General features: G+C 40.2%; 2 protein-coding genes across 2 annotated transcripts; one reads left to right on the forward strand and one right to left on the reverse strand.

The window, feature by feature from the left end:
• The first annotated feature begins 4743 nt into the window (after positions 1-4743).
• LOC149149476 (uncharacterized) lies at positions 4744-8102 on the forward strand. The gene is made up of 4 exons (XM_089442493.1): positions 4744-5313; positions 5514-5823; positions 6225-6296; positions 7471-8102. Exons 1-4 carry the CDS (start codon positions 4744-4746, stop codon positions 8100-8102), a joined length of 1584 nt encoding a protein of 527 aa, XP_089298619.1.
• A 12071-nt stretch (positions 8103-20173) lies between these two features.
• LOC149149477 (uncharacterized) lies at positions 20174-110257 on the reverse strand. Its single transcript, XM_089445348.1, has 11 exons — positions 109854-110257; positions 102496-102663; positions 102083-102235; positions 101683-101737; positions 101498-101556; positions 78283-78411; positions 21088-21249; positions 20883-20922; positions 20622-20782; positions 20428-20511; positions 20174-20343 (listed from the first exon to the last, which is right to left on the reverse strand). The coding sequence occupies exons 1-11, from the start codon at positions 109962-109964 to the stop codon at positions 20320-20322; spliced, it is 1146 nt and encodes a 381-aa protein (XP_089301474.1). The 5' UTR covers positions 109965-110257; the 3' UTR covers positions 20174-20319.
• Positions 110258-144179: the final 33922 nt, after the last annotated feature.

Consider the following 144179-nt stretch of genomic DNA (forward strand, 5'->3'; position numbering starts at 1 on the left):
ATGGTAATATGGATGATGACACTCAGTCAATATAATTTTGAAATTGAATTCATTCCTAGCCACAAGAATTCTTTTGTTGATATGTTATCTAGGGAATTCTTAGAAAAGAATTCTATTCATTCTTTAGCCTGCAATTTCATAAGAAGAGTCGAAGATTGTGTTGAAATAGAAACCCCTTATGGATGGGTCAGATATCCCAATATTAGTCGTACCATGCTATTTGATCATGATGATGAATGGTACCCAGTAAAAGAGATAAGATGGAGAGAAGGTATTCCCAATCTCTGGACTTGGGATGATCAAGAAGTTGAAAATGATTTGGCCATTCAAGAACTTGATTATTTGGCTCATATTGGAAACATCGCTTATGAAATTTACTATGAAGATGATAACAGAATTGGAAATTGCAGACTCACAATTAAACAATTCAACAATCCTCTTAGAAGGACTGACTTTGATCCAGAAAGACAAAAGTCTGCTTTCTTCCAAATGATGAATTTAGAAAATATCTCATCCAATTTCTTCTATCATCTCCAATTTGATTTCAGCTATGAAGACTGGCCAACAGAAAGAATGAATCAAGAAGATCCTCTCCCAGATTGGTTTATAGATTGGTGGAAAATCTATGGTCTCAGTGCTATCCTCACCATGCCCTATCAGTTCACACGGTTGAAGATTGATGGTTTTTCTGTACCCGGCTCACTCCATACTAGAGTTTTGTATAAAAGTCTTAAAGATGTCATGGAAATAGAAGATATCACTTTCCTAAATGCAATAAGGAGATGTGGTCATACTCACTGGTTCGTAAGCCAAAGGATTTGTGCGAGACAGCTTGCCTCAAGCACTGATGGGACCAGAATGGAATACAATGACTTTCATCATCAATCAGATCCAGACGATAATCCTTTTGAAGAAATTAATTTTCTTCAACCTCCAGAAAATCATGAAGATCAGATTTGGGAATCTGAAAAAGAAGTTACGGTCCAATTCTTTTCCACAAGTCTCATAGATCATTTCCGACATAGTTACTATACCCACCCACAAGTGTCATTTTTTGTACTGTAAAGTCTTTCTAACCGACAATGGTGTTAGACGTTTCTTTCATGGGTTCTTCGTAAAAGAATCTCCATTTTGTACACACCAGCACATAATACTAGATATGTCTGAGAATCTCTGCGCGGATGTCCTTCCAAGGTTACCCGAAAGCAATGATTCCTGACATTTTACTTTCTTTATGTCACATAATAATTGTAAGGATTTTGATACCCTTGCACGGGACTATCAAATCCTTCTTTTTCGGACGATTTCCTTGCATGGATAATCGATATGAAGGAATCTTACTTTTGAAGTCATGGATTTCACGAGGGAAGATTTTTCAAGGAATTGGCTATATAAAGAAGAGGAATGCCCAGATGAAGGCATTCAGGTCAAGTCTAGAGTAAGGATCTGAGAAGCCTGTGTCTCTATGTTCGAGCATAGGGAAGAACCTAAAGTGGCCGGATCTTTTAGGATAAGTGTTTGTGTCTATATCGATCTTTAGACTGAATCTGCTTTGTGTGCCAGGTAGCCTACAAATTTCTCTTGCTATGCAAGGATATTTATCTGTTAAATGCCACAGCAGTGAATCTCAATAAGGATCATGTTGTCGTTCTAAATATTTTAATTTCTCAGGAGAGAGATGACTCTTTGAGTGTTCTTGTAATCAGTTTTATATCAGTAATAAAAGATATGACTCTTTGAGTGTTCTTGTAATTACCAGTTTTATATCAGTAATAAAATGGTATCAAAGCCAAGTTGCATTTCGTTTGAGCATACTGTTGGGAACATCTGAGTTTGCTTGAGTCTCGATAATGTCTGTTTCCTGTTAAAGCCAAGGATGGCGTCTATGGCATTTGAAGACTAGGAGATTAGAACTTCTTTCCAGGAGGAGCCGCGAAACCTGCTCTGTTTACGATCACAATACTGATAAATCTGGTACACAGCATTCTGAAGATTTATATCTATTACTCTGAAGTTGCATAAGTTAATTGTCTTCCGCTATAATTAATTCTTCACGCTGTCATGGATTCTTTATCTGTATCTAGTTCTCGTCATGAATTTGGGGATAAATCCTTTGAAGAAATTCTAAAAGAACAAGAAGCGAATATAGAGAAAAGAAACTCATCTGATACAGAGTCTATAGTTCTTGATAAGTCTGTTAATCTATTTTCAGAACCTGTTGCATCTGATTCTTGGACTCTTCCAAAAACAGATCCGAAAAATGTTTACAAAAACTTAGGATTACTGGACTCCATCCAATTCTGGAGATATAAAGTCAAAGAAGAAGTTTTGCAAACCACCTCAAATAACAATATCCTCCATTCTCTGAATATCATAAATCAATCCGAGTTTGATGCTGCCAGAAAAGCAGGCTATAATTTTGCCCATTTTGGCCATGTCCAAATAGGTATCTAGCCTCTACACCGAAAAGGCCAGGATGTTGCCTTTTTCTCTTGTGTTTTTGATCGAAGATGGAGAACTTTTCCTAAAGCCCTTATTGGTGGATGCCAAGGGACCCTTGCCTATGGCCCAGCCTCATGGTCATGCTTTCCTGATTTCTCCATAGCCTTAACAGATCCAAATGCTATAAATGCTTTAATGTTGGGCTTACAAACACATGGTTATGACGATTTTGATGATGATAGTAAAAATATAGCCATATGGTGGTCTTCAGTAGTCAAATTCATAGAATTTGACTACTGAAGACCACCATATGGCTATATTTTTACTATCATCATCAAAATCGTCATAACCATATGTTTGTAAGCCCAAAATTATAGCATTTATATTTGGATCTGTTAAGGCTATGGAGAAATCAGGAAAGCATGACCATGAGGCTGGGCCATAGATACCATTTTATTTATTTTTTTATTTTTTTATTTTTTTATTTTTTGCTCAAACGAAATGCAACTTGGCTCTGATACCATTTTATTACTGATATAAAACTGGTAATTACAAGAACACTCAAAGAGTCATGCCCCTCTAGACTTGCCTCAACCTCTGAGTTCCATGCCTCAGGACTACCTCAAACTTTTACCTAGGTTCAATGGGGAGGATGAGACCATTGCACAGAGAAATATCGAAATATTTTGTGAATTTGTATAAAATCTAAATGTGGAACACTTAGATGTGTTATTGAGGCTTTTTTTTCAGTACCTCGATGGTGAAGCTAGAAAGTGGTTTAAATCTTTACCAAATGCTTCCATTGACACATGGGAAGAGATCTAAAACTCTTTTACACATAAGTGGGGTGAAAAGAGAGACCATGAATATGTCCTCACAGATTTTAATTCTATAAAGAAGAAACCAGACAAAGATATCTCAGAATTTATAAAGAGGTTTAATAAGCAGTATAACAACCTGCCTATTGAGATAAAACCTCCCCAGGTTGTTGCCCAGGTAGTATTTGTAGGGGCTTTTGAGTCAGAATTTGGTTTTACTCTAAGGGAAAGGAAGTCTCGCACATTGGACCAACTCTAGATTGATTCCCTCGAGGTGGAGGCAAATTTCACATCCGCAGGGAAATCAAGAGGTAAGATTGACCCTATGGAAAAGAAAAAGGGAAAAGAGGAAACATCTTCCTCTGGTGAGGCGAAAGAGTCACAAGAACTAAAGTTGGAAGAAATGGATAAGCTGATAAAAATATTATCACATAAACTGGTAAAGCTTGAACTGGAAAACAAAAATCTCCCCAAACAGAATGCCCAAGGCCCGAATCGAGGCTTTAATCCACAATACAGAAGATAGCCTTTACAAATACTACAAAGGGAAAGAAAATATCAGCTCGATCAAATTCCCCCTCCATTATACATAGAGGATGATCCAGATGAATAGTCACACGACACCCATGAGATGCAGGGTAACTTGTACTCTTCCTTCTCTGAAGGGGAACAAGAAACCAGAACTCATCACGAAGCAGGGCAGGATATGGATGCAACAGTCAATGAGGAGGAAATAGGTGACTATTGCAAATAGTTTGCAGATTTCATGCAGGCACAACTGCATAGGAAGTATGATCTCAGATCCTCAAGAAAAAGGTCAAGGGAACAAGACCAGCAAGAGGGTGTTTCTCCCCAAGATACCCCCACAGCTCCTGATAAAGGAAAAGGGAAATTGGACCCAAACACATCCAAAGTAAAGGACTATTTAAATAAAGAAGCTGGTAAACCTGAAGAATGAATAGAGGAGAAACCACTTGTCCCTTTGAAACCAACTTGTGAAAAAGAAAGAGAACAAATTGAATCTAGTGGCATGGAGAAAGGCCAAGTTGTCTTCAACCTTCAAAAGGAACTCGAAAAGGTAAAAATCCATGTTCCTCTAATTGAACTCCTAAAACAACCCACTTATAAAGCCCAAGTCTCTCAGTTCATGCTTCCATCCACCTCAGCACCATCCCATGACTGTTTAAACCTTCAAGAGGAAAGACCTATGGTTGTTTTTGGACCTCATGTTGAAGAACAAGATCCTTCTACTACACCTTTCTATGTGACCCTTGTAATACATGATCTCTTACTTCATAACTGCATGTTGGATTCAGGAGCCTCACATAATCTCATGCCCTTAACTGTGATGGAGCAACTTGGTTCACAAATCACTAAACCTTAGAAGGACCTTTACTCCTTCAGTTCTAAGAGAGTAAAATGCTTGGGAATGATAAAGGACCTAGTAGTGAACCTGTATCATATTCTCGTTAAGAGTGTGGGAATGGATATAGTGGTAGCTGATATCCCTGCACGATTCGAAATGCTTCTATCCATGTCATGGGGTTCTAAATTCATAGGTTCTATCAAGTTAGATCTGACTTATGCCACCATTCCCACCTTTGGGGGTGAAGAAAGAAGAATGTACAGAGAGTCAAGGTTTGTGAAAACAGTGACCAGAGCTGAGGACTTGAAGAATTCTCCTGTGTATGGGAAAGAGAGCAACCTTTCCTATTTGCTACTAGAAGAAGTTGACATCATTTCAGAAGAAACGCACAAAGACAAAGGCAAAGTATGGAAATTATACTTTGATGGGGCTAATTCGACAAAAGGAAATGGAGTAGGGGTGTTGTTGGTATCCCTTGAGGGCATCTTGATCCTGCTTTCATTTAAGCTGGAGTTTGAAGAAACCAATAACGTGGAAAAATATGAGGCATTGCTCCTTGGGCTGCAAACAGCAAGGAATATGAATATTGAGTGCTTGAAAGTATATGGGGATTCTGAGTTAGTTGTGAAGCATATTAAAAATCAGTGTCAGGCTAAGCACCCCAGATTGAGGACTTATAGAAACGAGGTATGGGACTTAATAGATAACTTATTTTTGGAATTCAATGTTCAATTTCTGCCCAGGGAAGGAAACATAATGGTTGATTCCCTTATTATAATTGCAAGCAAATTTAAGCCTCCTCAGAACCCACTTCTCAGGAAGTTAGACGCAGACCCTTTATACTTGATAATGTGAAGTATTGGTAGGTATTTGAGGACAATGAGTAGATCAAACGCTTTATTGAAGTGGTTGGTGAATTTTCTAATTCAATTATCGACCAAGAAGAAGAGAAAGTGGCAGAAGAAGGGACAACCGCATGGGAAGATACAATTGCCAGACACGGAGTCCTGCAACTAAAGGGAAATACTATTCCTCGCGATCTAGTCCCACTTGAGAGATTGTTTAACAAGAACAATGTAACCTCAAAACCTACAGCCCAAGGGATGGATGAACAGGTGGAAGACTACAATATTGGCTCAAAGGATGAACCCCAGATGGTCAAATTATCAAAGGAGATTCCCCGCAATATAAACAAAGGTATTTAAATCTCTTCAAAGTCTATAAAGATGTTTTTGCTTGGTCTTATGATGATTTGAAGATGTTCGATACTAACATTATCCAACATAAGATCCCTCTAAAAAGTGGAATGAAACCTTGTAAACAAAATCTCAGACAGATCAATCCTCTCCTACTCCCTTCTATTGAGAAGGAAGTAAGGAAGCTTCTACAAGCTAAAATCATAGTGCCTCTAAGGTATTCAGAGTGGGTAGCAAACTTAGTCCTAGTCCAGAAAAATAATAGGGAAATAAGGTTGTGTGTAGATTTTTAGAACCTTAATGAAGCATCATTGAAAGACAACTATCAACTGCCCACGATGGACTATATACTACAGAAAGTGGTTAGTTCATCCAGAATTTCCATGATGCACGGGTTCTCAGGTTACAATCAGGTGGTCGTACACCCAGATGACAAAAAGAAAACGGCATTCACTACCCCTGGGGAACTTTCATGTATGCCTGCATGCCCTTTGGTCTCATAAACGCAAGAGCTACATTTCAAAGAGTTATGGATATAGCATTTGTGGGGGAACAATACAAGTTTGTAGTGGTATATTTAGATGACATCACAGTCTTCCCCAAGACTGATGAAGAGCATATCAGGCACCTGAAACTCACCTTTGAAAAATACGGAAAATATGGATTTTTACCTCTGAATTTGAAGAAATCTCAATTTTCTCTAAGCGAAGGAAAATTGTTGGGAAACATAGTGGCACAGGAGGGAATGAAAATCGATCCTAAGTGAGTAGAGGCCATCAGTCACATCCCTTTTCCCAGAAACAAGAAAGAGATTCAAGTGTTTTTGGGAAGAATTAATTTTCTAAGAAGATTCATACCTAACTATGTTGAAATAGTGAAGGGTATTACAGACATGTTGAAAAAGGAGAATGAGGTCAAATGGAGCCTTATTTCTTGGGAATCCTTTGCTAGAATCAAAGCAGCATTTGTTGAAGCACCAGTGTTAGTCAGCCCTGACTTTTCATCACCTTTCTATATATTTTCTTTCGCTTCTCCTCATACTAGTTTTGCAGTTTTGTTACAAAAAAATAAGGATGGTTATGAGCAGTGAATCGCCTTCTTTAGGAAAATATTGAGAGATGTTGAACTGATGTACAACATCTTGGAGAAATAGGCCTATGCTTTAGTCAAAGCCCTGAAGGCATTTAGAGTATATGTATTGCAGTTAGACATCAAGCATATGTTCCAATAGCAATAGTCAAAGATATTTTGGTGCAAGGAGATAGTGAGGGAAAAGGGGGAAGGTGGATCGCTAAGATTCAGGGATATGAATTGGACATAAAAAATACAAAGCTCATAAAGGAATAGGGGCTAGCCAAGATTCTGTCAGAGTCCAACTGCTAAGCTTTGGGGATAAATGTGATAGTTGGTGAAGATCAAATGGAAGTACAATAAAAGGACATCAAGACCTCAGAACAAAAAATTTATGCCAAATACGAAACATCGGCTTGGTATAAAAACATCATCCATTATCTTTTATCTTTAAGGTGTCCAATGGGAATGGATAACTCCAAATATCGAACGCTAAGGCTGCAAGCTCAAAAGTTCATCATATCGAATGGCTAGCGCTATTGGAAAGACCCTATGAGGACCCTGTTGCTATGCTTAGTGGAAGGAGAAACTCACAAAGTAATTGAAGAATTCCACGAAGGTGTATGTGGAGGTCACTACGGTTGGAAAACCACATCGCACAAGATCCTGAAAGCTGGATTCTACTGGCCCACACTCTTTGGAGAGGTTCATTCTCAGGTCCGGGCATGTCAGAAATGCCAAGTTTTCGCTAAAAAGAAAAATCTAGCCCCTCTCCCTCTGATCCCAATACATGTGGAAGATCCTTTTAGACAATGGGGGTTGGATTTCATAGGAGAGATAAACCCGCCCTCCAGTGGTCAACATAAATGGATACTAACCGCCACTGACTATTTCACAAAGTGGGTGGAGGCCATCCTAGATCGAAATGCTACTGATTCTGTGGTGATTAAGTTTCTGGAGGAGAACATCTTGTCTCATTTTGGTTTCCCTACAAAGATCATAACAGACAATGCCCAGGTTTTTAAGTCCACTAAATTTATCAGTTTCTGTCAAAAGTTTAATATCATAATCAGGCATTCCACTACCTACTACCCAAAAGGGAATAGGTTAGCCGAGTCCTCTAATAAAACAATGGTGAGTGTTGAAGAAAACCATTACAGAAAATCAAAGAAACTGGGATACTCAGCTGAAATTCGCTCTTTGGGCTAACAGAGTAACTCCTAAATGGTCCACTAGAAAGTCACCCTTCGAGCTGGTATATGGCAAGGCAACGATATTCCCAATCCAATTGGCAATGCCAGTCGCGAAGTTATTGCAGGAAGCAGAAGAGGAACTGAATGCTATGACTCGAAGGATAAATCAGTTGGTTGAACTCAACGAGAGCAAAGAACATGTAGGAGAAAAATTGGTCAATTATCAGCTAAAAATGAAGTCATCGTTCTACAATAAGGCCAAAGATAGACCTTTACAATCGGGCAATTTGGTCCTACAATGGGATGTTAGAAGGGAGGATAAAGTCAAGCACGAGAATTTGATCTGTTGCGGTTCGTTCCTTTTAAAATCTCTGAAGAGAAAGGAAATAACACCTAATTGCTCAAAAAATTGGAAGGAGAATCATTGCAACTACCAGTAAATGGTCAGTTCCTCAAACTCTATTTCCAGAATTAAAGGTACTCCTCACTCACACATTGTAAATATCGATGTGTACATGTAAATACTTTCTAATGTTTCAAGATTTTGAATATTTTCTTTCATAAAATAAAATAAAAATTGTTGAAAGGGACTCCATGACCAAAAAAGAATTTACCAGATTGCACGTTCTCAATGCATTGAAATCCAATGCCCTATCCCTAGTTGGAGCCAATGGTATCACCATCTCACCCAAAATTTCCTTATGAGAATAGAGATGATATGTAAGACCTATAAGGTGGTGAAAGAAACTTGTTCCCCAATGCTTAATCTCAAATACTATATATCAGGTCCAGAGGAAAGGAAGCTTTGCAATGAAATTAACAAATTTTAAACTATTTGGGCTAAGGTTCCAAAGATTCGATTCGTGCTTATAAACCACGCAACTCAGAGCTCAGGTCACCCTCCATCCAAATCCATTGACACATAGCATCGACTCTGGCAGCCTACATGCAGTAGGGTTAACAAAGGAATAGACCACCAGCGTCGAAATGTCAGCCCTCATCCAACAGTTGCGATCCATTCTAGTGCCTAATGAAGAATGCCTCTGATCCACAGTGTAGCCCGCCGTAATGGGGTGGGGACCACCCGACAAGCGGTCTTATCCCATTGGCTCGACGATGCTGAAGGTAAACGGTAATTGGTAACTTCATGGGTAGCTTGTCCCTTTGCCTCAGTCCGTCCTCCATCACCCTGGAAACATCGCCAATTGTCACGTGTCTCCCCACGCCTAAGTTCATCCTCCACCACTTGGGAAATTATCCCTCTCCTTTGCATAAATCCCCTCAACCCTAAAACTATCATCTGACAACAATTTTTCAATCTCAGTCAAATAACCTCCTAACTGGACCGTAGAGCAGGATTCACCTCTCTGCACACTCCCAAAGGTCAAGGACACCTTCCAAAGTCGTTTTCAGTCCTCCCTGTGGGCTCCAGGTAACCCGACACCCCGACCTCATTGTTTGTTACTTTTGTTTTATTCATATGGGACACCTTGCTTCATCCATATGGTCAAAAGCACCAGTGTCAGGCCTTTAAAGGACACCGAGACCCAAATAGCACCCATGAGGTCAAAAGCACCGGTGTCGGGCGTTTAACGGACACCGAGACCCAAATAGTCGACCCTATTTGTCCCTTCCCACTCGCAGACCTCCGCTTTGAAATGTTTGTCGACCATGTAAGGAATGAGGACCCTTTTAGGGTTGTAAATTCTGGACTATATTACCAAATGTCTCCTCCAGTTCATCACCTACCTGAGTTTTTAACTTGGCTAGCCAACTCTTATCAATAGGATAAGAACCGCTTCATTTCTACTTCAGGAGTTGTAATCCTCACGATAAATCCTCTATTAATCGAAAGAGATCTGAATTTCCCTGAATCCTTCGTTATGCATACGTTCATTGATGCTTCTTTAGCGGGTCGTTTCGCAGTGCTCCTAGCCAAAGAGCAGCAATCATTCTTGGGGAAAATTCTCGCTCCAAAGATCAAAACACTACCTCCAGATATCTTATTTCCATTGACTCTCTTTCAAGCATCGTTCCAGACTGTTTTAGCCACAATTTCTTGTCTAATGGCAAAGACACTGCCCTGAAAATAAACAGGGCCGCTTTGGAATGTTTACATAAAATGAAGCAATCTAGGTGTCAACTTAATATTCCATGATATCTTTCAGCGACCATTTCCTTCTAATTCAACTATTTCAGCGTCTCCTCTTATTTGTGCTACTACTCATTTTTGTTCTACTTGTTCCTATATGCTCACATCGAAGAGTTTCAATGCCTTCACCTCGATGTTTTGCCCCTAATAAAAAGCGAAATTAAGTCTTTGACTGGAATATCTCAACAAAAAAGAGACCGGCTTTGGGTGGGTAATCTCATTTCATTTCATCTTTCATGGCCATTGCTTACCAAATCATCCATGGGGTCCCACCTCCCAGAATCTTCCCAGAGAAAAAGGAGCTCCTCCAACTCAACGAGGAAGCTGCCATTGGAGACTAGTACCTCTATGAGGATCACACAGAAATTCAGGTTTACAAATGTGAACTCCCTCCATATCATATGCCAGTATTTATTCCTATGAGGATATTCGCCCTCGAGTTCATCAGACAAGTCCTCAGTGTATACCTACTCCACTTTGTACCAGCAAAGAAAGGTTACATTTTTAAAATGGGACAGCCAGTAGGCCCTTTTGTGATAAGTACCAGACATGCCTTCAAAATAGTTGAGGCCCTGCTCGAAGCCATGGAGTTTGAAAAAGGACAAATTTTGCATTACGATCCCTGAGGCATCCTTGCTCGAAGAAGGGAAAATATTAAAGCCTCAACTTATGTACATGATCCTAAGCCCAAGGTTGAATGGAAAGCTAACTTTGATTCCTGGCCTCTTAATACAGAGATGGAGACCGAATCCCCAGTCAACATGGACAAAGCACAAAAGAGGACTACTGACACTTCAGGGACAGCTAACATGGAAGAGGGACATGTTCATAAAAGGGCAAGAATTCAAGGGCCTGAACAGGAACAAAAATAGGAACAGGAGGAGAAGGAATAGTGTATTCAACTAGAAACAGAAGTGTATGATAGCCCGAGTTTCCAGATCAATTTGGAAATACCACTATTTGCTTCATCTACATCCTCGACCGAGGTAGTTGTCTCGGAATCAGAAGATAACCTTTATGCTGCAAGAACAAGTTGGTCGCAAGGGAAGGCCATCCAAGTGAGAAACAGGAAAGCAAAAGAAAAGTTGCACCAAGAAATGGCCTCTAAGATAACTCCTCGCCACACCATGGTACTAGTTGCAATGGACCTGGAAAAAGAGGAGATGAAGATAAGATTGCAGCATCCTTCAATCCAAACCCTGGCTTCTGGCCCTTAGTTCCAGGATTTGGATGTATCTTTGGATTTAACTAGTGTCCCCTTGGCAGATAAAGTCAATTTACACAGGTAAGTGGGAGAAATGTTGTATAACGACATCAACAAGCACTAGATGACCATCGACCGGGCTCAAACTTATATAGAGAAGATCTCCGAAAAGGTAAAGACAGAGAAGATCAAGTCCCGAGCGATTTTTCAACAGAAGGAAGTATATAAAGAGTTGATCATGAAGATGGGGGTGGATCCCGAGGATAAGGCAATAGTAGCAGTTGTCTTACAAACCACTCAGAAAGAGAACCAGGATTTGAGATGATAATTGAAGATGCCTGGAGGCGAGCACATTCAAACTCCTGAGTTGATTCAGAGAAAAAAGGAGGCCCTAATGCAGGAGCTGACCAAGAGAAAGAACAAAGTTATTTCCTTGGAGCTGATAGTGACTGGTTTACAAAATAGGATCACTTCTCATGTTTGCACGGTAGTAGTGCCTAAAGACCCTCAAAACCCCACTAATCGCCTCACTCAAGCATTAACCGAGCTATGGCTATCTGAATGGGAGTTATGGAAGGCTCGGAGCGACTTAGATGTTGCCAGAGCTCAAGTAGCTTAGAAAGAGAAGCTACCCCAAGCTTTGGTTGCAAACACATATAAGCTCACTAGAGATCGACAGAGTGCCACTCAAGGAAACAAGGAACTAAGGACCTGGCTCAAAGGAAACTTGGTTGTCATTGAGGCTAGGCAATGGATCTAGTACAAGGTCATTTATGAGATCAACCAAAGCTGGGAACAGATTGCCTTGATACATAACCAAAAGAATCTCAGTGCAAAATGTGCCCCTTCTCTCCTAAATGGCAAATAGGCAAGCATTACCAACTCTCAGTATGCTAAGAAATACATTCATTTCCTAACTAAGAGGTCAATTGAGGAGCTAAGGCCACTAGATATCGCTGATAGAATGGATGCGGTGGCGGATATTTCAAAAGTAATTTCAAAAGAAGAAGCTAGAGCTAGAGCGGAACAGAGCGTTACAAGGCTACAAAAAGAGGTGGCAGCTTTCGATGACAAGTTCAACAAGATTCTTGAAGTTGGGTTACCTAATTTGTGGGGGGGAAATGGAGAGTTGTTCACATAGGAGCTATATAACCAAAAAATGATCGAAATCAAAAGTAGGATTGGAGCAACCCCCGAGAAAACGTCAGTCCTCAAAAGAACAACCATAATGAATTTCCTTGAGAAAGAATTTCATCTTCTCAAGCTGGTTAAAATTACCTTTCAATGAAAATTGTACTATTCAGGGGTGATCCATATCAAGCTTCATTATAGATAGTTCAGCTCTATCCCTCAGTCTCCTCCAGCCATGTGCCAGCGCTGCGAACAATTTTCCAAACCCATGCTACTTCAAATGGTTCATCCTCGAGTTCCAACTACTTCTCACCAAGCATCAACATCATCTCATCGTTCCTAAAAGATTACTCTTATTGTGCCAGCTATGGCCTTTTTATTTCACTTTTCAGTTATTTTTACTCTATGCTTTACTATGTTTTTGGCAAGACATTTTATTATGATTAGAATGGTTGTGCTCTCACGCATGCTATAATTTTGATATGCGATTTTTGCAATGATGGCAAAAATCAAGAAAGAATATTTCTTTAATAGCTTATGTTTAAAGGTCTTGTATATATATATGATCTCCACGAATGAAGACAGGTTCAGAATTTTGGAAAGAAAACTCTATGTTATTTTTGGGAATGTTTTTGCTTCTTTGAAGGATGTATTACTCAGATTATTAATGAAAAATCGATGGTGATTCCTTCGTTCCAGGATTATAGTATGTCTTCTCTTTGTTGTAATTTCATAATGTTCATGTTCCTCTCAAATTCCACATTATGAAGGTGCCAGATATGTTTACCGTTTTCTTACAAATTCTTTTGAGTTAAGATGTTGGCACAAATGCCTGTATAAGTCTTTGGAAACTAAATCTTTAGTTGCACTTTGTGAGTCTTTGCATCCATTCCTTTTGCATATTCATCATGTCTTTCTGAATCTAGAGAAGTGTGGAATTCTCGATATTTCAAGCTCTACATGATGGGTTACTTCCTCTCCCTTCTTCTGCTTTCATATTCATACTAAAGTAATTGATCTGTCATTCCTTGGGCGGTTTGGCGTCCTTTGATTTATCATTTACGCTGTTGTGTACCCTGTATATATGAATATATAAAGAAATCATGGATTGTCTTTCTTTGATGATTGAACCAACAAAATTCTCTTGGTAAGAAAAGTTATAAGTGATGTCTCTATTCTTTGGAGAATTATCAGAGACACACCAGATCTAGATCTACGTGTTGGTTGGATATATGCATGAAACCATGTGTAGCCTTGATTTCTGGACATTAATGTACACATGTCGGTCCTTTAGATATGCTTCAAAGTTCTTTGCTAAATAAAATGCAGTTGTCTATAACGCGACTTTTTGAAAGCCTTTCCGACGGGTTTTTCCGGTCGAAATCCAGTAGGAATTTATTGGAATCGCAAGTTTGATAGCTAGTTTCTGCACAATGAAAGTGTCCCAGGGGTTTTTCAGGGTGCTGAATCCAAATATGCAGTTAAAAAACCATTTTCACTGCAACAAACCAAGATTTAACCTCAATTTCTTCCGCCGGATTCCGTCATCGGAATCTCCAAAAAGTCACATTATAGACAACTCCGAATAAAATTAGTTCACTTTTTGCCATATAAGATCGGATTCCTTTTCCACATACAGTTGAGTGTCTAAGTATACTGACAAGTTTACTGGCATGCTCTCAACTTCTTCCCTGGTACTACTTTATGTGGTATCTTTTGAGGCAGCTCTCTTAGGTGCCATGGTAATAGTGACTGTTGGAGAGAATTGCTCAACAATTTTGGTACCCGCGGGAGGGAAAAGGCACTCATGGCAAGTATAAATTAGCTTTTGAAAAACCACTTTCAAAGTAAGATCAAGGAGCAAACTAGTGCATTTACGAGCAAGATTGCGCAATTCTGATGAGAAAGGGAGGGAGACTGGATGAGGGAACTACATATTGCAGTCTCAGCAGCCAGTGATGCAGCGTGAGGCTTGAAACTGCGCAATGCACAGTTCAGCTTGAGCAATGATAGGGAGATATTGTGCATTGCACAATCTCATTGGCCAAGTGGGCAGGATTGAGCCCGATTGGCCAAGTGGGCAAGATTGAGCCCTCGAACTGCGCAATGTGCATTTGGGAATGTTAGAGCTCCAAGATTAAATATATAAATGAGCTCTAGAGGCATCTATTAAATATATTTTGGTAGATTGGGGTTTATGACGTGCATGCCTAAAATCAAGGAAAAAGTGACACTTGGCGGAAATTTCTAAAAATAGCTATTGTGCGACCTTTGGGAAACTAATGATGAATCCCTATTTTCTAGGGATTACTTCTTTGTTTTTTTTTCTTTTTGCTTTTTGCTTTTTCGATAAACCTGCCATGCACTCTGCCAAGGAAGATTGCGCAATTCTAGAGAACTGGGCAATTTCTTGGTTCGGTGTATTTCGCAGTTTCTGAGATGAAGGAAAGGATTATGCAGTTTTTGAGCTTAGTGTTGGGTTGCCATCCATGACCATGCAGTTCTCAAGCTCAAGGCTAAGTTGTCAGTTGGGATTGCACAATTTCCATCATGAAGGCTAGCTTGCCCTCATAGATTACACTGTTTCTTGAGACAAACCCAGAACTGTTGTAGGGTCAAGTCAGAATGTTAGCTTGTGACTCAAAAGATCATATAAGTATGAAAACTAGCAAACACATGCATAGCATAAAAGATAAGTCTTAATCAAATCATGCATATTTGACGACAGACAAAGATAAAATCTTGTAGACAAAAGGGAAGGCTCCAAATCCAAGGCATGGGCAAAATTTTGGAGGGTAGTTTTAGCAGCTACAACACATTATTATGGCTATTATCTAATGGAGTGTTCCTCTTGCCAATTATTATTCATGTGAGAGTTCCTTTTCTCCTCCCTTCTCTCCCTCAGAGGGTCCAAGTGTACATTGTGCTTGAGTTTATCATTGTGTATGGTTAATCCAACCAAGTAAAAAGGGCCATGCCAAGATAGATGGAATAGTAAGTGGGATCCTTGAGAAGGAATAGAAAGTCCAAGGAATTTTATAACCGAGTCAACAAACAAAGGGGTTTTAAGACGCCTTTAAGGTGAGTTAGATACAAGAGGAGATCCCTACTTAAATACAATAGAATTCCATAAAGACACAGCCAAACAAGAATTGGATGAGGAATAATGTGAATTGTATCTTGGTCGTGGTTAATGTTGGGTTGCATTTTGGGTGTTGAACCTAACTCCCTAAAAGGTAAGTAATCTTTGGAATATCTATAACACCAATGTTCTTACATAAGCTCTACATTAGTGCTTTAGAATCTCTATAGCCTCAATTATTAGAATAATTGCATCAATTTATTCTACCATAGATTCTCAATTTGTGCTCTGATGTGACCTTAGAGAGCTAGATATTCAATAGATTGGAGAAACATTGCTCTAACATGGCTTAAGAGCACCAACTTCTTTAATAGATTGTGGATGTGTCAATACTATCATATGGAATATACACCAATATATTAAAACATGTGGCAAAACAATGACATTAGAACACACGAACGAGTGCATAATCTATAGAAGCACATAAATACTTCATGTAATTATGGGAGCATCAATGTCATGTCTAAAGAGGAGCATTGATGCTTTGTGCATACCAAAAAGCTTGTCACTTCGAAAAGCGATACCATAGCGCCCATATCCTTTGATAGGACAAGTGTCTTGGTATATGATTTATATATTTAAACCATTATGGTTGAGATTGACTATGTCTTTGCATCAATTGTATATTGATGGAACATATTTGTTGAGCCATACCATTAAAAAAAAATCTTGAAAACAAACCTTAACGAAATCTCTACAAAGAGCTTTGTATAACATCCACAAAAACCTCTACTTCCATCTTTCCGTATTTTAATAAATGCCTTTCAAGAAATTTTAGCCCATAGATTAACACTCAAAAGTTCTACAAAAGCCATGTTTCTTAATAGTGTAATGCAAAGGTGACTAAAGCATTGAATTTTATATTGTATTTTATTATTGATTCTTAGTAGGTATATCAACATTGCATAGTAAACCCTACTACATCTTTAGCATAGTTATTAGCATTAAAATTCTCCCAATTAAATAGTAAACCCAAGTGCATCTTCAGCATAGTTCTTGGCATTAAAATTTTCCCACTTATAATAACAAAATGATAAACCTCTTCTTTAGAATTTATGATAAGTCACATCTCTCCCACATTATAATATTGAAATCCACCACAAACTTTATGTTCTTACATGTTTTATGTCCTAAACATCAAGACATACCAATACGTTATGGAACTTAATATGCTCTTTAGCCTTTTGATCTCTAGGTTGCAACATATATTGCCATTTCATGTTCATCATTGTAATGCTTCAAGAGATAACATTAAGTATGCAAAGCTTCTAAGAACATATTATTTCCCCAAAATCAACATTTTTTTATATTATCACATTATCAATTAAGTGACACCCACCCATCAAAGTGCCAATCTTGATCTTCTATTTATGGGGTGTTAAACCTTTGGAATATTTAAGCAAATTAATTGTGCCTCCTTTGACTATGTGATGCTTCCTGCAATGTTTGAACAAAATATATATGATATTAAATGGGGTGTTAACCCTAAGAGAATTAATTGCGCCTCCTTTGTTATGTCATACTTCATTCAATGTTGGAACAAAAAATCCTATTTAGGTGTTCGTAATAGAGATAGTCATCAATTGAGAGGTGTCCATGCTAGAAATGGGTGTCATTTCCTGGGTATTTATATGATTCTGATACTTTCATCTCTACTGCTAGTTAACGTGTGAGACTACCATGATGCCAGTTGCATAAATGTAAGGATGCATTGTTATGCTCTAATACCACTTCATGTGGTCCTGTCCATGCTAGAAATGGGTGTCATTTCCTGGGTATTTATATGATTCTGATACTTTCATCTCTACTGCTAGTTAACTTGTGAGACTACCATGATGCCAGTTGCATAAATGTAAGGATGCATTGTTATGCTTTAATACCACTTCATGTGGTCCTGTATTACCATGGCACTATTGATCTAAATTCCCATATTAAACACGAGGAACCTCAACATTGATAGTCACAAGGAAGTGTACAATTCATGGATAAATAAGCATACATAGCATAAAACAATATAACATCAAATCGCAACTCACATTGACACATGAAATCAATATGTTCTACTTTTACATAAATTTCGTTTTGCATTACAATCTCCATCCAAAGTCAAAAGATTACATTGAAACACAGATGGATTTTGAAGTCTCGTGATGAGTTTAAAAGAAAACTTTGTACACTAGAATATTATTAGAATTTTGTACATCTACGGAGCCGAGAACCTAATAGGAAAGAAATACAATGGAATTGGGAGCTTTGTATACCCAAGTTCAAGATTTAGATACACCAAGTTTACAAGGATTGGTAGTTACAATTGAAGGAAATTTGTACATCTAAGGAGCTGAGAACCTAATAGGGAAGAAATACAATAGAATTGAGAGCTTTGCATACCAAAGTTAAAGATTTAGATACACCAAGTTTACAAGGATTGGTAGTTACAATTGAAGGCCCATGGCACACTAGAATAGGTGTCAAATGTGTTTAAGTCTAATATTGCCTAGAGGTAATCTTAGACACTATTGATCTCTGTGTCCTCAACCATTGACTTAAAAACTAATAATCACAAGGAAGTGTACATGTCATGGATAAATATGCATAGATAGAACAAAACAATATAATATCAATCATAACTTATATTGACGCATGAAATCAATATATTCTACTTTTGCACAAATGTCATTTTGCATTACTATCTCCATTCAAAGTTAGAAAGATTGTATTCAAACCCAAAGATGGATTTCAGGGATAGTCTCATGATAAGTTTAAGACAAAACTTAGATTGACCACTCGAAGATTATGTGGAATTTTGTACATCTTTGAAGTCAAGGTCCCAAGGAAGAAGAAATACAATGAAATTGGGAGCTTTGTATACGCATGTAGAAGATTTAGATACACAAAATTTACAAGGATTAGTAGTTACAACTGGAACCCATGGCACGCTAGAATAGATGTTAAAATATTATTAAAGTCTAATATTGCCTAGGGTAATCTTGCTAATGTTAGAAAACTGTAAATGACACCAAAAATGCATCCACAAATATAGTTAGTTTCCTCCTGCCCATACTTCTCAGGTACATCAAGCTTGCTTGACAATCATTTTAAGGATGAGAATACCACTATATATGTTGGGTTAAAACATCACGTTGATTCTATATAGCTTTTCCTAAAACTATTCAAATTTGATTACATTTATATGAACTAAGTTAAAACATGCATACCTTCGATCCTTTTAGAACTTACTTGAGAAGAACGTATGCCTATGAGTAACTGTTCATTTCTTTATGGAAATGGTAGAGATAAAAATATTCTTTTACCTCTGAGCATCATTTCAAAGAACCTATGCATAACAATAGTGTCCAATGGAGAAGTAGGAAAGCACGCATACAAGTATCTCTTCTAATCGAACACATTCCTGAGTTAAACCTACTCGATGTATGACAATTGTGTCCACTAGAAAAGTAAAAAAGCGTGCATACATGTGTTTTTTCTTCTAATCTAGAAGTCATGAATAGAAGAGAAAAAGCATATAAATGTATGGTATTTCTTCTAATCTAGCAGTCATGAATAGAAGAGAAAACTCATACAATGTATGTTTTGTTTACGCAAAAGGAGCCCTTTCAAATGGACGAATCGACTGAGGATAAGAAGAATTAAACATACTAAAGAAAAAAATGCTTAGCTTTTCTATTGCAACGCACAGTAATACAAGCTTACTAAAAAACACGAGACCCCGTATCATCTATAGCATCAACGGCAATGCATACAAGACTTCCAAAACCTCCTAAAACCTTTTCTCTATAGAACCAAATCACAAAAATCGGCCTCGTTCTTACCAATAGTTTTAGAATGATGCCCAAAATGAAATTTCCTTGAAAATTAGGTGTAGCACAATCCAAGGATTTGAGGTATTCATTCGTAAAGAAAACATAAGTGGCATAAATCCCATCAATTTTTTACCAAGGAAAACATTCATATATCCATGTCTTTTTCTCTGCAGAAAACATTGACAAGGAAACAACTTTGAAAAAAGCTACTGACACCAAACATAATAAATCGGACTCTCCATGCATATAGCCATATTTTATTCATCAAGTGATGTATTTCAGTATAATGTGTACAGTACGAAAAAGAACTTGTATAATCATTCATCTTTTTCTTAAGAAATTTGAACGAATAGCTCAATATAAGAAACAAAATCTGCAATCAAGCCGTTAGGGCTATAAAGATGAGGATCAGAACTTTGATTGAACATGGTGAACATCTCACCATATCGCAGAGCAACAAATTTTGGATTGTGTTACGCCGCCAACATATTTATACAATGATGGAGATGAACTCTAGGGAAGCAACCCCATGGACTCCTATAACTAAAAGCAGTAACAAAATACAATAAAATATGGAAAGTGGCATGAAAAAATTGTCCTTGTATCAATTCACCTACGTTAACATGTTCTCAAAATATCAGGTTCCTAATTTTTGAGTTTTGATAATAATTCTCAAAGAATTGTGAACCCAGTTGACATCGATAGCAAGCATGTTTAGCAACCCACAATAACATATGTATGTGCACCGTGCACCCTTCCAACACTTCCATGCTTGGATAAAGCCTAGAACTCAAACTCACCAGTTGCCTGTGCCCATCACATAATTGATAGTTAATCACATCTTTACCAAACTTTGAACATATACATTAATGAAAAAGATCAAAGCATTACCTTGGCAAAAAGAACGTCTTTGTTGTTCAAATGCATTATGCCATCCTTCAGTGTACATTTCCATCTGCTTTTGGTCCTTGTAACCTGTTCCAATCCAATAGCAATGTAATGTATCCAGATCAAAATAGACAAACCAAAAGCAGTATTCAAATATAAAAATATAGAGCATAATTAAGAGTAAGGAGACTAATTACCTTCTCGAACTGAGCAAGAACTAAATGATTTGTATTTGGTTCATCTCCTCCCTGTTCAATGTCATCAAATTCATCATCATCGTCTTCGTTTAATGGTGGTTCTTCGTCTTCATTCATTTCAGTTTTAACTTCCTTTGCAGCATTATTTGCAGTTAGTGGATCTGCCATACAACAGAAACATTTACGATATACTAAGCATACAAGAAAAACCAGTAAAGTTGCAAGCCGGATGAAATTGTCTTTGCTGCAGCTTGGCCTTACCCTGTTCTGTATGTGCATTGTAGTCCTCATTTGCATCCACCTTTCCATTAGAACAAATAGAAAGAAGTAATGCATCAAATTCCTCTCAAACCTATGGAAAAATATGTAAATATGTTTTCTTTTCTTCACCTTGACCAAAAAGATTATAAATGACAACGGATCTTAGAAGCTTATAGAAGAATCTACAAAATATAAGGATAATTACATCATCAACACCATCAAGCTGAGGAATTTTCCGAGCATCGTGCTTGGCTCTAATAATGGCTGCTATCACACGATCAGCCTCATCTCTTTCCTTGGCACATAGCATGGAACTAGCAGTTTTTCCCTTGAGACTTTGGCTTGACAAATCTGCTTCACAGGTGGCCTAGAACAACAAAAAGTCAAAAACAGCTTAGTAAAGCATGCAAATTTATACACAATGCATTTGTAAATGTATATACCATATCAGGAGAATGCAGGGTTTCAAAGAAAATCCAATGGTCTGAACAACATAGAACGCTAAAGGTGGGTTCAAAATAATCAGATCTGTGATTGTGTTGTCCATGAAAGAACCTTTGCTTGATAAAGCAATAAAAACATGTCTCATATATTAAGAAAAGGTGAGCATGTTTTCTCAACACAAGACAACTTATTTCAGACAAGATTTTCTGATCCTGCAATTATCTGTTAAAATTTACTGCTTCATTCAGCATTATAAAATGGTAAAATACAAACCCAATACAGTCGTTAACTTAACCTCTTCTGAATATTTACTGTAAATGGTCCCAAAACTTTAGTTTGTTTTACTTAGGATAGAAAGACTGAGATTTTCCTAAAACTAAATTTCCAAATTGCACAAAAGGTATATGGCCTGTATGACAATCAGTAGTTATGTTCGTTAGTAGTTTCATTAGCTAATGGGCCACCTAATTTCTGTTGTTTAATCTACAAAAAATATCTTTGACCAGAGTAGACAATTATCACACATGTTTATCCATTGATAAGCCAAGCAATAGTCAGAAGATTCAAGGAAATTTTAAAGACAATAAAGACAGTTCAATTGTTGGAAGGGAGTTGTGGGTGACATAATTTCCCATTGAAGACAAAGTGATATTTATTTAAATATATAGTAATTGCTGCAAGGACACCAGGTATATTACCACAAAAATAATACAAATACACAACTGGTTTATTATTTTTCAGATTAGTGCAGTGAAATAGTAGCAGAGTAGCAGATCAAAGCAGACAATTCTAAAAGCAACTTGCCTAGATTTAACTACAATTCCCCAGCCAATCTAGAGTGGATAGGGATGGAATTTGAAGCCTGAATCCAGCAAATTTGACCACCGTTACTGTCACGTAGTATGTTTGTACCTATATGAGGCTAGCATATAAATATTTTAAATCCCTAAAAAAATGTTTGTCCAATAATGTTCAATAAGCTGGTAATATTAAAAACTTTTCCTACACGCTAAGGCCAAGAAGCTGTTTTGGTGTTCTATATCAATAACAATGGATGAGTACTTGACTTCCCAATGGATTGTTCATGGCAAGAGATCCAATATCAAACAGAACTCGCCAAGCCTAATAGACTATATATGTTTTCCCTAGAATCCATGCACACAAGTCATCTTTCAGTGAAAAGGGAAGAATTTCATCAAACAAGTTGCTCAGATTTGTGTACAGCAAACAATTCTGATACAGAAATGGTCTAGAAATGTGAGGGAAACGCCTACGAAGTGTTTCCAGAACACACTTTCTATACTATAGATTTAAAAACAAAAGCTTGAGCAGCATTTCCCTTGTATTTTTCTTTTTTTAGTTTCTAGACATTCGGCATCACAGAAAGATAACAAAAAAAACTGACAAAAAAGGTTATTTAATAATCAATCATACAGATCTATATGGATAGGTACAGATCAGTGAACCATTCTCCGTTTTATTTTTCATTTTATTTTTTAATGCTAGGGCATCAAAAAATTGTTTAGGCACAGCTGCCCAAATCCATATCACTACATTTCCATCTCTTATTTTGTTTTTTCTTTCCATCACTTACTGTTAGGACAACAAATGTATTAAACTCAACCAAACTATTTAATGAAAAAAAAGATGTATAGATCTCTGCACATGTCATATGCTTACATGTTCCATTTCCCCAATTTTAGAAATTTCCACGGTCATTTCAAAAACCCACTGTTTCAGAAACCTGCACATTCTTTCTCATTCCAGATAACATAGAAAGGGATACAAGACTTGACATGATTATGTTCGCTCGTGAGATATCCTAGATCATAATGGATGACAATGAAAGGGATGTATCATGGTACTAATTCCTAACTTGCACTGAAACAGGTACAGGAACTGACTGGATAGAGGTTCAGGGAATTATTGCACTCTATGCTATACTTATAAGTTATATCTCTAGACACCACCAACTTCTCTTGGATATGTTGGTTTACTTATGATTTATATTGATAAAAATGCTTGATATAGTGTGTGTGTGTGTGTGTGTATATATATATATATATATATATATATATATATGTTATCAGAACCAGCAAATTTGGCCACTTTTACCCCCAAAACGGTCCGATTTGTGGCTTGAAACTGCCCAGTTCTGTACCAGTTTGTACAACACAACTTCAGACCACTCAAAACTATTTTTTTTAATTTAATTTAATTGTGTGAGATGGCCTAACTCTAAAGAAACCCGAGGCCCTCCCTAAAGAGAAAAAATGGTTGAATGACATGGTTTATATTCAACATAATCAATAGCTGAACAAGACCCCTAAATCAAGCAACATAGTTTTGGGTGACTTTGACCCATCATCAAAATGGGTTGTGGAGTGTCAAGCATCAGCATCTGACAATGAATATCTTTCCTGGATGGACTTGCACCCACCTCCACAGGGAGAGATATCACAACCTTCAAGGCCAGGGAAATCAAACCAGAGTCCCACTGTAGAGGCTACTCATTTTGAGGCTGAGGATGAGGAGGGTGATGATTCTGATGATAACCATTAGCACTAGTAGTTGTAGTACTGTAGTAATGTACTTATTTTTGGACTCCAGAGGCCATTTAGAGCAAGTTTCATTATGTATTTTGGTTCAAAGATGTATTGCGCTAAGCGCTATTTTGGTTATATGCAACCATACTTGCTATATAAATGAGAACTTTTGTATATTTGTGTATAAATGGTTTGGATTCATATGGATTCACATGAATATATACATTTTTCTTTAAAAGTTGAATATTTTATCTAATTTTTGGTTGACCCGCCTTTTTCTAGTTCCTGTCCAGTTCCCAGTTCTGGGGTCAACCAGTTAGATGACTGCTTGAGTTCTGATAACATATACATACATGCATACATAATATATATATATATATATATATGTATATATATATATATATATATATATATATATATGTATGTATGTATGTATGTATATGTGGAGAAATAGCTAAATGTGGCACAATCATTATTTCCTCCGTGACACAAGCAGGGGCATGCTAAAATATTAATGGAGTTAGTCAAGTCATAGGGCAAGAGTTCATGTTGGTTCGAAAAATAAAAAGCAAAACACTGGATCTTGCTGAAAGCATATTGGAAATGTGTGATCCATGTAATCTGCCATAAATGCAGTCTCTTGTACTGTAGGGTTGAATATCAATTTTCACATGCAAGTTGTTTTATCATACAAGTCTTTGAGGATTATTGCAACAAAGGAGAGATAAGTGCAAATACTAAGAAAGAAGACAATAAAACAGTCATTGTACTTCTACAATAGTTTTTCCGTTTGCAAACTAACAATATAGTTGACAAGCATTCGATGCAGTAAACTGCCCAAAGATTAGTGAATTTTCAACCAAATGTAAGCCTCAATCGTTTCAAAAATAATGCAATGAAAATAAACCTTCAGAGAGAAAAAGTCAGATTGGGTACAAACTCACAGTTTATCTTATCACAAGTTGGCACAATTATTCAAGCCCCCAAGGTAAAAACAAAAAGAACCCTAGACACCACCAAAGATCTCGAATGAGCAAGCATCAACAAGCAAGTTCTCTTCAACACTTGTCTCCCACGAGTGAAAAGCATCTCCTCCTGTTCTCCACTTGAAAAATGTTTCTGCTCTCACAAGTGCAAAGGCATTTCCTTCTCTTTTGCTCCTCAACAATCACATCCTCAGCAAACCTCACATCTCTGCTCACATTCTGTTGTGCTTGACTATCAATCTTGTAAGATCTGGAAGTATCATTGTATCCAACAAAAGAAATTGCCATCATGGCATCTCAAATCTCCAAAGAACATTGACCACATGTGAATCTAAAGCAACAAAATCCCAGAACCTACCAAACTCAATCATCCCACAATGCAACATCATAGGCTAAAAATCCTTAACGCCACATCATGAGTTGTCCAAGAAATCCTGCAAAGATGATCACAACTACATACAACACCAAAACAAGTGGATCAGATCCATCACAATCACAAAGTTGGACAACTAAACAAATCCCAACCATTATGAAATACCAAGTTCATGGTGTAGAGTTGTCAACAAGCTATAATCATGGGTATCTCACCCATGCTCCCCAAAACCTCCAACAATTGAAGCAACAACCTCAACACGGTCATCGCCCTCTTTCTAAGAGAAACCTGAAGCAAAAGTAATGTCAAGGTCAACTCCCTCTCCCTGAAAGAATCCAACAACCCTGTCCATGTACTCAACAATGCTACCACTGACTCCAAGCTTGGAGTCAATCATCAATTCCACAATAGGTTTTGAACCTGTCTCCATGGCATCCCCACCATGCTCTGCATATAACTCCTCAAGGCTAGACGGCTCATCCAACTTATCATTGAAATGTACAAGTGCCATAGGATCAACCAGCAACCAATAAAGGACACCAACTCACACCTCTAGCTAAAGTCCTCATATTAGCTTCACTACAATCACTAATAATTCATTATTGTCCTTAAAATCAAACTCTGCATTGGTAATCTGCCAAACAAATAACAAGAAGATTTTCTTCAATCCAAGAACAAACTGAATATCATTCAACTCGAGAACACATGATGGCATCTGGAAGAAAATGAAGCCCTAGAATTTCACAGGATATGAAGCATCATCACCCAACCACACACACATACCTCCCTCTTGCTCCTAAATCCTACCGAAGAGCCTCCTATCATAATTCATGTCTTGATGCCCCACTATCCACATAATATCAACAATTTGACACACCATGGAGAAGGCAATCTCAAATTGTGATGATTCCCCATCCACTCCTGCCATAATACTTGCTACAATCTATTTTCCCTTCCCTTTCTTTTTCTCCAAACACTAGCTAGAATAATGCCCCATCTAGTGACACCCAGAACATTTCACTTTACTTACGTTTTTTCTCCTACACTTGAAGCTTCCTACTTACCCTTCTACTTCCTTTCATTTTGTTGAACAGGTTTCCAACTTGATCTTTTCCTACACAAAGTTATCCCGAAGCATTGCAAAATGCAACAAAGCCTCATGGGCACAAATACCTTGGACAAAAGGCATCCAAGATAGAGCTCCAAATTCCATTGTATTTCACACATCCACAAATAAGGGACACCAACTTCTTGTCCTCCACCTCCATTCCTATGGTAGCCAGTTGACCTCTCAACTTAGTGACCTTGGTAAGGTAGCTCACCATTGTGTCTGTCTTACTCACGTAAATTACAAAAAACTTGTTCTTCAAGTGCATCTGTCCATAAACATAAGTACTTTAAATAAACCAACCATTGTATCAAAATATTCTTCCCATTGTCTTCTCTACAATGTGAGAGATGTGGTGATCCTTCCTCAAATCAAGGATGATTCACTTGTTGAAATTTCCTTGCATCCTGGTGTTAGGATATTCCGACACATAGGATATAGTTAAGTTCAACTTGGTCTAGTTTAGAGTTAGGTATAGAGTTAGGTAAAGTGTGTTTCTTTACCGTTGTACATATTGTAACTTACAATCCGACGGTCACGATATGTAGTGATCCGACGGTTCACTCTCACCTCGGTATTATCGACACTTGATCCGTGGCTTGACACCCGATTGCTCCATGAGTTCTATTTAAAGCGCATGGAGGGTCATTGTTCGGGTAATCCGTGCATGAGAGAAGCTTATGTAAATTTTCATTCTTTGATTAATAAATTGTCTGTACCCACGTTGGGACAGGCCGTGGACTGTTTCCCTCCTTGCACTCTGAGGGTTTTAACCACGTCAAAAATACTGGTGTATTGATTTGAGATCTGGTTGTGAGCGGTGTCCTTTTGGTATTCTTTCTGAGGAACTTACCCTGTAAATTCCTACATGGTATCAGAGCTATTTGAGGGCCGCGTCCGTTGGTGATCCAAATCTGAAGCCGGTAGAACTGCATGCGGCTGTCGTTTCCTAGATCTGTTGTTTCTGACTGCTTTCGGGCCGAGAGGACTGCTCTGTTGCGTTCGGAGCATCTGTTTCAGTGAGGAACCCCTTTCGTTTCACGCGAAAAGGTTTCCGGTAGCCCTAGCTGCGTCATTTTTCAGATCGGGAGGTATACAGTGTTTTTTTTTGCAGTTTACTGTCATTTTCTCTCTGCTTATTTCGGTTTCGGTTTATTTAGCCTTTTTTTTCCCGGATCTATACCTTTCATTTCTGCGTATGCTCTTTGCCCTGCGACTCTGTGCGATCTGGGCAAATCAGAAACAGAAAGAAAGGATTTTTCTCATGCGTATGCTCTTTTCCCTGCACCTTAGTGTGATCTTGGAAAATCAGAAACATTGAGAAAAATATTTAGTTTTTCGGTTAAAAGCTAACTTTGAGATTTTTTTTAAAAAAAATTCTAGTTTTTTGGCTAAAGCTAACTTTGAGCCGTAAGGTTCGTTTTTCTTTGCATATTCGTGTTGGGTTTTGTGTTTTGTGTTTTGTAGGGGAAAAGAGCCTTCCCAAGGCAAGCACGCAAATCGAGGCCCCCCCCCCTCTCTCTCTCTCTCTCTCTCTCTCTCTCAAATATTTTGTATAGATCCATTGGTTCAAAGACTTTTTAAGAGAGTAGAGGTCTTGGGTTCAAGTCTCCATTTTGTGGGGGCGGATTTTTTCATTCCCGCACATTCGCGCACTTTGCCGGCAACGTCAACAATTTTTTTTCAAAAAGCCATAACTTCTTCATCCGGAAGCCTTTTTCAGAGCCGTTTTTTTTAAAACCGCCTATTTTTTCGAGATCTATCCATTGGACCACTTACTTTCAGCATCTTCAGCTTCAGTTTTTTTTCAAAAAATGGAAAGTCCATGCCAAGTCATTCTTGACAGCACTAACTACTTCCAATGGGTAGCCTACATGGGAGATTTACTTAGAAGTAAAGGTCTCTTCAGAATAGCCACAGACCAAGAGAAGAAACCCAAAGATGAAGACAAGGCCGAAAAATGGGAAAATAGACAAGATCAAGCACGTGGTTTGATAGGAATGTCTGTTTCTCCTGATCTTAGATTCCACATTGCAGAAATTGAAACTCCTCATGAAGCATTAGAAAAACTTGCTAAAGTTTTTGGGATTAAAAATGAAATTAGAGCCCATCAACTTGAGAATGAGTTGCTTACTTTGGATCCTAATAATTTTTCTTGCATTGAAGATTTCTTGTCCAAATTCAAGACCCTTAGATATCTCTTGGAAGGTGTTAAAGTTAAGAAAGAAGATGGTAACCTTATTTATTCCATCCTTACTAAGTTGGGACCAGCCTACTCTGTATTTGTTTCCACTTTCCATTCTACAAGGGAAGCTTTCATTTGTCAAGGCAAAGACTACAAACCCCCTTCCTTTGACTCCTTTTGTGATTCCTTAATAAGAGAACAAGAAAAACTCTTACACCTTGGTCTTCTTAATCTTGGAAACTCTTCCTCGAAAGCGTTAGCCGCCCAGCAGCAACCAAATTCAAAGAATCCTAAGAAGTCTTATCCTCAAAGGAATGGTCCTAAACCAACTCAGCCTCAAGATGAAAGATCATTTCAGCAAAATGACAAGACCAATAAAAACAAATGGAAGAGGACTGACAGACATTGTAACTTTTGTAATCGAGATGGCCACTTAGAATCTAAATGCTTTAAGAAGATGGAAGCCTTGGAAGCCGCAATGAAGAAACATAACATCCATCTGGAGCCTACTTCAACTTCAACTTCCGGAACGGCACTTTCTGCATGTCATCGTCAATCATCTCAGTCTGGTTATGCATTAAATGTATCTTCTTCTTCTTCTCATTCTCATGAGTGGCTCATTGATTCTGGAGCCTCTTGTCACATGGCCAAAAACCAAGCCATGTTTTCTTCTTTAAATGATTGTAACACCAAAAATATATATGTTGGTGATGATAGATCTCTTAATGTTGTAGGGACTGGAACTGTTCATCTAGACAATGGTCAGTTCAATGATGTATTATGTGTTCCAAACTTATCCTGCAACCTTCTATCTGTCTATCAGATAACTCATTCAGGTGAAGGTAAAATTGTTGAATTTTCACCTCATGATGTTGTAATCAAGGATCTAAAAGATCCTAAACAGATTCTAGCTACTGGTCTTGCTGATGATTCCAAAAGGTTGTATAAGTTTCACAACTTTGGGTCATCCCATCTTCCCTCAGTATTTGTTGCTCATAATGATGAAGTGAGCAAACTTTGGCATGAGCGGTTTGGTCACTTAAACTATCGCTCCCTTCAGCATCTATGTAAAGAAAATATGGTGACAGGTCTTCCTATGGTATCTTGCAAAGATGGTGTTTGTTCCGGATGTGTACTCGGAAAACATCATCGGGACAGTTTTGACAAACGTGCCTCTTGGCACGCCTCAGCCCCTTTACAGCTTGTGCACAGTGATTTATGTGGTCCTCTTCCTGTTGCTTCATTCTCTGGCTGCAAGTACTTCTTAACTTTCATTGATGATTTCTCTAGACGCACTTGGGTATACTTCTTAAAACTCAAGAGCGAAGTATTTAGCACTTTTTTGGCCTTCAAAGCATTTGTTGAAAAACAATCTGGACATCAAATTCTTAAGCTAAGAACTGATAATGGTGGAGAATATGTTAAAAACGCATTCATCAACTTTTGCACCGAAAATGGAATTCAAATGCAACATACTGTTCCATACACTCCACAACAAAATGGTGTAGCTGAAAGGAAAAATCGCACCTTAAAGGAAATGGCTAATTGTATGCTGCAATCTAAAGGACTCAGTCTTAGTTTTTGGGCCGAAGCAATTAATTGTGCAAATTATATAATCAATCGCACTCCTACTAAGGTTCTAGAGAATATCACTCCAGAAGAAGCTTGGAGTTCCATTAAACCAGATGTAAGTCACTTTCGTGTGTTTGGAAGTGAAGCATGGGCCCATATTCCAGATGAAAAGCATAAAGCTTTAGAACCTAAGAGTGAGAAATGTACTTTTGTTGGATATTCTGAAGATGTAAAAGGTTATAGACTTATTCCATTTAAGTCCAAAAATGTTATCATTAGAAGAGATGTAAAATTTGATGAAAATAAATCGGCCTGCGAGCCTAGTCCGGCGGATGTGCCACCTCTTCCTATCTCTTCTATCTTTGAAAACATTTCTTCTTCTGATGATGAAAGCGAGGATGATAATCCTCCCCCACCTTCTCAGGATCCTCAACTTCCAAGATGGGTCCGTGCTACTCGGGATGCAGCAGGTGATCTTGCCGGTGATCCTACAGATCAGCGACGTACACGTTCTCAGTTTGAAAGAGCCTCTTCTTTACTGGCTCAAGCTCCAGTAAATCATGATCCTGACACTTTTGCAGAAGCTTCAGGCCATCCACATTGGGAAGCAGCTATGAATGAAGAATATCATTCATTGATGACAAATGATACATGGGATCTTGTTCCTCTACCAAAGGGACGCAAACTTGTTAGATGCAAATGGGTTTACAGAACCAAGTATGGACCAGATGGGAAAGTTGATAAACATAAGGCTCGTCTAGTTGCTAAGGGCTTTTCACAGGTTGAAGGCATTGACTACACTGAAACCTTCGCCCCTGTTGCCAAAATGAACTCTATCCGCCTTGTTCTTTCCCTTGCTGCCTCTTTAAAATGGGAAGTCCATCAGATGGATGTTAAATCTGCCTTCTTGCATGGGGACTTGCAGGAAGAAATCTATATGGAACAACCCATTGGCTTCATACAAACAGACTCCAGCCTTGTGTGTCGACTTAAGAAATCCCTTTATGGTCTCAAGCAAGCTCCTCGGGCTTGGTATGCCAAAATGGATAGCTTTCTTTTAGAATCTGGCTTTTCTAGGTGTCATTCTGACAATACTGTCTACACCAAGAAAGTGGGTGACTCTCTTATCATCCTTGTTCTTTATGTTGATGATCTTATCCTTACTGGCAGTGATCCCAACCTTATAAACCATGTGAAGTCTATCCTTAAAAAGAAATTTGAAATGACAGACTTAGGACACTTACACTATTTTCTCGGTCTTCAAGTCTTGCAATCCAAGGAAGGTATTTCCCTTTCCCAGTCCAAGTATGCTTGTGATATTCTTCGTCATTTTCACATGGAAGACTGTAAGCCAGCCCCTTCTCCCTTTCAGTCTGGAGTCAAACTTTCAGTCTCTTGTACTTCTCCTGAAGTTGATGCTACCTTATACCGTCAACTTGTAGGAAAACTCTTGTACTTAACCCATACTCGTCCTGATCTTTCCTTTGCTGTTGGCCTTGTTGCTCGTTTTATGCAAAACCCCCGTGAAAGTCATTGGAAAGCAGCCAAAAGAATACTTCGTTATGTTCGAGGTACAGTACAGTTTGGGATTCATTACAGTGCCAAAGCAGCTCCTCTGTTAGTTGGTTTCACTGATTCTGATTGGGCTGGTGACCCTGATGATCGGAAGTCTACTGCCGGTTATGTCTTCACTCTTGGTTCAGGACCAATTACATGGGCTTGTAAGAAACAGGCTGCCATTTCTCTTTCGTCAGCAGAAGCAGAGTATCGTGGTGCCGTGGAAGCTAGTAAGGAAGCCTTGTGGCTTCGTCAGATCCTATCAGAGTTTGGCTTTGAGCAGCAGCATCCAACCACACTTTGGTGTGATAATCAAAGTGCCATTCAGCTATGCAAAGATCCAGTTCAGCATCAGCGCAGCAAACACATCGAACTACACATGCACTTCATCAGAAAGCTCATTCATGACCATGTTCTTGAAGTGCAATATTGTCCAACAGATGATCAGGTTGCAGACATCTTCACAAAGGCTCTCACAGAGGCGAAGTTCACTAAACTTCGATATATGCTTGGAGTTCAGGAAGTTGTCGCTAAGGGGGGATAGGCTCTAGTGCCTCCTTCCTTCTCCTATTGTGTCATATTTGTAAATCCTTCAATCCTATCCCAAGTTGTTCTTAAGGGGGGATGTTAGGATATTCCGACACATAGGATATAGTTAAGTTCAACTTGGTCTAGTTTAGAGTTAGGTATAGAGTTAGGTAAAGTGTGTTTCTTTACCGTTGTACATATTGTAACTTACAATCCGACGGTCACGATATGTAGTGATCCGACGGTTCACTCTCACCTCGGTATTATCGACACTTGATCCGTGGCTTGACACCCGATTGGTCCATGAGTTCTATTTAAAGCGCATGGAGGGTCATTGTTCGGGTAATCCGTGCATGAGAGAAGCTTATGTAAATTTTCATTCTTTGATTAATAAATTGTCTGTACCCACGTTGGGACAGGCCGTGGACTGTTTCCCTCCTTGCACTCTGAGGGTTTTAACCACGTCAAAAATACTGGTGTATTGATTTGAGATCTGGTTGTGAGCGGTGTCCTTTTGGTATTCTTTCTGAGGAACTTACCCTGTAAATTCCTACACCTGGGTCAGGTCTATGACTCAAGCACATAAATGCACTAGAGATGCTCAACTATGAAGCACTTTGCACAGCAGAATATAACAGCAAAAAGATCAACAACAGTACACAAGATATATTGTGCCCAAATCACGTTCCTTGTTAGTCCATCAATAAGAAATCCTTAGGGCTCTCATTCCAGGCATCATGGCCGTTTACAAACCCTGATAAAAAGCTATAGTACATAGCCTATCCTTTGACAGACCCTAGGGCTGAGGCCTAGTCCATTAGATCTTCATCTGCCCAAATACAAAATACAATCAGCAGAATACAAAACTCACCTTGGCTTGCTCCTTTTAGCCCATGGTACACTAGTACTCTTGTTGTCCTTGCTGTAGCACCTTTCCTTTGCTGCCACAGACTTCTTTTAACCCTTGGTCTGTCTGCTCCAGGTTCTGCAAACCCTTGGCTCTCTTGCTTTGCTCTCAGCCACTATTATAGCCTCTTCTAGGCCTCGGCCTGTCTCCTTGGCACCTGATCTGTTGCAGCTTTTCCCTAACCAAGGATCTAAGACTCCTGTCCAGCCTTTGTTCAGACTTCTGAGCAAATCCTAGGCCTGCGGCCTTCACTCCTTTTACCCAAGGTGCTGCTACAGCAACCCACAAACAATCTCGGCCGACTTCCTTGCCCTCAGCCGCTCTCCAAAACACTAAACGGACTCTCAGGACTGCCTGCCCACAGAGCTACTCAAATAACCTTCTCCGAGAACCAAATTCTCCACCTCAGCCTGCCTGTAGTCTACTCAGTCTGCCTTAACGGTGGCCCCTTGTGGCTCCTTTACTGCGGCCTTAACTTGGCTTACTTCAACCTTCAAACAGACCCTTCACGTGCCTGCGGATGACCCTTCTTCTACAGTTGCAGCCAGTCGGCGGCCCTGCAACCCATTTGTGGCTCTCCTTGCAGCCTTACAAACCTCTGAACCTTCTACTAACTCGGCTCTTTCTAAACAGATCTCCTAGCTCATCCTCCTATTGCTAGTTGCTGCTCTCCTTTTCTAGGGATCTCTTGCTCCACACATGAAGTCCACTCATTTGTGCACATAAGCCTCTCCATTGGCCTATATTTATAGTTGTCCAACAGATGTGAAACTCCAAGGGTCATGCCCCTTGGCCTTGTTGGCCAACCAGAGCCTACATGACCCATATCAAATTAAATTCATTTTCTCGGTTCTAAGCCCACTCCTTTGAGCCAAAACCCCCAAACTTGTGTACTTTGCCCAACAAACTCATTTTTGTGGGTTTTCTTCAGTAGAAAATGTCTTCCAAGTTCCAAGCAACCCAAATTTCAACATCACTTGACTTTGGCCATCTTGTTATGGGTGGCCAACTTAACTAGATCAACAGGGGCACCATATGCAAGCTTAACTTCCAAGGTATGAAATTGGAAGCACCATCTAATTTATCACTCTTTATGACCAAGAGCCGTCATCTTCCAAATCTAAAGCACATCTCAAAGCTAAAATAAAAACAAAATAAGTAGAACCAGTTAAAATCCTTCAAGTGTTCAAGAACTTCTCCCAAGCAACCTATGGTTTCTCACCCAACAACCTGCAAATAGGTCAAGAAACACTCCTAGAGCTCCCTCTTCACCAAGAGAACAATCTTAATCAAATAGGTCCAAAACAACGTAGAAATTTCGATAATCTATATATTGTCACACATTCAAAAATTTCACCTCACAAAAAGATTTTTTGAATCTAGTTCCTATGAACTTCAACATTAAAACTTGAGACTGATCTGAGATATTAATTTACAATACAAAACAATGGACAATATTTCATCTCACTTCAAACTTCAGAGCCAAAGAGAAAAGAAACCAAAAATATGTCAAAATGTTACTATTACCACAAAATCTAGCACCTTAGTGCAAAGCATCACTAAACAACCTAAATTGAACACAACAATTGGAGTGTTACCACTATCACCTCCGCAACTACTCTCCTTATTTTAGTGATGGACACAATCCACCATAAGGGAGGCTCCCATAGTAGATCTTAGGGATCAAGTAACCCAATTGGACTTTACCTAAATGCCCCAAACGGTTTGACAACAAGATTTCACCTAGAAATAAGTATGCAATAATTAGGGTTTCAAGTGGATTAAGGTATAACTCCAAGAGAGTGAGTTCAAGGGTTCCTATGGCTCAATTGAGTGGGCTTAGGTCAACCAATGGAGGCTCAAATACATTCCCAAATACATAAACTCAAGAAAATATATTTGGCTATCATAAACTAGGATTTTAAACCAAAAATTGTGGCAAGCAAATAGCTTATAACGACAATGAGAAAAACCCTTTGAATAAATTAGGGCTAATTAAGGAGTAAACAAGAAAATAAACTTGTATGCCTTGTTTCCCTTCAGGAAACTACCTCAAAGACACACTGATTTGGGTGTGATTTGTTGTTGTTTTTATGAATTTCTTGCTTATCAACATAGACCTGTTAATCACCATCCATCAGTTGCACTCATGTGCTCATTAGTCCTTCGTATATAATGGTGTATTAGTTCCTACGCCTTATGCTCTCATCTCAGATGTGCTAGATAATGTTTCATGATTCCTCAGCCTGTAGTTGGTATGGGTTTTTCATTGTGTGGTTTCCTTGCTTAGAAATGATGCCAAGGTTTTGACTTGTTTGTGAAGTGTTGGCATTAGATGGATATTTTGTTACTGATAACCAAGTAAATAAGTTACCTAGTTACTACATATGTTATGAACATAAATATATAATTAATAATTAATAATAAAGTTTGTAAACATTGAATATTCAAAATATTTGGAATATGGAATATCCATAATAGAATAAATAATATATATAAATGCTGAATGTACAAGTGATATCCTTAGTTACAAATGATGGCCATGTTTATATACTAGAAAAGGTGGCGCTTCACAAATAGTTATTTCCTGTAGGTAAAGGACATGCCTATTCAATATACTAATTATTATTAATTATTAATTATATATTTATGTTCACAACAACACATAACCATCAAGCCATTGGGGTGGCACAAGAGGTGATCCATAGTATTAAAACTCACATATTAAAGGGAGTTATCATCAACTTTACCTTTCTAAGGCCTACGATCGTGTAAGTTGGATGTACATCAATTCTCTTACCTGGGATTTGGGATTGTTTTTGTGAATGTGCTAATGTGTTGCATGTTTTGTGAATTTGTTGATGTGTTGCATTGGGTTCACTCGTGCAAATACCGTGACTCCATCACTTCTTGCATAAGTTAGGATGAGTCCCTAAAAGTTAGGGCGAGTTCCTATAAATTAGGACAGTGTTGGGCCCTACTTTTGTACCCATTTTTCACAGTTTATTTCACTCTTTTTACTGTCATTTACCCTACTCTACCCTTTTTGTACCCTAAAACCACTCCACACTAGCTAAACCGCACTACTTTACAGTGGAGGTAAGATTTGTTGCTAAGTGCTATTTTTCGTATGTCTTTAATTGGTTTGAGTAGATGATAAATGAACCTATAACTCTTGAGTTACTTTGACTAATCTTTAAAAGGACTCGCAGACATTTGAAGTGCGTGGACAGGTCAGCAAACACTCCAGCACAGTCCAGCACATCACTCAACAACGCAACAGGCAGTCGTTTCTAGACCCACTATTCTATACTTAGTTTTGTACCTCGTTCAGTACTCTACTCAGCAGCAGGCACCCAGTCAACCTTTGGCATCCCAGAATAGGCCTCCTCATTCTCAAAAACAGAATCGGTTTTATCAATAGTGCTATGATCAGGTTAAGTTCGGTTGCAATCTCTACGAAGCTATCCGGGAGATTTCACACGGCTTAACTTAGTTCTGATTTTATATTTTTACTTTTCTCAGTCAATCAGTTGTAACCATTCTTCATCGGCTGAACTCTTTAAAAAGCTTGATCTTTTGTATGTAAAAGTTACTCATGCATAGCTTTGTATAAGGAGATATACACTCAGGCTGAACCGAAATGTGGCTCAGCTTCTTGATTATGTTTGGTTAAGATCAAACTCCTAAACTGATGTTTTATTGAAACTTTAATATAATTATTGTCTCAGCTTCTATTTTCATGTAATTGTTATGTCTTTTGATTCATAAGGTACTGAATTAGCTTAAGACTTGCTCTGGGTAGTGGCAAGGGCCCACCACGACCTGGAATAGAGTCTTGTAACCATTGTAGTATGTAGGAGTGTGTTTTGCTTCAGTAACTAGATTTGTGTTTCATTTCCAAATCGTTTTGTTAAATAGTTCTCAGAATTTCAGTACTTCATTCCGTACTTAAGCTATTATTCTGTTTTCATAAATCTGGAAAAGAACGAGAATATTACTCAATGTTCCACCAAGTCTCCGGGACGGGGAGACGCGGGTGCGGGGAGATGCACAAAGGGGACGTGTGGGAGTACCCTCAAATTTTAGGGAAATTTAGGGGAGACGGGGGGACGTCGAGGTATATATAATATAATTTTTAATTATATATATTAATATTATATATATATAATTTTGAAATTTTCATGTTCATATTCATTGTTCAATAATGAAAGCATATTAAATAGACTAATTAGTAATGGTAATACCAATACATTGAAATTTCAAATTTGATCCATACATAAAATTTAAATTCATAATTGAATCAAATAATAACATATTGTAATTGAATCTTGGTCCGTCCTCATCATTCATGAATTGATACATACATCATTCATATGACATACTCATTATAATGTTCTAAATGCTAATTCATCAAGATTCAATACCATAAGATTCAATAATAAAATTCAATATGAAATATTCAAATACAATGTACATTGATCCATATCATTCATCATTCATCATTCATCAATCATCATTCTATAATTTACATTGAATCATTGATTTAAAAATTAAATTGAAAATTGAAAATTCTGAATTCATCATTCATCATTCTGAATTCTGAAGCTGAGGTTGAACCCATGTTTTAACATTTAAAGAGACAAACAGCACAGGGAAATCCAAAAAACAGTTTAATAATAATAATGCATGGCCTGAATCGAATTAAAATTTAGAAGGTAGATAAAATGTTGAGACTGGCATAGTAGATTGCAAAACAAAAATTACCAGCAGGCTGTTTCAGTTGTCGGCTGCGTGGAGGGCTGGTGGAACCGTGGTTGACTGTCTCACACCCAGCGATCAAAGCATGTATGCCCAACAACAATTATAAATATGGTTTCGGTCACACTGAATTACTCGACCCTCCTATGTGATGCAGAAATTCAGCGTTGCAACCTTCTGCAGTTTGTCCTTAAGTCTGGAAGAATTGGATTACGCTGATATGCTGCCGGCTGCGTGGAGCAGCAAGGTAACCAATTGGCAGTAACCACTGCAAGTTTGCAACGTAACTGCTAAGTGCTAACAGCAAGCCGCTGCGTGGAGAAGAGGGGGGATAAGCTGTGAGCTGAAGCTCTGAGGCTCTCGTGGGCACAGTGGGAGCAGATGGAAGAAAAAAATGCGTTGTAAGAGCATAATGAATGGCGGCAGAATGAAAACTTAAAAGTAGAGTTAACCCTAACTTTTCAATGTTCATGTAATTTTTTATTTGTAATTGTTAATTTAGTTTATTTTTATTTTTTATTTGTTTTTAATAAATTAATTTTCATTTTTTTTATTCGTTTATAAAGGGTAATTAGACAAAAATGAAGGGGGGACGCCCAGAAGAACCCCATTTTCGGGGGGGCACCCAGAAGAACCCCATTTTTCGGGGGGACGCTCAGAAGTACCCCTTTCGTGGATTCGAGTCTCCCACACTGGGGAAACGCACCCCCTTGCGTCTCCCCAAAAGGGGGACGTGGGGAAACGCACCCCCGAGAGTCTCCCCGTCCCGGGTTCGTGGGGTGCGCGCACCCCACCCTGGGGGATGCGTCCCCGTGGAACACTGATATTACTGCTGAGTTTTTGCGAGCTGAGGACATTTTTATGAATATCTCCTGTACATGATCAATTTCGCAATTACACTTTTACAGTAATGAATGGTTAGCAAAGGGAACTTTTCAATTTAAAACAAATTCTGAAGAGAAGCAATTGTTGTATTTCAAATTTGATCTCTTGTTTTAAACCGAAATATGTCTTCATTGTTTATGATTATATATGTATACTAGTGACATGAGGCTCTTGTAACATTGTGCTCAGTGTGGAATGTCCAGAACCAGTAGAAACAGAGTGTTATTTGTGGTTGTATATTAACATCTAAGGAATTTTGTGGCATTTACAGCATAGTCATTTCGACTTCCTGTGTGGTATTTATTTGAGTTATAGTGTAATCATTATTTGAATAGATCGCTCCTTTTCGTAGAAAGTTTTGTACTTAGATTAAAGTTGCCTGAATTCATTTAGACTAGCTTTGAGTTAGAAAGGTAAGTTTTGTCTTTTGAGTTAAGTATGTTGAATCAAGAAGCTTATAGGGATTGGTTTGAGTAATCATTGAATTTGCTTTGATTTATAGAACCCTGAGATCAACCTGAGCCTAAAGCCAGCCAAGCTTCCAATGACTATGCAAATCTGCAAATTGACCAACCTGTTGTTATCCCCAGCCCAGTGATCAAAAAGGATGAAGAAAGCTCCCCATAATCTTATGTTCCTCTGTCTGTTCAAGATAAAACCCCTCATAATTGCCCCTTAGGCACTGAGGCCAGTCATAATTCGATGCCCAAGGCTGACATGGATAATCTCAGTCTTGATATTATGAAGCCTACCCAGGTGGCCTCCACACAGCTTGGAAGGGCAGTTTGCCAGATCACAGAGGAAGAGGGTGCACAGTTTTGGGACACCTCCTTGGATGGAGCTTGTTCTAGGAAAGAAGCAGGAGCAGCCATTGTTATTCAGCAAGTGTACAAAAGCTCCCACGAAGAACATCCAAGGATGAGAGTATACAGAGAGGGGGTGAAATATAAACCATCTCTACCTGATAAGGTCAAATGCCCTAAACTCTTTGAGGTAGATGATCAAATAAATCCGATTTTGCAAATCTTTGATGAACCGGCTGATAGGCATATTGACCAAGAGAAGGGGAAACAATTTTGGTCGCCCAGTAAATGGGCAGCTTTTGAAAATTTATGTTGTTTAAGGTTGTCGAGCCTTAATGTTGTAAATGTGTTCTTTTACAGGTTTTAGTGTAGACTTAGGGAGACTCCATGCCCAATGGAACACTAGGGAATTTTGCTAATTGGTTTTTACAGGAAAGGCATTGATCTGCAAGTTCTTGAGACTTCACAGGGAGGATCTCATCCCCAGAAGGAGCCAGTGTTAGCTCTGCTACATGTCTTGACATTTGGAGGGCCAAATACAAGTTTGGCCGTGTGTTTATGCTCAAACAGAGCTCGCAACAGTCTTTTTCCTTCTTCTCCTCCATTCTCCTTACACTCTCATAACGCCCCGCTATCTCTGTTTTCCTCCAAAACTCGGCATAAGCCCCTGTTTCGTCAAGCCCCAAGGCGCTAAGTTTTAAGCCCATGAACTCGCGCCCACACGACCACCCACCTTCACTGACCCTCCGCCATAATCTTAACCGTTGATCACTGCATCCCGATCCCACGAAGAACATCCAAGGATGAGAGTATACAAAGAGGGGGTGAAATATAAACCATCTCTACCTGATAAGGTCAAATGCCCTAAACTCTTTGAGGTAGATGATCAAATAAATCCGATTTTGCAAATCTTTGATGAACCGGCTGATAGGCATATTGACCAAGAGAAGGGGAAACAATTTTGGTCGCCCAGTAAATGGGCAGCTTTTGAAAATTTATGTTGTTTAAGGTTGTCGAGCCTTAATGTTGTAAATGTGTTCTTTTACAGGTTTTAGTGTAGACTTAGGGAGACTCCATGCCTAATGGAACACTAGGGAATTTTGCTAATTGGTTTTTACAGGAAAGGCATTGATCTGCAAGTTCTTGAGACTTCACAGGGAGGATCTCATCCCCAGAAGGAGCCAGTGTTAGCTCTGCTACATGTCTTGACATTTGGAGGGCCAAATACAAGTTTGGCCGTGTGTTTATGCTCAAACAGAGCTCGCAACAGTCTTTTTCCTTCTTCTCCTCCATTCTCCTTACACTCTCATAACGCCCCGCTATCTCTGTTTTCCTCCAAAACTCGGCATAAGCCCCTGTTTCGTCAAGCCCCAAGGCGCTAAGTTTTAAGCCCATGAACTCGCGCCCACACGACCACCCACCTTCACTGACCCTCCGCCATAATCTTAACCGTTGATCACTGCATCCTGATCCAACGGTCCCCCGTTGCAATTAACCTGCCCGTTTGTTTCCCGTTGTTTGATTATCTCCGCCGCGATCGAACAGCGTCCGCTCTCCCCGCGCCCGCAAACCAACCGCGCGATAACTCGCGATCAAAGTGGTTTTCGTCACGTCTCGTCCGCCACGCGTCATATGTTGACTGGCATCGCTCGCCCTTGTACTTTTACCGCTTCCCCCACAACGGCGGTGCGATCAATACCGCTTACCGCCCGTCCTCCGTCCCCGCTCGTTATCTCCCATGCATCTCCTCCGCCCGATGACCGTCGGATCTGTCCGCCCGAGATCCAACGGCTCACGATTGTCTGCTCCTGCTTCTTCCCGATACCTCCCGCCGAGAGATCTCTGTCGTCCATTCATTTGATCCAACGGCTGATATCTATTCTCGTCTTGCTCATGCATCCGCCATGCAGTCCTCTCGTCCTGGAACTGTCTTATGCCCCCGAAGGACGAAGGTGGCTAGTTACCTGTACCCGGTGCATTTGCTCCTCAACCACCATCTTCAACAGACAGCATGGCCAAGAAGAAAAAGGACAGGCCTCAAGCAGTTAAATGCATTTAGCGATTATGGAATTTCATCCATAAGACACTCCACCTGCTCGAGAAAGACAACAGAGCACCCGAGAAGATCAATTTCGTTCACTAAAGCAGGTAGATTGCACCAGATACTCCATCAGACAGTTAAAGCGGTTGGTGGTCCATTATAACCCCTCCACACCTAGAATAGCATAACATCTTTGTAATCAAACTCTATATATACCCAAAAACAAAGTGTAATCGGGGTTGATGGTTGTTGTTTTGATGTAAGGTTCAACTTCTGGAGACTGTAACTACTTTGATACTTGCAGCGTCTCGTCTTCATTTTCAGCTAATACAAGCTTCTTTTGTTGTTAATTGCTCACTTTCCACTTCTATTTTGTTCTAGGTTGTGCCTGTTATGCAGTTTTCATGAACTCTTGATGTTTAGCATTAGAGGAGTTGTCATCCTACCTCTGTGTTAAAATCATGTATGTTTCAGTGATTATGTTATTCAGGTTTCTGTTTACTTAGTGCCAGAGAGCTATCATCCTGTCTGTGCATTAGGAGATAGATTTGCAGACCTCTTTACTGGTTGCAGCGGGGCATCACATGGTCTTGTGCATCTGCTGGTGTGGTCAGTATTCTCCATATTCACCCAATCCTTAAACTGTGAGTAATTGGTGATCTAAAGCCTTGTAGTCTGGGGTGTTCACGCATGTCTGGGGTTAAGCATAGTAGAAGTGGTTATCTGGCTTGAACAAGCATCATTCATTCCATTCATCCATTTCCAACATTAAGTTGAGTTTGTAATGTTCCTGAGCATCTCCGAGCTACAACCTAAGAGATTTTCTTCGGGTGATAACACGAACCACTATACTAGAGCTTACTTTTGAGCCGATAGTAAAGATGGCTAATAAAGGAGAAGAAAACAGAAACAATGGGGAAAACCATATTGGAAGTAATGACAAATCCATATCGGAGGAAATAATGACTAGAGAGATGGACCAAGAGGAGGACCCGAGGAACAAGAAGATGATGTAGAGACTACCTTCAGATTTCCTATTCTAGACATCACCAGAAACATCAATATGAAGAATATACCCTTGGCATCTCTTCCACTCTTCCGCGATACGTCCTCTGAAGATCCTGACTCATTTTTTTTTTGAATTTGATATTCTTTGCAGAAGCTATAATTATTATGATGATGCACACAAGCTTAAACTATTCCCTGCCACCTTAAAAGACTCAACCCTGAGATGGTTCATGAGCTTGGGAGAGCACACCATTTACTCATGAGATGACATAAAGTTTGTCTTCCTTAAGAAATATCAAAACTATTGTAAAAGTAGAAATGTTAATGAAATCTTTAGGATGCAACAGATGAAGGACAAAAGTTTGGAGGAATACCTAGAGAGATTCATTTATAACTATCACAAATTGCTAGTGGGTAACTTGGACGAGAGAACCTTTAGGACTGTCTTTTTGAAGGGTTAAGGGAGGAATGCATTGAAACACTAAATCTCCTAAGTTCTGGCGATATCTATAAAAAAACCATTTGCTGAAATAGTTGAATTATGTAGAACCTATTCTAGAAGTCAAGCTAAGGTAGGAAAAAGGATCTGGGACAACTCAAGGGATTATGTGTCTAGGAACCCGAAACCAGTACAAGGTGGTGTCACTAGAGTTGAGCTGGGGAACCCTTCTGGAAAACTTTAAAACAGATATTTTAAACACCATTAGCGACCAGCTAGATACTCTAAAAATTAAAAAGAAACAAGAAGAAGAAAAAGTTGCCTTGGCAATTTTTTGTCCTAAATGCAGACGTAAGCATGCTGAAAGAGAATGTCCCATCAATGTGGTAGAGGTGTGCGAGATTTGTACACAGGAGCATGCCACTGATCAATGCCCATCCCTACCTGGACTACAAGCTATTTACAAAGGGGGGGCTGAGACTAGTGAATTTCCTCAAACAATCAGAAAACCATCATGGAGAGGGCCAAACCATAATGTTTATCAAGATCCTAATATGCAAGGTTTTGCCCAAAATCAGCCATGGAATTCTCAACCACCCTATCCTTCATGGCCTACTCAACCACCTCAAAACTCACCTTGGAATCAGAGTGGAGAGGAAGTCCTTATGGGAATACATTTCAACCTCAAAGCCAAGCATACCCCTAGTACCAATGTCCACCTTGCATGCCTTATGCACCTAATATGCCTCAATTTCAGCAAGGATATAATTCATCCTATTATCAGCAACCTTCAATGCCATTACCACCTCCAGCACATCAACCCTTGCCTTTACCTCAAAGTTCTAATTCATCTTCACAGCAAGTGCAACAATCACTCAACCCTCCTCGCCCAACTCAGCTGCCTGCACAACCAATTTCCAATCCTAATAATAGACCTCCTCAACCTGTACAAAATATTGAGCTGCAACCTTTTCCCACATATGTTATTACTGCTTTTCCTCTTAATGAAATTCAATTAAGATCAGGAAAAACAATTAATAAAAACAAATTAGTTGTAATTATTCAAGAGGAGGATCCCCATGAAGAACCCGAAAATAAAAATTATAAACAAACAGAAAATGAGAAAAACAGTGAACTAAAAGAACCACAAGAAGAACCTAGGGAGCCTCCTTATCCAGAGAGATTGCTCATAAAGAAAACTGAAGCTCCCATGGAATACGACTTGGAATCTGAATTGAGGAATGTTTGCATAAAAATTCCTTTGTTGAAAGCCATTAGAGACATTCTGATTTATACCAAGATCATTAAGGATCTTTGCATCAAAAAGCCAGGAAGAAAGAGAAGTAAAAATCAGAATATTAAAGTAATTAGCCAAATGTCAAAAATTATATCTGGTTTACCACCAAAATATGATGATCCAAGTAACCCCGAGGTAACCATAGAAACCAATGGAACTCTTTGGCCCAATACTCTAGTAGACTTGGGGGTAGCCATCAATGCCATGACTATTGATACCATGACATTATTACAATTAAAAGAAGTAAGGCCCACACGAGTTGGCAGATAAGTCCATTGTTAAACCTATGGGGGTCCTAGAAGACATAGTGGTAACAATAGCTTCCTGGGAATACCCAATTGATTTCATTGTAATTTCCCCAAAAACTTCTAAACTCGGACATCCAGTAGTTTTAGGGCGACCTTGGTTGGCCACTGCTGATGTTGTTATTGGGTGCAAAAATGGGGAAATGACTATTTCTAATGGATCACAAAATCAGACATTGACTATTTTTCCATTTGCCCAATTGGCTGCTAAAGTACCTCTTTGGCTGGAGAATCCCTATGGGGAAGAACACTGTATGCTCCCCTTATTAACTCTAGAACAATCAAGAGGACTTCAAGAACAATCTGAAGAACATGTTTTGCAGCAATTCTTGTATGATATTAATTGCATTAATTATCTTGTTTCTTTTAATGGCTATCATCATGTTTTCAGCAGTGAATTTCAGGAAACCTGTCACCCTGTTGTGTTTTCATTTACTATGGCAGCCATGCAAGAAAACAACGACGCAAGTGCTCAGCTTGTTGAAATCAGCATTGAGAAAACGTTGTACATTGGTACAAAATTAAGTACATAACAGAAACAACAGGTAATAAATATGGTTCGAAAACAATCCAGAGCATTTGCTTGGGATTATTTGGACATGAAAGGTATTCATCCTGACACTTGTACACATCACATTTACACGAATGAAGAAGTTAGGCCTGTTAGGCAGCCACAAAGATGAATGAATCCAGCTCTAAAAGAAATTGTTAAAGATGAATTGCAAAAACTGTTAAGTGCAAATTTTATATATCCTATCTTTGACAGTAAATGGATATCTCCCTTGGTCATAGTTCCCAAGAAAAATGGGAAATGGAGAATTTGTGTTGACTATAGAGAGTTGAACAAAGCTACCTTGCGGGACTATTTTCCTTTACCTTTTATTGATCAGGTGCTTGATACATTGTCAGGGAAAAAGTACTTCTCTTTTCTGGATGGGTACAATGGCTATAATTAGATTCAAATAGCCCCAGAAGACCAAGAGAAGACTACTTTTACCTGTCCATGGGGCACCTATGCTTACCAAGTTCTTCCTTTTGGTCTGTGCAACGCTCCAGCTACCTTTCAAAGAGTTGTTTTAGCTATTTTTGTTGATCTGATACATGACTGTGTGGAAGTCTATATGGACGACTTCACAGTGTACAGTGATGACTTTCAGCAAGCTTTGAAGAACTTGGAAAAAGTATTGATTCATTGTTAAGAAGCTCATTTGGCCCTTAGTAATATTAAATGTAAAATGATGCAGACTAAGGGAATTGTTTTGGGACATCATGTATCACAAGAAGGGATAAAAGTTGACCCTGCAAAAATTGAGGTAATATCACATATTCCAGTTCCAATGTCGCAAAAAGAGGTAAGAAGTTTTTTGGGACATGCAAGGTACTATAGGAAATTTATTAAAAAAATTACTAAAATCGCAGCACCCATGTTTAAATTGCTTGCTAAAGATGCTATTTTTTTATGGGATACTGACTGTCAGAATGTTTTTCAGGAACTAAAAGACAAATTGTCTATTGCTCCAGTGTTGAGAGGACCTAATTGGTCTCTCCCTTTTCACATTTGTACTGATGCATCAAACACCGCCCTTGGAGCTGTGTTGGGACAAAGGGAGAATCACTTTCCTCATGTTATTTACTTTTGGTAGCAAAAATCTCACCTGCAGAGCTCAATCACATAGTTACTGAAAAGGAATTATTAGCAATAGTCCATGCTATTAACAAATTTAGGCACTATATTACTAGTTACGAAACTTTTGTCCATACTGATCACTCTGCTATTAGGTTCCTTATGAATAAGCCCATTACTAACGAAAGAATTACAAGATGGTTACTTTTGTTACAGGAATTTAATATCACTGTGATTGACAGGCCTGGACAAGATAATTTGGCTGCAGATTTCTTATCCTGAATGAACATTGCTCAAGACAGAACTTCAGTACCAGTTCCAGATGATTTTCCGGATGAGAATTTATTTGTTGTCTCAACACATACTCCTTGGTTTGTTGATGTGGCTAACTATCTAGTGTCAGGCAAGTTGCCACAGAATCTTTCCACTAGGGAAAAACATAATATTGTGTAGCGAAGTGCTAATTATTCTTGGATAGAGGGGGACTTGTACCGCACAGGACCTGATTTAATCATGAGAAGATGTGTGCGAGAAGATGAAATGTATGATGTCTTGAGAGCTTGCCACAGTGAACCCTGTGGTGGCCATTTTGCAGACAAAAGAACAACCTACAAGGTCCTACATGCGGGTTATTACTGGCCCACTCTTTTCAAAGATGCCAAAAGGTTTGTTTCGAGTTGTGATGCCTGCCACTCTTTTCAAAGATGCCAAAAGGTTCATTTCTAGTTTTATGATATCTGCCAATGAATGGGGAGGTCGGTTCCAACCAGTGAAATGCCTCTCCAAACTCAGATATCAATAGAACCTTTTGAAAAATGGGCATTGGATTTTGTGGGGCCCATTTCTCCCATGTCCAAGAAGAAGAGATACATATTGGTTTGTATTGATTACGTGACAAAGTAGGTGGAAGCTAAGGCTTTATATTCTGCCACTAAGAAGTTTGTTGTAGATTTCCTTTTTGAGGACATCTTCACTCGGTTTGGGGTACCTAGAGAGATTGTCATCAATCAGGGGACACAATTTACATCCAAACTAGTGAAGGCTATTACTAAACAGTATCAGATCAAGCACCAAAAATCTACTCCATACCACCCTCAGGCAAACGGACAGGTCGAATCCACCAACAAAGTCTTGGAGTCCATCCTCACCAAGACAATTCAACTTCACCATGGCGACTAGGCTGACAAATTACCCAAAGCATTATGGGCTTACCGGATAACTTGGAGGAATGTGACGGGACATACTCCTTATGAGTTGGTATATGGGAAGCAGGTGCTACTCCCCATTGAGTTTCAGGTAAAAACATTTCGGACAACTACTCAATTAGGAATGGATCTAAATGAGGCCCAAAAGCAAAGGATACTTCAGTTGAACGAGCTTGACGAGATCAAACAAGATGCATTCCAACGGACCATGTTAGTACAAGATCAAAGAGCTCGATGGCATGATAAGTACATTAAGAAAAAGGTCTTTCAACCAGGAAATTTTCAACCAGATGGTTGGGACCCTATGAAGTGGATGAATTTTTTGATAATGGCTCAGTCAGGATAAAAACCATCAATGATTATCAGACCTCATTCATGGTAAATGGTCACATATTGAAAATCTACCACCAACCATTCTCTTGCCAAGAATTTTTGTAAAATGTGATGTGGGATCCAGGAATGGAGTTGGTTCAAAAGGGGGACCGAGCTCCTGCTGGTTCTTCAAATTGATTTTCTTATCTATATATATATATATATATAACAGTGGGCTGACTTTTTGTTTTCCTCCACAGCTCATGTAGAATAAAGAGGAAATTCATCAAGGGTAAGTTTATTCCTTTATCCAGACTTTACGGATTATTTATGGAAAAGGACAATTTGGAGTTTCCTATGAACGTTTCAGACTCCCTGATATTAAATGTTCTGAGCAAGGACTAACCCAGGCTCGTTAAATTAATGGGACAGTAGTAGTTAGGGATCTGATAAGTTTAGAATTATTCTTTTTTGGGCTCAATAGAATAGGTACGGAAAATAAAACCCCTTGGAGTTTTCTTTTGTGCATTTCAGCCTCTCTAAAAATGAAATGCCCCAAGCAGTGATCATTCCAGGTCTGGTCAACATCCATGGAATGATAGCACTAGACTATTCTACGGCATTTAAGTATTGAGGGGAAAACTACACAGCTAAGCGCGCTTGAGCCAGAGGTGACCTAGGATGGGTGACCTCCCGGGAAGTCCTGGTTACCGCGTGCAAGCCCCGGATGTGATGATTGACGCTATGTGATTCATTTCACTAGTTTCAATCCCACGCCTTCACCCCTGTGAGCATCACCACGATGTAATGAGTGCTAAGTGGACTATTCAAAAATCATGAGAAATTAGTCAATTACGACTACCTCTCATGGAAATGGTCATAGTTGAATGACATACTTAACGCAGTTGAATTCCAAAAAATGATATCTAATATTCTACAGCAACTGGAAGTCAAATATCAGTCAAGTTTCTACAGTCGGTCTACATGGAATTTCAAAGAAAGGTTCTGTTCATTTTTCAATCCAATCACAATGATCAATAAAAAGTTCAGATATTTTTTACTTAATTCAATTCTATGCTAAAACAGAATTGGGTACTGAATGATTTCTTACTAATTTATATAACAAGTTCAGAAAAAGTATACAGGGATCAACTTCAGCCTACCAGCACCAAAATTAATGAAGATGGTAATTGCACGTTCTCTGAATTATTTATAATTACATGAACCAAATCATCATCTCGAATTCAAAAATGAAGATCATACTCAACCAAAGATCAAATTGTCACGGTCATCATTGTTCTCGAGTTCCTGAACATTAATTGGTAGTCAAATCAAGGTATGGGGTAAATTTTCATTTGCTTAGACTATATTGAAGGATATGAATGATAGGCTAGTAATAATCTATCTCCATTTATCGTAATGATTTACATATCCTCCCATATTCGTGTTATCCTATCCCCACTACCCTTTCCCTTCATTTCTACTCGTGTGGTACAAATGTCAAGTATCAATTCATCATTGCAACAGCCAATCCACACCATAATTCGAATTTCACAATTGTCGTTCAAAAATAAATTTAAATTTGTGTGAACCCGACAGGACAATCGTCTGTCTCATTGATAAGTTTCAGCTGGAAGCTGACCTGTGAGCCCTTGAATTCTCTGTTAACCTCCAGTATTGCTTTACCTTCGGCATGGGGGGCGACCATCACGAACCCACATTTTCTCAATTCTCCAAGAGCCCCAAATATGCTAAGTGTCAGGCACTGTTTGAAGAAAAAGGTTGGATGGGGTTTCTTCAGAAGTTCCAGGGTTACAACGATAAAGTGGCTATGGCCTTTGCATAGAGTTTTGATGGGGAAGTTGCAAGGGTTGGGAGTCTGAAACTCAAAGTAACCGAAAAATCTATAAGCAAGGCAATTGGGTTGCCACTAACCGGTGAGAAGTTTTTCAAAGGAGGGTTGCTTGAGCCAGATGACTGCGCCAAATTCCTTAAGCCAACATACAAAACCATTAACTGGTCAAAAGGGGTCCTACGGAGCTACATGGAGGAAGAATGGCACCCACTCATTACTGCATTACAGAGATTTGTTACTTGTGAAGGGAGGTATGTTGTTGTGTTTCTTTATCATATTCGATTGCTTTTGCATTTTTCAGATGGTCGAGAAGTAAATTCTCGTTTTTCCTACATAAGAGTCTGTATAAGGTTGTGAAGGGGGTTCAATATGTTGTCAAAAACCCTGAGACCAGTGTGTGCCATCACAGTCTTATTAAAATATTGGTTGTCCATGAGTTAAGTAGACGAAAGAAATCTTGGGAAGAGTTTCTGGTGGAAAGTTTTCCAGGGGAGGAAACCCAAGTTAAAGGCCAACAGAGACTCATTAGTCCCTGATCGAAGAAACTGAGTCTTGAAGCTGAAGCTCCACCCGACTCTAGTTCTAAACAAGGTCAGAGCCCTCTGTAATAGCGCCTGTGTCCACAAAGGAGGGGAGTTGTTCGGTGAAATCCCCAAAGAAGTCGGCGAACCCTAGTACATCTACAGAAAAAGTAACCCTAGCGTCGAAGGGGAGGAAATGTAAAAAGAGAAAGGTACAAAGAGATGAACCTGTTCGCAAGGAAGTAATAGTTGAAGAAGTCCAGCCAAGCAAACAAAAAACCTCGAGTAGAAGTTGTGAAATCAGTCTTCGCACCAGCAGAATGGCGATTTGAGAGGGCTAATGTTGCCTCTAAGAAAAAGGAAAAGGAAACTCTTCAAAGAAGAGCAGGGAGCGACATCAGTACCCGCTACACCAATACAAAAGGAGAAAGCGACCTTGTTACAAGGTCGACAACACACAAGAAGCATGTCCAAACAACAACTGTCCATTTCCGGTACTCAAGACCGAGAGCCTATTACTATTCTATCTTCTCCAGAACAAGAGATGAAAAGCCCTTCTCGGGCCAATGAGGAAGCAGGGGACCTTCCGCCAAATAGAGATGGTCCAATAGATAATTTTCAGGACCTTCTGAGTAGTTCACCACCACAGAATCGATCCGATAAGGATCCAGGCAAGAAGAAGCTGATAAGGATCAGCTTCTTGATTATGTTTGGTTAAGATCAAACTCCTAAACTGATGTTTTATTGAAATTTTAATATAATTATTGTCTTGACTTCCATTTTCATGTAATTGTTGTCTTTTGATTCATAAGGTATTGAATTAGCTTAAGACTGACTCTGGGTAGTGGCAATGGCCCACCACGACCTAGAATCGAGTCTTGTAACCATTATAGTATGTAGGAGTGTGTTTTGCTTCAATAACTAGATTTGCTTTTCATTTCTAAATCATTTTGTTAAAATAGTTATCAGAATTTCAATACTAAAGCTATTACTCTGTTTTCATAAATCTAGAAAAGAGCAACGAGTATATTACTGTGGAGTCTTTGCGAGCTGAGGACATTGTTATGAATATCTCATGTACATGATCAATTTCGTGATTACACTTTTATAGTCGAAAATGGTTAGCAAAGGCAACTTTTCGATTTAAAATGAATTCTCAAGAGGAGCATTTGTCGTATTTCGAATTTGATCTCTTGTTTTAAACCGAAATATGTCTTCATTATTTATGACTATATATGTATACCAATGACACAAGGCTCTTGTAACATTGTGCTCTGTGTGGAATGTCCAGAACCAGTAGAGACAGAGTGTTATTTGTTAATGTAGGATGTATATTAACATCTTAGGAATTGTGTGGCATTTATAGCATAGTCATTTCGACTTCCTGTGTGGGATTTATTTGAGTTATAGTATAATCATTATTTGATTAGATCATTGGTTATTTGCCCCTTTTCATAGAAAGTTTTGTACTTAGATTAAATCTTCCTGAATTCATTTAAATTAGCTTTGACTTAGAAACGTAAGTTTTGTCTTTTGAGTTAAGTGTGTTGAATCAAGAAGCTTATAGGGATTGGTTTGAGTTATCATTGAATTTCCTTCAATTTATAGAACCCCGAGATTAGTTTGTGCAATGATTTCGAATCAGGTTACTGTTAGTTTGGTTTGAGAACATTAGTAGTGATAGCTGTCAATTTCATTTCTGAATACAGTTCTTGAGTTAAATGAGTTATAGTTAAAATAGAATAGTGATTTGGGTTTTGAATGAGATAGATTAGATTACAATAAAATAGGTTTCTTCACTTCAGCTTTTCTAATTATAATTATTAGATATATAGATTGAACATTTCGTACTTAATTATGTACTAAGTTGTTTAGAACCTGAATCAGAATGCAGTGCAACTCGAAGTTTACGAACTCTGGTTGACAATTTAATTTAGGGAATCCAACGACATGTAAAATCCCTAACAGACAGTTCATGAAGCAATTTCTTGTCTTCTAGTGCAACTTATTTTTGGAGAGAAAAAATTGGGGAAGGACTCAGTTAACATCATCACTAGTTCGATTTCCTAAAATAAAACTTGCTAGATTTAGTCTATTCGAAAAGCTTATAAGGAGGACCAAGGCATAGAATTATTCAATTGTTTTGTGAGCACGAGTTGGTGAGACAAAGCAATAGAGAGCACAAGTTTGTGTGTGAGCTTGTGAGAGGAAGAGTGTGCAAGAGAAGCTTGTGCACAAATTGATAGAGGCTATTTAGGAAGCAGATCAGGACTTGCAAGGGTGTTTCAACTTAGTACAAGCAAAGAAAACCAAATTGGTTTCTAGTGAAACAATATTGTATTGTAAGAGATCTATTGCTCATTCTTCTATCAATAAAATTCTCAATCAAGCAGAAGGTATTCCCAGTTGAGTTCCCTAAAAATAATGTGTTCTTATATTGTGTGATTGTGTTATTTCGATTCCTATTCTGCTACAAAATTAGTAGGGAAATTTTGTGTCTTTATGAAAAGAAATTAGATTTCAGATTGTTCATATAAGTAGTTGCAAAATTTCATGGAATTTCTAGATGGTATCAGAAAGTGGATCAGAATAAGGACCAGCACATCACAACATGCAACACATCCAATGAGAAGGAGATCTGATCAGTTGCAGCATTAAGGAGTCTAGCTAAAGTTGAGGAGGTCTGTAATTTTTCAGAGGCAGTCGAGTAATCCTCTTCATCTCAGAGGAGTAATCCTCTTCATCTAAGAGATGTCCTCTATGTTCCAAGATTAAAGAAGAATCTTGTTTCAGTAGCTACCCTTGAGGACAAGGGATATGATATCATCTTCACCAGAGGTAAAGCATACCTCCATCACTTAGCTTCACGATGTAAGAAGCAGAAAGGTGTGAGGGTGAAGAATATCTACAAGTTGCAGGTAGAGACAGGTGCAACCTTGAGCAACAAGGTAGGGAGTTCTAAAAGGAGAGATGTGGTGATTAAACAAGCGTGCGATAGAGCTCTCAAGATGGAGCCTAAGCCAGTGTCTCAGTGTGGGTCTAAGCTAGTTGACAGTTGCGTTGATCAACAGGATGATCAAGAGCATAGCCCAGGGCGAGTGGAGGCAACCATTCAATCAGTGACTCCCAGTATAGGGAAAGTTCTAGCCAAGTGGACAGAGGATTTGTTTGGGGAGAATCAAAAGAGAGTTGGATCTCCTAGTACCACCTTCAGCCAAAAGAAGCCACCACAAAGGTACATGAGGAACATGGCACTTACGACTAAGGTGATAGACTCGCAGAGCATGGTGGAAAAGAATGGGGCTTCAAATCAGGTTATGGAGAAGAAAACAAGGAAGTCTTTTAGTTCAGAGGGAGCAGTTGCAGCAACGGAGAATGTGGTAGTGTCGGAGACAAATCCAAGTGGACGAGGTTCTTCCAGAAGCACCTTCCTCACTAAGAGGGAATGTTGAAAAAAGTACTAAGAAAGGTCCTTTGACTTGGGCCTTGCTCAAAGTGACCAGAAGCAATTTTTCCTTAACATGCATGAGTTACTATAAGTTGAGACGAATTCCTATAAATCAGGACAAATTCCTAAAATTTAGGGCGAGTTCCCATAAATTAGGACAATTCATGAAGCAATTTGTTGTCCTCTGGTGCGAGTTATTTTTGGAGAGAGAAAAGCAAGTGAGTCTCTAGTTCTACACTGGGGAAGGACGAGTTGAATGAGATAATTAGACTCAATAAACTCATCACTAGTTCGATTTCCTAAAATAAATCTTGCCATATTTAGCCTATTCGAAAAGCTTATAAGGAGGACCAAAGCACATAATTATTCAATTGTTTTGTGAGCACGAGTTGGTGAGACAAAGCAATAGAGAGCACAGGTTTGTGTATGTGAGCTTGTGAGAGGAAGAGTGTGCAAGAGAAGCTTGTGCACAGACTAGTAGAGGCTATTTAGGACAAGTTTACTTGGGAGCGGGAGCGGGAGCGGGGAGCGACATTTTCAAAAGCTCCCAAGTCAGGAGTGAATTTTTATATAATATATATTTTTATATATTTTGATGCATATATGTCAACAAAAGCATGTAGAATGATGAATTAGATATAAAAAGCATAAAAACATGGATTAAACCATATAACATCAATCATCTAGAAGTTATAATCTTCATCAACCACATCCACAAGTTACAAGTTCTCATTTATATAACATGTAAGGGTGCACATAACCAAAATAGCATCGAGTGCAATCCATCTCTGAACCGAAAATACATCAACAAATAGGCTCTAGATGGCCTCTAGCATCCAAAAAAATCATGCTACAACAAATAGCTACATATCATCAAAATCATTGTCTATCTTGGGATCTTTGTCATTAATATCACCCTCTAAGCAATTAACATAAGATAATAAAAAAATGTAGCATGTCAAGTCAAGATTTTGTTCAAGTGGTGGGTACACTTTTAGTAGGGTCATGATAGAGGAGCTCCACAACCAATGTCACTAACATCAAGGTACATAGAGGGCTTGGTGCTCTTGATTAAACATGAGTCCCATACCCTAGTTCATGACATAAGTTTGTTGGATTTTGAGTGAGATCTAAAATTCTACTTTCTCCATATGAAATCCAACGAGGTCGAAACCACTCTCAAGCATCCTGAGTCATTTCATGGTAATGTTAAAAATTTAAGTAAAAGGATGAAAATGAAAGATAAAGGAGCATTTAACATTACCATGAGTTGCATATCAATACTTGGGATGTAAGCTTGAATACTAGGCTGACCTCCTCAAAAACTCTTGTTTATTTGAAAAAAAAATTGTGTTTGAAACATCTTTGTGACAAAAGTTTTGTGTGCTCCTGATTCGCTCCCACTCGAAGCGCGCTCCGGGATTGATTTGAAGGGGGGGAAGTCGCTCCCCCGCAACCCTGATTTAAGAAGCAGATCAAGTCTTGCAAGGGTGTTTTAGTTTAGTACAAGCAAAGAAAACCAGATTGGTTTCTAGTGAAACAATATTGTATTATAAGAGATCTTATCATTCCTCTATCAATAAAATTCTTAATCAAATAGAGGGTTTTCCCAGTTGGGTTCCCTAAAAAAAAGTGCTTTTATATTGCATGAATGTCATTTATGTTCTTATTCCACTACAAAATTAGTAGGCAAATTTTGTCTCTTTATAAAAGGAAATTAAATTTCATATTGTTCATATAAGCAGTTGCAGAGTTTTGTGGAACTTCTACAATGAATCTCAAGAATGCTTTTCCATTTCCCTTTCTTGAAATGGATGCAGAACTAAAATATTTGGGTTTCCACCTGAAATGGAGCTACTACAAGAAAGAAGATTGGTCTTGGTTGTCAAGGGCAAGGAGACTTGTGCTAGTCAAATCGTCCTGGAAACTATTCCTGTGTTTTGGATGTCAGCGGCTCCCTAGGGGAGTTTTTGGAAGAGCTAGAAGTATCTGTTTTAAATTTTTAGGAGTTGGCTCTCAAGATCACTTCATCCTTCCATGGGTTAAATGGAATCATATTTCGATGTCTAAATCATTGGGCAGTCGGAGCCACAAAAATATTTTATGGTTCTCAAAAGCTTTGGCACCTAAATGTGGTTGGAGACTCCTATCCACCTTTAGCATGTGGACTTGGGTAGTTTATCAAAAATACATTCTCCCTTACTCTCTTGAGGATTGGGTAAGTTTGTAGAACAAGCATCGTGTTAATATATCGGTTATTTGGCGTGTTGTTCTTAATTCAATGGATCTCATTACTTCGGGGTCGGTCTAGAAGGTCGGAAATGGGTCGAAGGTCAGATTGGGGCAAGACCCCTTGCCCGATAGTGGTCATGCCCATTGCTTACCGTGAGAACTTACAAATTTTGTCCAAGATGGAGGTGTTAGAAGACTTGCCCATATCAACAACCCTGAGCGGACCTCTATATGGAGCCAAGGCCAGCTTATAATCGAAGACATGCAGATTGATTAGGAATACAGTGAGAATTGGAGAGGTTATATTAATGCTTTGGCTATGGCTCATATCAGAATTTTCGAGAATGATGATGAGTTGGTTTGGGCTCACTCTCCAATATGCATTTATACTCCCAAGATGGAGTATCTTCACCTGAATATGGTTACAACAAAGGAGGTTGGGGAGTGGTAGTGGAGAGGAGGTTGGAAGGTGAAATGTCTGGCAAGATCTCCCATGTTCAAGTGGTGTATTCTTGCAAAAAAAGTCTCTACTTGGGAAGACATCATTAGATCGACCCTGGTTGGTGCTCCCTTTGTAAGTCGAATTTCAAATCCATTGAGCATCTTTTTGCTGAGTGCCCTTTTTCTTGCCATACATGGAATTTGTGTAGTGTTGCGTTTGGTCAGGGATGTGATTGTAAAGGCCCCTATTAACATCAACCTTCTCCCTCTACTAGGAATATGTAGAAAATCTTGAATCTATGTAGCCCCAACCCAGTTTCAAGTTTTGGCATAAGGTTTAATGCGCAAACCCCAACATGACATATAGTTGATGCTAGGTTGCACGAAGCTTTGAAACATTTTGGAGTTTTCGAAACGAGTACGTTTAGAAACGTAAACTCCCAAAAATGGAAACATCGACTGAAACGTCATTCAAAGCAACATATATGTTTATATATATATATATATATATATATATATATATATATATATATATATATATAAGTGAATAACACATTATTTTGCAAGAGAAAAGGGAATAAGACCCAATATGACAATTTAGAAGGAAAACAGAGTCTATATTAACTCTCATAGATGATTACATGATGGTCGAGTTTCAGAGTTTCGGGTACGGGTACGTCTCGAAATGTCGGGTTCCTAGAAGTTTCGTGCATCATAGAGTTGATGTAAATGTTAGCTTTGCATTCAACTTAAAACAAGAGACTACTCTACTCTTCTTCACTTCAATAGCTGATATAAGAAATTTAAATGTATGCACACCACAAAACTTTTACATGGGGATTTTTGGTCTAATGACCTTGGAAAAGCCCACAAGGGGAAAACTAGCTCTAAGGAGGATTTTCATTGCTCTTTAAGGAAATAATTACATAGCATAGATAAAACAAATTTATCTCCCTTTGCTTGCTCATGTCAGTGCCCAGACTTGCACAGAAAATCATGCCCCATGGTCATAAATTTAGTCTGTGATTTGCCATGAAATTTGTGCTTGATGTCACCTTACAGTGCCTAGAAAATGGTGTCAAACTAAGCAGAGATTTTCCCAGAAATTCATGTCACAGTGCTCTCTTAACAGCCTTGGGATTCATGCCTTTTGAGGCTTGGAACTCGTGCTATCTGTTTATTAAATGTTTGCAGAGACAAACCTCTTTGATTCTCGACCGAGCACTATAATTATGGCAGAAAATAAAAGGTTTCAACAACTACCTTTCACCACAGAAAATACATTGAAATTGCTCCCTCTCAGCGACTCAACAAATCAGTGCATGCCTTATAGCTTGAATCTTGGCATGTATACCCTCGAAACTCACCCTAAAACCTCTGTGTGAGAATCTAGGGATGCGTGCATGTTGTTTTAGCTAGAAATTCAGGCTTGTCTCCTCATTTTATGCTTCCTTCTCATTCTCTACAATCTCAACCTCCTCTATGCTCCTAGCTGTCCTCTCCTCAAATCTCATGAGAATGAATAAGCCTACTTCTCCTTTTTCCCTTTTTGTCATCTCAATAGAAGAGAACCCTAACCCTTATTAGATCTAATGGCTAAGATTAAATCTCAGCTCATTAGATCAAGGGTGGAGATCATTCCCTCTCTTATCCCCCACCTTCATGTGGTCCCCCTCAATTAATTAGCCTCCTTGACACCTTTTAATGTTTTGTACCATGTGGCACTTTTTCTCTCATAAAGTCGCTTTTAAAACATAAAGCCACTTTATAACACTAGTGACATTAATAAATTAAAGTACATAGTACATAACCCATAAAAGGTAATTTTGCTCCATGACATTAATAAAACTCATAATGTCCCAAGACAAAAAGTCATTAATGTGTCTTCCTAGGCCAAAAGGATAAATGCACTAGGAAACACCTCCTTGGTACCCTTATTTTCAACACTCCCTCTTACTAAGGAAGGTGTTTCTCACCACTCCCATCTTGTCTCTGAAATATACATGCTTTCCCCTTGGCAATGACTTGGTGAGAATATTTGCTACCTGTTCATCAGTGGATATACTCAAGCTTCACAGCTCCCCTCTGAACCCAGTCTCTGATGAAGTGGTACCTGATCTCAATATGCTTTGACCGATCATGAAATACTGGATTCTCAGAGAGTTTGATACAACTTTGATTATCACAGTATATCATAGTTGGTTTCAACCTCTGACCATATAGCGCATGTAGCATCTTGTGGAGCCAAAGTGCCTCGCAACTAACCTGACTAGCTACCATATACTCTGCTTCTGCGCTGCCCAATGCCACTGACCTCTGTTTCTTGTTAAACCATGACATAATTGTTGGGCCCAATGAGAAACAACATCCAAAAGCACTCTTCCTGTCACTAGCACTACCAAACCAATCTGAGTTTGCAACCAATCAATCTAACTCCATCACCCCTGACATAGTCCAGACTATAGTCCATTGTGCCTTGTAGGTACCTCAACACATGTTTCGCAGCCACCCAATGCACTCTCCTGGGCTCCATCATAAACTGACTCAACGTGTTGACTACGAAACAAATATCTGATCTAGTGTTGACCAAATACATTAAAGAATTGATCAACTGACAACACAAGGTGGGGTTCACCAACTCAGAATCTGAATCATGCAGCTTCTTCCAATTGGTGATCATAGGAGTAGCCATAGGCCTACAACCATCCATACAAAATCTCCTCAGAATATCACCTGCATACCTGCCCTGGCCCACAAAGATATGCCCATCCTCCTACCAAAAATCCAACCCCAAAAAGTAATGTGTCAATCCCATATCGATCATGTCAAACTCTGAAGCAAGATCTCTCTTACAATGTTGGATGAGTCTATCATCTCCTGTAATAAACAAGTCATCCACATATAGAACAAGAATGAGTGGATTGTCACCAACCATAATGAAATAGAGGTTCGGATCTGCAAGACTCTTGTGGAAACCCATCTGTTGCAAGTAGGCATCTATCCTCTCATACCATACCCTCAGTGCTTGCTTCAATCCATATAAGGTTTTCTTAAGCCTACATACATGAGACTCTCTCTCATGCACCTCAAAGCCATGTGGCTACTCTATGCACACCTCCTCCTGAATAACTAAATTGAGAAAGGCGGCCTTCACATCCATCTCGTGAATCCTCCAACCCAGCTCAGTAGCTATACATATCACTGCTATAATGGAAGTATAATAAGCAACTAGTGTGAAGGTCTCCTCATAGTAAACTCCCTCTACCTGTGAGAACCCTCGCGCCACAAAACGAGCTTTCAACTTCTCCACGTTGCCATCCGCAACATGTTTAATCTTGTAAAGCCACCTAGAAGTCACCATACACTTCCCTTTAGGTCTCGACACTACTCGATCATCATTCTTCATGATGGAGGCATACTCCACCATGGCATCCCTCCAGATCTATGGACAAGCAACTTCCTCATAACTAGTTGACTTTGTCTCCACAACATCCACCACATAGCCACCCAACCTCTCTGGTGGTCTGCTCTCCCTCACTGACCACTTGGGTTTCCCCACTACCTCCTGGGCTTCCTTCAAGGTCTCACGAAGCCATCTTGGCTTCCTCTTCCCTGTAGTAGCCTCCTCAACTGGTATGGGAAAATCCTCAACTAGAGCCTCTCCTCCTAACGAGGAAGATCCTCATGTGGTCTGTGGTGAACCTGGACTCTAAGATCCTGCACCTGGTGATACTAGACTCTGTGAACCTGTCACCCTTGAAGTCCTCCAGACGAGGAAGGTCCACATGTGATCTGTGGTGAACCTGGACTCTGAGATCTTGCACCTCGTGATACTGGACTTTGTGAACTTGTCACCCTTGAAGTCCTCCTCGCCCTGGTGTACCACCTAAGGATCCTGATACCCATGGTGTGGCCCCCCCTACTAGGGAGCTTATTTCTCTACCTAATTAACCTCCTGAGACCTCTTCAAGGCCTCCTCCTCAAATATCACATCAAGCCTCAAGACAACTTTCTTCAACTCAGTAGATCTATAATATGCTAGGTTAATAAAGTGCTAAGTGTTAGGTTCAAGACAAATGAACAAATTATTTCGGCATCGATATTACTCATTGTATTACGAGCACATGTATGAGGGGCTTCCAAATTCTTGTTTCCATGTTTATACATGAGAGCTTATTTGTTGTATTTGTCAACTAGTGTATCACATTCGTGAACACAACTAGTCACCACTATTAGTATTGCACTTCTAAGAAGTGATTTGACCATTTCTCACAAGTAATTATTTCACCAACTTCAGAGGCAATTATCTTTTGATAGAGTGCCCAAATTACTTCTAGATCAGTGCCAATGGATGTAGATTGACCATGAGAATTTCGAAATGGGGACATACTAGAAAAACAAATAAAAATGACCAAATTATAATGTTGCAAGAACTACCACATGTAAATTATCATGCATTTTGTTGTTTGACATCCACATGTGTGGACCATTATTGAGGTAGTGCTCCACTATTTTTATTATGTATTTAACTTGTCTACCTCACACATGTGGACCTAAGTTCGTTAGAAACAACTAGTATTGAGCATATTGCATTCATTGAGCACATGGATTGTAGTTCACAGTTTAGAGGCTTCTTTCTATAAAAGGAACGTATTCTACCTCATTTTACTTGTTAGAGATCAATAGAGATTTTCATTTAACTACCAATTTCATTGGGGTTTTCTTATTTCCTTTTGCTTTCAAGTAACTTTAGACATTCTAGATCTATTTGTTGAGTAAGTTATCACTGATGTCAAAGCTAGTGCAAGACATCAAAGCAGGTGCAAGATGTCAAAGCAAGTGTAGGATATCGTCATTGATGTCCTTGGCATGCCGACATTTATCGCTGAGATGATGCAATGGTAAAGCCCTAGCTCTAGGGTTTGGTTTCCTTGGACAATGATCATACCCAAGGTCCAATTGATCAAACAGGGAGAGAGGAATACCAAGTTCTTCCACTGCTCTATGATACAACGTGCACATACCAATAGCATCTCCGACCTTAAAAGCTCTCAAGTTATGTTGCTCCACTCTCATTCTGACATTCAACAAGAGTTAAACACTTATTACAGCAATCTCATGCCAAAGACTACCCCTGATCGATCTGCCTCCATCTAGCACATCACAAGACATATTATCAACCCCCAGGTCACTAAAGAACAAAAAGAACATAACAACACTCTCCTTGGGCCTATCTCCTTGGAAGAAGTCAAAGAAGTAGTAATGCATCTACCCCCACGCAAGGCCCTAGGCCCAAATGGTTTCACCTCAGACATCTTTCACCATTGTTGGTCTATTGTTAAACATGTTGTTTGGTACCTTGTGGAAGGCTCCCACAAATCTCTAAGCATACTACCTACCCTCAATGTCACTTCCCTCACTCTGGTGCCCAAGGAAGAAAACATTATTGATCCCTCAAAATTCCGCCCATTTCCCTTTGCAATGTCATCTACAAAGTCATCTCTAAAGTGATCACTAACTGCCTCAAGCCCCTTCTTTGCTCCCTCATCTCTTCAGACTCCAGAGCAATCAAGCTATCCAGAGGGAAGACAAATCATGGATTACATTATTCTTGCTCATGAAATCATTCATTCCCTCAAAACCTCCCGCACTCTAAGTATGCTGATAAAACTTGATATGTCAAAAGCCTTCGACAAGCTCATCTAGGAATATATCTTAGCTATTATTTTAGCTTAATGGATTCAAGCCCTAATCTCCTCGTCCTTCTTTTCCATCTTCTTCAAAGGATCACCCACCCCTCCTTTCATCACCTCTCAAGGCATTTTCCGAGGTGGCCCTCTCTCCCCCTTCCTCTTGTTCCTCATTGTTGAAGGCTTAGGCAAAGCCATCAAGGTTGCCCTAAATAACAGTTCCATCAAGGGGCTATCCTTCCACAACTCCCCCCTCCTTTACGCATATCCAATTTGTGGATGATACCCCCGTATTTGCCAACAAACAGTCAAGGAATCTTGGTCTCTCATGGGTATTCTCGTCTCTTTCTTGCAAGCTTCAAGCACCTCCATTCAATTTCAGAAATCCCAATTGTACTTCAACTTTCTACTTCCTATGCAACACCACATCACATGCATTATGGGCTTCACTCATTATTCTCTACCTTCAAAATATTTGAGTGTCCTCCTCACAAATTCCTTTGGTTCATAGCTCACAAAAATTCTTACGTGGGATAATTTTTCAAATGGGTCATGTTGGCTTGACCTTTTGCATTTTGTGTCAATGTGAAGGGGAATCTCTAGAACATCTACTTAATCCCTACCTCCTCACCAACCATGGGACAGGGGAGCACAAATCTTTCGGAAATCAGGCAAAGATTGAGGAATTATTTGGGCCACTCGTGCTAAATGGCAATCCCTACCCCTTTAAAAGTTCCCTCTTAAATTGAATGTGGCAACTCTTCCCAGGTTTTCTTCTATGGACATTCTAGAAGGAGCGCAACTCAAGAATCTTTCGGGCCCATCCATCCCCTCCCCACGTTGTGGCAAATTTTAATTAAAAATCTCTTAGACACCATTATTGCCGCCTGATGGTCCCCAGATGATGTCCTATGCTCGCCTCCTAAATTAACAATTCTCACTGAATGGGGTCTCCACCTTTCTCTTGCCTCCTTCTCTTAGTCAGTGCACCCTCCTGTTTCCTTCTCACCTATCTTTAGGTTCCCCCATCCTTCCTTCATAAAACTAAATTTTAATGGTACTGCCAAACTTAGTCTAGGCACAATTGGTTATGCAGGAGTGTCTTGCAATATCAAAGGACACATACTTCACCTCTATGCGAGTCACCTAGGACATTCTACCAATAATCATACAAAGCTATGGGCTTTAGTTAGAGGTCTTCAAATCACCCACTCCAAATTATACAAGAAAATCATTGCAAAAGGGAACTCAAAGCTTATCATTAGCCTAGCCAACAAGCTTCAAAATGCCATTGCTTCCACAAAGATCTCACCCTCATGGAGGCTTGAATTCAACCTAGAAATACTCCAGCATGAGCTTATTGCCCTACAAGGTTGTTAGTTTTCCATATACCCGACAATCTGATTTACATTTTATCTAAATTTTACACTCATAAATACAAATAGGAATTGCAAACATAGTTGAGAATCTAACCATAGCATGCACAACAAAAATTGAATTTGAAGACAAAACACCCACACAAAAATTTTGGACACCAAATATACCCAGGAAACCCCAACTCGATGGAAAACCTGCAACTTTGTGTTCTTTTACTGCTCAGAAAAAAATTCTTCAGGAATTATTATAGTTGCGTGAAAACCCCTTTTTTGTGCCATGCCCTCCCAAACATCTCCTCTCAGCCCGATTCTCCTCTAGAGGGACGCGGCCTATACAACTAGTATGTACGATACAATCGCATTATACATCAAACTCTATGCCCCCCAGAAATAATTCGACCTGTTGCTGCTTTGATTCCTAGGCCATGTGGCTTTCTCTCATCAACTTGGAACCTTGGCACCTAGGCAAGTGCAAAATCCTTCTTGCTTTATTCCAATCAACTCAGGCCCAATCATTTCCCATGCTCGTCAAACAACAAATCAGCTCACGGAACTGATGGCTAGAGATGCCCGAAGATTTCTCATGCACCTAAGACTCAGCTCCATTTATCCTCAGGCATGAGTGTCAATGCATAACGAAGAAGGATCTAACATCCTCAAGTGGGATGCCAGCGAATGTTCCATATGATTAAAAGGTGGGATGTTTTATTAGGGGCAAGTGGCGTATGTCATGCCATGCTCCCCCTCAACAAGTTTCATAATGGTGCATGTTATGGTGGTCACTCCCTCTCTGGCCCTTTGCTCACTCCTCTCTATATTGGGATTGTTTCTCGATGCAGGCACACCATTAGACAATCATTTCAATCCTTGATCATTATAGCCATGGCTCGGGGCAAATGCCCCCCCTTGACTTCATTGATTTGGTCTTTGTCCTTATCACTTAAGGACAATCGCACGTGCATGACTGCTACCATTCCTCTGCTGGCATTATCCTCTCCACCTTTCGCTACTCTTCCCTTAGCTTATAACCACCTAAACCATTTAGGCTAACCCCATTCACATTTTTGAGCATCACTCTCAACCTCCTGATCTGCCACCCAAGTTGATACACCATCCCCCACATACCAAAGAGCTCCATCAGCTCATGCATCATGAGCAACTTGACAATGAGGTGGCGGTCTATATGCAGGACCCAAGTGTAAGAATTTCCTTTGGTGCCTACGATACTAAAGCTCCAAAAAATGAAAGAATTGTACTGGCACACCAAGACTATGGTGGCCCAAGCCATGAATAATGCAAAAGCACAGCAAGTTTGATGGAATGCGTCGATTTTCTGGAGACAGGACCGTTTCAACACCACACTGCTCACTTGGTTGGTGAAAAGGCACAAGGGTATTTTGCAAGTTGCTCCTCTTGGTTCATCCAAAGAAGCTCTTAGCTCGTCCAAGGAAGCTCCCATCTCTCTCTCGGAGGACGTCCCCATGGAAGCTTCCCCGTAATAGCCTAGTACTTGTCTTCTCTGCCCTTTTGTTTATCTACTTCATATGTTGTTAAAGTTATATCATAGCTAGTATGTCAATGTCAATGTCAAATTTGAAAGCATAGGTTCCATTTGGCGCACATGATTGTGGGTAAGTAATTACTGATAGATTGTAAATAAAATTACTTAAAAATAATAATATAATAATAAATTTTAAACTTTAAAACTCAATTAACATTTATTGTGGGATTGTAGCAAGAGATTTGGTACTAAGAGCAACAATTTTATACTCTTAGCATTGACATTTTAATTTTTTGGTTGATGTAACTCATTCTTTTACTATAAATAATGTAAAATGCTTTTGAATTAACATAGCAATATTTCAATCTATTTAAAAAAGAACAGTATGGCAATAAGTTGAAACACTTTCTTTTATGTTGATCTGGATTCAAACCTCATTGGGACTTCACCACCATGTCAATGTGGATGAGCAATCAGTGCTACTGAACTCTTTTGAGTCTGAATTAACTCCCAACTCTGACCTTTTTTTGAGGAAAGAAATTCAAGTCAACCCTACTAAGTCTAACTCCACACGAGTTTGACTTGACAGTATGTTCGACCCATCTCACAACTAAATGTGATTCAGACTGACTCACAAGTCATACTAGATTGTCTGTATATTAAATGTTGAAAATGGCAACAAGAAAATCCTAATTTAATTTTCCCTTGAATTAAATTAGGAGAAAATTGTAATTCCACATCACAAGACAACAAGAATGGGTTAACTAAGTCAATTTCACTTAGTTGGCTCGATAATTCGAGTTGAGGGCCTAACTTGAGCATTGTAGAGTGGTTCCTGTTATCGCTCAAAATGTATAAGCACTGCAACAACGACTCAGGTTGGGTGTTGTCACCCTAATCCCCAACCTCTCCATTTAAGTTGTCTCCCAACATCAGACTATGGAGGGTAGACGCTATGGAAATGAGATGAAGGACTAGTTGGGAACCAGCTAGTCAGGAAGACACAGTGGAGTGACCAAGTACTTGTTTAGATTTAGCAAGATGTTAAGGATTCAATTGGATTTATGAGGTTTGAAACCAGTGCCTTATGGAGTTCAAGACTCTTGCTTTACAAATTTTGAGATCAAGTACAGGGTGGACAACTTCTACTTTGATGAGTATTATCCTATATGAAAATGCAATTCCTATGACTTAAATGAAATGAAAGAATCTTGGTTGATTTTATTTAAATGTCTATTCTAATATGTCCTTTGATCTTTGTCTGTATTGAGCCTAAACTTTATAGAGAATGGCATAAAGAAGTCAAAATGAAGCACATGAGGGTGTGATTAACGATCCCTCTCCTTGAAATCTAACGTACCTGATGGCTCCAACATTGCAGAGGTTGTAGCTCTGAGGACTGCAAAGTCACCGTTTTAGACACTAAAAAACTAGACTTCTCAATTGAAGACATAAGTGTTCCTATCTTTCTTTCAACCAAGCTTATGTTTGGAGGTCAATTATTAAATGCAAAACTAACTTAGAATGAGGATGCAAAGCGAGGAAAGAGGATGATTATTTAGAAGGAGGATGTTAACGCTTTAGAGTACTTAGATTATGATTTATCTTGAGTTATTTCACCAAGTACTTTATCCAAGAAGTCTGATTAGACGATCCCAATTATGCCAACTTTGAAAATGCTCACAACATGAAATGAAAATACTCAACTTGAGAATTGAAAGATAAACAATTTATCACAAATCCACAATAGAGTATTTATCCAATCTCAATGAAAAATGCCAATGATAATTATTTGAAGCTTTCAAGAAAATTAATCATCCAAGAAATGCACAATTAAACTTCAATCAATCAATTATCCAAAATTATTCAATGATATGTAATTAAGGTAAATCACCTTCAATACCACTTAGCTCAAAGGGATTTAAATCTTAACACAAATAACCTTCACAAATTAATGGAACAAGAAATTAGATATCAACAACTCTTTAGATTACCCTCTTGACCAAATATGTGAAATTATTCCTTAGACAGTGAGTTTATGTGCATGCAAGTTTCAGATCATGGAACTCGAAAAGAATAAGAATTCAGACTTTTCAAATTCCTCAAACCAACAATTAATTTCAGCCTTGCTAATCTTTCAAAATTACTTAAATTTCCAGAGATTAAATTTACGATAGCAGATAAATTCACTGATAGTAAAAGCAGCAAGTCAACTTTATGAGAGCAGAGAAAATCTACTGCAAATAAATATATCAGTCCTCTGAAAATTTGTATGACAGTCAATTAGAAATTGTGATCAAATTTAGTTAAGCAAATGCACAAGTTATTTAAGAATTCTTCAGTGAAATATGAATTTTAGGTGTGTTTTAGTGCCAATATTATGCAAATTTATTTGATTGAAGAATGAGTTAAGGTTCAAAGTACACGCACCAAGGAGAGCCCTAAGGCTTGAAAAACAACGAATTTAATCACCCCTTCAGACTTGTTGCCAAATATAACTCAGGAAATACTTTGAATTCTATGTCACTTACTGCAAGAATTTGTGAGCTTTGGTTAGCAAATTGAAAGGTTGTTTTGAAGCCTTGGGAAAGAGGTAGTGAAAAGACACTGCAAGGAGGAGATGGCAGCAAAATGGAGGAAAATCCAAGAAGGGAAACGCGAGCCGAGAGAGGTAGGGGAAGGTTGCGGACAGGAGAAGGCAGTTGAGCGAAGGAAGGCAACTCGGACAGGGGTGTCGAGATGAAAAGTAGCCACGGACAGAGAAGGAGCAAAAGGTGGGCTACCGAGAGTTGAAGGTGACAATGTTGTGCGATTTCAAGGGCTGCACTTGGCCCTAAAAAATTTTGCCCAAAAAACTAAATTTCACTTCTAGATTTGCCTTTAATCAATCACAGTGATTTTATGCCCCAGATCTGAATTTTCACTGAATGATCTTCACTGAATTATTTTTGGCTCTGCAAACAAAATTTGAGACAAGATCTTGCCCTTCAGGGCCTAGATCTGTCTTAAAACCCCAAAAATTTCCTTGGCAAACTTCAGATCTACACCTACACAAGTGAAAAACAAAATACCCAAAACCCGATTTATACAAAATATAACTAAAACCCCAAGATCCAGATGTCAGAAATTTAAAATAATATTACAAAATTTTAGATCTATACAAATAAACTACAAGTCTATCAGATATGAGGAGTATGAATCCAACTTCGCTCTCAAATCTGTAGATTTAAGCTCTCTCTAGCTAAATCTATCTATTTAGCACAAATTATAAAAGATGATTAATTTAAAAAATGAGGTACTAGCCCCAAAAGACCCTGCAAAGGAAAATCGTAAGATAAGTCTAAGAATTTAGATCAGGAAGGCTCTTTAGATCTTATGCCTTGGGAGTTAGCTAGTCCAGCCGAGGACTTCCTCAAATGCCCAATTTTTTAAATTCAAATGATTTTTGCACACTTCAAATTAAATTGTTAGATTAATAGAGACGTAAAATAACAATGTAATTTTTCTAGAATTAGAGATACCTGCTAACTCTATTAAATTAAAATGTTATTTTAAACCCAATAAACTATGCAAGATCTTATGCAATAGATTATTCCTCAAAGGTTATTAACCAACAATTTATAAAAATAGTATTCAGCAGAACATTAAAAACAATATTACCATAAGATGTAGAAGAGGAACACCACCATCAATGTAAACTCCAAAGACTTTGCGTTATTATTATTCCATAAAAGATTACAAGAGAGCTTCAAGAGCAAGTACATGATTTAATGATTGGATCTTTTATGAAACAAATGACCTCTAATTTACAAATAAATTCTCCAAACAGGTAATTGGCTTGATCTCCGTCAAAGTAATCTCAATCGTTAATAAAAATTTAATTATCTTTTAATCATCACTATCAAAATTATTTATTTTTTGAAGAAAATTCAAAATTTTCATTTAATTGATTTTTAATTAACTCAAAATTATTTATTTTGAGTTATTTTCCTCAAAAAAATTGACTTTGACTTAACCACCAAGGCCCAAGGGTCCAAAATTTCTTGATATTTTCAATATTCCCTTGGGGAGGGCCTCCAAAAATTAATTCTTCTAGAACCCACGAATTTTTTTAATTTGGATAATTTATTTTTCTTAAGACTTAACTTTGACTCTTAAATTTCTAGCTTATTATTTTTAATTTATTTTTGCAAGAAAATTTAATTGATTGAAATTTGACACATGAAAGGATTAATTATTTTTTCCAACCCTCTTATATTTTAGCAACATGGCTAAAATACTATTTACATATGATAATTACATTTAACCCGTGAAGGGGGAACACTCGTTCGTTATAGACCCTCAATTATTTTACTCAATTCTGCTGCTCAATATGATTTAGTAGACCAAGTGATTTGTAATAAAATAATTTAGCCAATTAACTAAAATTATTCACAAATCACTTTTACAAAAGGCTCGATTAGAATACTAGGACTTACCTAAGATCTCGACAACAAAATCCACCTTAGCTTTGGGGTGAAGCTAGAGAGAAAACCTTTGCCGATAATTTGTGTTTAGAAACACAAATGAATCGGTGAGACGAAGAACCTCCTAAGATGAAAATTGTCATCAAAATAATAGTCTTACCTAGATTGTTACATACATTTTGGTCTTACTAAGATCATTTACATTACAAACTGCATAATGGGTTTAAAAGTTTGATAGACTAATGACTAATGAATCTAGGATGATCTGAATCCTCGAACATGATGGAATCTCCTTGCGAAAAAGTGTACACCTATAGGTTAGTTGACACAAAGTCGTCAACATTTGTCTCTACTTGGGGACACATTGCTTCACTGAAGGAATGTGAAAATCTAGAATCTGCACCCAAGCAACACACAAGTTCGTATAAGTAGCGTCCATCCAAATATAACCTAAAAATCATCATATAGCATTAAGTACATAAATCTAGCCTAAAGACAGAAGTGAAACTTAACCTATGAAACAGAATGTTGAAATAAGAACTACTTTAACAAAAACAAAACAAAACAAAAAAGGAGTAGGGTTAGAAATACAATACAAAGGATGCCCCATGGCATCAAATGTGTTCAATGAAATCCTTCTTGAGCATTTTCCTGCTCTTTGGTAGATCCATAAGTTGTTTCTCCAATGTGTCATGTGCAATCCTAATCATTTTAGGATTCTGACTTATCCCAGTGTTGTGTTCAACCAATTAACTGATAAATCAGCGATAATTAACTCATGCATGCATGAAATTCAAGTTACCTAGTTGAGATTGGAATTCAAGGGCAATGTACTATCAGTTGTATAATTTTCCGAGTTGTACAGGTGGTGCATGCAGTCAAAGAAGGGTTTATAGGGATTGCGCAATTCAGGATGGGGATTTCCCTAATTAATAAGGGACTAATTCATTGAGAAACACCACAAAGAAATAGGATATTGGTAGGCAGCAAAATTGGCTAAGTATTGGCCAAAGTCAGCTTGTGAGGCAATGAGATAGATTGTACTTGTGCAGAGATTGTTCAGGTTGAACAAGCATTGTATTTTTTTCTCTATTTTTCTGATCTAATGCAATATACAGATAGGAAGGGGTTCTAAGCAGCAAGCTTTCCCCCTAGATAAATCTCTAAGAATATGGGATTGAATCTTGTCTCCATGGTATCATAGCAGGAATCACAATAGAAGAGAACAATTTGAGTTTGTTTTTGAATACGTGAAATCGAATTTGCAATATCATTCTTCAGAGCCAACAAGTTTGCACCTCGAGAGATTGGATCCCTCTGAGCGCTTGATAGATCTGGGTTACTATCAGTTGTATAATTTTCTGAGTTGCATAGGTGATGCATCCAATCAAAGAAGGACCTATAGGGATTGCGCAATTCAAGATGGGGATATCCCTAATTAATAGGGGGCTAATTCCTTGAGAAACAACATAAAGAAAGAGGAGATTGGTAGGCAGCAAAATTGGCTAAGTATTGGCCAGAGTTAGCTTCGAAGGCAGTGAGATAGATTGTACTTGTGCAGAGATTGTTTAGGTTGAACAAGCATTGTATTTTTTTCTCTATTTTTCTGATCTAATGCAATATACAAATAGGAAGGGGTTTTGAGCAGCAAGCTTTCCCCTTAGATAAATCTCTGAGCATATGTGATTGAATCTTGTCTCATGTTTTGTGATTTCTCGATCGATTAATTGTTTCTGTTGATGAGTGGAGTAGATTCAAGTCTTTTTTTTTTTTGGGAAAATTTACATAAGTTATTTGAATCTACAAGGAATTTCTCCATGATATCATAACAGGAATCACAATAGAAGAGAAGAATTTGAGTTTGTTTTTGCACGTGAAATCGAATTTGCAATATCATTCTTCAGAGCCAGCGAGTTTGCACCTCGAGAGATTGGATCCCTCTCAGTGCTTGATAGATCCGGGTTAAGATGGATCTAGGCTGGTTATATAATATTATATAATATCTATATTTGTATCTATCTGTCTCTGTCTTATTCCCTCTCTCTATTTCACCCCCAAACGTACTCTCTCTCTCTCTCTCTCTCTCTCCCCCTTATCACTCCCTATCTCTCTACCTTTCTCCCTCTATGTCTTTCTTCTTCCTTGCCTCTCTCTCCCCCTCCAAATCCATCCCTCTCTCCTCCTCTCTCTTGAGTCTTCTCTCTCCCACCTCCGTCTGTCTCTTCCCCCATCTCTCTCTCTCTCTCTCTCTCTCTCTCTCTCTCTCGCATCACTCTCTCTCTCTCTCTCTCATCACACACACTCTCTCTCTCTCTTCCCTCTAGTTTTATCACTATATCCTTCCCTCTCTCCCCCTCGCCCTCTCTTCCCTTCACATACTTTCTCTCCCCCCCCTTCTCACTCCCTATCTCTCTCTACCTTTCTCCCTCTATGTCTTTCTTCCTCCTTGCCTCTCTCTCCCTCTCCAAATCCATCCCTCTTTCCTCCTCTCTCTTGAGTCTTCTCTCTCCTTTTCTCTCCCACCTCCCTCTGTCTCCCCCCCCATCTCTCTCTCTCTCTCTCTCTCTCTCTCATCACACACACTCTCTCTCTCTCTTCCCTCTAGTTTTGTCACGATATCCTTCCCTCTCTCCCCCTCGCCCTCTCTTGAAAAATTACAAAAGTTGTTTGAATCTACAAGAATTTCTCCATGGTATCTTAGCAAGAATCACAATTGAAGAGAAGAATTTGAGTTTGTTTTTTCACATGAAATCGAATTTGCAGTGTCATTCTTAAGAGTTAGCAAGTTTGCACCTTGAGAGATTGGATCCCTCTCAGCACTTGATAGATCCAGGTTAAGATGGATCTAGGCTGGTTATATAATACTATATAATATTTATATTTGTATCTACGTGTCTCTGTCTTATTCCCTCTCTCTATCTCGCCCCCAAACATACTCTCTCTCTCTCCCTTGTCACTCCCTATCTCTCTCTACCTTTCTCCCTCTATGTCTTTCTTCTTCCTTGCCTCTCTCTCCCCCTCCAGATCCATCCCTCTCCTCCTCTCTCTTGAGTCTTCTCTCTCCTTTTCTCTCCCACCTCCTTGTGAGCTAAGGTAGGATGCCTCGACAGGAGAACTAATCATCCTGTCCCACAAGAGAACTAACCACCTTGGCTCACAAAAGAACGAATCATCCTGTCCCAAAGTTGCCTCGAGGTATCACAGGGGAAGGCTGAGCTATTCACCTTGTACACAGCACACCATTAGGGGAGGGTGAGTCACCCTAAGATCGTGTGTTTCTCCAGTAAGTACCTCAAGCCCCCTAGAGCTCCCAGAGCTCAATGCATGCAACATGCAGGACCCTTATATGAAGGTCTCTCAACAAATCCAAGTCGTTCGGGAAAGTCACAGATTTGACCTTTCCCCGGGGCTTTGACAAAATGTCTGCAACCTGTACATCAGTCTCAATGCGATGGAGCTCCTCACTCATCGACTTACCATATCCCAGACAAGGTAGTATCTGATGTCTATCTGCTGGAGCAATCATCGAATGCGGGATTCCTTGACAATCGAATCCCCCCTGGTTGTCACAAAGGATCACAGGGTATTCATCATGTGTACAAACAACTCACTGAAGAGCTTCCACAACCAGGCAGCTTCACACGAGATCATACTCGTAGCTATGTATTCGGTCTCGATGGTGCTTATAGCAACCGACTTCTGCTTCCTGCTCATCCATGATATCGAAGCAGAATCCAAAGAGAACTAGCACTGAGAAGGTGCTCTAGTGATCCTCCACACTACCTGCCTAGTCAGCATTCGAAAAATCATGCAACTTCATATTTCCGGCAGTGTATCTCAATCCATGAGAGAATGTGCCCCGAAGATATCTCAGAAGATTCTTGGCACCAATCCAAAGAGGCTCAACCAAATATGAGCTCACCATGCTAACTGCAAAACATATATACGGGCGGAAGTTCACCAAGAACATCAATGCAAATGAGTTTATGAAACTTAGAGGCATTTCCCAAATCTGGTCCGGCATCATCACCATATAACTTCTGAAAGTTAAGATCCTCGAGGTAGTCACAGGCTTTCAATTTACCATTCCAGATCCGGAATCCAACTCCCACTTACTTCTGCAAGTGAGAGGGTTTACACCTATCAGAAATGGGTCATTCTTAGAAGGTGCCGGTATGAGAGGTCTATCATCCACAATCTTCATTGGATCAGCTTCAGTCTTAGTGAATCTCAGATTCATCTGACAGCTATCAATCCTCTCATATCAAACTCGAGGTCATTTGCTTCAAGCCATAGACAGATTTCTTCCACCTACATACATGAGATTCCCGATGAATCTCAAACCCCTCGGGTTGTTCCAAGCCTGTGAACCTGCTACATGAGGGGAATGGTCCCTTTGTAATATTTTCCTTCGGTACATCTCAGACATGTACCTTCATGCTCCTTTTGAATTCAGGCATCCCAGTCACCATCTGACTCACATCGGGTAGGGCCCCACAATAAGTAGACCTCCGGTGCTATAGATGAGATGTGTCAACTAACATGGTCCCCAATGGACCATCCTGCAACTTGGTACAAATTTCCAACCCTAAACCCATGAGTAAAAGCATCTTTGAAAATTCTATTTTCAAACACATACCTTTCCATCGATGAATGCCACCCTGAAACCTTTGACTTCCATTGTCGAAATGGACACCAGGTTCTTCTTGCGATCAGGTACATAAAAGAGATTATGTAAATGAATCGAGTTACCCTCATTCAATTGAGGGGTAACATTTCCTACACCCTTTCCGGGATAGGTGGCATCGGCTCCAAGTATAATCCCATGATTGTTTCTTACCAAATTCGAGAGAGCACCCTTCTATCTAATGAAGTGCCTTAAAGCACTATAATCAATAAGGGAATTTGAAGGAGAGAGCCAATACAAGATAACGCTTCTTTATCTTATCAGAAACAACATTTGATTCTGCATACCTGGGTTCCTTACTTTCCTTGAAGAGTCAGTCGTTTCCTTAATGACCTCCATTATCTGTCATTCCTTCGATCATCGAAGATGTCCCTGGAATGATTGTTATCTTCATCAATAGATGTGTCCCAGACATTTGGACACTCCTTCTCATAATGGCCGAACTTATTGTAAGCAAGGCATCTACCTTTCCTTTCACCTTGAGATTCGAACTTCCCATTGAAGTGATCTATAGGTAGGCCATCAAAAGCTTTTGTTGCACCATACTAATGATATACTCTGCTTCGACTTTACCCTTGGTGAATTTGAATAGGGATGAGGAATCCATTGATTCTTTTGTGACTTGTCCTTTCCCAGTTGTCTTCAAGGATTTCTCTTTCACTCTTGCTTGGGCTTTGTCTTCACCTCACCTCTGATACCATGTTAAGTTTAGGTATGTTCTAGGCTTAGAGCAATTTATTTCAATTTTCATAGTTAGCTCAATATCTTTTTCAAATTAGCAATCACATCAACATTAAAGTAAACTGCAGATAGAACATAAACATAAATCGCAGAAGACAAGCCCAGACAAGAGGACACAAGATGTGGCGCTAGCCAGAGACAAACCCCAATGTGGGGAAACCCTTGATCAATTCTTCTTATATGTTCTTCAATAGTTCAGCAAAGAGAGACAGATAGTACATTTACAACAGAGGTCAACACGTTGACTTATCTAGATAAAAGCATAGATCATCTCTAACAAGATAATACATGAGATTAGAAGACATGCTGCTTCAACTGATTCTCCAAGGTGACTCCTTCACCTATCATTGTGTTGCATCTCGTCATCATGCTGCACCTCATCGTGTTGCACCATGTTGCACATGCTTGTTGTCCCATTGTGCCACTGCTGCACAATGTCCTGGCTGCCTCATTGTGCCGCTGCTGCACTATGTCATGATTGTCCCATTGTGCCACTGCTGCACAATGTCATGCCTGTCCTGTTGTGCTTTGCCATACCATAACAGCACCATGAATTTGCTGCACTAAATACTAGTTGTCCCATGTTGTACCATTGTACCATTGTTGTCCCATCGTGCACTATATGCCATTGACCATTGTTGTCCCATTGTTGTACCATATGCTGCACCATACTGCACCAAGTTGCCTTTGTTGTCCCATTGTTGTATCATTGCAGCACCATGTAGCATTGTTGTCCCACTGTTGCACCATACATCTTGTTGTCCATACATTTGCACCATTGTTGCACCATACATCTTGTTGTCCATACCATAGTTTTAAAATTCGGCCGATTCGAAATGGAAACGACCGAGTTGATCCGTTTCATTGCCCAGAAATGTGACTCGGTGGAGGGAACGGTTCAGTAGGCCGAGTCAGCCATGACTCAGCCAAGTCATGGCTAACTCGGCCAACTCGGCCGTTTTTTGTATTGACTCGGCCGAGTCATAACCAATGGCCTGTAACCCCATCAAAACAGCGATTTGACATTTTTTTAATGAAGTTTTGAGGGAGGGGGAAATGGACCCAAAATAACGAATGACTCGACCGAGTCATGGCTAACTCGGCCAACTCGGCCGTTTTTTGTATTGACTCGGCCGAGTCATAACCAGTGGCCTGTAACCCCATCAAAACAGCGATTTGACATTTTTTTAATGAAATTTTGAAGTGTTTGCTGATTGGTTTGGACTCCAATGTGTTTTATGAATTAGTTAAATGTTATTTTGGGTCCATTTCCCCCTCCCAAACCCTATTTAACACATTCAAATGCTCTCTACTATTGATAGCTATTCAAATTTCATGGTAATGTTAAATTCTTAAAGTAAAAGTGACATTCTCCTTAATCTTCATTTTCATCCTTTTACTTAACTTTTTAACATTACCATGAAATGATTCAGGATGTTTGAGAGTGGTTTCGGCCTCATTGGATTTCATATGGAGAAAGTAGAATTTTAGATTTCATTCAAAATCCAGCAGACTTATCAGTTTTTCAGGATTTCAGGATTGGAGGATTGTAATGTTTCCATTGAATTTTGTCATGTATTAGGGTATGGAACTCGTATTTAATCAAGAGCACCAATCCCTCTATGTACCTTGATGTTAGTGACATTGGCTGTCGAACTCCTCTGGGATTCGCTCCCAAACCAGGAGCTTCTGAAAATGTTGCTCTCGCTCGCGTTTTCGCTCTCGCTCCCCACTTTCGCTCCTACTCCCAAGTAACAATGAGCCAGATGATGTTGGAAACTCTAGCAGTAGCCAGTAGTACTGGTCACAGACTTTTGTTGTAGAGGCCATTTATAGCCTCCTTGGTTATGTGTTTTTGTTTTGATCTCTATATCATCATCGTGTATGTATTGGACAATGCACTGGGTGCCATTTTGATATAATGGATATATTCATGAGCCTATCTTGATCATATGTTGTCTTCTATCTATATTCTAATGCTGTGTGTTTGGAAACATGAATGAAAATCTTTAAAATTATGTGTTTTTATAAAAAATAAATATTTAATGTATTTTTTACAACGACCGAGTCATTGAAATCAAGCCAGCCGAGTCGATACTGAGTCGAAGTCGGAGTCGGAGTCAACCCTCGGCTGAGTCGGAGTCGGAGTCGGAGTCAAAGTTTTAAAACACTGGTCCATACATCTCATTGTCCATACTGCTGCACCATACATCTTGTTGTCATATACTATGTTGTTTATAATGTTACAACATTCATCATAAGACTTGGATCTATCATTCATGACTGTGATTCAATCCAAACAGCAGATAGAGCATCCTTATTTAGAACAGCGTTAAGGATAGCTGAAGATGTGGCTTCTTTATCTCAGCGTTTACGTGTGAGAGCATTCCTTCCATGACAGCAATGGTATTCCTTTCATGATTGCATATAGGATAAGGGCTTTTCCTTTCATGACAGCAAGGGCATTCCATGTGTAGAGCACTTCTTCTAGAACAGCGTTTAGATGCCATTTCCATTAGGCAGCGTAGCAACTAGGTTTAGGGCATCTCTTCTCCTTAGACTTGCGGCTAGGGTTTCTGCCTTCATTTCCATGGCTGTGTATTACTGCTTCTTCATAGGGCAGCTTTTAGGGCTTCTCCATAGGGCAGCGTTAGGGCTTCCTTCACCGTGCTAGATCTCCCTTTCCTCCTGCGTCTAGGGCTTCTTCATTAGGGCAGCATAGAGCCTCGGGCACTCCCTCTAGATTAGGGCAGCGTTATCCCTTAGGATCTCTCTTCCTACTAAAACCCAAAGACAAGTAGAGAGGAAGAGATCCCAAGTGTGTGTTGAAATGACTTGAAGGCCACCTCTATTTATACTAAAAAGTTGAGCACAAGTGGGGTTTATTTGGTTGCTAGCAAACCTTTATGAATTGTCCCATAACACTAATATATTTATATCTCCATGAATACTTATCGGAATTAGATGATCTTTAGATCAATCCTACACCTCTCGATGAGAGGGATCCAAGAAAAACATCAACTGCCATTAATAAGATGACCCACATGGAGTTTGGCCCTAGGTGTCAATTTTAACAGATCCAAAAGGCTCTCTTGGCAACTTAGTCGTTTCTAACACTAAACTGTAGTTTCTACTTATGTTGTTGAACATGCCATTTTTTTATTTGATTTCATAGCTATATTTGGTACTGGTTGTGGCATATTTAGAGTGTTAAATCCCTGCACTTATGTCTGCATCTATAACCTTTTAATAGCATGCATTGATGTTGTGTTATGATTGTCATTAGCATATAGGCAGTTTTTCCAGCTAGAGTACAGGAGCCTAAACAATTGCATACAGGCTCTGAAACAGAAATATATTTAAACTCTCAGTCATGCATGACAAAGGGGCATAGATCATAATGAAAAGGAAAGATAAAAATGCATGTCAAATAACATTTGATGTGAATACATGCATGTAACTTGAACCTAATCAAAGAAACAACAATGGCACACAAGAAAATAAATTACTTGGATCAAGTTATAATAGCTAGCATGATTATGTTCAGAAAAAACACCTCTTTTGAATGGGCAAACTCTAATGTAAAGTCTCCTGTTCCATCTTGTTGTGGAATATAGCCCCCAGGCAGATAACTTGAAGGAAATTCCTCTCGCTTTCGCTTCCCAGTAGACAATGTGAAAAAGTCCTGTATCCATTCCACATAATGTTTAGAGCTGTGCTTCCCAAACTGACATAATGAAAATATCACTCTTGAGAAAAGAATTCTTAAAAGAATGAAAAAGCATACAACAGTGCTGAATGGTTAAAAACATTAGTAATAAGCCCATCTTTAAGTACAGATATTATCTTTATACACATTGACAGCTATAGAAACAACTAGTGCAACAGATCCAATCAAAAGTTTATTGACAGTAGGAAAAATTGTGAAGAAAGAAATGCATACAATAGTGGAAGCCCATAAAATTGCAGACATCAGAAACTTAAAAAGCATAAAGAGATGTTGAAGGCTAATGCATAAGCACAAGAAGGTAAAGTAAATAACAATAATATGTAAACAAACTCCCATTGTGAAATATCTTTTTATCCAAAGAAAAAAAAATCCTTGCTTAATTGACAGTTACAAATAGGTATGGTGATTGGAAAGGCAAAAGCAATCACTTACAATAAAAGAAAAACTCTATAGCTCTTCTGAGACAGAAACTTCAAACATCAATAAAGTCAGAAAAATAAACAAAGACGCACTCCCAAGGATCCTCTATTGATGTTTTGAATAGCATTATTTTCATGTGTGGGGCATGTGGGCTCAGTGATAGGGTTTTGCACCCATAGACCCATGGTATTGCACCCTTAGAAAAGTATAAGTACAAGGGTAAGTGATTCATTTTTGTGGCTTGACAAGAGAGCCAAGCGAGCTGAGAGGGCCAAGCACGCTGAGATGACCGAGAGGTCTAAGCAGGACACAAAGTCGTGCAGGAGCACAAGACATTGAGAGAGAGATTGTCTCAAGTAAGCAAGAGATATGCATGAGTAATATTGCACGTTTGTTGTGAGTGAGATACTCAGTTGTGTTTGGTCCGAGGAAAGAGCACGAATTGACAAAGAAGATATGGGTTAACCAAATTGAGGACAAATATAGGGCATGATCCGTTGGATCAGATCTAGGGTAATTGTTGTATATGTAATTTCCTCAAGGGTCATTATCCCAATAAGGGAGCCCAAGCAGGTTCAGAGAAGAATTTAATAAAGAATTGTTGAATGGGCAAAACTTGTGTTATTGTGCATTATCTAATTGTTGGTTTTAGTTTTCCTATGCAAAAAATTGTTTCCGGTTAGGCACATCAGTGTGTATCAGCTAATTAGATCATTTGAGACTGTTACCGAATCTGGTGTGTGGGTGCACTGAGTCTAGCACCCAAAAAATTTAACATGGTATCAAAGCATGGTCCCTGAGAAGGGCAGTGGGATCGAAGATTTGCACTCTGAGAGTGAGATGTAGAAACTATTGCAAGTAGCAATAGTGTTTTGAAGACCCATGCCAAGAGTGTTGGCTAAGTATGGTAGACTTCTATTATGGGCCGTGAAGGTCAGGATCAACAAGCCTAGTGAGACATGGAGAAGAACGCTCACATGAGGATCATGTTGTGAGCAGAATGCTACATTGGGATGCAGTGGGAACCAAGGAGTCACTAACATATTTTTTAAACTCAAACTCAGACTCAGAACCGCCTGAGGGTCAACTCCGACTCGATATTGACTCGGACTAGTTGATTCCAATGACTCGGACTTTGTAAAAAGTACATTAAATATTTAATTTTTTTTATGAAAGAACATATTTATAAGGACTTTCATTCATGTTTCCAAACTCAAAGCATTAGAATAATAGATAGAAGACAACATATGATCAAAGTATGCTCATGAATATATCTATTATATCAAAATGGCACCCAGTGCACTGTCCAATACAAGTAATATATAGAAATCAGAACAAAAACACATAACAAAGGAGGCTATAAATGGCCTCTACAACAAAATAATACAACTACAGGACTACAAGTCACTAATACAGAATACTATCTAGTGATCACTAGTCACTACTGCTAGACAAGGCAACATCATCTGGCTCAGACTCTGAATCGGAGTCAGACCTTCTCAATGTTGCTCCAAAAACCAACTCAAATTGCTCACAAACTCCTCACAAAATGCTCAAACAAATGCAATCAGATAGTTGTGAGCAAATATTAGGGGGTTGGGTCACCTTTATAGGCGTGAGGGGGGTAGAGGGGCTACTAAATAATTTAAAAAAATACATTGATTTCAAGTCCGCCTAGCCTGCCTTTTTTTCCCGCTACCAAGGTCGACCGGTTTAAGTCAGGCTCAACCAGTTCGATAACGAACCGACTGCCTAACCGACTAATTGACCTAATCGGTCCAAGCAGGGGTATGGTTCAGTCAACTAGGTCGAGTCTGAGTCAAACCGGCCTAGTTTTAAAACATTGGTCACTGAGTAAGGGATTTGACACGACAAGCACAAGAAAAAAGATATAGTAGTAGCAGAGAGAACCAATAGCTGAGAATGTACAAAATGTACGAAGTTTTGCCAACAAGATTGGCATAGGTCAGCTCTTAGAGAGAGAGAGAGGGAGATCGTACCAGTCGGGGGTTTGGCAGCAATGTTAGAGAGTCCTGGCAATGGGAGCTACAAGATAAAGAATGAGGATTGGGACATTGCGCGAGAACCAGAGGATAAGCCAGTTCCAAGTGGTTCTTCAAAAAGTACCTTCCTTGCTAAGAGGGAGTGTTAGAGTTTGTCGCTCGGGAAAATACTTTGCATAGGTCTAAGTGTTCCTGTGATAGAAGAAGGGCCGAGAAAGTAGGACCGAGAGGGTCAGAGGGTTGAGATAGCCATTGGAGATCCAAGTGAGAAACTTGGAGTGCAGGTCAAGCAGACCCTTGAGGGTCAAGAAGGCCTGGAGTCAGGCTTTAGAGGAAGTAAGCAGGCTCGAGAGGGAGTTCATCTTCAAAGGGAGTAAGCAGGCTCAAAGGAAGTCAACAGCTCGAAGGAAGACAACCCTCAGGTTCAAGAAGTCATGATACGAGATGGCCATGCAAATGGGAGAGAGTAGTCTTCCAAGATTGTGTCATAGTACAATATGGCCATGCTTAGGGCGAGAGGCTTTTAGGAGCAAGATGTTTGTGAAGAACAGTGCCTGTCATACAGTGCAAGTTGTTTTTGTGTCATATGGAGTAGTTTTCTAGCAGATCAAAGATGGAAATGTGCTCCAAGTTCGAAGGCAAAGCCACTTCCCTGTGGTGTTGTGAGAATACATCCCTCGCTAAGAGGGATGTCTTAATGTTTTGAGTAGCATCTTGAGTATTCTCACATGTGGGGCAATTGGGCTAAGTGATAGGGCTTTGCACCCATACACCCATGGTATTTTGATGAACCATAGTATTCTAATAAGCCATGCTATAGATCCATGGTATTGTACCCTTTGGAAAAGTATAACAGTCAATGACTCATTCTTGTGGCTTGGCAAGAGAGTAAAGCAGCTCATGCCAGCCAAGAGGTCCAAGCAAGCCAAGCGGGCAAGGAACTGAGAGCACCGATAGGGCCAAGTAGGGCACAAGGACGTGCAGGAGCACAAGACATTGAGATGGATAAGTAAACAAAAGTTCTGCATAAGTAATATTGCAGGTTCGTTGTGAGTGAGATACTCAGTTGTGCTGGGTCTGATGAAAGAGCACAGAGCAGCAAAGAAGATCCAAATCAGCCAAATCAAGGACAAATATAGTGCTTGATCTGCTGGATCAGATCCAGGGTAATGGTTATATATGTCATTTAATTGAGGGCCATAATCCTAGTAAGGGAGCCTGAGAGCTTGAGTAGTTTCTAAGACAAATAATGAAGAATTGTTGATAGGGCAAAACTTGTGCTACTGTGCATGATCTGAATGCTGGTTTTATGAGTTCTGCTGTGCAAAAAATTGTTTCTGTTTAGGTACATTAGTGTGTTTCAGTTAATTAGTTAATTTGAGACTTCTTACCAGATCCGGTGTGTGTGCGTGCACCGAGTCTAGTGCCCAAAAAATTTAACATTGTTTAGCTTCAGATTATGGACTTTTGCAACTTAGCATTAAACATACTGTCCCTAGTGAATAACACTGGGATATCTAAACATGAGGGATATCGGGACACCCCTTGACCTCCCATGGGGCATTGCTCAGGCATCCCTTACCAGGGGGTGGGGGAAAATCTGAGGGAATGTCTTCTAAAATAGTACTGATTCGATTTATTTTCTTCTCCTTATGAGAGGCCTTTAAAACAGCCCTCCAAGATGATATTGGGCTTGAACCAAGCCATACAATGGATTGTTGGGCATGCATATAAGCCTTCTAACATAAATCTGTCCTCTTAAAAATGGCTAGGCAACTGAGTGTTAAGCATACTGTCAATACTGAAAAACAATGGGATATCCAGACAAACATCTGCCATACAAAATTGGGCTCACTCCAGTGTAACTCGAGTCACCCGTCTGAACTGCCAGGTCAGACCACTTCAACATAGAACCAAACTACTGCCACATAAAATCAGAATCCTGCAGTTACAAATAAAACCTCTACAGTTGGAAATCAAATCCATGCATCCTGTAAGCCAACCCCTTCGATGTTTCTGTGAAGAAATAAATATCTGCACCTCAAATCTGAACCTCTGTGAGGCAAAATCCAATGTTCCACCAAGTTTCCAGGATAGGGGAATGTGAGAGCAGCAGGTAGACGCACATGGCAGACATGAGGATATCCTTCATATGAAGTCCAGTGAGGTTGGAATCACTCTCAAACATCCTGAAACAATTAATATTGATGTTAAAAATTCAAATTACCAAGGTCAAAAACTCCTCAAAGCTCTATTCCCTATATTAGGACAAAATTAGACCCATGTAGTATCGTGTTTTATTTGTGATGTTTTATTTGTCTTATGTTTTACATAGTTTTCTGTGCAGAAATAAATCTTTGCATCTAATCATGATATAAAATTATTAGTTTGTTCTTATTTTTTTCATAGTTTTCTGTGCAGAAATAAATCTTTGCATCTCAAATTAGACCTCTATTAAAACTTATTTAGCCCTCTGTGAGGCAAAATCCAATGTTCCACTAAGTTTCCAGGATGGGGGGGAATGCAGGAGTGGCAGGGAGATGCACATGGCAGACATGTGGGAGCACCACCAAATTTTAACGAAATTCAAGGGGCAGGGGGCATCAGCATCCCTAGCACAGGGATCCCCATCTTTAAAATTGTAAAAATAAAAATAATTATAATATAATCCCAACAATAACAACGTAAATTCATCATTGTGAATCTAATGGAGATGCTATAATCCTGCCAATCCTAAAATTCCTGAAATAATTTATTAAATTCTGATTGGGATATGAAATTCCACTTTCTCCATATGAAGTCCAGTGAGGTTGGAATCACTCGCAAACATCCTGAAACATGTTGATGTTAAAAATTCAAATAAAAGGATAGAAAAGGCATGATAAAGTATAATTTAATATTACCATAAATTACCAAGGTCACAAACTCCTCAAAGCTCTATCCCCTATCTTAGGACAAAATCGGACCCATGTAGTATCATATTTTATTTGTGATGATTAATCATGATATAAAATTAATAGTTTGTCCTTATTTTTTATACAGTTTTCTTGAGGGATCTACATGTCCTGTACACCATACCTTGTGTTGTGCCTGAAATATAGGATTCTTCCAGCCATTCCAGAAACAAAACTCCTCCATCAAGCTCATCCTAGAAGCCCAGGGAAGTATTCCAGATGTCCCACTTTTGGAGAACATGTCCCTGTGGAACACTAGCAAAATCAGACCCACATAGCATCATGTTTTATTTGTGATTATTAACCATAATATAAAATTATTACTTTGTTTTTAATTTTTATATAATTATCTTCAGGGGTTTACATGTCCTGCACATCTTCGTCCCCTGTGTTGTGTCTGAAATATAGGAGTTTCTCCAGGTATTAGAAAAACAAAACTTTACATCAAGCTTATCCTACAAGCCCCCTAGTCATGTTGATAAGATTAGAAACGGAATATATCTAAGGTCCTCACCAAGCATACACCATATAATGGTTATAAGCGTCTAGACTCTATGCCCAAGGTGTCTTCTTCATGTCCAATTAACAAGCTATGGAGACTAAAACCAAAATAAAAGACTTCATTGTTTAGGCTCCAGAGCAGATGTCTGCTGAGGCCTAAAAGTCCTGTCTGCTTTATCAATTATCATGAAAGATCTGCCTATTAATAGGAGATAACATAAAAGATTAACACCTGTAGGGGTCGTGTAGCCCACATATCCTTTCAATGATCAAACTAAGACACTCAAACACCACTTCCAGTTGCCTGCTTCCAATATCTGACTATGATTGGATTGTTGCCTTAAGTCAATTCCTTCCCCCACCCCTTATACAGAAAGCAAACCTATTTGGACAGAAACTCCCATTAAATTGTTGAGTTCCAAGCCTCGTGGCAGTTGATAAGAGTGAAGATACTTTTTCTTATGATAACTGATATATCCAATAATCACCAACTCACATCGTTTGATCGCTCACCAGTCTGAGCAATCTATAACTGCAAATTTTCAGGTGCAAAACTTGAACCTAGATGTGGCCTACTATGGTATCCTAAGGGAATTTTTGCCCTTAGGGTTTTTAGCTTGGCTAGGGTTTCCCTCAATAAGTCAGAAAAGATTTCATAACAGTAGTACACCCTCATTAATTCATCTGACAGTAGGTATCATTGAATAACATTGGGATTTTCAATAGCAATTAATATCTCTCACAGCAAAAGATTTTTAGCAACACAGTAAGTTAGGGCAAACTGCCCAAGACAGCAATTTACCCGGTTTGCAGTGCCAATATTCAGTAAACCAGTTTTCCAATTTTCCAATTCCTCTGCACTATGATATTCAACATAAGTGTTACTACATAACTCTACTATTTAACGTACTGTTCTGAGCTCACAGCAATAGGAGCTCGTGTCATCTCTCTGTGAGACGCCACAACATAGTGTCTTAACTGTGGGGACGCTATCCTCAAAGGCAGCAACAGTAGGGATGAGTCACTATTACAACTATAGCACTTCCCAATCTGCTTGCAAGGTAAGCTGCCCAGTTGACGTTCCGCCATCAAACAGTCTGGAAAACCTTCTTGCTCAAGGGCTGCCTTCACAACTTTCTTGTTACTCAGCACACATGTAGGAAGTTAACCTGTGATCTCCCCTTTCTTCTACAATTACCAAAAAGCTTCCAACAGCTACAGACTGTCCTGGAATTCTTCTTTTACCTCTTCCACAGCTACCAAATCCTTTCTGCAGTTACACAATGTGACAGGTCCCACTCTGTCACCAAAAAGGCTCCGCTAGTCCGTCTTGCTTCACACCCCCCAAAATGCAGTTTGGAGACAATCATTGTAATCCTTGTTGACCTACGATATAGGAACCACAGATGGAACCCTACCTCGGCCTTAGCTTTTCAGGGTGGGTTATTCCGACTAAACCGTTGCTTGATTACCAATACACAGGCTTCACTCTGCCACAGAGGGTTAATTCTCAACTCCAAAACAATCTGACGTGAACCGGGAATAATTCATTTAGTCCTACATCCTTAGAGTAGGATCGTTATACGCTTCAGGATAGCCCACTGTCCAAGGAGTTTTCTTCGGGAATCCTGCTACCCAGGACTTGACCACTCTCAGAAATATCTCCACTGGCTTTGACCAGATAAATACCACAATGAACTGCTTCAATTTTTAAAACAGGATAATCTTCAATTTTTAAACCAGACCAGACTGCTCCAATGACCTGTGCCAGAACAGGAGAAAGGGTGACTAGGTAGGGTGCGATCACCTCCATCGAACCTAGTCAAAGAAGAAAAAGGGGTCTTAAAACCCTCAAAGCCTCAGGCTCAAACAATGTTGTTTCCTTCCTCGATTTTTGTGCCTCCTGCCTCAAAATTTGTGTTGAGTATTTATTGTTGTCCCCTCGATTTTCATGTTGTTTCCTTGAAATTAGTGCCTCAACTCCTCGATTTTCGTGCTGCCTCTTTCTCCTAGAAAATCATGCTGCTGTTTGTACAATCTCCTTGGAATTTGAGCCCCTTTCTCTCAGCTGCAAATTCTCCTCCTTGAAGTTTTCTCCTTGGCCTCTCTTCTCCTCATGCTCTCTCTCAAATGTGAAGTGAAGAATGAGTTTCCCTTTTCTTCTTTTACCTAAACCTAGGATCCAATGGTTGAGATTTCATCTTCAAATCTCAAGATGTGTGGTTTAGATCATTTCTCCCAAATGACCCCGCCTCATACATTGGCCCCATCACTTAAAAGTCTCCTACTACCTTTTTCAAGTTGTGTACCTTTTCTAAATTTTTCTCATAAAGAGATTTTTCACTTCACTTTAATATTAGAAAGGTACACTTAGAACTTTTCACATAAAGTCACTTTATAAAGTACAAGTGATTTTAACATATATTAGAAAAAGTACATGGTACAACACTTCTAAGTCCCTTTTCCACCCATGACATTAATATAACTCATAAATGTCATCAAGACAAAAGTCATTTATGTGCTCACTAGGCTAAAGGGGACAAAAGCCTAGTAACACCTCTCCTTGGTACTATTTTCAACAATACATGACAGAAACGAATGGTAAAGTTGCAATGCCCCAAATCTAGAAATTCTAAAAATTGGTAAGTCTGCTAGATCTTGAGTGGGATCTAAAATTCTACTTTCTCCATATGAAATCCAGCGACGTCAAAACCACTCTCAAACATCTTGAGGCATTAATGGTAATGTTAAAAATTTAAGTAAAAGTGTCACTCCTTATTCCCCTTTATTTTTCATTTTCATCCTTTTACTTTTAAAAATTAATAATAGCATTGGTTGAATATTAGGTTTCCCCACCTACAAATTATTGCTTCCAAACAAAATTCAAGGGGGACACCCATCACTTTTTGAGTAGGGACACCCACAAGCACCCATTTTGGAGGAATGCAATCCCCACATTAGGGAAATGTTCCCCCCTACGTCTCCCAAAGTTTCCCCAAAAGGGGGACATGGGGAAATGTTTCCTCAAGGTGCATGGGAAATGTGGGGACTGCAAACCCCACCCTGGGGGATGTGTCCCCGTGGAACATTGGGGCAGACCCAAAAAATCTAAAAACATTAGATACCTTCAGAAACATGAAATCTCCCAACAATCAAAATCCAATCATATCATGAAGGAGGACAATTCCATGCCACAAACTGCCCCATTCATCAAAAGATTTTTACACAATGTACCACTACTAAAAGGAGGGGTAACACCCAACAAATACCTAAGCACATGTTTTGTTGCCACCCAATGCTCCTACCTTGGCTCCACCATGGACTAACTCAAGGTGTTCACTGTATATCAAACATGGGACTCCTTCCCACTTACATCAAAGCCCTACGGTTGTTCTATGTACACTTCTTCCTCAATGATCCCATTAAAGAAAGTTATCTTCACATTTGTCTAATGTATCCTCCATCCCATAAATGAAACCAAGGACATAACTGCGCTAATGGAAGTGTGTACCTATTGACTAGAGCAAATGTCTCCTTGCAGTCCACTCCCTTTCTCTAGGAAAGCCCTCTCACCACAAACCTTGCTTTGAGCTTCTCAATTCTACCATTTGCAACATGTTTGTTCTTGTAGAGACACCTAGAACTCACAGCTAACTTCCCCTCCAATCTTGACACTATGTCCCAAAAATAATTTCTCATAATGGAGGTGTCCTACTCCACCCCTAGCATCCCACCATACATGTTTGTCAACTACCTGCTAAAAGCTAGAGGGCTCAATCTAGAATGGTATGCCATATACTCCAAAAACTTCTTCAGAGGTCTCCTACTCAAAAATCTGAATGTGCTCCTAAGAGTCTCAACATGCACCAAAGCACCCCCTAATGTATGAGTGAACCATCAAGAACAAGAGAGGAAAGGGCTACAATCTTCCCCTCTTCACCTAAAGGTTGTAGTACTACTTTGGAAACCATTAGTGACCCTGGCTCATCCTTTACAGTTTTCCACTACTCATCCTTTGTCGCTGGAATATGGTCATGCAACTTCCTGGATGCAAAGTATTCCTCAAACCTTACATCCCTACTCATTATTATATTCCTTTGCTCTAGCACCCATATTGGAGAGATCCAACTTTGGTCCTCTTCTCTACTGGTACATCAATACAAACTAGACAACCAAAGATGTGGAAATGACTCACCTATAGGTTCATAATAGTGAATGCCCTCTCCAATGTCTTGCCCTCCAAGATCACGTAAGGCAATCAATTTTGGATGTAGATTGCTACGTTGCATGACTCTACCCAAAGTAACATCACAAGCCTTAGTCATGAAATATGTGGAAATGAATCTACTATAGCTTCACACGAGTGAATGCATGCTCTAGTGCCTTGTCCTCGAAGATCATGTGAGACAATCAATTTTGGATGTAGACTGCTACATTGCATGCCTCTAACCAAAGAAACATTAGCAAGTCCTAGTCATGCATCATGGCTTTAGTTGCCCCTATGATGGATCAATTCTCCTACACTACAACCCCATTCTATTGTGGCTTGTACGAAACTATCAACTCCCTCTTAATTCTTGCCTCTTTGTAGAAACCCTTCAACACCTTGTATGTATACTCTCCCCCATTGTCCAATCTCACGACTTCAAACTTCTTCCTTGTCTAGCTTTCAAATAGTTTTTGAACTTCTATAACTTGTTAAAGACCTCGTCTTTGGTCTTTAGAAAGTAAGAGAAATCATCAATAAATGGAACATGGTACATGCTTCCTATTATTGATGTTATTGGCAATGGTCCACAAACATCCAAATGCACTAGATCTAGAATCCTCTTCGACCTATGCTTGTTGCTTAGGGAAGAAACTTTGACATGCTATGCATGCACCCTCTCCATACACCATGCTACTCAATATTAAACTCTAAAAGACCTATATTATCCCCCTCAAAATAATCAATTCCCTGTGATGCAATTTATTCGTCCTCTTATACGCAACTCGCACTAGTTGTCACCATTATGTGTCAATGTTCAAACAAGTTCACCCTATAGCCTATATAAATAGTAGCCGTCTCTAATCCCTTATTACCTAAAGCTATATTTGGGCTAGATTCCCTTGATCTAATAATTGTTGGTCCATAAACTCCATTGAAAACCCTCAACCTCCATAACCAAAAACTAAAGCAAGTTCTTCCTAAGACCTAGTACAAACAACCACCCCCCACGCCAAAACAAACTATCAACCTACTATCATACATCGAGATGCCCCACTGTCCACATACCACACATTACCCAAAATCATGTTGGTAGAAAGTTAAGGTACAGACGAGACACTCACCTTCCATGATAAGAATCTCTCCTCAATCCTGAGGCTAGCTAATGCCATCTTTCATATCTATTATCTACTACTAAAACTCCCAAATCTAAAAATTAGTTTGGAAACCCTCTAACTACTAGTCCTTCCTTAAGAATCTGAATCAAAGAAATAACTCTAGCAACATATAAAAGTTCCATGACTAGGTGACTAAAGTCCTTATGATTTAAATTAAACATGTAAACCACTAAATTTAATTATGTTGGAACTAAGTTCAAACCATACCGTCAATCACACAATAGCCAGAAATTAAATAGCCAAAGCATAAAACAATGCCATATATGCACAGGTAATTACTCCTCCAAAATTAATGTTTCATTCCTTCAAAAACTTACAAGGAAACCTCTAAAAATTGCCAAAACCAAGCAATATAGCCTAGTTGTATGAACTATATGATCTATTCACATGGATTGTATAGTATGTTTGTACTAACGACTGTGTGCCTTGTCTGTACAATTGTACATGTTTGCATGATCATGTGCATGCAACCGTATGGACTTCCATATGGTTGTAGGAAACTATATGGACCCTTGTATGACCTCTACTTACTTCCCAAATTCACATCTACCTAATTCCCAACTCTCTCTTGCTCACTCTCTTGGAAGCTCAACCAGCTCATTAGATGTGATACCAAAACCATAATCTATTTTTGAGATTACTCCTAGTCTAAGTCAGACCTCTACCTACAACCCATATTCACATTTGCCTAATTCCATTCTCTCTCTCTCTCTCACTCTCTTGGAAGCTCAACCAGCTCATTGTATGGAATACCAAAACCATAGTCTATTTTTTAGATTACTCCTAGTCTAAGTCATCCATTCATGCAATACAAGTTTTAGACTCAACAACTAAATATAAGACTTTTCACTTTTTTACTAAAGTGAATTACAAAATAGAATTACATTATGAAAATAGTGTTACTTTCCAAAAATAAAAAATATCTCAAACTACTTCTCACATTTTTCCAAACATAACCTGTGAAAAGTTCCTAAGCTATATTTTTTCGACATTTATCTTTCTCAAACGCTTGGGCATTTACTTCTAGACTGGGGATCCCCCTATACTTACTATGTTAAAATTGGCAACTAGGGCCAAACTCCATGTGGGTCATCTTATTTATGGCAGCGGATATTTTTATTGGATCCCTCTCATCGAGAGGTGTAGGATTGATCTAAGGATCATCCGATTCCAATAAGTATTCATGGAGTTATGAATTTCTTTATGTTATAAGACAAATTGTCAAGTCAGCTAGCAACTTGAGTAGGCTCAGAAGCCCAATAGACATGTCTATTCATCATCTACGTTTTCGTATAAATAGAAGAGGACTTGAAGTCATTTAGACATCCTCTTAATGTGATCTCCTCTCCACGTCTTGGGGTTTTGGAGAAGGAGAGACACTAAAGAATACGCTGGCCTAGTATGATGCCCTAGCTGCAGAGATGCCCTAATCCAACGCAGCCATTTACACGCAGTCAATAAAGACTCTTATGCAGTTATGGAAAACTTATACGCTGTTCATAGTGAAGCTGTAGTTGGAAGGAGCCCTACCACAGTTATACACAGGGCATAGAGACTCCTTACACACTGCTCATGAAGACATCCGTACGCAGTTCATGGAGTCACATATATGCAAGTCATGGAGACATCCATACGCAGTTAATGGAGGCACTGTCCAAACAGCTCTAAACGCAGTTAATGGAGACACCTAATACGCAGCAAGGAGACCTGTTCACGCAGCCATAGAAGCACAAAACTCGCACATGGAAATATTCAGATGGTTCTATGATTTCACATGGAAGAGGAGTCGCTGTCATGAGGCCGCAATATAGACATGGAGCCACAGTCAAAGCTTGAAGCCGCAGTCAAGATATGAGGGTATCCGGAATGAAGGAGCAACAAAACTTGTCAAGACCTCGAATAACTGGAGCGTATAGACACAACAATGACATGAGGTTTGGACAATCTCGGCATTCCAGTGTTGGGCTAACTTTGCATGAATAAGAGCAGTCTTGACATCATACTCCTGTAGCTACAAAACTTCGGATGGAGATGGAACAGTAAGACAGTCATGCCATAAAGATGATCTCGGTATTACAGCGAAGGATATTCGGACCTGTTATCTTCATAATATATATCAGCATCTGCAAGGATATGACTTACTCAATGACAAAGAATGATCTTCGTGATATGTTCTTAATTACAGTCTTATGACAATTATAGGATCATCACTTGATCTCGATATAACTCTCATATCTCAATGAATGGTGGTATTAAAGATGATCTTACAAACTTGATCTCGATGGCACTAATGTGAATGTGCATCATGATGATCTCAGCGAAAGGCATGATGATGGAAGATGCAGCATAATGGGCAGCATGATGATGAGAGCAGATGAGAGCAGCTCAGTCATGGTACAGCATGGTGCTACACGGTAAGGTGCAGCAAATGGACAAAATACAGCTCTATGAGAGCTGAAGGAGTCACCTTAGAGAATCAATTGAAGCAATATGTCTTCAACTGATCTCATGCAGATATCAAAAGTCAAAGTGTTGACTTCTATTGTAAATGTACTATCTCTCTCTCTTTCTCTGTTGAGCTTTGAAGAACATAAAGGAAGAATTGATCAAGGCTTTCCCCACATTGGATTTTGTCCCTGGCTAGCACCACATCTTGTATCCTCTTGTCTTGGCTTGTCTTCTACGATTTATGTTTATGTTCTATCTGCAATTTACTTTAATGCTAATGTGATTGCTAATTTGGAAAAGATATGAAGCTAACTGTGAAAATTGAAATAAATTGCTCTAGCATAAGCATAGAACATACCTAAATTAACATGGTATCAGAGCTGAGGTGAAGACAATGCCCAAGTAAGAGTGAAAGAGCAATCACCGAAGACAGTAGGGAAAGGACAAAAGGATCAGTGGATTCCTCATCCCTCTTCACCAAGGGTGAAGTCGAAGCAAAGAATATTATCAGAATGGCGCAACGAAAGTTTCTGATGGCCTACCTAAAGATCACTTCATTGGGAAGTTCGGATCTAAGGGTGGAAGGAAAGGCAGATGCCTTGGTTGCAATAAGTTCGGCCATTATGCGAAGGAGTGTCCGAAAGGCAGAGACACATCTCTTGATTACAATCATTCCAGGGACATCTAGGAAATGGCCAACTCTTCAGAGAAAGCAAGGAACCCCAGGTATGAAGAATCAAATGTTGTTTCTGATAAGATAAAGAAGCGTTATCTTGTATTGGCCCTCTCCTTAAGATTCTTTGGGAATCTGGCTTATTGATAGTAGTGCTTCAAGGCACTTCATCGGATAGTAGGGTGCACTCTCTAATTTGGTAGAGATGGAAACAATCGTGGGATTATACTTGGGGCCAATGCCACCTATTCCAAAAAGGGTGTAGGGAATGTTATCCCTCAATTAAATGAGGGTAACTCAATTCATTTATAGAATCTCTTTTCTGTACCTAATCGCAAGCAAAACCTGGTGTCTATTTCAGCAATGGAAGTCGAAGGTTTCAAGGTGGCACTCGTCGATGGAAAGGTACGTGTTTGAAAATAGAATTTTCAAGATGTTTTTGAAGTTCAGGGTTGTATCAAGTTACAAGAAGTCCACTGGGGACCATGTCCATTGACACATAGCACCAGAGATCTATGAGTCAGATGGTGACAGGGAAGCCTGAATTCAAAAAAAGCATGAAAGTACATGTCTGAGATGTACCAAAGGAAAATCTTACAAGGGGACCATTCCCCTCATGTAGTAGGTCCACAGGTTTGGAACAACCCGTGGAGTTTGAGATTCATGAACGAGAATCCCATGTATACATGTGGAAGAAAGCCCTCTATGGCTTGAAGCAAAACACCCCGGCGTAGTATGAGAGGGTTGATAGTTGAAGCTGAGATTCACTAGGAGTGAAACCGATCCAAACCATTACCCGAAGGTTGTGGATGATAGACCTCTCATACCGGCACCTTATGCGGACGAACTATTTCTGACAGGTGCAGACCCTCTCATTTGCATAAGTAAGAGGGAGTTGGATTCCAAATGTGAAATGATAAACTACAAGCCTGTGACTACCTCAAAGATCTTAACTTTCAGAGGTTATATGGTAGTGATGTCGGACCAGATTTGGGAAATGCCTCTGAGTTTCATAAACTCATTTGCGTTGATATTCTTGGTGAACTTCTGTTTGGACATATGTTTTGCAGTTAGCATGGTGAGCTCATATTTGGTTGAGCCTCACTGGATTGGTGCCAAGAATCTTCTGAGATATCTTCAGGGCACAATCTCTCATGGATTGAGATACACTACTGGAAATATGAAACTGCATGATTATTCGAATGCTGACTGGACAGGCAGTGTGGAGGATCACTAGAGCACTTCTTAGTGTTGGTTCTCTTTGGATTCTGCTTCGATATCATGGATGAGCAAGAAGCAGAAGTCGGTTGTTATAAGCACTGCCGAGACCGGATACATAACTACAAGTATGACCTCGCATGAAGCTACCTAAGCTCTTCAGTGAGTTGTTTTTACACATGATAAATACCACTGTGATTCTCTGTGACAACCAGCGGCAGGATTCAATTATTGAGGAATCCCGTATTCGATGATTGCTCCAGCAGATAGACATCATATACTACCTTATCTGGGATATGGTGAGCCAATGAGCAGGGAGGCTCCATCGCATTAAGACTGATGTACAAGTCGCCATCATTTTGTCAAAGCCCCAGGGAAAGATCAAATATGTGATCTTCCTGAACGATTTGGAGTCGTCGAGAGATCCTTGTAAAAGAGTCTTGCATGTTGCATACATTGAGCTCCGGGAGCTCTGGGGGCTTGGAGTGCTTACTGGAGCAACATACGACCACAGGGTGACTCACCCTCCCCTGGTGGTGAGCTATGAACAAGATGATTAGTTCTCCTATGGGCCAGGATGATTCGTTCTCCGTGGCAATTAAGGACAAGATGATTCACTCTCTTGTGGGATAGGATGATTCGTTCTCCTGTGGACAGGATGATTCGCTCTCCTATGGATAGGATGATTAGTTCTCTTATCGAGGCATCCTACCCATGCAGTCTGGGGCCATGGGAAGTACCTCTCATCTGATCAATGAGCAGGGAAATGAGGATAGGGACCATAGTAGTACTGATGGACGCATCGTTGTATCTACCATACTCCCTAAGCTAAGATGACCTTCATTGATCTGGGATCAATGATACTGCTCTGGGACCAGTGAGAGTGGTACCCACTATGACACTGACTTCGAGTCAGTAGAGGACTGGCCTGGGACCAGTGGTACACACTCTGAAACTGACTTCGGGTCAGTAGAGGACTGGTCTGGGACCAATGAGAGTGGTACATACTATGACACTGACTTTGGGTCGGTTGAGGACTAGTCTGGAACCAGTGGTACACCCTCTGAAACTGACTTTGGGTCAGTATAGGACTGGCCTGGGACCAGTGGTACACACTCTAAAACTGACTTCGGGTCAGTAGAGGACTGGTCTGGGACCAGTGAGAGTGGTACATACTATGACACTGACTTTGGGTTGGTTGAGCACTGGTCTGGGACCAGTGGTACACACTCTGAAACTGACTTCAGGTCAGTGGAGAATGGTATGACACATTCTCAATCAATTCTTCTTCTTCATGGTTCAGCAGAGCAAAGCAAAGCAAGAGCAGAGCAGAGCAGCGCAGGGCACTAATGGCAAAGATAGGACAGTTGGACATATGGATCAATGGATGGAGTTCTCCCTAGTTGAGAGGGAGTGTTAAAATTGGCAACTAGGGCCAAACTCCATGTGGGTCATCTTATTTATCGCAGCTGATATTTTTATTCGATCCCTCTCATCGAGAGGTGTAATTTTGATCTAAGGATCATCCGATTCCAATAAGTATTCATGGAGTTATGAATTTACTTATGTTATAAGACAAATTGTCAAGTCGGCCAGCAACTTGAGTAGGCTCAGAAGCCCAATAGACATGTCTATTCATCATCTATGTTTTAGTATAAATAGAAGAGGACTTGAAGTCATTTAGACATCCTCTTAATGTGATCTCCTCTCCACGTCTTGGGTTTTTGGAGAGACACTAAAGAATACGCTGGCCTAGTATGATGCCCTAGCTGCAGATGATGCCCTAATCCAACGCAGTCATTTACACGCAGTCAATAAAGACTCTTACGCAGTTATGGAAACCTTATACGCTGTTCATGGTGAAGCCACAGTTGGAAGGAGCCCTACCACAGTTATACACAGGGCATAGAGTCTCCTTACACGTTGTTCATGAAGGCATCCATATGCAGTTCATGGAGTCAGATATATGCAAGTCATGGAGACATCCATACGCAGTTAATGGAGGCACTGTCCAAACAGCCCTAAACGTAGTAAATAGAGACACCTAATACGCAGCAAGGAGACCTGTTCACACAGCCATAGAAGCACAGAACTCACGCATGGAAATATTCGGATGGTTCTGTGATTTCACATGGAAGGAGTCGCTGTCATGAGGCCGCAATCTAGACATGGAGCCGCAATCAAAGCTTGAAGCCGCAGTCAAGATATGAGGGTATCCGGAATGAAGGAGAAACAGAACTTGTCTAAGGGCATCAACAATTGAGGTAACAATCTCGCATTCCTCTCTCTAAACTCGCATGAAGGAGCAGGTCCAAATCTAGGGCTTGACTGCACCTCGATTGGGTATTAGGTGCAGTCACAGTCAAGACCTCAGATAACTGGAGTGTATAGACACAACAGTGACATGAGGATTGGACAATCTCGACATTCCAGTGTTGGGCTAATTTCGCATGAATAAGAGCAGTCTTGACATCATACTCTTGTAGATACAGAACTTCGGATGGAGATGGAACAGTAAGACAGTCATGACATAAAGATGATCTCGGTATTACAACGAAGGATATTCGGACCTATTATCTTCATAATATATCTTGTCATCTGCAAGGATGACTTACTCAATGACAAAGAATGATCTCTGTGATATGTTCTTAATTACAGTTTTATGGCAGTTATAGGATCATCACTTGATCTCGATATAACTCTCATATCTCAATGAATGGTGGTATTAAAGATGATCTCACAAACTTGATCTCGATGGCACTAATGTGAATGTGCATCATGATGATCTCAACGGAAGGCATGATGATGGAAGATGCAGCTTAATGGGTAGCATGATGATGAGAGCAAATGAGAGCAGCTCAATCATGGTACAGCATGGCGCTACACGATAAGGTGCAACAAATGGACAAAATACAACTCTATGAGAGGTGGAGTCACCTTAGAGAATCAGTTGAAGCAATGTCTTCAACTGATCTCATGCAGATATCAAAAGTCAAGGTGTTGACTTCTATTGTAAATGTACTATCTCTCTCTCTTTCTCTGCTGAACTTTGAAGAACATAAAGGAAGAATTGATCAAGGGTTTCCCCGCATTGGAGTTTGTCCCTGGCTAGCGCCACATCTTGTGTCCTCTTGTCTTGGCTTGTCTTCTGCGATTTATGTTTATGTTCTATCCGCAGTTTACTTTAATGCTGATGTGATTGCTAATCTAGAAAAGATATGAAGCTAACTGTGAAAATTGCAATAAATTGCTCTAGCATAGAACATACCTAAAATTAACACACTGGAATTGGCAAAAGAACTCAACAACATTAATATTTATAGTCCTTGTGCAGAAAAGCAAGAGTGTTAGGAAAATCTACTTCAAAAATTTTGGCTACAAAACAATTTAGTGAATTTAAAAACAATTTAGTCATTTTAGAGGGTAACCTAAATTTCTCCTTGAGGAGTCTCAGTGTGGAGCCAAGGTTGGAGCATTGGGTGGCGACAAAACATGTGCTTAGGTATTTTGTCGCCACCCAATGCTCCTACCTTGGCTCCACCATGAACTAATTGAGCTACAGACTACAAAACTACTAGCATCCGTGCAAAGCTCTTGCCAACCTGGAGAAATATGATTATAAGGTCAAAAATAATAGCATCTAATTCAATTCATTGCCATAATTCCTTAGACAACCCTACAAATTATGAGAGATTCAAACCCATATCTTTATGTAATTACATATACAAAAAGAAATCTCCAAAACCTTTTCTCATAGATAGAAAGGCACCAACTGGAAGTAGATTTCCTTCGAGAAATTTGGTTCTCTAAAAGGAAGACAAATCCACGTAGCCATGGGAGTAGCACAAGGGGTTAATACAATGAAAACCAAGAAACAAAAATCTCTAAAGCTAAAGGTTGATCTCTCAAAGGCTTTCAATCAAGTGAGTTGATTATATCTTTGGCTCATTGTGATATATCTAGGTTTCTACCATGCATCTCTCACTTGGCTTCTAAGTTTTATAAGCTTGACCTCCTTTGTTATTTGTCTTTATCGAGCTACATTGGCTTCTTCAAATCTAAAAATGAGATTAAACAAAGGATGCTTGAGAGTAGGGCACGAAGTTTGAGTGCCACTTGCATGTAAAGGGATAAACATCTTCGATCTAAGTACCAAGAGAAACTGGATAGGGTCTAGATCCTTTTGATCAAGCAATAAGATCTCCCATGGATCTCATAATAAATGGGGCAACAAAAGATATAGTGCTCCTTTGTCTCAATATCTCGCTAATGACGCATCTAGAAAATCTTGTCTAATTGATCTATCTAGCACTCAATATCAATCTGCAGTCTAGGAGAGCTAACTTTAAACTATCCCAAGGGGATTAGAAGGGAAAACATTCAATGGTGAAGCATGTACTAGGGACGCACAACGAATCCATCCCTCATTGTCATCAAGTGCTCAACATAGAAGGCCATCTTTGAACGTAACCCACTCGAAGTGTTTATACAAGTGACCTATACATATTGCCTATAGACATATTTGTGGATGTTGGTCCAACATAATATCGCTTGAAGCAAGTAGATCCAAGACAACAATGTACAAGAATCAAGACCAAGTTGAAGGGCTATTTATTGCAACAAACTCTAATTAACAATAGGTCAAGTATGGATATAGATCATGCCCCTTCATTATATCAATAAAGCTCTAAACCCAATATAGAAGTGAGACAAGACTGAACATTATCTCAAGTCCAAAAGGCTGAGCGCCAAACTTAAGAGGATCATGGCCTGAGGAACTGTCTACTTGCACCTAACGAAGCAATGAAAGAGGATGATTTGTACTCTCTATTGAGGAACAATAGGACTCTCTACTAAGGAACAATAGGACTCTAGTAAACTAGGTTAAAACCTTGAACCCATATAGAATTGTGGGTCGAACAAGAGTGTCCATGAGCAAAGCCTTGGACATGGAAATATTGTGTTTGAACTATTTGTTTGCTATTAATATATCTTTTACGCACCATGCATTCACTTATACATATTTCTCATACTAGGATGTAGAAAGCACTTATCAGTGTAATAAGAAATGTTTTACTTTCAATTGCTCTTTTTATATTATATATAGTTGTTATTGAAATATTTTACTAAACATTGAAATATTTTAAGTCTGGATCACATTTAAATGTTTTTTTAAATGTTAGGCATCAACTACGTATTAAACACCAAGGCAAACAAAAGCACCTATTGTGTAATAAGAAGTTTTAACATTTTACATTTACTTACTATATATATATTTCTTAAATATTTTACTTGTTACTAATATAGAAATATTTTTTTATTTTTATTTTTTTGTTATTAATATACATACATACATACCTCCTAGGTTCAAACCCCCGCTAGCAACATGATAAATAATGCCTTGTGAACTCTTAAGTGAGTATACTTGTGGGCTGGCCTAGTACCAACACCTCACTCTAGCCCCAAGCTAAGAGGGGTTGATTTATTTCCCCATAATATATATTATATATATATTGAACAATGAAGGAATTACACCTCTCATACTAGGATGTAAAAAGTACATATTAATAAGAATTTTGTTACTTTCAATTATTCACCTTCTTAAGGTGGAAATCAAAATATTGTATTTATGGCAGACATTGAAATAATTTCTCGTTATTAATATCTTTTACAAATGCCACGTGCCAACTCCATGTTGAGCACAGAATGAATCGCACATCCTCCTCGCACTAAAAGCTATAGAAAGCACCTTTTGATGTAATCAAATCTCCTTATCTATTGTCTGCATGTTGAGAATCAATGGTATCCAATGATGTCCAGGAGAGATCAAACACGGTTCTCACGAGTCTCAATGATGAATACGACGTTCAACAACCTCAAATTCAAAGCATTGTACATGAGACCGGACAATGACCAAAAAAAGATGTAGTCACTTAGGAGAACTATACTCAAAAGCTCCGATGCTCCTTTGCAAACTTAACTAGAGAAGAGGATCAATTTATTTGGTCCCTAAATCCACAAGAAACTAGAAGCCAGAAATTGGAAATAAAGCGGTAGCTCAGGGGAACAACAAAAAGCAACAAGCCCAATAGTGGAAAAAGCTTTGGAAGTTCAAATGCCCAACAAAAGTAAAAAAAATCATGTGGGTCCTCTTGAGCAACAAAGCCCTTGACAGAAGTTTTAAGAGTGACAAATGTTTCCTTCGTAAGATAGACTCAAAAACAAACTTCCACTAGATCTTGCCCTGTAACTGCACAAGAAGAGGTATGGAGTGAAGCAGACTGTCATAAGAATGAAAAACACATGGAATGGCTCTTCAATTCATGAGAAGGGTCTTAAAAGATGGAGCTCAAACAATGGAACATCAAACTTCAAAGCCCTCTCTCTCACTATATTTTGATGGAGCATTTCAAGGGATCCCCATTTGGGGAGGAGCTAGAGGTATCCTACACCTATTGGAAGATCATATTATCTCCTTTCTGCTGGCATAGGAAATGAAACAAATAATCTCTGTGAATTATTGGCCCTCATGCTTATTCATATTATCTCCTTTCTGCTGGCATAGGAAATGAAACAAATAATCTCTGTGAATTATTGGCCCTCATGCTTATTCTATCATTTTGGCTTGGAAAAAAGACATTTCCCACCTTCAAATCTACGGGGATTTCAAAACATCAAGACATCAAACGCAGCATTACAGCATTCTCTCACATCAACTTTGAACATGTTTACAGAAGCAGGAACAAAGAAGCTGACCGATTATCCCAAGCTGGACTGGCATTGGAAAAGGGAACTTGGAAAAACTCCAAGATCACTCCACAGAATATCTTCATTAACCCTGGTTTTAAGCTGATGTAAAAAATATTACTAGATCAGTCATGTATAATCTGGCTAAAAACAAATTCAGGAATGCTTATCAGCATCTACTTTGGTAATTTTGCTATATATAATAAAATAACATGACCTTTTCCCCTGGAACAAAAAAGTTACACTTTAATAACTTTTATTGATCATTTTAACTTTATTTTATATTTAAAATATATAATTTATATAGATATAATTCTTAAACTTTATGGGAAATGTTTTCAAAATTTATTATCGTTGAGTTCAAACACAAACCAGGCAACTTGAGTTATATCAACCATTTTAAAAACTATTTTAACAGAGAAAGGATTTGACAAAAAGGCCCACACTTGATTTGCAGTACGAATCACTAAAATGAGGATCAAATAAAGGAAAATACAGATGCCACTGAGAATAACAACTAACTTGAGCAATTATGTTGAATGATATAGTAGTTTCTATATGCACATGGCAATAAAGCAAGTAAAACAAAAATCAAGGGGACCCATTATTATTAACAGGCAACGTATCTTTATAAGATATATATGTTACTGTGGCCCTCCAAGCTCACAGATTCTTAAGGGACAACAAATAACCTTTGTCATTGGAGGCTGAGTAATCCCTGCTTCATCCTCATCCCTCCCTTCTTCATAAGCTGCAGTGGCCCACAAGTAAACATCAACGAGCATCCAAGTATCTGCTTAATTTGCATTTTCGTATGCAAATGCTTAAACAAAAGCAGCAGATCATGTCTATTATACCAACACTTGCGCTATTATACCTATATTAACATCAACACCAAGTGGCCTTTGATTCATCCAAGCAGAAGGCTGTTGCTGCAGTTATATAAAAAAATACATAAAGAACATCAAATCAAGATTCACAAAAACTTATACATAAATCAAGTTTTGCATAAGACTTATACATACAATGACAAGTAAAGAATCCATACACGGAATTGTCAAGGTGATTAAGCAAAATATAACTCAAACAATACATTTCATACATCAACCAAAAGCCCTGCAAGAACCAGATACCTGGACAAGGAAATCATGTAGCCTCTATTTGCACATGTCTAAATCGGTGCATGAAAACAAAAAGCCCATGCTAGATGGCATATTTTTCTCTTTTACTGAACAATGATGAAAAGCTGTCTTCACATACATAGTGTTTACACTTACCATATAGACTGCAGGCCTTCCCATTTTTATATCCCCTCCCAACCCTGAGTCAGGCATACTAGTAAAGTCACTTGGACCTTGTGGCATGTACTGATACATAACTGGCTCTGGAATTCCTGACAACGGAGTCTGGATAGGGGTCGGCAAAGGTGTCTGTCAGAGACAGCAAAGGAGTTAACAAAAAATTTATATGTAACAATTACAGCTCAACTAGCCAATCAAATTTAATATGTTACACTCGGCTTATTTTGCAAGTAGGCCTTTTAAATAGCATCCACCTATTTGAGCACATAAATTTCTCAAACCATTGAAAAAATACAACAATGCAACAGAAGTAACATTCTATACTAATAGAACATGAACCAGCTATGGAAATAAATAGATGAAACTGAGCAACACAAATAAAAACTTACAGGAGGAAAAAGCATCTCTGCTGTAGGTGTTTCATATTCCTCTGTCGGCTCATATGGCACATTGAGATCATGCACCGGTGTAGGGACATTTGCTCCTCTAGGAGGGTTAGCTGCCCTTTCTATTGGACCTTGTACTGCTCCACTTTGCATAATTTTTAATTCCCATAGCTAGCAAAATACAGATAATATAATTATCAGTAGAGTGCAAATTCATCCACAGCTTTTCCAAGCTCTTTTAGTACATGCATATGCACCAAACAGTCCATTTGCTGAGAACCCCTTAAAGATCTTAAATAATGTCCCACAATCAGTTTACCAATGTCTGATCGTTAACATACTACACGTGCCATTCAAACAATCTACTATAAAAACATTAATGTAAGAATGATTTATGCCATATGTACAATCAAGAAGCTCATTAAACTGCAGAGTTTTCCCTTTTATCCATTTGGAGTTATATCTTTCTAGGTTGCATTATCATATTAGATTCATACCATTCTATAAATTTTGCATGTTAAGGTTAAATAGACAACATAAATTAACCATAATGTATTTGAATTATTAAGGCGTATGGAACAAAGATGGGTATGCAGATTTGCAAACAGTATGTCCATTAAACCCAACTTCTCTCACATACTGATCTGCTAAAAAGTGGTTCTTTACTTCTGGTCACATCTCTCATCTGTCTCATGGATCAGAATTTCGACTAAAATGGCTACACATGATAATGCAGTCTAATTTGCAAATTGCAACTAATGAGGGGAATGAAAGATTCTCCTATTTTGGATACCAATTTCCTCTGTGTAATTGCCAATTGGATCATGGATGTTGCTATTTTAATTGTATACATCTATGATGAATTATTAATAACAAATCTCATTTATTTTTCAAATTTGCCCCAAAATCACATGTGATGTCCTCTGAAATATCGGGTTTCTCTCCACATCTCCTCAAGATGCATCCCCACAAGCATGTGCACCTGTGTACCCAAATTTTGGAACATTGTATAATGTTTGTGCTACCAACGGATATAAGGGGCAGTTTATTACAATACATTTTGTCACAAGAAGGTAAAGAATAGAGCACAGCCTGTCAACCATTGTTCTCAACTGGTTGAGTTATGCTTAACTGTTGACAGTAGTCCTTAGAGTGTAAAGTTGTGGAAGAACAATTAAGTTTGACCATGTATCCAATAAAATAAAATAAGGAAGCTTCAAAGAGAAGAAGAAATGTACAGATAGCTATCTGATTATACATATCAAATATAAAGATTTTTCTTCCTGGGAGTAAAAATGCATAAGAATATACAATAAATACATACTCCAAGTGGCTATGCTTTCAGGGAATATCCAAAGATTCAAGACGACCCAAATCAATGCAGAAGCAGACACTTTAACTCATCTAGAAGTTGTAGCCAACACTCTTCAAAAGTAGGACAAGCATCAACCAAAGAGGATATACAATTTAGAAGTGTTAAATTATTGCCTATGGGCATCTAAGGAAGAAGTCAATAATGAAAAGTCTTCTTTAATACCTTCCCTAGGATTCAAGTAAGATTTTCATCAGAGAGGCTAAGCAATTTAGGGAAGTATTGCATGATTTCTCATCGCATCGAGAAAAGCAAGGTGCTTATATAGCCTGGCAGGAGGACATGTGTAATGGGTGTCACATTAATAAAAGAAAATGGAAAAAAAACACGGTGTCAGATGCCAAATGTTAAAAAGAAAGGAAAGAAAGAAACCATGAACAATAATAATAATAAACTGGCATATATAAATGTTGGCCCCGTATTTTTTAGGGAAACGAGAGGTTTGCACCTCATTTTTTTTATCCCTCTCAGTGCTTAATAGATCCAGGTTTAGGATGGATCTGTGCTAGTCAGCCTCTTAAAATTTTAAGATAAAATCCCAACTAGATATTTAAGGTTTCCACTAATGGAGGCAAGGCTAAAAGCCCATTTACACATAAATGGTTTAGGAATGATGGTAAGGTAAGATTATAGCTACTAAAATGTAACAGTAAAATTATTGTCATACGTGCTTAACAGTAGCAGCTATAAGAGGAATACTAGATAACTGAAAGGGAATTCAATAGAACTCTATGAATGGCCAAGATTCTTGATGGTTTAGCATTGATGGTAAGGTAAGAATATAGCTTAAAAAATTCAAAATGTTGCTACTAGCTTTCATCATATTTCTTTTCATCGTGTTTACGAAGAACAAAATGAATTGGCATATGGATTATCCAAAGCTGATCTTCTGCTGGATGCTGCTCATTGGCATATTTGACAATCTGATGGACAGTCCTAGGAATATGATCATCTTCTTTCTTGAATTTTCTGCAGTAATTGGGCACATAAGGACTATTTTATGATTTTCAAATGTGAAATAATTTTTGTATAATGTTGTAGAAGCTCACATGCGTGAGCATCAGAAACAAGTGATCAGTTGAAGAGACTGATACTAAGGTTAGTTATGAGAATGTATGTTGAAATATTTTGCGAATGTTTGGAATGTCTTCTTGGGATAGTCTCTAACAGGCCTATATGTTCAGGTTGTGATTGATGAGGAATTATATGTATAGAAATACTCTGTATCATCATATGCATCTTATTGGGACTCTAATGAAAATACTAAGACATGCTGAGAAGCATGTGATGAATGCAATTTTATTTATTATAATGAAATTACAATTTCTTTTCGAAAAAAAGGTAAGCTTATAGCTACTTAAGTCAGCAGTGCAATTATTGCCAATACATATGTGCCTAATAGTAGCAACTCTAAGAGGAGTACCAGATAACTTCAAAAGATTTCAACAAAACTCTAAGAAAGGTCAAAACAGCAAGTTGAAGAAGCATCTGGGATGTCTTTTTGGGAAAGTCTCTAACAGGCCTATATGTTCAGGTTGTGATTGATGAGGAATTATATGTATAGAAATATTCTGTATCATCATATGCATCTTATTGGGACTCTAATGAAAATACTAAGACATGCTGAGAAGCATGTGATGAATGCAATTTTATTTATTATAATGAAATTACAATTTCTTTTCGAAAAAAAGGTAAGCTTATAGCTACTTAAGTCAGCAGTGCAATTATTGCCAATACATGTGCCTAATAGTAGCAACTCTAAGAGGAGTACCAGATAACTTCAAAAGATTTCAACAAAACTCTCTAAGAAAGGTCAAAACAGCAAGTTGAAGAAGCATCTCTTGGAGATTAGATCCCTCAAATATGACATTGGAAGTGAAGATCCTTTAGTGCCTTTGCACAGTTAAAATCAACTCAAAGCTCAAGTCTTCAAATTAAAGTATTTGACCTGAAATAATGAACAACTCACGAATGGAGGGAGTCTTGTTGGAATTAGGAGTCATGAGGACCAATAAGGGACTCTACACCAGTGTTGATAATATCGGTATCGGGAAAATATCGGCGAGGGTCCAGAAAATATCTTATCGGCAATATCGGCGAAAATATCGGCAAAATATCGGCAAATATCGGCAAGCATAAAAAATATTTTTTCCAAATTTTTAAATATAGCCGATATTTTGCCGATATTTTCAAAATATCGCGATATTTTGCCGATATTTTCCGATATTTGCCGATATTTTGAAAATATCGCGATATTATCAAAACAGAAAATATCGCGATATTTTCTCGGCGATATATCGTTTTGCCGAAAATATCGCGATATTTTCGAATATCGCCGATATATCGCCGATATTATCAACAGTGCTCTACACAAAGCACATGAGAAATCCCGACATCAAAGATTTAGGTGGGTAACCTTGTATTGAGTCGGTCAAATATGCAGTTGTATGTCAATGAATGAATACACAATATGATATATGAAAGAGGTGAGTTCAGAAAATCTTATATATAGGTGTTACACCTAGCTTATCTATCCCTAACCCTAATAGGCAGGACCACTTAAGATCACCCACCTTACAGTCACCCACTGACAACAAATGTGATCACTGTCACCCACTAAGGGTTAACATTAATAACCCTGAGAAAGACCCTCCAGGGTCACAAGTCAAGATTACGGATATTATACTAATAGAACTGCACTTACTAAAAGGAATAGAACTGCACTTACCCACCAAGACAAGGTGGGTAATTCAATCATCAAGATAACAATGAAGATCATCATCATCTTTTCACCTCTCAATCCACAAAGAGGATGCGGAATAAGCTATTCAAGATAATATATCACACGGTGGATATTCTCAAACTAAGTAGATCAATCATGTAGCAACCCATACCACCACACAGTTGAGAAAACAACCCTACTTTCATAGTCTAGAATGTCTATGAATTCAAAAATTGCTCATGAAATTACTTCCTTCCCCCCCCCCCCCGGCAGGAAGAAAGGGAAAGTATTGTGAAGGGTATGATATTATAGCAAGCACTAACATGTAAATGGTGAGGAACAAATTATGGAACTTGATATGGATAATCCAATTTGGCCCAAGATCTCTATTAAAATGGCTAATGGTTTAGGGGTGTATAATCGCCAAAGAGGTGTATAAAGGAAGATTATTCACAAGACAAGGTAGGTAATTCAATTGTCAAGATAACAATGAAGATGATCATCAAATCACATCTCTCAACCCACAAAGAGGTTGTGGAAAAGGCTGTTTAAGGTAAAATACCAAAAGGTGGGTATTGTCAACTTCAGGAGATCATTTGATCATGTAGCAACCATACCAGCACACATTTGTACAAATTTATGAGAGAGTATGAGAAAACAGCGCCACTTTCATATGCTAGAATGTCTAGCTTGGGGGAGAGGGGCGTGAATAAACAAAAATAAAAACCTATCAAGAGTCCAAAAATTGTTCATTGAACTACTCTGTCACCCTACAGCAACAAGAAAAGGGAAGTACTGTGAAGGAGTATGCAAATAGTCAGAAACAAACTATGGAACATGATATGGAATAATAAAATATGGCTGAAGACCTCTGTATTGAAATGGCTATTGGGGGTGTAAAATCACCAAAGAGGTGCATAAAGGAGGAGGATTCACCAGAAAAGGTAGGTAATTCAATTGTCAAGATAACAATGAAGATCATGACCAGCTTTTTGCCTCTCAATCCACAAAGAGATTGTGGAATAGACTATTTAAGTTAACACATCACAAGGTGGATACTCTCAACCTAAGTATATCATTGGATAATGTAATAACCCATAACACCTTACAATTGTACAAATTTACGTGTGTGAGAAAAAACAGCCCTTCTTTCATATACCAGAATGTCTAGATAGGGGCTGAAGAGACAAAGCAAAACAAAACAAAAAAATCTTCAAGTATGAATCCAAAAAATTACAAAAAAAGAATAGCTGAGAAGAACCATAAGACAGATGAATATCTCAAGAAATCCAAGAGTCATTATGAAGGTGAGGTATGGTAAAAAATTCTTCAAGCATGAATCCAAAAAAATTGCAAAACAAGAATAGCTGAGAAGAAGAACCATAAATCAGATGATTATCTCAAGAAATCCAAGAGTCGTTATGAAGGAGGGGTATGGTAACTAAGAACTAACATACAAAATGTCAGAAACAGATTGTGGAACATGATACGGAATAATAAAATTTGACCCAAGACTCTGTACTAAAATGGCTAATTGTTTAAGGATGTATAACCACCAAAAAGGTCTATAAGGGAGAAGGATTCACAAGCCATTATAAGTAATTCAATGACCAAGATAATAATGAATATCATCACCACCTTTCACCTCTCAATCCACAAAAAGGCTGTAAAATAGGCTCTTTGAGGTAATATATCACGAAGTGGATACTCATATCCTATGTAGATCATTTGATCGTGTAGCAACCCGTACAATTGTTTTACATATGAAAACAGCCCCACTTTAATATGCTAGAATGTCTAGATGGGAAAGGGGAATAAACCAACATAAAAACCTATTATGAATCCAAAAATTGTTCATGGAATTATTCCCCCATCCCCGGAAAGAAGAAAGGGAAAGTATTGTGAAAAAGGGGTATCATATTCCAAATAGTCAGAAACAAATTATGGAACATGATATATGAAATAATAAAATTTGGCCCAAGACATCTACATTAAAATGGTTAATGGTTTAGGGATATATAATCACCAGAGTTATATATAAGAGGATTCACAAGACAAGGTGGGTAATTCAATCACCATTATAACAATAAAGATCATAACCACCTTTTCACCTTTCAATCCACAAAGAGGTTGTGGGATAGGTTATTTATATCACGTAGCAACCTATACCACCATGCAATCGTACAAATTTACAGAGAGTATGAGAAAACAACCCCACTTTCATATGCTAGAATGTTTTAGAAGGAGGGTGGGGGGTTGAATAAACAAAACAAAAACAAAAAAACTTGCAAGCCAGGAATAGCTAAGAAGAAGGACCATAAAACAGATGATTATCTCAAGAAATCCAAAAAAAAAGATATGGAAGCAAAGAAGACCCAAGCAATAGTTTTGATAACAGTGTACAGTAAAACAAAGGTGAGTATTTTTAAGAGCGCTATAGTTACACCCAGTTTGAACCAAACGTATTTAGAGCTACACTTAGACTGATCATAAAGGAATTGTGACAGACCACACCACAGTAGGTCCTCCGCCTCCTCTCTCCGTTAACATGTTTTCCCTTCAAAACATGCTAATCGTAGCATGCTCACCGACAAAGTCTTCAGGTTCCCAAGAACATCTACAGTAGGAAGTCATTTCGAATTGGTAAGGAAATTTATAAGATCCACTCGACTGGGGAATGACTTCACCCTCGGTTATAGACTAATGGGAACTTCCACCTTCTTCAACAAAGAAATATGTAAGGCATTATCGACTCACAACTTCGTAGCTAAATTAAGCGAATAAGCTGGTACCCCAAGAGATGATAGACAAATACCTAATTGTGAACACTAAAGTGCCAACCTGATATATATTGACCTGCATATTGTTACATCCTATTTTTTGAACTGTTGCAAAATGGAAATTTCTTGCAATATAAGATTATGTGCGGACCAGTCAATGAAAGTCCGATAGTTGCCTACCATCGAACTGGTTAAATTCATGAACCGAATTGTGAACCGAGCTTCTGATCACGGGCTAGTATTTGCAAACTGACAACATGTTGGTCTAGGGTTCTATCAATGTTATTGTTTTAAGGTAAATTTGAGAATCCGGGGCAACGAAATTAAAGAAAGCCAGGTGAGAGGCCAAAGCATATAAAGACTCCAAGAAAGGATGTGGGCGTAGAGCCCTGGCTTATACGTTGGCCGAATTTGACAAGATTCATATGCAACATTAATTAAAAAAATACAGGAAAATATATATATATATAAAATCAGACAGACCCACCTCTTGGAGTTCAGTAAGAACATTGTCTTCAACGCCTTCACTCCGGAATTGATCTCGCAATTTTCTCACGACATCGTCCACCACGCTCCCATAGACGGCGGAGGTCGACATCTGAAGCAGAAGCAGAGGCTAAAAATTTCTCGTAACCCTTCCAGTGCGGTGGCAGTGACGGTTCAGGATTGGCTTCTTCGAGCGGATTAGGGCTTTTAGGGTTTGGGAATGGGCTGAGGGAGAAGAGTCGATAGGTTATTATTTGGTTGATTGAATCCTGGGAGTGTGAGGGAGCGGAGGCAGAAGAGCAAACGCAGTGTATGAGTGTGCGGGCATTTGAAAGGATATGAGATATGCAAGGGAAGGGAATAATATATGGGAATTAAGAGTATATAAATACGTTTGCCCCCTTTTAAAGGATGCGGACTGCGGGACCGATCGGTCACATGGCCTCGGTCTCACCCGTTGATGTCAGGGTGCCCACATAATTATTATTATATGAAACTACATGGACCCTCGTCATCGACATGGACCGAATTCCACGACTCCACCGTAACAACCGCTCATATTCCTCGAGGCAATATATAATGGAAAAGTGCCATAGTGCACCTAAGAGGTCAATGCGCTAACTATCATGCTACCTGCAATTTGATATTTCAGTTACGTGTGGTGATCACCGAGGAAAAAAGGGAATTATCTATTGCAGAATGGGGTCTTTATGTTGCTATAAAGCAAGCTCTACAAGCAACGTGGGGAAGTAGCAGATGAGGCAGATGAGATTTTGTAGTTATAAAAAAAAAGAAATTTGAACATTATTTATTATTTTAAAAAATAAATCGAGTAAAGAATGGAGAAGAACATCAAGAAAACATGTATATCAATTTTATAACGAAATAATTCTGGTATTTGTAAGGTTTCTATTAATTTTATGGTTTATTTCGTTAATATAAGGATTCTGGTATATTAAAGCTTTTAATTTGTTTCTTAATAAGTTTATTATGAAAATGCAGAAAAGAGTAAATTTTATAGTTCATAATATTATAAATGAGCATATTTAATTATTATTTTCTTTATAGCAATCAGTTGCGTAGAAGAAAGTCATTATTTTGTAAATGTTTCCATTGGTACAAGGATCGTAGCATATAGAGTTTTTATGTTGATGTGAACCAAGCCTCACAACTAATGTGAGATACGAGGAGAGGATATTTTGTAGTCATAGAAACTACTCCAATACACCATAAAATGAGGGAAGGAAAGGTCAAGCAAGCAAGCATATCAACACCACCATCAACCAACCATTATGTTAGTAGGAGGACCACAATCTCTTTGTGCACCCTCACTGGCATAAGGATCATGGTATATTGGGACCTTTATTTGTTATGACCAAGCTTCACACCAATTCAGGATAAGAGGTTTTAAAATCATAGGCATGATTCGAATGCACTATAGATAGGTATATAGGATTGCTATTATGCACCCCTACCCCATAGACACACACCAAACATAAGAGAGAGGAGAAGGTCAAGCAACTAAGCATATCATCCCTATAATATACTCAATCGTTATATTACTAGTAGAGTCACTACCTCTATACACATTTCATTAACATAGAGACTATGGAATATTGAAGTCTTTATGTTGTAAACAAAATTTCAATGTATCAAAATCTGTATATCATTGTAACTCAAACATCACAAACAATATGAAATATAAAGAAGTAAGATCATATAATTATAGAATTGTATGTATATACACCCGCTTTTAGTTTTTTTCTTCATTATTGTATATTATTATAATGGTGCCCATTGATATTAAATAAATAAATAAAATCATTTTCATTATAAAAACAAAATTTACATATATATATATATATTCATTTAATAAAATATATTTGGAATAAACATTAGCAAAAATGAACGAATTAATAAAAAGTTAATAATGAAAAAGAAAAGAAAAAATGAAAGGTATACTCCATATTGCAAGTAGGGAATAATAAATGAAACTGTGATTCAACTAGGGAATAACAAATGTAAATGTGATTCAATATTGTAATATTCTACATGACATTTAGTTGGCAATGATAGCAAGAACATCTTAAATGTAGACATTGTTTCCTAATATTTTAATAGAAGTGGTTTCATTGTAAATATTTAGTAAAAAGGTTTCTAGTTGTTATAGATATATGTTTTTTGAATTTTAATTTCTAGATTTTTCCTTTAGGAAATAAATGCATGGAGAGATTTAGGATAGAAAATATATGAAGGAAGAAGAATATAACAAGTAGTTGCAGGATTGAGGGCTTCTGGCTTCTCAACCCGAGGGGGAGTGACCTCCCCTACATAAAAATCATATAGGTAAGTTGTGTTGGGAATAGAAAGTTCCTTTGTCTCTAGATTAAGGATGGTAGGAAAGACTTGTGATCAACTTTCGAGTACCTTAGTGCTTATCTATGACTGGTGGAAAACCCATGCTCAAATATTTCCTTTGCTATGGTATGTGTATATATTCAGTATAAGAAAGTTGTGGCGGTATTTATTAATTTTTAGGTTTTTGGCTATCAAAAGCATTGTTGTAATGATGGTTGAACACTAAATGGATAGTGAAGCACTCCATGGATATGACACTTTGCATAAAAGGATTTCTCAGTGTTATTTTTCAAATATGGAGCATATAGTAGATTCTTAAGTTTGGAAATGCTTCCTCAACTCCTATGGATTCTATGTAAGACGGTGAGTGGAGCATTTTAACCCAACTAGAGAATACTTCTCAAAGGTTCTTGTATGGATTAAATTAAAATGTATCATCCTTAGAATTCTAAAGTGAGGAGATTTGGGAAGGCATAGATAATACACTCAAAATATGCATCAAGTCCCACGCGGTAACTAAACTTGTGACATATACATCCTATAATTATATCTATATGCTCATGGATACATGTTATATACTATGAGCACATTCACTTTCAACACAAACCTCATCTGAGCATGGGCATTGGTTGATTGCTAAGAGATTGCTTGTTAAACTAAAAACCCCCTTAAGAGAGCAATCTTGACCCTAAAGAATTCTAAGAGGCAACATCAAAGTTGAAAGGGAGGAAGAATGTAACAGCCCCTAGTTGATTTTCCATGTAAATAAAATAAGACCAAGGTCATGGGACATGTATTCCAAGTTGAATGTTAGGCAAACATTATAGTGGGCATTACCTGTGGTTTATAATGGTTATGGAAACTGGCAAGGGAAATTAGAGAGAAAATGAAGGAAAATGAAGAAAAAAGGAAAAAGGAAAGGAAGGGACTAGACATCAATGATGAAAAGGCATCAAGCAAGGAATTGGAGGACAGTGGAAAAGAAGGTTGGATTAGTAGTTATAGTTGAATTTCTTTGCAGGTAACAGGTTACATGTGTGATTTCCTTGCTAGTTTTTGGATGCATGGTGCTTGCATGTGGTTCTTTGGTTATTTTGTTGTCATTGGCATGAAATTTGCCTAGATTGAGAATGGTTTCAACCTTGCCTTTGCCATTTCCTAGATAGCCATGGTGTTGTGAGTGTCTTGTGTTGGTTTAAGCTTTGGATGGCTAGTAGACTTCGGATCCTCGTGAGGTGGTCTCAGGAAAATCCCAAGTGTCAATGGTGGAAATGGGATTTCTCCTGGAACTCTTGAAGGATGGGTGGAGATAGGAGAATTCCTTGGGATGTCGTGAAGAAAATTGGAGGCATCCAAGCTTGTTTTGGTGTTAGTGATTTCTCGATTGGTTAAGTGAAATCACTATGGTTAAGAGTTGAGGTGGTTTGGCCTTTGGAAGCCCTAGTTGGTTCTATTTTGGTTTAACCCATATGATCTCACATTCATGTTTGGAATATGGCACATGGGCGATTTGCTGGAAGAGAGATTTGCTTCAACCCAATCTATGGTTGGGTGGTATGTGGAAGTCCCTTACTTGGTTGGTTTTTGCATATGTTAATATAATTTGTTTTCTTATTATGACCTATGAGCACTTGTATTGATCATTGTGTTGATTTTATGGTTGATTTTCATGGATTCTATTATGGTTATATGTTGGTTATGTGTTTGGTTAGATGATGTGCTCTTCCTATGGGTCTTGATCATGATTCGAGCAGGTTATTGAATGGTTTATGAATGCATGGGCTAACAAGTGTTGTTGCAGCTATTTGAGAGGGCATTAGACTCTCTTGACGATGCTCTGATGTGGTTCAGAAATTTATGATCAGATGTGCATTCATGACCTGTAGCTTCTATGTTTATCATATGTTTAAAGAAATGAATGTAACAACCCTGGTGAAAATTCCATGCAATAAAAGTTAAAAACAATAACCACGGTTGATGGGACACTTATTCCAAGCTGAATGTTGGGCAAGATATCCTACGGGGTGTTCATTCGGTTTTTTATGTCTAAAGAAATTGGCAAAGGCAATGGTTAAGGCTTTGGAAAGGCAAAATGGCATTTTTGGCACAATCGTTTATGAAAATAATGGAAATTGGGAGAAAAAGGAGGTGAAAGGTCACAAGTTGCATGTGAGTGTTGGGTGTGGAGCCTGATTATCTTCTATATTCAAAGGTATCACCACATAGGACCCCAGTTCGAAATGGGGGCGGCAATGCCGCCTGTAAAATATTCGCTGCAGGGGGGGGCGGCTGCGCCCCCGAAGCTAAAAACAGCTGTAAAATCGCCTTGTAAAAGTATAGTAATTTCTAGTCAATCTGGGTCGTTCATTAGGCGGATGATCTGACGGTAGAACTTATGTTTAGTTTAGGGTTTTTTGCCTTAGAAGGCAACCCCTCTATTTGTATGAGGGTATTGTATTTGAGGCTGTGTGATAGATGTGTATTCTGTGAGCGAGAAATAGAGAGGTGAGACTGTGAGAGAAAACAGAGGATATTACAGCGGATTTGCTGTAGGTAGTGTCTCTTCATTTTGCTGGATAATAGAAAGGAAGGACTGGCTGTTCGGGGTGGACGTAGCCCAAACTGGGTGAACCACGTTTATCTGTGTCTCTCTTGTTTTGTGCGTTTTTTGTGTTTATATTTCTGCAATATTTTATGTGTTCCATTGCTCCGTAATATATAATTTTCTAACAGTGAGGAGGAAAATGAAGGAAAAGAATGGAAATTGAAGAAAATAGAGGCCTCATTCATAAAAATGCTTATGAGGATCAGTTGGTAACCTTTTGTCAGTTCAGCTTTGGAGCTCTCTCATTATTCTCTCTCTCTCTCACTCTTTGACACTTAGAGTTTTTTTGGAGCATTTTGGCATTAGATCAAGAAAGGAAAAGAAGGCAAGAGGAAGCAAAGATCAGGCAGGATCAAGCAGCTACAACAGGCTTCATTGCAAGTATCGACTTGCATGTGTATTTTCCTTGCTAGATTTGGCATGCATGGTATTGCATGTGGTTCTTTTGTTGTTGTGGCATGGGTTTTACCAAGTGTAACAGTGTTTTCAACCTAGCCTTGCCATTTCCAGATAACCATGGTGTGATGGGGTTCTCATGTTTTGGTTGAGCTGGATTGTTGGATGGATTCGAAGCTGAGTGGGGTGGATATCCGAATGATAGAGCACATGGCCTAGTGGTCCCTGAACCAGATTTTGGATCATGGTAAAGCCACTGGCCTAGTGACCCCTAAGCCAGACTATGGGTTGCGGTAAAGCCATGATTGTGTTGCCTCGGTGGGCCTAGGAATCCTTGTCGATGAATGGAAGGATATATGGTAAAGCCAAGAAGTGGTTTGCTCATCATTGGACATAGTAATCCCAATTTTGGGATATGCGGTAAAGCCTAGAGAGTGGGTCTAGGTTTAGGGCCTAGTGATACGGGTTTGGATTGTGGTAAAGCCTGAGAGACTAGGAGATAGGAAAATTCCTCACGGTGTAGGTGGAGAAATCCGGTGGCATCCATGCTTGTTTGGCCTAATGATCGAATGGAGATCATGGTAAAGCCTATTGTGATGTGTTCATTGTGTTGGCCTAGTGGTCCGGGATGGATTATAGTAAATTCTAGTTTCTATTGATGAGGGTGAGGTGGTTTAGCCTCGGTATGCCCTGGTTGAGTTCTTTTAGTTTGAGTCCCACATTCATGCTTGGAATATGGCACGGGGGTGATCGGCTGAAGAAAGACTTGGCTCAGCCAATGTGTGGTCGGGTGGAATGTGGTAGTGTCATCTCTGATTGGTTCATTGCATTCATGAATAATAAATTCATTCCCTTGATTTTCATGTGTAAATGTATTGATTTATATGTGGATTTTGATGGTTGATATGTTTATGGTATTTATGTTCCTATTATGTTGGTTATATGTACATTTTATGACAGCGGTTATGTTTGGCTCTCAGCATGTGTTTTACTTGTGTATGAATGGATAATGTGTCTATGACCTAATAGACGAATATGTGGCAAATGACATGAGGAAACAATGGTTCATAGTGATTCTCATATAAGTATGAGATCCCTACACTTAATTCTATTGTTTACACTTGAAGGTTACATATTGATGACATGTTTGACGAAATGCATGTCATGGCTAGTAGGGGTCTAGTTATGGTCTTGTTCATCTTATTGCTTTTGCATCATTGTTTTCATGTACTTTTAATGATTTCAAGCTATCATTCCATTATGGGGAGTGGCCTGGGCTTTGGGCCTGAAAAAGTGGCTTAAATCCGAGGGTCGCTGGCACAATACTAGCAACTTGAGTCTCTAGTCGCTGGAAAGCAAGCCTATGAGAACGACTTTAGGTTTTTGGTCACTCCCTTGTCCATAACATGAGAGTGACTTTGACCTAAGAGATTCAAACCAGTAGTGGGACCCAGGGACAGGTTGTCTGAGTGGTTGACTTGTCTCTTGAGGGTTTTGTTGATGATGTTGGATGACTGTGTGTGATGTTTCATCGATTCCACTTCCTTAAGGTCACATAGGAGGTTGAATCTGATCATAGTAGCCTCTCGTCTCATGTTTACCCCGGTTAGCATGGTTACTTGGGTGGATGTGGGAGGAGGGTGTTACAAAGTGGTATCAGAGAATGGTTGCGCTCTCCCTGGGTCCAGTTTTGTTCTCTTTGTGTCATATCTGATACTACAGAGTGGTATCAAAGCATGGTTCAATTCTCAAACTTGATGGGTGGTGTGCGTTGGTCATGCATGCATGTCAGTTGCATGTGTGTCTCTTACATTTGCATTTCATGTGCTTCTTACAATTGCTTGATTATGGTTGTCAAGAAGAATTGGATATTGATTTCGTGGAATGCATCGTCATGAGTATATGATTGGTTGCATATGGTTATATGTCGCTTACATGTTGATTATATGTCACCTACTTACATCCTTGTATGTTAGGTTATATTCTTGAATATTTTGATTACATGTATTAGTCTTGTAGGTTGATCACAATAATTTATCGCTTATGTTCGACTACATGTGTTTATGCGTATGTGTAGTTGATTAGGCATTGCTTATGTATATTGTTGGTTGCATGTGGCAATGTGTACAATGGAGTAATGGTTGTTGCCATGTAGGATGTCATAGCATGCATTGTTGATATGGCCTTGCATTGAGGACTGGACCCTAACTAGAATGATGTTAATATGTTGATACATTCATTTGTGTATGTCTATATGTTGTTATGATTATGTTATACATGTATCACGTTGATTTTGTGATCTTGAAGGTGAGGTATCCTCCCCGAGCTATACTGAGGTACGTGATTTATTGTGATTTGGTTTACCTAACATATTATGCATCACAAGAAGAAATATCAAATGGCTAGCAAGATGGTTGACTACAAAGACTCTCCCTATGGATCTAAAGAGCAGTATGGTGTTGGGAACCCTTCTGACTTGGCAGTTACACTTAGAAGCTTAAAGGAATAAAGTAGGAGTTGTAAGGCAAATAATGACTGGATCATACAGGTACAAGAGAAACAAGCAAAGGTCAATGCTATACTTCTTCTTGTAGCGACAAGGGCCACTTCAAATCAGCCATGGACATGAGGATAGGACTAATGGGGCATATGGCAACAGGTCTCCTGGTAGACACAAGTCATATATATCTAGCATAGTGAGAGATGATAGGGTTATGGACACTCTGCATAGGAGGGGTGATGAGTACAGGTATTATTCTAGTTTTGGTTCTGATAAACATCATGATGTCATTGTTATCATCCTTACAGGAGGAATGATAAGGGATACTTTCCCAATAAGTTTAAGAAAGCGAAGCCACCTACTTTTGATGGAGATGTGAAGAAGTCGGAAGATGTAGAGACTTGGTTACTTGGGATGAACAAATTCTTTGAGTTGAATGATTACACAGATAACATGAAGGCCAGAGTAACTATCTTTAGCTTGAAAGGTAAATTAGGCATTTGGTTGGAAGATGTGAAGCAGGTTAGAGATATCAAGACAAATGACTTGAGTTGGCAGGAGTACACAAGGCTTTTCAGGAAGAAATACTTGTTAGAGAGGTAATACGACAGTAAGGCAAAAAAATTCTATGAGCTAAATATGGGATCAATCACAGATGAAGAATACAAAACTAAGTTTCTAGAGCTATTCAGGTATGTACCATATCTTACTGATGAGAAGGATAAAGTTTTGAGATTTGTTAGTGGTTTTCCATTAACATTTAGAGATTGGATTGAGTATGATGAGCCTAGGTCACTTGAGGAATTTATTGGGAAACTTAAGCATTGTTATGAACAATCAAAGCATAAAATGAATCTTAGCATGGATGGAAAGGAAAGGACAAAGGTAAAGGTAAATGGCAGCCTAAGAGGACAAGGCCTTCGCATGCATATGAGAAATAAAATGTGGCACAGCCAAAAGAGATTTAATGCAGCTAGACAGGGACATGGGTCACAACAGCAGCAACAGCATAGAGGAGAGGGCAATGGTCGGTTGGAGTGTTGTAAATGCGATAAGGAGCACCTTAAGAAAGATTGTCCACAGAATCAGAGTAGTAGGCCTCAAATATACAGTGCACATGAGGTGCATACCATTGGGGATGTTGGTCAGAGTATTCCATGTATCTATGCGACAGTGGACAACAGGCATGCAGAACATCAGGCATCTATCATTGAGATGGACGATAAGATTTATGATCAAGTTATTTCTATCTTTATTGACCCTTGATCTAATTATAGCTATGTTATTCTTGACTTGGTGGATAAGTGTGGTTTGAATAAGGAATTGCATGTAGAGTCTTGGTTAGTGCAGTTGGCTACAGGTATGAAGAAGCGGGTTCATCATTGGGTAAGATCTTGTGCATTTTATTTGAATGGTATGCCTACCGTAACACATTTAAATGTATTACCGTTGGGATAATACAATATGTTGTTGGACATGGATTAGTTGTATCTTCATAGAACCAAGGTAGATTGTTATGACAAATCCATTGAGTGTGTTGACGACAATGTGGAACCAAGAGTCTTACAGGGTAAGAAAGCCACATAAGTTAGGATGGTGACAACTATGCAAGCAAAGCATAGCTGCAGGAAAGGGTGCAAAGCTATTTGCAGTACACATTTCTAGTGATAAGGGTAAGGAGGTTGAGGATGTAGATGTGTTGAATGGGTATCCAGTTTTGCATCAGTCTCAGGATGTATTTCCTGAAGACTTTACAGAGTTGCCACCTCACAGGGAAGTATACTTTTCTATTGAGTTAGTGTCAGGGGCAACTCCAACATCAAAAGCGCCTTACAAGATGAGCAAACCTAAGTTTGTTGAGTTAAAGTTGCAATTGAAGGAAATGTTGGACAAGGGATACATTAGGCCAAGTGTATCACCTCGGGGCGCATCGGTATTGTTTGTGAGGAAGAAAGATGGTACTCTCAGATTATGCATTGACTGCAGGTAGTTGAACAAAGTGACTATCAAGAACAGGTACCCTTTGTTGAGGATTGACGACTTATTCGATCAGAAAAAGGGAGAAACAATGTTCTCGAAGATTGAATTGAGATACGAATACCATCAGCTACGCATCAATGAGGAGGACATTTACAAGACTGTGCTCACGACCAGGTATGGGCATTATGAGTTTGTTGTTGTTCCATTTGGCTTAACTAATGCTTCATCTACATTCATGTGTTTGATGAATAGTGTGTTGCGTCCATGTTTGGATAAGTTTGTTATTGTGTTCATTGATGATATACTGGTATATTCTGAAAATGAGGAAAAGCATGTTAAGCATTTAGCAGCAGTATTGAGGTTGTTGAGAGAGAATCAGTTGCATGCTAAGCTCAATAAGTGTAGTTTCTTTCAGAATGAGGTGCACTACTTGGGGCATGTTGTCTCCAAGTGATCCAGGTGGATGTTGGTGGCCACCCACCAACCCATTTGGACCCTCACAACTGTCTCTTTCAGTCTTTTCAGTTTCCTTAATTGTAGCACAGTTTACTATTTTTAGCAGTTTTTCGGGACCTGAACTTCCGGAGCCGTTTTGAGGCCCTAAACGACGTTTTTTTGGGATTCTGGGGCAACATGGGTCGTAGACCAATGTTGCCTCCCAAAGTGGTAGTACTCGGATAGATCTTTCTAACGAGCTATCGTGCGCGTCAAACGGAGATCGTATGCCAAAGTTACGACCCCGGGAAATTGATGTACCAATTTACCCAAACGGGGCCCACAATTTGGTGTTTCATCTTCTAGGGTTAGGTTTCGGGATGTGAAGGGTTTTCCATTGTTTCTCAACAATAAATAGGCCTTCGAGCCTCATTGTAACACAGTTCGGAACAGTTCAGAGGCATGTAGCCGCACATCTCTTCTCAGAGATAGCTACCATCGCCCTAGCTGGTTTATTTCCATTTCTGGTTGTAAGCATATTTCAGTATTTTCCATTAATGAAATGAAGCATTATTTCCGCTGCATCTATGTGTTTATGGTTATTGCATCTCTGTATTTATGGTTATCTCTGTAATCTATTGCGTTCCTGTCTAAATCCGGATCAGTGGTATCAGAGCGGTCTGCTTTTTCTCTGTTTTTCTTTGCATGTCCCCAACGAGGTCGGGATATAAGGAGTTAGGGCTTGAACTGGTCGAACCTTTGCAAGACCAGCCTCGCAAATCCCGACGGCCCCCCATGGCGGATGAGAAGAAAGACGAGGGGGCAGGAGATCCTATCAAATTCTTGCTCGAAGAAGCACTCGAGCGGCAAAGGAACGCGATGATGGATAGCTTTGCGCAGATCCTTCAGCGGCTACCCAGAGGCGACGCATCGGCTTCCAGCAGCTCCTCTGGAAACGCCACACCCTTTAAGGTACAAGTTAATTTTGAAATCCCCATATTCGAGGGTCAGATAGACGCCGATGCCGTAGATAAATGGTTAAATCTGCTAGAGGGTTATTTTTCTGTTCATGAATTTTCAAGTCGGGAAAAGATTGTTTTCGCCCTTCTCAAAGCAGCCCCCCACGTCAAGGACTGGTGGGAAACCTACTGCGAGCAGAAGGATGAAAGTACAGGCTCACTATTTTCAGCCGCACCCACTTGGAATGACTTTCGGGATGCCATCAAGGAGCAGTATTACCCTGTCGGAAGCTATGAGGACAAATACATCAAATGGACCACACTGCGGCAGGGACGAGACCAAGATGTGCCAGAGTTCACAAACATTTTTCATACCCTTCGCACACAGTTGGGTATCAAAGATTCTGAGCTGCATCTGGTACTCAAATACCGTGGCTGCCTGCACAAGTACATCCAGGAAGAGATGGTGTTCTTGAACATCTCCTCACTTGGCACAGCATACCGATACGCTGTCAAAATCGAGCAAAAGTTCAAACAGAAGAAGCGAGACTTTGGATCTGCAAATCCGAAGCCCAAAGGACAAAGCCAAGGCGGGGTGACCCAAGACAACCCGTCGAAGCCGCAAGAAAAGAACAACACCATGAAGCCGAAGAAGGACACAGGAAAGTGGTGTGAGTTCCACAAGAGTCCCACTCATAACACAAGTGAGTGTCGGACCAAGCAGTCCCTTGTGGCCGAGTTGAAGGCTTCCGAATCAGATGCATGTTCCGACCCTGAGCCAGAACCCGACAAGGGGAATGGCAAAGGGAAGCAGATCATTGATGCGGATCCCAGCGCCACTGTTGCCACCGCCAAGATCCAGAAAGATGAGCCCGAAAATCCAGAAGAGGGGGAGCGCCTTTTCCACTCACAGATGTGGGTGAAGGGTTCGCCGCTACAATTCATTGTCGACAGTGGCAGCCAAAAGAACCTCATTTCAGCAGAGGTCGTGAAGCGGTTGGGCCTACCGACTACACCACACCCACAGCCGTACAGTATCGGGTGGCTTCATGAAGGACGAGATATCAAAGTTCGCCAGCAGTGCCGCCTTCCCTACAGCATCAAACCCTTCACAGATGAGGTATTGTGTGATGTTACACCTTTGGATGTTTGTGATGTATTATTAGGCCAGCCATACTTATGGAGGCGACATGCTGTGTATGAGTCAAGGCCTCGTGCTGTCATTATTTCTTTGAATAATTCATTATACAGGATACCGGAGGTAGCCCCACCTACTGCCACATCCTTGATCACTACCAAGAAAGGCAGCAAGCTCATATCACAGACCAGGAAATTCATCTGTATGGGGAAGATTGTTGCTACATCCATGACCCCTGCAAAGGGTTCCTCTACGCAGCAGCAGCAGCAAAGGAATACGGTCATGACAAAACACAGGAACAACTTCTCCTCACCGCATGGGTGCCACACAAGTTTCAGGTGGGCAACAAAGTCTGGTTGCATCGACAGAAAGAACGCCTTTCCAGAACCCATCAGAAGCTCAGATCACTCCGACATGGTCCTTACAGCAGTACTAAGGCTATGGGGAACAATGCTGTGGAGCACATCATTCCTCCATTCCTTCACCTGCACCAAATGTTCAATGTGGACCATCGTCGACCATGCTTCCCACCATCACTGGACACATCAGAGATTGCAGGACAAGTTCAGCAGATGGAGGAACTCAACGCAATGGGGACCATTGCTTTCTAAGGGGGGAGGAATGATCCAGGTGGATGTTGGTGGCCACCCACCAACCCATTTGGACCCTCACAACTGTCTCTTTCAGTCTTTTCAGTTTCCTTAATTGTAGCACAGTTTACTATTTTTAGCAGTTTTTCGGGACCTGAACTTCCGGAGCCGTTTTGAGGCCCTAAACGACGTTTTTTTGGGATTCTGGGGCAACATGGGTCGTAGACCAATGTTGCCTCCCAAAGTGGTAGTACTCGGATAGATCTTTCTAACGAGCTATCGTGCGCGTCAAACGGAGATCGTATGCCAAAGTTACGACCCCGGGAAATTGATGTACCAATTTACCCAAACGGGGCCCACAATTTGGTGTTTCATCTTCTAGGGTTAGGTTTCGGGATGTGAAGGGTTTTCCATTGTTTCTCAACAATAAATAGGCCTTCGAGCCTCATTGTAACACAGTTCGGAACAGTTCAGAGGCATGTAGCCGCACATCTCTTCTCAGAGATAGCTACCATCGCCCTAGCTGGTTTATTTCCATTTCTGGTTGTAAGCATATTTCAGTATTTTCCATTAATGAAATGAAGCATTATTTCCGCTGCATCTATGTGTTTATGGTTATTGCATCTCTGTATTTATGGTTATCTCTGTAATCTATTGCGTTCCTGTCTAAATCCGGATCACCAAGGAGGGCATTGTAGTAGATCCATAGAAGAAAAGGGCCATCTTGGAGTGGGTAGCTCCTAAGAGTGTGGATGAGGTGAGGTCTTTCATGGGCTTGGCAGGATATTATAGGAGGTTCATCAGGAACTTCTCATAGATTGCTTATCCCATTACATCATTGCAAAGGAAAGGTAAGAAGTTCGAATGGACAAAGGAGTGTGAGGCTAGCTTTGAGCAGCTTAAGCAGTTGTTGACACATGCACCAGTGTTACAGATTGTAGATCCAGACAAAGAGTTTGTGGTATGCACAGATGCTTGCAAGAGAGGGCTTGGTGGAGTCCTTATGCAAGATGGACAGGTGGTATGCTATGAGTCCCGGAAACTAAACGAGCATGAGCAGAACTACCCGACACATGATCTTGAGTTAGTAGTGATTATACATGCATTGAAGATGTCGAGGCACTATCTTCTTGGCAGAAGGTTTGTACTTATCAGTGATCACATTGGATTGAGGTATTTGTTTGAATAGCTGGATCTGAACGTTAGGCAAGCTATATGTTTGGCCACAATCATCGAGTTTGATTTCGAGATCAGGGACATCAAAGGTATAGAGAATAGGGTGGCAGATGCTCTCAATAGATGGGTATAGGTACACCACTTGGCAGTTATGAGCTCCTATGGGATAGACTTACAGGATATGATCTTGTAGGTAGGGCAGCAGGATGTATATGGAGATTGTGTGTAGGTTGTAGCAGGTGCAAGTATAGGTACATGTAGTGGTACAAGTACAGGTAGTGGTACAAGTACAAGTAGTGGTACAGGTACAGGTGCAAGTCCACAGGACATGGATTATTGTCTTGCAGCAAATGGATTGGTCAGGTTCCGAGACAGGATATATGTATTGGATAACAGTGAGCTCAAGAAGGTTGTTACACAGTAATTTATCACTGCCTTCCTGTCAGTCACCCTGCTGTGCCCAGAATTCACAATCACTAAGTGCTTGATCCCTGAACTGGCTTAAAAACCCATTTTTCCAAAGTTTTGTTCATCAGCGCGTCTGTTCCTAAAATAACCGCGATGACAGGCGCCTTCCAGTGTATGCTGTGCGCTGCCAGCGCGGAAGAACATCACTTTTCCGCGATGGTCCACAGCGCGCCTTTCCCGTGTGCTTCCGCGCTGACATGACTTCTTCAGTTATGGAGATGCGCCGACAGCGCGGCAGTTTCCCTATAATCCGCGCTGATCCAGTTTGGGCGAATTTGTTCAAACAACCTGCCTTCCAGATCTCTCCAGGCTTGGTTGTTAGCTTTGTGAATGTCGACTCCCTTCTATGGCATGTCTGTTCGACCCTTTCCAACAACTTCCCTTGAAGATAAGCTCATCCTTCCACCTTTTTAGGAGACTCCTTCTCCTATATAAACTCTCACCATTACCATGAGCAGCTAGTTAGACTTAGCTTGGAATAGCTTGGATTGTACAGAGCTTGTAGTGCTCAGATTGCTGCTATAGGTTTGGTGTGCTAGGTGTGGAAGTGATTGATTGCTTAGGGAAGGTTGTTTGTGACATTTGTGTGTGAGAGAGAGAGTTGTTTGTCTTGGGAGAACCATCCTCAAAGGTGAATGCTTGAGATACATGCTGACTGGCCCCTCCTGAGAAGGTTACCGACGTCAGAACATTTGGTTGTACTCTTCTCTATTCTGATTAATAATAGATGACTGCTATTATTGTTCCATTCTCGTTTGTCTATGCAATGGGTAAATGTGAATTATATCTTTTCTGACTGATGTATGGTTACTTTTACTAGATTTCACGCTTGCGTTTGCTTTCTCTTCGTGTGTGCAGGTGTCCATTCGCGGGGATCGCGGAGGATTGTGACCAGCTGAAGCGAAGGAGCGAAGGCAACATCTCTTCGCCAAACGACAGCGCAGGAATCCAAGTAGGTGCTTTTTACCTCTTGTTTAATTGTAACTAGGAATATGCGTAGCAGCATTGTACGATTGTTGCTAGACCCTTGCTGGGCTAGTAGGGATCGCCTCTATCCGTAGAGGGGATTTACCTCTCCAACAATTTGGCGACTCCACTGGGGATCAGCCTTTTTGTCTCTTGAGTCCACTTTTGTGTTTGGCTTTGATTGACCTCTTTCCGAGTCTTTGGGATTGTCTCTGTTGCTTATGAACGTTCTGGGTGTTTCTGGGAAACATTTTTATTGTTGAAAAGCTCCTGCCTGTGGTTTTGGAAGTTTTTATTTTGGCTTTCCTTGTTTTTTGCTCTCAGCGCGTTTTATTTCCGAACAGTCGCGCTGACATCGCGACCCTGTTCTTTGGTTTTCTCTTCATCGCGCCTGTACGTCTAACAGTCGCGTTGACCTCGTTTTCAAGGGCAGCGCACTTTATTCGTGTCCTTCCGCGCTGACATCGCGCCCCCGCTTCTTTGTGGTTTTCGTCATCGCGTCTGTGTGTTTTATTTCCGCGCTGACCTCGTTTTTCTGAGACAGCGCGCTTTATCCCTGTCCTTCCGCGCTGACGTCGCAAAGTTGCTACAGGCCTCTCCCTGTCAGCGCCGAGTTGCTGAAGGCTACCCGCGCTGAGCCTGAAAAATCCATTTTTGACCAAATTGGCCTCCTAAACCTCTTGCTGTGACTTTCCCTTCTTCTCTCCACCTGTCTAATGACTTGTTTTTCACTGTCTGAACTTTGAACTGTTTGATTACGGAGCTTGGCTTCATAGGGTTTCGTTTTTGCTCAGTTCTTTGGTTTGCGAATACCTTCCCTTCTTTTGCTTTCGCTGCTTGGTTCGTGTTTCCATCCTTACTTTTGCAATTGCTGGATTGTGTTGAGTCTCTAATTGACTGGTCGTGACTCTCGTCCATCGGGTGTTTGCTTTTTTCTATTGATTTCGCACTCTAGCCCTAGGACATCTAGAGGCTGTGTGTGTGTCAAGCCTACCGTAGGATCTCTGTTTGCTTGATTGACCAGCTGGTTCTAGACTTGTTTTCGCATTTGTTCAGTGATTGTTAGAGTGTTTTGGATTGTGTTTCCAAGTGGTCTTTTTCGCTTCCTCCTTGTTTGCAATCCTTGCTTGTTTTGCAGAGCTTAGATCACATATCTCGTGCATTGCTTTGTTTCTTTTGATTTCGAAACTTTGGTTGAGCGTTTCGGGAACTTTGTGTGCTCTCATTAAGTAGTTTGCTTGGTGTTCAGGTTCCTCCAAATTCCTTTAGATGCTTTATGTCGTTGAAAATAAATCAAACTAGTGGCTTGCTTTAAAAAAAAAATTGAAAAGGAAAAGAACATTTCGTTGGCTTGCATCTTCAAAAGAAAAGTTTCCTTTCCTCGCTTTAGTTGCATTTAGCTACTTGTTTGTTTGTGTTCGTTTGGTTTGATTTAAAATTCTTTGCTCTCTCATAGCTAGAATTCATCGAACAGAACAGAATTCTTTTGCATATAGATTGCATCTAAGTAATTGTGAGCGAACATACGATAGAGCTTGAAATCGAAACTTAATCTCAAGATCAACTGTAAAATGAACCAAATGAATCTAAAAACGCATTGGAACTAAACACAAATATCTAGAGGTCTAGGTTAGAGACGTGTTCCGGCGTCTTAAAACATAGTCACTGTTGTTTCACATTAGGTTGGGTGATTCCTCCTTCTGTGACTCGATAGTGGTCTAACACGGACTGCGCTCCCACGTACCGTCGCATATATAGGGAGACCCCACTAGGCTTTTATCCTTTATCCATAGGAAGCCGAGTCGGCCGCCCTACGATTCGCAATGCAGTGAACACAGCATTCACGAAGATTGACCACCCGTACCCTAAAAAGTATTCTGTGGTTTTGCGAAAAGTTTGGCACACCTTCTACCTAGAGTTCCAGAGCAGTCGCTTTTGATCCTTTTCGGACTCCCTAAACGAAAAGGTGCATGTGCGCGTCTTGTCACTTCGTGCTCATTAAACATTCGAAGGAGACTGGAGTCATCTTTTGTCCTTTTCTCGACTCCTGAAACATGAAAAGGTCAAGTTTGGTTCTTGCGCCTTAAAATTAATTTGGCCACGATAACATTACCCTTTCTAGATCTTGTGTGCGATAGTTTTGAGTAGGGTTTTATCGGTAGTTTCCTTTAGGAGTTCTAAGGGGTCTGGTCATCCTGGCTGACTCATCAACCCCTGGTCTAAGTGATCAAGGTTCTCCGTCCTCTGTTGCTCCCGAGGTACCAGTTGTAAGCGGTACTCTTCCCATTGTTCCGAGTATCCAGCCTATCAACGTACGTGCCCCAGGCAACCCAGATTACATAGAGGATTGGAATCTCGTCTGGGAGCCGGAACATACCCCCCGTACCCCTCTAAGTATGTCATCTCCAATGGAGGGGACAGCTTCCAGTACAGGTGAGACACCCGCGGTCACAGACATCGAGACACCCGCGGTCACAGACATCGAGACCCCGATCCCGGCTTCCTCTCCCGTCCCTTCACGATATCAATCACTGAGGGATAGGTATGCCGCTAGAACAACTTCTACCACTATATGGGATCCTAGTCTCGTTGCCTCCATCAGACCTTTTGTTTCGCAGCCCCTTTTTCCACCCCTTACGACAGAGCTCAACCCACCCGTCACCTCAGTTCCCACTCAACCTACTGTTTGTATAGCGCGTTCGACTCCGGTCATGAGTGCTGTACCGGTTTCCTCATCTGAAATTCCCCAAGCTGGTTCTTTTGTTGGAGGAGTTCCAGGATCAGGACCGTATGATGCTTATGGGGAACCTATAACGGACCCGGATTACGAAGGTCCTTTCTTCTACTATGATGAAAATGGTGAGTTTCTTGAGGACATCTCAAGTCTCCCTCGTCGCCCTTTTGAAGAAAACGAGGAACCTTTGAACGTCGTGTATGATAACACTACTGTGTTCTTTGGAAACTGAGATCCTCCCCGGCAGCCCATAGGACCACCCAATCAAGGCCCGCCATTCCACGTGCAAAACCCCCAGGGGCAACCACTGTATGGCCCGCCCGACCCAGGACAATCTGGGCACCCACAAGGTCAACCTTACCAGGAACAACCTATGGGCATTGGAGGTCCACCATATCCATATCAAAATCAACCTACTGGGCAACCAGAGCAACCGTCTTTTCAACAAGACCAACTTGGTTTCCAGCAAGGGTACCCCTCTGGACAAACTGGCTCAGTTTACAATCCTTCAAATCAACCAGCCGTCCAGCAAGGGTATCCCCTTGGGCAGGGTGGACAACCCTATGTTCAACAGGGCCAACCTACCCCTCAAATCACAAATCCTTCTGGGCGAGGGGGGCAACCTGCTATACAGCAAGGCCAACCCTCTGCTCAGCCCATATACCAAGGAGGGCAGCCTGCCGTACAGCAAGCCCAGCCCTCTTCCCAACCCGGTTACGGTGGGGGACAAACGGGCCAACCATCTATACAGCCAAATCAACCCGTTGTCTACCCTCATCGTCAACCTGGACAAGCTCGCCAACCTCGACGTCAACCAGCTATCCATCCAATTCGACCACCCGTTCCGCGAAGACAACCCTTGGTGGCACATGGACAACCTGGCGTCCAGCAAGGCTATCCTGCTAGCCAACCAGGTCCATCTCGAATCCGACCAAGTCAACCCGCGGGACGTATGGCTCAACCTCAGCCGGTTCAAGGACACTACTCTGGGCCTCAAACTCAAACAGGTTATCAACCCTCATACCAAACGCAGCCTGCCTACCAGGCTCCGTATGGGGCCTAGCAGTCACATGGCTACCAGCAACCCCAGGGGCAAAATCAATATGCTCCTTATCAAAATTATCAGCAACCACAGGTCACTCCCTATCAAAATTATCAATATGGTCAACCTGGCGGGCAAGCTGCTAATTCATGGGGAGCTGGGGGGCAAACACAGGGACAGTCGTCCGCACATGGACAAAACTCCTATGGACAAACCCCCTATGCGCCAGGTCCTTTTGGACCAGGTCCATCGGGACAAAATTCCTACGCGCCAGGTCCTTTCGGGCCGGGCCCGTCCGGACAAAGTTCGTGGGGGCAACCCCAATCTGGGTGGAACCCTAATACCGCCTCGAACCCTCAGCCACAGATGTCCTTCAACCCGCAGCTACCATTTTTGGCTACGTTGGAACTCCCCGATGTGTCCAAGTTAACAAACGATCCTATTTTGCATAACTCATATTGGCCACCGGTTCCGACCAAGATACCAAGTGACTGTCCAAAGTTCGACGGCAAAGCCGGAGAGGATCCTCAGGCCCATGTAATGACTTATCACCTTTGGTGTTCATCTAACTCATGGCTTGATGATTCTATCCGACTTCGCCTCTTCCAGAGGACTCTCACTGGCTCGGCTGCAAAATGGTACATTGAACTTAACCGCGGCATGTTTTCAGACTTTAACTCGTTGGCTATGGCCTTTCTGACTCATTTTCAGTTACCCATTCGGTACGAGACTGGGACCAATTTTCTCACGTCTCTGAAACAGGATACGGCAACGCACATCTCCGATCATATACATGAATGGAGAAGGCGCCGTCGTTTGATTAAATTTTGGATTCCCGATCAACTCCTGACCGACTGGTTTACCACGTCCTTTGTCCCTAAAATTGCCAAAGATATTGCAATGGGGGCATGTGTAACTGAGGAGCAAGCAATCGCGCGAGCTCAATACCTAGACTTAGTGTATTCTCAGTCAGGTACTTTGTATGACTATTTGCCAGATGCCCCGAGGCCCGGACAAACCAAAGCTCCACCAAAGCCTTCCGTTGATGGGGTTATTGGCTCCGTGAATTCACCAAGTAAGAAATCGACCGCGAACTCTGGGAAGCAGAAACAAAACGCCTCTAACGAGAATGTCTCTCAGAGCCCATCCATTCCTGGGAATACCTCCGAGGTAAATGCCGTTCAGTCCACCGCGGCAGACAAATCCTCAAAAGGCAAAAAGAAAGGAAAGGCCAAAGAAAAATCCGGACAACCTAAGCAGAACCCTCCTAAACCTCCCTCCGAGGAAGGAGCCAAGCGGAAGCCTAAGTATCCTTGTCTCATTTGTGAGGAGGATCATTACACCAAAGATTGCCCCAGGCGGTCCGAGGTTAGTCGGCTTTTGAAAGGTGCTTCAGGGTCCCCTGTCGTGCTTAAAGAGCCTTTCCCATCCCAGCAGACGCATCAGGTGGCGGACCCTTCTCAATCCTCTTCCTCGTTCGGTTCTCAAGTGTTCATGGCTGGAACCATCCCCATCCATGTCACGACTCGAGCGAAAGATTATCCATCTTCAGTCGGGAAGGAGCCGGAGGTCCCCTCCAGCGCTCCTACGTCCAGTTCTGGCCCTCTTCACATTGAACGGCCCAGCACCGAGACGATCCCTCGACCCCCTCCCAAAGGTGTACTCAGGAAGTCATCTTATAACCCCAATGCTCGTGCCGCCCAACATTATAGCATTGTCGAGGACTTAGCTCAGGCTCCGTCTGCTATATCTGCATTAGAAGTACTCCAGAGCTGCCCCTCCCAGAGGAAGTCCCTGCTATCAGCGATTGGTGGCATAGACCCGGCAGATTCGGATTTAATTTCTTTTGATCTCGAAGGTTTCACGCAGAGATTGCCTCATCAGGTGGCTTTCCTTATACAAGTTCTCATCAAAGGCAAGACGATTCACCGTACTGTCATTGACGAAGGAGCCTCAACCTGCATCATGTCGGTTGCTTGTTGGAAGGCTATTGGTTCGCCTGCTCTGAGCCAGTCTCCCACCACCCTAGAGGCTTTCGATGGAAGAGAATCTCGTCCACATGGTATCCTCCCGCGTTTACCTATCTCTTTAGAAGGGAAAACGGTAGAAGTCGAGGTTGAAGTCGTTGACGCTAACCTCACTTACAACCTCCTCCTTGGACGAAGCTGGACTTATGCCATGCAAGCCGTGGCTTCCTCCTTATTCCGTGTCGTTCGCTTTCCCCATCAAGGGAAAATCATCACAGTGGACCAGCTGTCCTTTTTTGCTTCCTCTTCTGAAGGGAATGTACCATTCGTGGAGCATACTTCCAAATCGCTAGTGAGTGTGGGTGCCGGATTATTTAAAGATCCCTCCTTAATGGGAGTCTTTCCCCTCCCACCTCCAAATCTCGCCTCCGTTAACATGATCACAGCACATTCTGATCCATGGGTCCTCCCTCCCGTGAGTCAGGAAGACTCCTGGGGCGAGATGATGCCGTTGAGCCCTGCCGAGCTCAACTACATCGAGATAGTCGCTGCATCGGCTTCACCCCCTGAACCTGCTCTTCCAAGCAGCGTTCCCGATTCATCTGACCCCTTCCCTTGGTTGGGAGAAAAGGCCACTTCGGACCCCCTGAAGGAATCATTTCCCTCTGACGAGGCTATCATCGAGACTATGTCTCCCGAAGAGCTCCCTTGGTCAGATCACCACCATCGCTCTTCATTTCTCCCTCCTCATTCGGAAATGGCCACATGTCTCGGACGGTTTGCTTCATGTCTCCCATATATCCCTCTCCAAACGCCTATTCAGTTATATCAAGTGTCTTCGAAAGGAAACATGGGTAACATTACGCAGACTCTGGCTATCGACATCTCTGTCAAAACAGGGGTTGTCGAGAATATTTACATTGGAGTCACATGCACTCCTGAGGAAATTCAACTTTATACAGATTTATTTCGTGAATTTTGTGATGTTTTCGCATGGTCTTACGAGGAAATGCCCGGCATTGACCCCAGTATCGTGGAGCACGAAATCCCTACCTATCCTGGTGCTAAGCCCGTTCGTCAGCGTTTACGCCCAGTACACCCTCGAAAGGCTGCAGCCATCAAGGCCGAAGTTGAAAAACTCCTTAGAGCTGGTTTCATTTATGCCATTCCCCTCACGGAGTGGGTATCTAATATAGTTCCTGTCAATAAAAAACAGGGCACTATTCGGGTTTGTGTTGACTATCGCGATATCAATCGCGCCTGTCCAAAAGATAATTTTCCTACGCCTTTTATTGATCAGCTTATCGACGATTGCGCAGGAAGCGAGATTTATTCGTTCATGGACGGCTTCTCTGGTTACAACCAGATCAACATAGCCCCCGCAGACCAGCACAAGACTGCTTTCATTTGTCCTTGGGGCACCTTCGCTTACAAGAAGCTACCTTTCGGTCTCAAAAATGCCGGCGCCACTTTCCAGCGTGCGATGTCGTATGCTTTTCATGATATCCGACACATCGTACAGCCTTACCTGGATGACCTACCCGCTCATTCAGCTAAACGCCAAGACCATCCATCTCATTTACGCGAAATCTTTCTCCGCTGTCGACACTACCGTATTCGACTCAATCCGCATAAGTGTGTCTTCTGCGTGGAATCTGGCCGACTACTCGGGTTTATCGTCTCCCGGGAGGGCATCCGCCTGGATCCCCTTAAGGTCGAAGCCATTTTGAATCTTCCTCCCCCTGCCACTCTACAGCAGTTACAGAGCTTGCAGGGAAAAGCTAATTTTCTTAGACGATTCATCCCAAATTATGCCGAGGTGGCCAAGGGTTTCACACGATTACTAAAGCGAGACACGCCCTTTCGTTGGGACGCTATCGCTCAGCAATCTTTTGAGCGTCTTAAAGACCTTCTGGTCTCAGCTCCGCTCCTAAGACCTCCGAATTACCACCGTGACTACACCCTTTATCTAGCCGCTGCCGATACCACCATCGGCATGGTTTTAGTGCAAGACGACGACGATGGCACTGAACACGTTGTATACTATCTCAGTCGCAACCTTCTGGATACGGAGACTCGCTATGCATATGTCGAGAAGTTGGCATTGGCCGCTGTCTGTGCCGTCCAACGTTTCCGTCATTACATCCTGTTGCGCACAACGACCGTGGTCTCTGATTGCAACCCCATGACCTATATCCTGTCACGTCAGTTGCTGGGGGGCAAATACTCGAAGTGGATCGTAATCCTCCAAGAGTTCGACTTGGAATTCACTGCCGCCAAGTCTAAGAAATCACTGGTCTTTGCTGAACTGCTTTGTTCCTTACCATCTCAGTCTGCACCATCTCATTCAGAGGAGCATATTCCGGATGAAACGCTATTTCTCATCAGCACTCTCGACCCGTGGTACGGGGACATTATCGTATATTTACAAACGTCTTCGTTTCGTCCCAATACATCGAAAGATGCTCGACGACGAATCCGTCACCAAGCTCAACCGTATCGCATTTTGGGCGACACCCTGTACCGCCTCGGCGTCGATTCTATTCTTCGCCGATGCTTAACCCTCGAGGAAGCTGAGCGAGTCTTGAATGACTGCCACTCCGGCGCTTGTGGCGGCCATATGTCCGGATACGCTACCGCTCAAAAGATCCTCCGTGCTGGTTATTTCTAGCCTTCTATATTCAAGGATTGCATCCTTGCTGTACGCGCATGCCACGAGTGCCAGGTTTACCACCGGAAGATGCATGCACCTGTTGCACCACTGCACCCTGTCGTAACCGTAGGTCCATTTGCAAAATGGGGCATCGATTATACGTCCTGTAACCCTCGTTCGGCCGGGGGGCATGGGTACATTATCGTTGCTGTGGATTATTTCACCAAGTGGGCTGAAGCGATGCCTACATTAAACGAAGACGGTCACACAGCGGCGCAATTTTTATTCAATCATATCATCACTCGCTTCGGAGTCCCTCAGGCTATTGTTACAGATCACGGAAAGCATTTCCGAAATCATATGATGACAGAATTAACGACCCAGCTAGGCTTGCGTCAAGATAGTTCGTCACCGTACTATCCTCAATCTAACGGTCAAGTCGAAGCCGTGAACAAAGTTTTGATCACCATGCTTCAACGCACCGTCAATACACACAAGTCAAACTGGCATCTAATGCTTTTCCCGGCCTTGTGGGCTTACCGGACTTCTATGAAGGATGCCACCGGTTTCACCCCGTTTCAACTGGTCTATGGACTGGAGGCTACCCTTCCCGTCGAATGTGAGATTCCTTCATTAAAATTAGCTGTCGAGTTGCTTCCTAACACCACTCCGGTGGAGGAACGGCTTCTTTACCTAGAACGGTTAGACGAGACTCGTCGTTTGGCTTCTCTGGCTATCGAAGCACAGAAGAAGAGAGTCAAAGCTCACTTCGATCAGAATATTCATCCTCGTTCCTTTGTTGAGGGAGACTTAGTACTGCTCTACGATCAAGCTAAGGATAAGCTGGGGGCAGGAAAACTCGAATCCATGTGGTTAGGTCCCTACATCGTGAAACGTGTTTTACAAAAGGGCGCATATGAGTTGATTGACTATGAAGGAAATCCTCTTGACAAGCCCCGTAATGGGCTGTATCTGAAGAAATACTATGCATAGTTGCTCACATTCACTTTGTATATACGTGTGTTTTTGAGTTTTTAGTGCATGAGTTTCTTTTTGCTTTGGTATGAAGGCGTGTTTTGCCCCTTATTATGCTTTGTCTTTCCTGCGCAGATGTCTCGTACCCCTTATGTTGGTTTCGCTGATGGTGCCTGCCGTAGCACTTGTAATTTGTCTTCGGCAGCGTGGGTGATCTATGATCCTCACAGAGAGTTGTTAGACCTTCAGGGTGTCTGCCTAGGTCGTACCACTAACAACGTTGCCGAGTACAGCGCTGTAATCGAATTACTTGCCGAAGCAGTTGATCTCGGCATCCGAGAGCTAGTGGTGAACCTGGACTCCCAGCTGGTTGTCCATCAACTCAACGGACGATATTCCGTCAGCGACCAGCGCATATTAAGGCTGTACCTACGTGTAAGATTGTTAGAACGGAATTTTGATTACATTACTTATCAGCACATTCCGAGACGATTAAATACGTTGACTGATGCATTGGCAAATCATGTATTAGATAGACATTTGCGTAACAGATAAACATCATACAGGAAAACATAGATAGCATAGTAAGACCATAAGCATGTGTAAATAAATCATTCCAAGCATAGTTTGCATGTGTGTGCTTTTAAGCTTGCATTAAAAATATAAAATCCGTGGGTCAAGTGTCGTGCAAATTCATACATAAGATCACAAGTTGTACTGAATAAACGCATAACATAAAGAACACATCATCACATGTAACAATGACCCATCCAAAAATCGGTATGTATATATATATATCGTATGGCGCACTAAGGCGCTCAAAAATAGGTGTGCATGTCCGAAAATCTCAATACATCTGAGTCATATGTCTCAAAATCGCAGTGGAAATAAAACCTAGACAACTAATCAGCTGGATGATGCTCTCTGTAGTACACAGCTGCTCGTGCTACCCGCCTCAAAAGACGGTGTACCCTGGGTTCCACCCCCACTGTGTTGATCTGATGCTCTAAGGGGACCTCTTCGACCCCCTGGTAGTCAGGCACCCCCTCCAGCAACCCCTCAAGGTTGCGAGCCACAGTCTCCGACGCGTTAACCCCTGGAGGGGCTAAGGCCAAAGCTCCGGCTCCCTGGCCCTCTCTCCGTGCCGTGGCAGCCAGGCCAATCGGTCTAGTAGGCCCCACATCTGCATAACAAGACATTTATTAGGACATGTACATAAAAAATTAAAAAACATTGCAAAACTCAAAAGTCAAAAGTGTCATACCTGCATCATCCCACTGTTCACCTGGGGGCAGTGCCAAATCAGGGTCATTGCGGAAATCCATGCCCGCATATGGCCAATCCTGCACAAAGATCTCCTGCTGGTCCAGCCAGTCTCGGAAGAATGCTCCCCAGCTATGTGGCCGGCCGCCACCCCCACGTGGCATGATACGAGCCCATCGTGAGGCCCTCATCTCTCGAGGATCCTTGGGGGCATCCACGACCATCCACTGCAGCCGCATGGCTGGCACTCGCTCCAGAATGAGCGGGACCAAGATCGATCCATAGCCGAACTGCTTCGTCTCCCCGCGACGGCAGTTACTCAATTGCCTCTTCATGTTGTTGGACACTGCCGTGCACCAATCAAACACTGTAGGCTCGAGGCAATCAAGAGCTAGTAGGAGATGAGTCTTGGAAGCCTCATGGTTAGCCATGCTACCCGCTGCCCGGGCAAACCCGAGCCATCAGGTCATCCAAAGTGCCGCCGCTAGGTCGCTGCCCCTCCAAGATGGGCCTCGCACCTCGGCGCGACAACCCAGTCAAGAAAAAGATATCCATGTGGTCGAACTCAATATCGTGACCACGGATGGTGAATTTCATATCCACCGGGTTCCATGCTCTAATCAGCAGCTCCAGAAGATCATGCTGAGCTCTCAGGCGCGGCGTGAGAAAGAATTTCATGAAACCGCAAGCCCGCATGGCATTGCAGCAATTCACATCCCCCCAAGCGGCTACATCTTCCACATCGTGAACTCTTTCCTGCCATTGGAAAGCCATGATGCCCTGCCCAAGCCATAAAAAACAAGTTAGAAGTGCTGGCATGTAAAAATTCACGTTCATTTTCAAAAACAAAATTTTTTCCGCGCCAGCGCGGCTGTTTTAGAAACAGCCGCGCTGGCCATGGCAGCCCTTTGTAAAATTTCGAGGTCAGCGCGGAAGAACACGGGTTTTCCGCGCTGACCCGAAGTTGGCCACGTTTTGTCCTAATTCGGTCAGCGCGGCCCCGTGGGGGATATCCGCGCTGACCGAGGGCGCATCCATGCACCAAGAATTTGCCCAATTGGGCAAATTCAACCGTTAAAATCCTACTAAAATTAACCAAAATGCAGGGCAAGGGAACGAGAACCTACCTGGAAGAAGCGGACCGGAAAACAGTGTCTGTACGGGCTAGAAATCGCTCCGTCAACTTTCTGGCTCCTCCACGACCTTCACGTTCCAAAATAGTAAAATGGTAAAAATGATTTATTACTTCCCCCTATTTATAGTAAAAACTCCTAAATTACCATATTTTTGGGTTTTTACCATTTTTAACCATAACTCTAGCCCTGAATTTGTTAAATGCATGTTTTAATATGTTTTTTACGCATATCGAATGGATTTATGCGGGTAGTGCCCTTGTGCAGGTGCAGGTACAGCAGCTTGGTCATGACGGTCCACCGTTCATGTGATCCCCAAAAGTGTCGTCTCTAAGCTCTTTTCCGACGTTAAACAAGAGAAGATAGCCGAGCTTCCTTTCAGCTCGTTAAAAGGAATGAAAGGCGGTCGTTTTTAAGCTCTTTTTCCGACCGTTGAACCAAAAAGATTGCCGGGTGTTTGTCGTTTCGCGCTCGATATCGGCTCTAAAACGACGTGTTTTCGACCGCTTTTTTACTTTTTCAGGTCGAAGACACTATTCATGAAAAGTACTCCTCGGTTGTAATGGCCGGGCGGTTCTTTCGAGCATAGTTTTATACTTTTTCGGGCTCGAGAGACACAAACTGTACGAAAAAGGACCCCCCTGGAGTCTCCTTTTCCGCATTCTTTTCAGACTCTCGAAATAAGAAAAGAGGCCGAGTTTTTCCTTTGTCAGGCTCGTTAAACACTCAATGACATCGGATATCGTCGAAATGGCACACATCAAGCATATGTTATCCCCGTCAAGCTTGTCATCCAAAAATAATCGGGGCACCTGCCTGCAAAGGTGGGGAAAATGGAACTATGATTACAGTCGTCTCGGCAGTACGTCGCTCTTGAACATGGCACTCCGTTGTTTTGTGTCTGGGTGGGTTCATCTCATTTTGTTTTCACTAGCCTCCATGAGTTTGGGATATCCTATTTGACCTCTCATCTGTTCATTGCCATCACCACCTTATCCGCTGCTCATTTGATGTCAAGTACTGCCAAACCCGTTACAGTGCCGTTATATGTTCAAGAGAAGTTGTCCTCTGCCACAATGCAACCTCGTTCGCTATCTCACACAAACTATTATGCCTCTGTCTCGTGTCGATGATGTGGGAATCATCATGGCCCACCTTCGATCAAGGTCCTTTCTCGTCGACTCCAACTCATTATCCGAGAAAGTGACTTAGAGACTCCTTCCAGGTGCCTTGGAGCCTGCATGCCTCAATGGCAGGTTCTTCGTGTTCGACGCAAGGTTTACATCATTGGCCTTCGATCGAACGATTCCGTGGGTGTTCGACACCAACTCATTGATTCACACGCCACGGATTGTACCTATAGTACCTTGAGGGCCATTGTCATTATTGGTGGTACCTCTCGCGTCTGTTAACAGTTTTCATCATTGACTGGTAATCAGACGATGTTCATGCATGTTCGACTTCAACTCATATATTCACATGCTTGGACTTGTACTCTGTTCGGGTCGAGATGGAGCGCAAGACCCTGGATCCTTGCTCATTATGGTCCAGGCTGCGATTTTGTGGATAATCATTACATGACTCATTGATGGATGGCTGCGCCCATACCTGAGTCTTCATGGATGGCTGCGACCATACCTTCTCAGTTTTTGGTCTCTTTGACTGGGTGGCTGCGTCCATACCACAGACCATCTCGCATGTCTTTTGGATGGCTGCGCCCATGCCCAGACTGCGTGTACTTGATTGTCGGAGATTTTCGGTACTTCTTGGTGGTTTTCCAGTTCGGCGTGTGTTGTAAAGCATTTCACCCCTCCCACTCTCTCGGTCTTCATGCTTTAGGGGGCATCTGTTACACAATAATTTATCACTGCCTTCCTGTCAGTCACCCTGCTGTGCCCAGAATTCACAATCACTAAGTGCTTGATCCCTGAACTGGCTTAAAAACCCATTTTTCAAAAGTTTTTTTCATCAGCGCGTCTGTTCCTAAAATAACCGCGATGACAGGCGCCTTCCAGTGTATGCTGTGCGCTGCCAGCACGGAAGAACATCACTTTTCCGCGATGGTCCACAACGCGCTTTTCCCGTGTGCTTCCGCGCTGACATGACTTCTTCAGTTATGGAGATGCGCCGACAGCGCGGCAGTTTCCCTATAATCCGCGCTGATCCAGTTTGGGCGAATTTGTTCAAACAACCTGCCTTCCAGATCTCTCCAGGCTTGGTTGTTAGCTTTGTGAATGTTGACTCCCTTCTATGGCATGTCTGTTCGACCCTTTCCAACAACTTCCCTTGAAGATAAGCTCATCCTTCCACCTTTTTAGGAGACTCCTTCTCCTATATAAACTCTCACCATTACCATGAGCAACTAGTTAGACTTAGCTTGGAATAGCTTGGATTGTACAGAGCTTGTAGTGCTCAGATTGCTGCTATAGGTTTGGTGTGCTAGGTGTGGAAGTGATTGATTGCTTAGGGAAGGTTGTTTGTGACATTTGTGTGAGAGAGAGAGAGTTGTTTGTCTTGGGAGAACCATCCTCAAAGGTGAATGCTTGAGATACATGCTGACTGGCCCCTCCTGAGAAGGTTACCGACGTCAGAACATTTGGTTGTACTCTTCTCTATTCTGATTAATAATAGATGACTGCTATTATTGTTCCATTCTCGTTTGTCTATGCAATGGGTAAATGTGAATTATATCTTTTCTGACTGATGTATGGTTACTTTTACTAGATTTCACGCTTGCGTTTGCTTTCTCTTCGTGTGTGCAGGTGTCCATTCGCGGGGATCGCGAAGGATTGTGACCAGCTGAAGCGAAGGAGCGAAGGCAACATCTCTTCGCCAAACGACAGCGCAGGAATCCAAGTAGGTGCTTTTTACCTCTTGTTTAATTGTAACTAGGAATATGCGTAGCAGCATTGTACGATTGTTGCTAGACCCTTGCTGGGCTAGTAGGGATCGCCTCTATCCGTAGAGGGGATTTACCTCTCCAACAAAGGTGATCTTGAGGGAGTTTCATACGAAACCATATTCAGGTCACCCATGTTATTAAAAGACACTAACAACAGTGAAGAAATTCTACTATTGGCCGAATTTGAAGAGGGACGTAGTTGAGTTTGTGGCAAGATGTTTTGACTGTCAGCGAGTGAAAGCATAGTGTAAAAATCCAAGTAGACCGCTACATCTAATCGTGATTCCACAGTGGAAATGGGAGGTTATTTCCATGGACTTCATTACAGGTTTGCTGAAGACAGTGAAGCAACATGCTTCCATCATGGTCATTATGGACAGGTTAACAAAGGTTGCACACTGCATTCCGGTGAAGTCTACATTCTCAGTTAGTGATGTGGCACAGGTATTCATCATATATGTGGTTAGACTACACGGTGTTCCAAGGAAGATTGTGTTAGACAGGGATGCGAAGTTCACTTCCAAGTTTTGGAAGGAGTTATTTGCATGTTTGGGCACAGAGTTGGCCTTCAGCACAACTTATTATCCATAGACAGATGGACAGACAAAGAGGGTCAACATGATATTGGAGGACATGTTGAGTATGTATGTGATGCATCAACAACGAAAGTGGGAATAGTATCTCCCTTTGGTAGAGTTCGCATACAAAAACGATTATCAGGTTTCATTGAGGATGAGTCCTTTTTAGGCATGTATGGGCGGAGTTGCAACACTCCCATCAGTTGAAGTGATCCGGTTAGTATGGTATTGATTGGACTAGATATGTTGGCAGACATGGAACATGAAATGCAGGTAACCAAGAAGAATATAAAGGCAACACAGGATAGACAGAAAAGTTATGTAGATAAGAACAAGTTGTTCAAGAAGTTCCAAGTTGGGGAATAGGTGTACTTGCACATCAAACTGAAGAAGAGCTTCTTGCGGCTTGGATCATGTGCCAAGCTGGCACCATGGTTTTGTGGACCCTTCAGTATCATTGAGAGGATTGGGCCAGTAGCCTATCAAATTGCACTGCCTCCGAAAGTGAAAGTCAACGATGTTTTCCATGTATCTTTGCTTAAGAAGTATGTTAAGGATGTTGATCATGTGCTTGATTGGTTTGTATTACAGGTGGAACCAGATGGAGAATTCCAACCGGAGCCTCAATATATATTGAAAAAAAAAGGTGCTCATGTTCTGGAATCGAGCAATCAAGCAAGTTAAAGTGCAATGGAAGAAATTTGGGCCTCATGGAGCTACATGGGAGATGGTAGATCATATGCGGGCTATGTATCCTTCCTTATTTGTCAGTTGAGGGAAAGCAACTCTGATATGGCGATGTGGTATATGCTTTATGGTGGTTTGGTATATGTTTTATGATGGTTTGATATATTATTAGATATGGTGTTTAGTACATGTTTTAATATATGTTTTAGTATATGATTTGACATATGTTTTGGTATATATATTTTGATGACATTGCTATATGTACATATGTGTTTGGATGTAAATATTGTAATGAGCTATGTTTTAAAGCTCCACTATGCAATATGGGTGTCACGCTATTATGATTATGTTGTCATGTTACTAGGCTATCATGTGGTTATGTTATCACGATGTTATGTGGGTTGGCACTCAACATGATGATCATTGTAAATACCGTAATGAGTTGCGTTATAAAGATCCATTATAGGTATGTTGTCATGTTGTCATGGTGCTTTGTTTTGAGCATATCTTTCATTGTAAATACTACATCGAGCTGTGTTATAAAGCTCCATGAGCAGTATGTCTTATTTCAATAGGTTGTTGAGGTATATGTGTGATTGAACACCAAGGCCAGTGTCCCCCAAGGGGGAGGGTTCTATAACAACCTTGGTGAAAATTCCATGTAATAAAAGTTAAAAAGAATAACCACGGTCGATGGGACACTTATTCCAAGTCAAATGTTGGGCAGGACATCCTAGGGGGCGTTCATTTGGTTTTTTATGGCAAAGGCAATGACTAAGGTTTTGGAAAGGCAAAATGGAATTTTTTGCACAATCATTTATGAAAATAATGAAAATTAGGAGAAAAAGGAGATGAAAGGTCACAGGTTGCATGTGAGGAGGAAAATGAAGAAAATAGAGGCCTCATTCATAAAAAGGCTTATGAGGATTAGTTGGTAACCTTTTGTCAATTCAGCTTTGGAGCTCTCTCATTATTCTCTCTCTCTCTCACTCTTGGACACTTATAGTTTTCTTGGAGCATTTTGGCATTGGATCAAGAAAGGCAAGAGGAAGCAAAGATCAAGCAGGGAAAGGAAGGATCAAGCAGCTACAACAAGCTTCATTGCAGGTATTGACTTGCATGTGTATTTTCCTTGCTAGATTTGGCATGCATGGTATTGCATGTGGTTATTTTGTTGTTGTGGCATGGGTTTTTCCAGGTGTAACAATGTTTTCAGCCTAGCCTTGCCATTTCTAGATAGCCATGGTGTGATAGGGTTCTCATGTTTTGGTTGAGCTAGATTTCCAGATGGATTCAAAGTTGAGTGGGGTGGATCTCCGAATGATAGAGCACATGGCCTAGTGGTCCTTGAACCGGACTGTGGATCGTGGTAAAGCCACTGGCCTAGTGTCCCGTAATCCAGACTGTGGGTTGCGGTAAAGTCAGTGTTGTGTTGCCTTGGTGGGCCTAAGAATCCTTGCTGCTGAATGGCAGGATATATGGTAAAGTTAGGAGGTGGTTTGCTCTCCATTGGGCCTAATAATCCCGAATTTGGGATATGCGGTAAAGCCTGGAGAGTGGGTCTTGGTTTAGGGCCTAGTGATCCGAGTTTGGATTGTAGTAAAGCTTGAGAGATTAGGAGACAGGAAAATTCCTCACGGTGTAGGTGGAGAAATCTGTGGCATCCATGCTTGTTTGGCCTAATGATCAGATGGAGATAACGGTAAAGCCTATTATGATGTGTTCATTGTGTTGACTTAGTGATCCAGGATGGATTATAGTAAAGCCTAGTTTATATTGATGAGGGTGAGGTGGTTTAGCCTCAGTATGCCCTGGCTGAGTTCTTTTGGTTTGAGTCCCACATTCATGCTTGGAATATGCCACAGGGGTGGTTAGCTGAAAAGAGGCTTGGCTCAGCCAATCTATGGTCGGGTGGAACCTGGTAGTCCCATCTTCGGTTGGTTCATTGCATTCATTAATGAGAAATCCATTCCCTTTATTTTCATGTGTAAATGTATTGATGTATATGTGGATTTTGATGGTTGATATGTTTATGGTGTTTTTGTTCTTATTATGCTAGTTATATGTACATTTTATGACAATGGCTATGTTTGGCTCTCAGCATGTTTTTACTTATATATGAATAGATAATATGTCTATGACCTAATAGATGAATATGTAGCAAATGACATGAGGAAACAATGGTTCATAGTGATTCTCAGATAAATATGAGATCCCTACACTTAGTTCTGTTGTTTACACTTGTAGGTTACATATTGATGACATGTTTGACGAAATGCTTGTAATGGCTAGTAGGGGTTTGGTTATGGTCTTATTCAACTTATTGCTTTTGCATCATTGTTTTCTTGTACTTTTAATGATTTCAAGATATCATTCCATTCTGGGCAGTGGCTTGGGCTCTAGGGTTGAAAAAGTGACTTAAATCCTAGGGTCGCTAGAATAGAACTGGCAACTTGAGTCTCTGGCCACTGGCAGGTAAGCCTGTGAGAGCGACTTTAGGTTGTTGGTCGTTCCCTTGTCCATAGCATGAGAGCGACTTTGGCCTAAGAGATCTAGAAAAATAGTGGGACCCAGGGACAGGTTGTCTGAGTGGATGACTTGTATCCTGAAGCATATGTTGATGATGTTGGATCACTATGTGTGATGTTCTGTCGATTTCACTTCCTTAAGGTCACATAGGAGGTCGAATATGGTCATAGTAGCATCTCGTCTCATGTTTACCTCGGTTGGCATGGTTACTTGGGTGGATGTGGGAGGAGGGTATTACAATGAGTATCATGTATTAGGTATGTCTAAGTCAAATTCTTGTTCAAGTTTTGAAT

This window comes from Pinus tabuliformis, chromosome 9, assembly GCF_031772625.1.
Source record: "Pinus tabuliformis cultivar Carrire ecotype Pingquan chromosome 9, CPIR1, whole genome shotgun sequence".
Taxonomy (NCBI): domain Eukaryota; kingdom Viridiplantae; phylum Streptophyta; class Pinopsida; order Pinales; family Pinaceae; genus Pinus; species Pinus tabuliformis.

Excerpts from the sequence above, each read along its gene's own strand:
- LOC149149476 (XM_089442493.1), top strand. The coding sequence starts at position 4,744 with ATGGATATAGTGGTAGCTGATATCCCTGCACGATTCGAAATGCTTCTA. Across the intron at positions 5,314-5,513 it reads TGAGGACTTATAGAAACGAG|ATCAAACGCTTTATTGAAGT; the intron begins GTATGGGACTTA and ends GACAATGAGTAG. Across the intron at positions 5,824-6,224 it reads TCCCCGCAATATAAACAAAG|GTTACAATCAGGTGGTCGTA; the intron begins GTATTTAAATCT and ends ACGGGTTCTCAG.
- LOC149149477 (XM_089445348.1), bottom strand. The coding sequence starts at position 109,964 with ATGTCGACCTCCGCCGTCTATGGGAGCGTGGTGGACGATGTCGTGAGA. Across the intron at positions 102,236-102,495 it reads CAGAGATGCTTTTTCCTCCT|ACACCTTTGCCGACCCCTAT; the intron begins GTAAGTTTTTAT and ends TGTCTCTGACAG. Across the intron at positions 78,412-101,497 it reads CTCAGCCTCCAATGACAAAG|GACTTTTTCACATTGTCTAC; the intron begins GTTATTTGTTGT and ends GAATGGATACAG.